This window comes from Mytilus trossulus, chromosome 8, assembly GCF_036588685.1.
Source record: "Mytilus trossulus isolate FHL-02 chromosome 8, PNRI_Mtr1.1.1.hap1, whole genome shotgun sequence".
In the NCBI taxonomy this organism is placed as follows: Eukaryota; Metazoa; Mollusca; class Bivalvia; order Mytilida; family Mytilidae; genus Mytilus; species Mytilus trossulus.
In genome coordinates, this window is record NC_086380.1 from 21,382,902 (window position 1) to 21,510,503 (window position 127,602).

The following is a 127,602-nucleotide window of genomic DNA, read 5'->3' on the forward strand; positions in this document are numbered from 1 at the left end:
TTTACACACACAGTGGTATTTACAATCAATCATTGTTCCTGATAACTAATTTGAGTAAGACTAACAGGCGGAACGACAAGCAAAGGTGGCTAAGAGCCCTGAGGACCTCGAATTGACCCACAAAATCCAGTTATTATCTGCACTCTCACTTCCGTTGTTTATATCAACCTTTTTGGAACTTCATTGTATTTTCACAAATACAAATTTAAATTTCAATTGTTTAATCTGTGAAAAGGTTAAGTCAGAATATATCACATTTAAACTATTTTGGATTTTATGGAAAAAAACAATTGATTTTACCAAAAAAGTAAAGGACAGATACATAAAAAAATCATTATCAATGTTGCATCATTTTAATTTGTTTGAAATTTGCTGTCATCTACATTTCTTCCTCGAATCTGAAAACAAAAACACAGGTGTAAAAATTAGCAATTTCTTTGCATTTCAACAAGTATCCAAGTTAGTTTATTATCTTATATGTATTTTGTCAATATGTTTATACAAACATAACTTCTGTTTTGACCTTGGTTTTTGTCAAATCTTAAAATGTGTAGTGTAAACATTTAACAAAGGAATTCTAAAGAAAATGCTGTTTTATATAATGTCATGTAACAGAAATATGTAATTTGTTAACCGACGTCCTAAAGTTACTAGAAATGATTCATGAAGGCTGTCGCTGGGAATGTTGCCATCTCGAAAAGTGTTAAATACCTGTCTACAATGCTTTTTATTTCAAATATGTCAAAGGACGCATATCATTGCTTCCTTTGGAACAGGATCTGCTAACCCTTCCAGAGAGACGGAGATTACTGCTTTTTGTGGGTTCTAGTTAATTCGTCCTTAGTTATCCATGACTCCTTTTGTTAATTGTTTATCCTTTGTTGTTTTAATATTTCGATCTCGTTGTATCTTCTCATTCAGATAGGTAAACTAATTTAATGTTTTACTGACATGATTATCTTATCTTGAATAAAAGAAAAAGCTATTTAAAAAATCAATAGAGATAAATCTAATGAAACTTACAATTCGTGCGTCTTAATAAAACAATAACTTAATTAGCTCAAAGTTTTCTCTTTAGTAAATAATGTCAGATATTAAACCTAAATACCTCCAAATATGGGAATAATAAACGCATTTAACCCTACAATGTATACCCTTATGTTAGACACAAGTAGCCTAGCAGTCAGCAATTCTTACTCGTATGTTATGCACAAGAAGCCTGGCAGTCAGCCATACTTACACGTATGTTAGGCACAAGAAGCCTGGCAGTCAGCAATAGTTTGAAAATTGTTCCCATTTCCTTCACATCCACCGTATATAAATTCTTCACATTGTGCAGTTTGACTTTTGTAATAATATCTTGTAAAAGATGCCTTACATGGTCCTGGGTCAGGCTTTAGATTACAAACTGCAAATAATTATGAAGAGGTGAGTAAAAAATAATTAAACAGAAAAGGTAAACCCAATTCAATTATTGATAAATATATTGAAACAAATTAAATGGTCATACGTACCAGTAAACAACTAACAACAAAACAGCAAACCGAAAATATTTACTTATAAATTATACGATCTAGGGACTTTTTATGTATACATTTGAAGGGGGTTCATGTACTTTTAAATTGTACCCTTAGTTTATACGAAAGTATATGTAAACATTGTCTGATTCCTATTTATACACTGACCTGAATACATATATATTCATATTGTTACGGAAGAAAAAGTTCTGTTTTTGTTGTTATTTTATCGTTTTAATGATCTTTAAAGCAACGTTTCTCCCACTCATTTGAAGAAACTTTGTGTCTAACATATTCTAAAGATATTTGTTGTTATTTAACTACACCTCTTGCACTACATCTAACCTCATCGTTTTGATTGACCTGTACATGAAGCATGTATTTAACTTCTTTTTTTTGTTTATAGATTCGTACTGCAAGGAACATTGGAAAAGAATGTACACTATATATATCAACTATGTTAAAAGCGTTTAACTATTTATAAGATAACAATGGAAACATCTGAGAAAATTCTACATCTAACAACACTTTTTATGAAGCACAACAATAATATATTGTTTTAGTAAGTTTTACTCGTAAAATGAATCGGTCATGTATAATGATTATCTTTTAAACTTTACAAAATTACTCAACTACAAGGAAAATTTAGAAAGGAAAGTCCTCAATCAAATGTCAAAATCAAAAGCTTAAACACACCAAACTAATGCATAACAACTGTACTCTTCCTGATTTGGTACAGCCATGTCTCTTGTGTAGAAAATGATGGACAACACCTGGTTTTAAAGCTATCTTAACCTCTCACTCGCATCAAAAACAAAGTTATTGTACTTGATACTTTAAAATCTCAAAAAACAAATAATTTGTTTTTTCTTAAATTCCATTATATGTTAAATGTCCACGTTTATATTTAACATTACTTATTTGAAAACACTTACCACAATGTTTGCACACTTACCACAATGTTTGCAAACTTACCTGTACAACAATGTTTGCACACTTACCACAATGATTAATGCACACTTCTTTTGTTCTGAAATTGTTTGCATTGCCTTCACAGCCACCAAACGTAAACTCTTCACATTGTTCTGTCTTTGAGTTGAAGAAAAATCTTATATCTGTTTCACCACAGGGTCCAGAGTCTTTGCGTTGGTTACAAACTTCAAACCAAATCATTTCATTAAAGTGTCACCACATACAGGTATATTTCTTAGGTTTGCAGAACATTTTATATAAATTGATACTGAAATGTCGAGTGGAGAAATATCGTAGTTCATAAGTATTGGCGGTGGAATTAGATTCTGTCATAAACTTTATTATATTTTCCTTTTGATGGTCAACAAGATGTGTCCTTTTAATATGACGTTAGCATCTATAATACAACTACCCTAAATCTAAAGTTTCACAACAACATTCATCCACATTTATTATATAATTAATGTATTGATGAGTGTAAAAGCGAATAACAAAAGCAGAAACACCTTTTAAAGAGAGTCGAAAGCTACCAAAGGGACATGCAAAGTCATAACCCGAAATAAACTGACAACGTCATGAATAAAAACCAACATTACACACAATGCAAAATAGGAAACTTAAGACTTAGCTCTAACCTCACCACAATTTCGGGTATTCTTAGATGCTAAGTACGAAACAATAAAAAGACCCTGTCTCACATATATCAGCTGTATTAACTAGATAAACATTAAAGAATGAACATGCAATGTCAGTTGTGTTTGAAAATTGTGCACTACTAGTAAAGACACTGTAGTTTGTGTCACTCTTCTCCTTTACAAAAATAAACCCGGAAATCATGGATTTTTTTCATCTGGTCAAAGCTTCCATTTAAGGATGTTTGCTTCTCCATTTTGTTTCTTTTTTGTCAGATTTTCAGAATCCTCTGGTTTTATCCATGTATTGTCATTAAAAAATTGGCCCACTAACCCCAACTTTACTTTTTATAATATAATTACATAAAGTTTAAAAAGCCATATTTCAGCATTTTATAAAATATTTGTTATTTTCATTGTGTTTGAAACAAATAAGGTGCCAAATATAAATATTTGGAAAGTCTAGAGAGAATATTTTCCCGCCACATTTTCAATGGCTATATCTCGAAAACGAGCACACGGTCTACATTTTGTTTTTTTTTACTTTTTAGGTTTTTTTTTATACTATCAACTAATAATAGTCGTTTAAAAAGCTTGTTATTTTTTAACAGAGAAGCGAACATCCTTAAATTATTAAAAAAAATATATTTATTCTAAAACGTCCGGCGAAAGACTTAAGACTGAAAGAACTTTTATTAGCCATTTGTTCTAAACCAATATCAAACTGCACTCACCATTTTTCTTTATTGTTGTTCCACCTGTACCTCCCTGAGCACAGTTTACCCCGGACTGAACAAGAACACTAATTACAAAGAAGATAAACATGAGTATTTTAAAATGGAGTTCCATGATTAAAATAAAATATTATTAGCAACTTTGCATGCTTATTTAATATTTAGCTAACACACCAGCTGCGATATAAAACGTGTTGTGCTCTGAAAGGGGAAGTAATGTACAATAACGATTGGTTGATATTCAACCAATTAAATCTTAGCAAGCATTTTAACAAGGAAGAATTTTTTTACTAACATTTTTTATAACAATATGTTGTTATTGTCAATGAATGCCATAAAAAAACATATATCAAAATTGTAGATATGACACAATGAAGAGAGATGAGAAAATTCTATTCTTCCCATTTAGAAACTAACTGAGCCATCATTTTCTATATTACCGCTTGTTATGCCCCACCTACGATAATAGAGGGGCATTGTGTTTTCTGGTCTGTGCGTCCGTTCGTCCGTCTGTCTGTTCGTCCCTCTGTCCCGCTTTAGGTTAAAGTGTTGGTCAAGGTAGTTTTTGATGAAGTTGAAGTCCAATCAACTTGAAACTTAGTACACATGTTCCTTTTGGTATGATCTTTCTAATGTTAAAGCCAAATCAAACTATTGACCCCATTTTCACGGTCCACTGTACATAGAAAATGAAAGTGCATGTTTCAGGTTAAAGTTTTTGGTCAAGGTAGTTTTCGATGAAGTTGAAGTCCAATCAACATAAAACTTAGTACACATGTTCCCTATGATATTATCTTTCTAATTTTAATGCCTAATTATATTTTTAATCCAATTTCATGGTCTAATCCAATTTCATGGTCTAATCCAATTTCATGGTCTAATCCAATTTCATGGTCCATTGAACATGGAAAATGATAGTGCGAGTTGGGCGTTCGTGTACTGTGGAAACATTCTTGTTTTGTTATTTGGTATCATACATTTTTTTTCTTCAGAAAATGTTAAAGAAGCTACGAAATTAAGGTGTCCCTTACTTTTAAACGACCAATTTGTCCACAGTTCTTGCAATTTTACAATGAGATTTTCAGGCAGTTATTGACAGTTTTGTTTAAAATTTGTTTGCTGATTTACTTAATAATTTGCAAAAATATCCTCGTATCAGTGCTCATCGATGCAGATATGTCACAATTGAGATCAAGTATTGAATACCGCTTCGTGCGTATCATTTGAACTTCAGTCTTTTTCAATTGACTTACAAATAGAGAGATATAGTATGATTTCCGGCATATTTGCTATTCGTTCTTTTTATTTAGTACATAAATTTGGTCGTTACTTTTCTCGTTCTTATTGTTTTACATTTGTCCTTTTGGGGCTTTTTAAAGCTAGATGGTTATGCGGTATGGGATTTGTTCAGTACAGTGCCATATAGTTGTTAATTTCAGATGCATTTGATGTCTAGTGGAGAGTTGTCTCATTGACATTCTTATCACATCTTTTTTTTCATATCTGCCCGAATCCAAACAAAATATTTCAAAAATTAAAGTCATCCTACGGACTAACAATGAAAAGCAAGGGTAGGCCAAAAAAGGAATATCTCAACAAAAATGGGAACACTCATTTGGGAAAAACCAAGGTCGTTAGTTAAGATACAAAACAAATTTAAAGCCCCAAGTGTCCCAATTCAAGTTATATATATATATATACCTAAACGTGTATGCAAATAGTCCTAGAACACAGACTTATAGATGTGTTAAAAACAGTTAAGTTGATTCTTAATATAATTGTTTTTTTATTTGATTTTGAAAATTCGCAACTTGATATGATATAAAGTTAATACGAGAAAGTAGAATAAGTTATTTCAAGAGAGTTTCACAAATAAGCTCGTTTGCGATGAATTTCACGCAAGCTAACTATTCTTGTGTAGTAAACAAAGATGATTTTTGATGGCTTTTGTGTAAAATTATTTAAGTAAAACTCTTTCATATCCCTTTTTAAAATACATAAATTGGTATAAAAGATTACTATTGGCCAGGATTTTTTTTCTTTTATCAACAGATTAAGAAGATATGGGATACTTCTATCTTAATCTCGTTCTGCCTTTTAAAGGTAAACAGTTGGAAATCATGTTAACTGGAGACATTTATTTTTGTTCAATCAGCACACTATACTACAAGATGATGCGATACCCTCAATGAATCATTTCTGCTAAGTGTTGGTTGGAAATTGATACTTTGTTTCAAAGACCAAAAATGCGTTAAAAATAATGTTTCAAAGAGAGGAGCTGCCAACAACCAAGTAGAACCATAAGGCCTTAATATTGGCCAAAAATCTGGACACCAACAAATAAAGTTATCTTATAAATAATTTGAAATCAATTTAAAATAAATGAAAATTATACTCATAATCACAATATGATTTTTATCTTCTTTGGTGCTTTTTATTTTTATAATTCCAAAAGGACAAATGTCGTTTAATTTATTAATAGTTAAATAAAACAACAAGATACTACTTACGTGTGAATGCACTTTGTAACATCTTCATTGATTGAAGACAAAATATTATAGTTTACATTTCCAATGATCTTAAGTAACAAGCATTGACCTATTTGATTAATCTAAATATTTGTGATACAAATGTCCAAAATTGATTTTATCTTAATTTTTCCAGATCTTCCGGGATAAAAACGTTCATAAAACAAGTGGTAACTTCATTTATATACCAAAGGGTATTTCCATGACCCTAACAAATTATATACATATATACATGGTTTTTTTGTATGAGTTTCCAACAGCCAAGTAGAGCTCTAAGGCTTAAATGTTTATAAAACATTCTGGAAATTGATAAATAACGTAGTTTCTAAATGAATTCAAATCAAATGAACATAAACGATGATTAAACTCATACTCACAACAGGGAAACAAAAATATAACATGTCTCTTCTTTGATACTATTCATTTTTATAATTCTAATATGGCAATTAGTATCCATAAACACAAAACCATCAATCCAATTATGTATTCAAAGTTGTCCATTGTACAAAAACAGAGATCCATCGGAAGGGTTATATAAATGTCGTTGAATTTATTAATAACATTTAGATATAGTGGAATTAAACAATAAGATATTGCTTACGTATTGATCAATACATAATGTAACATCTTCATTGATTAAATATAAAGTTTGTTTTTATCTTTCATGTCATTTCACAAGCTATTGACAAATGGTATTTATATACTTATTTTTTTTATTATTGACAGTACAACCATGCATAAATTTGAAACAATCTGTTTCCTTTATATTTTTATCACATTTTAGGTGAAATAATATACTGTGGTTTCTTTTCATATTGATAATTTAACTATCTCGATTGGATAAATCCGATAATCCACGAGTAACTATGTAAACTCTGTTTCTCTAATGATTAAAAAGACATTTCCTTTTTTTTTGTTAACCGAAAATCCCCTTCGAGTGCCTTTCACATTGCACGAAGTTGTTAATTTCATTAACACCTGTTATCAAACTTTGATTCATCCAGTTAGCTTAAAAGGTCATGACCCTTAAAATCATCCAATGATCTTTTGAGATCATCAGCAACCACACGTTGATTAAATTTTTTTATACAATGGGTTCGGAAAGGGATAAATTTCCATAGAGTTAGAGAAAAAAACATACACAACGGTTAGAGACGGTCAACTAGATTAGGTGCCTGAAGATCATGTATTTCCTAGTTGATATAATATTCTCTAAGCATGCTAAGGCTTGCATATTCTATCCTTTTTTACCTGATATCCCAAAATTTCTTAAAATATTGCAATTTCGCCAATGGATCTAAAGTTTGGAGATTAAACAAAACTTGATAATTAAGTAGTGCCTAAATAATAATTTCAAAGTTTAACTTTGCTTTGGAGAGTTGACACAATAGTTGCTTACAAATTAGTGAATTTTTTGATACACAATTTAAAAAAATCATGTCGATAAGGTAATATTTACGACTGAGCAGATGGCCCCCTCTAGGACAGAAAGTACATCAGCAACGGTATCGTCTAAGTGTTATATGAAAATGAAAACAACACACCATAAGTGTTTCAATACTTGTGTGCAATTAATGTGTTTCACAGTTTGGTTGTGATATTTTACTGAAACTAATCATTGAACTTGCACTTGCTTGTGCAAAACAACGGGTTCTAAATGTGATTGGAAAACTGTTAACACTCCTGGAGCACCAGAATTCTTTACTAATTTGTCGTTTGGTTTGTGTTAAGTAATCCTTCTTTTCTGTTTTGTAATTATTGTTTGGTTCGTGTCGTCTTTTGTATCTTGGACTTGATATTGTAAAGTTTTCAATCAAACATCATTGTCAAATTATTTATTTTTACCTCTATGGGATAAATGCGTTCAAAATGATCATCAGATATTTGAATATGTATAGTGAGAGGATATCATGTATATAGCGACACGTGAAGGTTAACGACAATGCTAGCTTCTTGTTGGTCTTTCAATGAATCTCTCGTGACAGTTCTTGTCCATTCGTTTTTGATGCATTTGGTTATTTGATTTTGCCATGTGATTATGGACTTTCCTCTAAGTTCAGTATTTTTGTGATTTTACTTTTGTCTCGTACTTCTTTATGAGGACAGCTTATATGAATTAAGGAATAAGGAGATAAGAAGAGGGATAAAGTGGATTATCAAGGGGATGTCAATTGTTTTGTTAAAAACACATCCCCAAAATGGCAAATAAAATAACAATAAAAGAACATCTTAAAAATGTCAGTTGTCAATAAATTTTAATTTGATGCATTTGTATGTTGTACCTTATGCTATTAATTGAGTGTGGGTATACATACAAAAGGAATATTATGAATATATCGAACATCTGGTATTTTGATACATCTTCTCTGTAGTATTCACTTTCTGGAATTAGAAAAAAATGAGATAAATGAAAATGCTCCATTCAATTTCAACATATACACGTATTTTTTCATCCTATCATAAGACTTGGTCCTTGATTATAAAATGTTTCTTTAATTTTCGGAAAAATAAAGTGGATCATAAATCAGTTTATGTACATATTGATATCAGCACTTTCTTTGCATTTGTAATTTGTTTGCTATTTCTTTTTTATTTCCAGTTGTTTTCTCTAGACTTGAACCGCACATGTTTCTTCATTGATATGTATTCAGCACAATTTGTCAACATTTGTGTGCATATACATGTGCATGTATGTAATAGATTCACAAGAACTTCCTTCTGTATTCATATATGTTAATATACATCGTACAAAATATAGCTATTTTTAGCAATAGTATGCCATGGAAAAAATGATTTGTAAAAGTCTTTATGATGTATAGATTATATGGTTTTCTACAAATAGATAAAGTAAAATCTCAGCTGTATTCAATTACTGGTCTTTTTCCCCATCCTTAAGACAGTTTAACGTTTAATGAAGGAAAACTTGATAACATCTCCTCACACTATGTGACGTCGGTGAAAACTTCTCCTCAAACATTGTGACGTCGCTGATAATGCCTGGTCTCGTCTCAAAGCAATGATACGATAATTATTGAATGACTAAGTGCCGTGATACGAGAATTATGGAATGAATAAGCATTGTTACCATTTACATTTATTCTGTTTGATTCCTTGGCAAATAACGGACAAATATCCATTTATTGCACATGTATGAAATAAAACTGATCTTTTAAATGGTTATAAATCGAAGATATCAGAAAAGTCAAACGGACCTAAACAGAGTAACTTTAACAGTCTAAAGAAAACTTTGACCTGGGAAGTTTACAAATATTGACAGAAGATGACATACTATTTAATTCTTCCCAACAATTGCTTACACTTTTAAAACTCATGTTTATGCAAACGATACGATAGAAAAGAATAATAAAGATTGCGATATTTAAAAATAGTGATCACAAAAATGTTTTAAATGCAAATTAATATTGATATTTAAACTGTAGAAAAATAAGATTGATTCTTAAAAATGAGACACATTGGTGTGATTGCCAAGGAGATTACTCTCTACCAGAGACATCACAACATAGAGGTTAACAACTTGATGTCATCATACGGTCGTTAACAATTATCAAAACCCATTCCACACAAAAGGCTATAAATGGCCGATAAAATTAAAAATTGCCAACCAATTAAAACAAGAACGCGGAGAGTCTGCTACGTACTGACTATGCTATGTTAAACCAATGTACCATAAAAAGCTCTAACTTAGTATTTATTTAGAACATGTATCTCTTACTTGAGAAATTTACAAAAAGACTTAAAAAGTATACATACCATTTCCGTTTAAACCATTCGGAACTAGGCAAACTATTATGAAGAAGACAAACATTGTTTTGAGAAGGCTCTCCATGATTCAGAAAAATGAATTTGGCTGTTACACTTGAATAGCACTTCGGTTTTGACATGAATATCAATTATATGGTCATTTTTATAAATTTTCTGTTTACAAAACTTTGAATTATTCAAAAAAATAAGGATTTTCTTACCCCAGGAGTAGATTACCTTAGCTGTATTTGGCACAACTTTTTGGGAATTTTGGGTCCTCAATGCTCTTCAACTTTGTATTTGTTTGGCTTTTTAACTATTTTGATCTGAGCGTCACTGATGAGTCTTATGTAGACGAAACGCGCGTCTGGCGTATAAAATTATAATCCTGGTACTTTTGATAACTAATTATATATATAACTTGCACAGCTAAATTGTGTTTGAATATGATAGAAAGCGGATGTGCACGTATGGTATAATAGATTTGTTTACATTAAAACAAGGAAAAACGTAACAATGGTTTTTTTTCTTAATTAATATACATGATAACTTCTTGTATACAAGCGACATATAATATCTTTATGGTAGAAGACCTAGTCTTCATTGGAAGGAAATGTTTAATTTATATGTCCATGTCCGGAGAGAAATTTTTGCATTGAATGATGAATCTACTTTAAAAGGAAGGAAATGGAAAAAAAGACAAATTACTTCAAAGTAGGGGACTCTTGCATATCTTTTTCTTTAAATCACGATATTAATTTTGTTATACTACTCTACCCGTTTAATCTTTCTGTTTTCACAACTTTTACTTCCGAGCGCACCTTATGACGATTAATAAAAACCAACGTGTTTCGCACGTACATGAAGCTGATAAGACCAAATAGACGTGTCCCGTGCGTACAGGATGAACGGTATTCCAAACACAAGGTGTCTTCAACATACTAAGTACAATGAAATTGATTCCAGATACGTGTTTTGGGCGTTTCTAACGAAGATAAATTTTAATTATTAATCTCTAGTATACCTGTTGAAGGTTCGTCCAAATAATTGCGTCTTGGCCGTAAATGATAATGGCTATGATGACAAAATGCGTACTTCGAGAATTCTTGATAACGGAAGGAATATTATATAACATAAGTGAGAAATGAAACAAGTGTTCATTAGTTCCTTTTGTATGTCCAATTTGTCATTAAGTCATGCATATTCAAGACAACCAAACCATCATTTTGAGAATATTGATTTATATATCTATGGGTGGCAAATATACAAAAACACGTTTCGTGATGAAACAAAGTTAATTCAGAATCTTGATATTTATACATTATATTAATTTCCAACGAGCCAGACATAAACAATACAATGAAACCTTTCAGTTGTGTGACACTAAACAAACTATTAAACTGATCTATTCAAACAAATAGTCCATAAATTCATCTTATGTATACCAGGTCTTAAATGTGTATATCAGACGCCCATTCCGTCTACGAATAAAAAGAGAAGTTGGAAACGCCCAAAAATACATAGAAGCAGACCATGAATAGGATCGCAATTCGCTAATTTACTAGATGGTAAATCATCTGCCAACCTTTTCAGTTGATATATATGAAAAAGTAACATTTGAATTTAAGGCCAAAAGTCGTTCTTGGAATATTTTGCTTTTTAAATGCTACTGTAATATATAAAAGACTGTCGTATATATTTTATTTTTACTCAAGCATAACTGATTTTAGATGAAACTGGCGTATGATGTATCTATGATGAGTTATTTTGTATGTTTATGACCACAAATAAAAAGATTTGAGGAGGTAAAGACAATTGCTGACAGGTGATTTTCTGTTTATATTTTATACTATGTTTTCTTTTTTGGTATACACTTTAAAGGGAACAAATTACTGCAAACTATGTTTATTTCGGCAATTAATGCCTTTTAACTGATGCTCGTATCAAAGTTTTTGAAAATCTATATCTAATACAAACTATGAAGTGTTGATCAAAACAGAATGAACCAAAAGCTAGGCTCAATAAGGACATAAAAGGTAAAATCAGGTAAACAGACAAACAAAAGTACACACGACAAAACAAAGAAAACTAAAGAATAAGCAACACAAATCCTACCAAAAACTGAGGGTGATCTCAGGTTCTCCAGAAGGGTAAACATATCCTGCTCCACATCTGACACCCGTCGTGATGCTCGTGTTATAACAAATCCGTTAAATAGTCTATTTGACTTTTAAAAAAACAGGATTTCTTTAAATGTTGTTTGTCTTCTTAAGATATAATTGTTTGTCTGTCTTTTGTTTTATATAAACAAAACTATATAGATTGTACTTTTGTCACTTAAATACGCATAAAACTTTTGTACAATAAAAATACAAATTTCTCCTTGTTCTGCCTGTAAATAAATCGAAAACAATATAAGTGACACCACTAACATGAGTAACGTACACTTTCTTTGTATATGTCAATGAATATCCATGTTTGAAGTACTTAACATACGTTTTTTTTTAGTTCTGGTCTATTTTAAAATGTAGCAGTCAGTGTTAAATTGTAAGCTTATAATCTTTGTTATACGGTAAATGATATTAATTAATAGTAATAACACAGGACACATAAATTGTAATACCAACACGATAAATGAAAGCAAAACTGGTACACAGTGACCAACATTCCTGGTCGGCTTTCCCTCAAGCAGCCCGCAATTCTACTGTTTTTGTTTGCATTGTTTCAGAGGTTCTCTCTTTATTTGAAATATTGAATCGTCACCAAAAATTAGAAGTTATCACATCTCCGGCTGGTTTGATTGTTTTTAAGTGTACTTATATATTTGAGTAAAATGACACTATCGAATATCGTAATTCATGTCTGATTTGATAAATTTTATACGCGGCTTTCTGTCATAATCAGACCGGTGTTTAGGCCTTGTCAGGAGCAAATATAGTCTCATCACTGGTCAAAAGATAACCTGTCTACATTTTGAGTATATTTTGCCTCATGTTTGCCTATTTGCTGTGTTGGTTGATCGTTATGGATTATCAGGTTCACAGAAGACACCAGATATGTTTTAATTATGGCATATACAATCACATTCCCTTTTTCTTGAATATGAAATTCCGAATTTGTCTCTTCACCAAATATGTACTTACATGATCAGTTCAACGAGTGCAACACTTTGAGCAGGATCTGTTGAACTTCATAAAGCTCATCAGAACACATCAATTGTTTTTTATGGTACGTGTTAGTTAGTCTAAGGTTTTCTGTGTTTTATTTTTGTACTGTTGGTGATTTTCTTTAAAGCCATAACGTTATCGGTTAATTTTCGATTCATGAGATTGAATGTGCCTTTGGTACCCTACGCTTCTCTTTTTGTCTATTGAGATTATACGTGACATTTTCTTTTTCTTGGTTAGCATAGTTTTTTATTGAGAGGGCTGTCGACCTAATGTTTGACATTTTAGTCTACAATATCTGTTGGTGTTGTTCACAAATTGATGTCAATAAACTGGAATATAATGCGACTGTGAGAGGTTTAATTTGTTATAAAACCAGAATACACATGTTTTACATAAGGAAGTTCCTATGTCATGTCCGAAATGTGACAGATATTGTCCATGTCTTTGATGTGATGCGCTTTAATTTTTACAACTTGATAAAGGAATTTTCGTTTCAAAATTATCATACATTCGATTTTCTTGTTAAATTTTTCATCAGTAATTCGCTAAGCCGAATATTGAAATGTCGAAATAAATAAAACCAAAACAATTCTAATACCAAAACAAGACGAGTCTTAAAAAATGTTAAACAGTTTGTTTGAGAGCGGTTTCATATTAATTATGTTACCACATAAAACAAGAATAGTAGGTCTCTAAAGCGCTTTTCATTCTTATTAACTGTATTACCATTTCTCAAAGCCGAATCATACATTCGGTTTTCTTGTTAAGTTTTTCATCAGTAATTCGCTAAGCCGAATATTGAAATGTCGAAATAAATAAAACCAAAACAATTCTAATACCAAAACAAGACGAGTCTTAAAAAATGTTAAACAGTTTGTTTGAGAGCGGTTTCATATTAATTATGTTACCACATAAAACAAGAATAGTAGGTCTCTAAAGCGCTTTTCATTCTTATTAACTGTATTATCATTTCTCAAAGCCGAATATTTGACAGTCTAATAAGAGGGATAAGAACAGAAGGAGTTGAAGATCTATATAATCAAAGAAGACCAATAAGAATAGCCAATCAATATTAGGTCACTCTTGGTTTCTAATAGTTTCTAGTAGTATATTCATAAACGTTGGATACAAGATACGTGTGTGATTAATCTCGAAAGCACTGAGGTTCAGACTACTAAACCGATGATAAACAGATGATTGAATATTTGGCGTCTAAAGTTAATCTATAAACTTGCCCAGTATTAAAAAACACCAGTTTGACTTAACGAGATGAATGATTGATTCTCCATAACGGTTTGTTTCACTGTAAAACTGAACCCATGTTTTGAAACATGCTTCTTTTTCTTAAATGCAGGTAATTTACAATGGACTTTTGTCGTAGCATTTTTTATCCTGACAAAATGAAATGAAACAATACTCATTAAAAATGTATTATTGCAAGGCAGACATACAATGTAGCCGGCATTTAGTGGTATCAGGTCGACACAAATAAGTGAGAGAACGTTATGCACTGAAACACAGAAACAATGGTTTTGCGACACATAGAGTTGATTACTAAATATTATTAACCAACTTACTACAATATGTATAGAAATGCCCATGCATTATAAAAGGAAAGTTTCGACATCTTGTCATTATGAACGGAGAAATTGCTACAGCCAGTCATTACGAAATCTCAGTCATGCATTACGAAATCACACCCGTGCATTACGAAATCACAGTCATGCATTATGAACAGATGAAACTGGACATCGATTAAATCAAAATGTCGTTTATTTCTTTAAATAAGTGTGACATTTTTTTTTTTTTTTAAACTTTATATCTTAAAAACAAATTTAAATGATGTTCATTGTTTTGTAACGACTTGAAACGAAAATATTTCACAGCCCTTTTCGGGTACGACTTTCGATTATTATCACTGTTTCCTTTCCGTTGTTCAATCTTCAGAATGCAGACCTCAAGAATAGTAAACTGTCTGATTTATTCTTCCCTGCTACTTCATATTTGCTAGATGAAATGAATTTTAATAGCATAAAATTAAGTACTTGAATGAGAAATCAGAAATTACATCTGACAGTCACAAAATTGACCAAAATTCCATGCGAAATTGAATGCGAAAAGACAAGATGAAGTTCAGCTATGAAATGCCTGTATCTTCTTCACGGTAAGTTTCTTACTCTTTGTTTAATCGAAGAATTAAAACCATTAAATAAAAATGTTATAAAACTGGCTTTTTCTGTATTGGTCCAGCTGTATAATTTTGGATCAGATACTCGAGGACTGTTCTTGAATGAAGTTGCCTTAGTTGATTAATAAAAGTATCAATATATTGTTTTTTTCATATTGGCCCTGTAACATGCCCTTGATATTAATAATGGCCTCGGACAGTTGTAATGGCCTTCCGCGTTGCCTCAGGGCCATTACAACCATCCTTGGCCATTATTAGTACCTCGGGCATGTTACAGGGCCAATATGAAAAAGTCCATAAATTAATATTATACTAAATCATGGGAAAAGTAAGATCACCAAAAATATTGAGATCCGTGGAAAATTCAAAATGGACCGTTCATAATCAAATTAAAAAAATATTATGATAAAACATATCAAACAAATGTTCATGAGTTTTTTTTAACATAGGATCGGCTTTTATATTGCCTAGATATCAGTGTACATGGATCACCATAACTGCATTCTTCTGGACAAATAATTACTTTGTATTCAAAATTATAGGAATCAATTAGGTAAATGAATAGCAGTGTAAAGCTTTATTATTTTTACATTTGCATGTAATTTTAAATAGTTTTGGAATCTGAAAAAAAAAATATAGATTTATATAATGCTTTTGCATTTCAAAATATACCCGTATTTATTTCTGCCTGATATGTGTGTATAACTTATACATGTTTTTTTCTATGATTTTGAATGCCTCTCTGACATCTGTCGCCTCTCGTTTGTATGAATGATATATGTTATTTTATTTTTGACAAAACTGTAATTTAAGTAAGTTTCTTAAGGTATTCTTTTTAAACCACATCTCTTATAATATGGATTTTGTAACATGTGTAAAACTTCAATTCAAAATACATTATAATAGTAAAAGTTAGTCATAAAACTTGCAGTGTGCATGTCTTAATCAAGAATAGTTATCATCAAATGATCCGCGTACTGCCAATGGTATCTTTTAAGATCAGCATGACGATATATACAAATTTATCCTGCAATTGGATGTTCTACTATACAGATACAACCCTACAGATATCGCAATGCTGTATCTGTATACTATACAGATATTGCTTTAAAGCTCCGCCCACTGCGGGACTGAGTATTGTATGAACCTGCGTGACCTCAGAAAATGTATTGCATTCGCATTCCATTGACGTATTGATTGCGAATAGATGAATACTTTTATGTGTTATGTTTGTTTTCAAAAGTTTCTTTAGAGCAATAAGAATCACACCAATTTTCGGATATCATACACAAATCAACAGCAGTCTTTTCTATGATGCATGTTTAGTGAATGTCGACCCTGAATCGTAGGACAACTCGTACACGGCTGTTTCAAATTGGACTATGTTTTGTTTTTTGCTTTTACTGTTGAAATTAGTTGTACTTGCTTTATGTACCTGTAAGTCAGGAACATGAAGTTCAAATGTTGTCGTTGTAAACATATGTGTCATATTTGTTTTTTTTTATGTGCGATAGACCGTTAGTTTTTTCGTTTGATTTTTTTTTTCACATAGTGCATGGTGGCCTTTTGTAGCTGACGTTACGGAGTGTTGAAGGCTGTATGGTTGTCTATATATGATTTCTTACAACCACTGTATATAAACTCTGGTGGAAAGTTGTCTCGTTGGCAATCGAACCACATCTAACTTTATTTCAACTCATATGTTGCGTTTTGTATACTGCAACATTGTTTATTTAGAACGCATATCCCGAAGCCCTTTTTTCGGATGCCCGAGCAAAAACCCTTGTTCCGATATAGAAAATTTAATAACGAACTCAAAAAGACAGATACAAATTTCGAATTTTATCTCGAAATCTTAATTAATCTAAATGAGAGTTAAATTCAAAGTTATAACTAGAACTCTGCCTTTAAATGTGACTCAAACTCAAAACTCAATGTTAACTAGAACTTTAATTCTAAGCATGACTTGAATTCGAAAAAAATATCAAGGTTTAACTCAAACAGTAACCCGAACTTTCATTTGAACACTAATTAGATGGATGGCCACACGCATTTAATGCCTCGCATTCAAGGCACATTAAACATGGAAATCTATCTAAAAAATAGAACAGGTTTTTCCGAATTGGTCACGTGGTTTTACATCATCAAGTAATGGGATAACCACATCAAAGAATGAAAGGACCACATCAAAAAATGACAAGACCACATCAAATAATGAAACAAACACATCAAGTAGACGTGTAAAATCGTCAAATTTTGAAATATTATTATGTCATGTTAAAATCATATAAAGAATAGACAAATCATCATTACGAAATAACAAAACCACATCATGTAATGAAACTACATTACGAAAAGTCACATATACATCAAGTAATGTTAAAACCACATTGACAAATGACACAACCATATTAAATAATGTTGAAACCACATCGAGTAATGACAAAACATTATTGAGTAATGACAAACCTTTATCAAGTCAATACGAAACCATATCGTGTAATATCGAAATATCATTAAGTAATGACTATTCCATATTGAGTTATATTAAAACATCATTACGTTATGTTAAAACCATATTAAGTAAAGACAAAAACAACATAAGATAGTATCAGAGTTACATATAAGACAGCTATGGCGTTCCATATTCTAGAGTGAAATGCCAATTTCCTGACAGGCCACATTTCTATACAATTTTCTTTTCCTTATTTCTGAATTTGTCATAATAGTAACTACAGTAAAAAAAATACTAAGAGATAATGTACATCTATAAATGATCCGGGAAAGTTTTTTGAAGCTTCACATTATTTAGAGTTTTGGATAGTTGCTGTAAATATGACAATTGCAAATAAACATTTCAAAAGAAACAATCACGTTTTTCGAATGTTCCTACGTACATGTGAACATGTTTTTGTATTCAATCTTTAATGAAGTATTTTCAATCCTGTCTGTATTGAACAATTCCATGTGTTCGGATACTAACAAAATGTATTAGAACTTGTGTGTTTAGGTGTTTTAGGTGTTTAACAATAAAACAAACAAGCTTTACTTTGACACGCACTTGAAAAATATGTTAGGAATTATACTTACCAGAATATCCATCTACACCTGTCGGAACTAAGACGATTATTGTACAGAAGAACATCCGCAATTTGAAGTAGCTTTCTATGATGAAAAAAATAAAATGAAAATAGAACTATTACAAATGTGAACCATTTAAAACTGACACAACTTTGATATATGTAACATGTCAGAACGAGGATGTTTACATTCACTATAACAGATTGGTCAATATTAGAAAATACAAAGTAACCTTTACAAGAACATTTATATTTTGTTTGTTTGCTTTGACTTGCCTACTTAACAACCAAACTTCGGGGAAAGTACCGATATGTATTTAAAACTAAAATCAAAATAACACTGAACTCCGAGCAAAATTCAAAACGGAAGTCCCTTATCGAATGACAAATTTAAAAGCCCAAACAGATCAACCTCTCATTTGTATGACAGTCATCAAATTATATTATACTGACAACGATGTGTAAACAAAAAAACACAATAGGTAAGAATGTCACAATTATGGGTACATTCCCAACTAAAACTGGGGTTATGCTCTTGTGTTCCGAAAGGGTAAGCAGATCTTATTCATCATGTGACACCCGTCGTGTTTCTAATTTTATAAGAAAGCCGGTAAAACGTCTTTTCGGTAGGTCACTTTCGTGAAAAGGGAACGGCATTGTAGTTACGACATCAGGAACATACCGATATCATCTGTGAAACGGATATTCCATTACAGTCAAGCACCTCGTGATGGCGAAGTGATGATTTCAACTTCATCGTTTAGAATTAAAAATGGAAATCGTCTTTTTTGTCGTAAATTTTTGTTTTCAACTGACCATGATCATTGTCAATCCCTAGATGTAAGCAAATATATGAGTCAGACTTAACTGTAACAGTCCCGTATCAGATGGCAAAATCAAAAGCTCAAACGCACCAAACGAATGGATAACTTTTGACTTATAACTGTTTAGTACAGTAGTCTATAATGGATGAACACTTATGATCGGTTCGTTCATGTCCGACAATATTGTGTTGAAACAAACATAAAAAAAACATCGAATTTATTCAAAATAAAGCAGGCAATGTAAAAATTATTAAGTAACTCAAAGTAGTTTCTCTTATGTACTTGACTGTGTGAATTGATGTTTTATATTTTTCTGATAATGCACTATTGGTTTATTGAATGACGCAATATCATTATACATGTAACAATCTTAGTATTAAGTTATTTCAGTTTCAGTTAAAATAGCCACTTTATGAATTGTTTTTATAATTGTGTGAATATTTATTTTTAAAAAGTCTCTAATTACTTTTATTAGATAAAACTTATCCCAACTCGATGTTTGTTTCTTACTTTTATATCTGTTTGTCGCAAGGTTGAAGAAAGAAAGCAGAGTATATTTCTCTCCGTCTTGTTATAAGATGTTTTTGGTCGCAAATCTCAATTTCTTTTGTTGTGTTTACAAACCATTACATAATCAAGTGATGTGACAAGTAATACAAAAGTACAAATTTTGGAATAGCTGATATAAAATCCGTATATTTTACCTGATTGTGTATATTTTTGATAGATCCATGAAATATATATATAAAATCAAATAAAAACATTCAAACTTGTATTCGGTCACAAAATTATTGTTCAGTATTTATTCATCAACATTTCGTTAAGAAAGTATCTGTATAATTCAATTATCTAAACCATTGACCAACCAGCTTTTTCAACTAACTAACTAAGACAGAGATATAAAATGGTTTGTTTCGCATGTATGAGAAAGTGAGGAGTTCAGCATACATGTGATTTTTCTTCATTTTGTGAGTAAAAAAAGATATATTATATCAATGGTTAAGATCGTTTTTCTTTTTTGTTTAACTTGATGTGATATATATTTATCTGTAAATAAATCAAGATTAAACACCCTGGACACCCTGTGATACCTTTGAATAACATCAAATATAGAAGCCTCTTATGTTAATACCAGATACGTTGTTATGCTTTTTAACCGTTTAAGTTTTTCGATTATTTAAAATTCCATTCTTGCGTGTACCTCCTGAAATGAATTCTACAATTATTTACGAACTGCACACAAACGCATCATGAGTTGATATCACTTGACACGATGAGACATATATTTAACTGTATCCCTAGTGATAATATATTTTGTACTGTCCTTACTTATTTTTGTTGTTCTTTGTTATTTTGTGGTTTACGTGTCGAAATGTATTATTATATTGTTTCATCTGCCTTTGGTGTTATTACATGTATTTGTACTGTATTCCCGTCATGTAATGACATCATTTTATCGGTATAGTTAACATTGCCATTTGGCGCGGGACTTTGGTTAGGCACAAACCAGGTCCAATCCACCATTTTTTCTAAATGTCCTGTTTCAAGTCAGGAATATGGCAGTTATAATATTGTTGTTCGTTTCTATGCATGGTTGTTTGTGTTTTGTTGCACTTCTGTATTCAATTAATTTATTGATTTCGTCTTAAAGTTGATGAGTTTCCCTCGGTTTTAGTTTGTAAACTAAATTTGTTTTCTCTCAATCGATTTATGATTTTGAACAGCGGTATACTATTGTTGTCCTTATTTGGATAATAATTACTTGTTTTCCCATTTAAAAAAGTTGGTTGGTACAAAAGTATTTTGAAAGATTTGACACGGTATCTTGTAAGGAAAAAATTCTGCAAATCATAATTTTTAACAATTATTTTATTTTATTTTATTTGACGTTTGTTGGTCGCTTTTATCCTTTCTGGAATCTGAAACAAGAGAGAAGTTAATGTAAACGCAGGTGTAGCTTTTAAATATAAATAACACATTTATGTTGTTGTTATATATTTCAATTGCTTAATATGTTAATTAAAACTGGTGGTGACGTTTCATTCGAAGTTTGTGTGTTCTAACTTTTATATTTGAGATGGCATCTGTTGGTACATACTGTGGTCGTTTTGAGTATAATGAATGTATTTATCTATGTTTAAACAGGTGCATAATGATTCATGACAAAGGTAAACTAAAGTTTGTCCATAGAGGTGTCCGGCGCTTTTTTGCACAATAGGTGATAATTAACTACTATGACTTTACATTTAATATATATTCAATAATCGACTTTTTATTTTGTCAGGAATCTGTTTGCAGATGTTGGATTCATGCTTGAACTTTATTTATGCTGATTATAATTTCGTATACACAGCTACTTTTGCAAAGGTACTATTTCTGTACCAAAAATCTGTAGTACTCAAAATCTACTTTTAATATTCAGTATTATTTTGCTACTTCAAAATTATTGTAATATTTAATTACCTGTATTTTACAGTTCTTGATTTGTACTACATATTTTGGTTACACTTTTACATTTTCAGCATTTTGAAAGTATGTCTATTTCAAATTTCTTAAAGTTATGATTTCAAAAATAAAATATTGTGATCGCTTTTGGTATTATTTCTGTACCAACATTTTAAGTACAAAGCTAGCACTGTAAAATACGTAAAAAGTACAATAATTTTAGAGTAAAAAAATACTTAATATTAAAAGAAAATTTCTAGTACTATAGACAATAAGTATAGACAGAGAACCTTTGCAAAAGTTGCAGTGTAGTTCTTGCACATTTACGTCATACTTTCTGGTGAAAAGTTGTAGCATTGGCTTTCATACCACATCTTCGTTTTTTATGTTCTACATTTGTAAACAGTAAAACTGTCTATTAGGGACCATTAAATGTTGCTCTCAATTTGTCATGTTGTTTTGGTGGATGTGTCATTACAAGATTCAGTTTTGGTTTTTTTTATAAAATGAAGAGGTTAGTTTGCCTTATAATTATAGCTAAACAAAAGATTCATGCATACCAATATCATATATTACATACGCGTTACTTACGGACAATTTCTCCTGCATTCAGCAATACTATGGAAATTGTTACCGTTTCCCTGACAACCACCGTATATAAATTTTACACATTTTGCCCTTTTCCAATTGTAATAGTATCTCCGAAAATATGCTAAACAAGGTCCTTGTTTAGGCTTTAGAAAACAAACTGGAAAATAAATAAAATGTTCAAGGAAAACAATAATCGGAAACAATATGTTTATAACTTCACACAAACGACAAAATAAATTCGGTCCATTGATACAGCCAAAATACAAAAATTTATGGAAAACGTTATTACACGGACAATAACTATGATTTATACATTTTTTGGGGAGGTGGGAATAGGAGTCTTTTCCATGTAATGTCTCTACAATTATAACTAGAAATCATTAAAAATAATTACAGATTCTTAGTCAGTTACTTGATAAAATGTGATAATTACTGATGGATCTAGACTTTGTAGGTTACAAAATCAAACATATAATGTCGATTGAGAAAGAAATATCGTAAAATGGACTCCGAATTCTTCTTTCAAATTAACAAAAAATGTACTGATATATATTTAAAATAGTCGATGTGTCATATAAATAACTCTATACTAGAACTATAATTACCTGCGTAATACAAGTATTTATCAATCTTAAACAATCAAACATACTTTTCTATCCATCTACATCATTCAAAACAATCAAAGATACCTTCATTTCCGTCTACATCATTCGGAACAATGAAACATACCTTTTTTACCTCTACATGATTCGGAACAATGAAACATACCTTTATTTACCTCTACATGATTCGGAACAATGAAACATACCTTTATGTACCTCTACATCATTCGGAACAATAAATACCTTTGTTTCCTTGAACATCATTTGGAACCAAGATCAAAATTATGAAGAAGAAAAACAGAAGTATGATGTGTCTCTCCATGATTGAAATAAGACAGTTACACCTGAAGTCTGCTTTATATATAACTTGCAAAAGTAATTATAACACGTGTATAAAGTATACTATGTTCAAAATAGGATGTTGACGTAAAATATGAATGATTTGTTTACTTGTAAACAAGCCATTTTAAAACTATTTGTCCTAATTTAATAAGAATATGTTAATAATTTTGTAAATAACATAATATAAATTCTCGGAAATGTTGTCTTGTAATAACTCTATGGTTTAAAAGCTAGCCTTCAGTGGATGACATTATTTATTTTTACAATGTCCGCTACATGTATTTACAATGGTACCTGCGTTATCTTGTTGATGTATAAACGTTAAAAGGACACGGAAAATAAAACTTTCCTCAAAATTAAGACTCGCACATGCATATATGCATATATGTGATTGTATTTCACAATTTGGGACTGAATTTATCTTTTTTGATGAGAAGTTTTGTTTTATCTAGATGTAAGTCAAGATATGAGGCAGACTTTTATCTAAACTTCAATGGGATAGATGCGTACAACATAGTCACCAGACTTTGAATTATATAGCGGAACTTGAAGTAAAGGGTAAAATAAAATCGTTTTATTTTCCTGATAGGTGTTATACCACCATTGATTTTCCCCTATTAGTCTTTGTTAAATTGGCATTTGTTTAAAAATTGTACAGTATTTACCTTTATTTCAACTAAAAAATACTTTGCATGAATAAAGTTTAATCCTTTCCAGTGTTACAGTAAAAATTTCACACTACATTTCATTGCATATAACAAAGTAACCAGCACTGGAAGTAAACAACCCAAATTTTTACACTGTTATTTACTGGTTACCTGCTTTGGTAACTATGTAACCTTAACTTTCCAAAATATTTTATAAGACCATCAAATTAAAAATGAATGATGGTTTCAGACACCCAACATACATGTTTATGACTCAGAAAAATTAAAATGCATTGAAATGCAGGGTTAATTTTCTACAACTGTCAAATTCACCTACTTTCGTATACAGCCGGATGTGGCGTATCATGATTTGGTGGTATTACACCTAAAGAACACCTAAATGTCAAATAAACTTAATGTATTTTTTTCCCTCCAATTGCAAGTTATTTCAAGCATAACTGCCAAGTTTTGTCTCAGTCAGAGCTATAGTTTCAGAGAAAATCACTATATTGTAAGGCCATATCCTATGGCGATTTCAGTCTAATTTCTACGAAAAATCCTAATTTCAGTGTATCATTATAAAATGCAGTGTTGACTAATATCTGATCATATACTCATCATCTATGCATTGAAACAATTAAATAGGATACAAAAGACAACTTTAAGATGATAAACAATTTTATTGCACCTTTCAGAGTTCATTTGAAGGTCTGTTTTGGTCTGTTTTGGTCCATTTTTCCTTATTTGTGCTATTTATAGGTCTAAAAATAACTACGTGTTTATCTGGGTCACGATACATAGAACAGGTTTATACATTTTGCTAGATTTAAATAAATCGTTTAAGAGATCAACAATTAAACTTCTTTAATATTATAATGAAAACAAAAAACTTCCACATTTGCTCACTTAATTGTCAAGGTTTAGCGAGAAAGGAAAAGCGCTTTAGATTATTCTCTTGGTTTCAACAGCAGAAATGCGACATTTTAATGGCACAAGAAACTCACTTGTCAAAAGATTTGAAAAAAGCAAATTAACAATGAATTCCATGGCAAACATCTTCACAGCCTAGGCACAACAAATTCAAGGGGAGTTTCTTACTTTATTAATAAATCACTAGACTTTAAATTAATTAATGAATTTTGTGATAAAGAAGGGAGAATTATTATAATTAATATAGAAATTCAAGATAAGATTTTTACCTTAGTAAACTTGTATGCACCTAATGAAGTTCATGCAAGAAACCAATTTTATAAAAAAGTAAGTAAATTAATTGAAGAACACACTCTTGGTGCTCTAATAGTAGGGGGAGATATGAATGATTTACTCTCAGCTTTAGATACAAAGAACAATAAATTACATAAAAAGTTAAAAAAGCCAGTCAATGGTTTAAAACAATTAATTAAAACACATAAATTGATAGACATTTGGAGACAATTAAATAAAGATAAAAAACAATTCACATGGAAAAGAAAAAATTCTACAAATGAAGCTAGTAGAATAGACTTCTTTATAATATGCACACAAGCACGCCTAAGTACTGTATCTGCTGATATCAGGCCTGCACAAATTTCATTCACAGACCACCTGGCTATTTCGCTTAAATTAGACATTTATGCAAATAATCGGGGTAAAGGATATTTTAAAATGAATAACAGTATATTGACTGATACTCAGTACAATACACTAATAAATAAGTTAATTGAAAAGTATGAGCAAAATTTTAATCTTACAAATGTCCTAAATCAGTGGGACCTGCTAAAAACTGACATACGAGAGTCTACTATCCAATACTGTAAATCAAAAGCCAGAGAAAGGAAAAATAATATTTTAATAATGGAAAACAAACTAAATCTTTTAAATGAAAGATAAGACAAATTACCTGATAGGAAAAATAATGAACTTTTTAATCAAATAAAAAAATTAGAAAAAGATTTAGAAGAGATATACTCTTTTAAAGCCAAAGGAGCCCAAGTTAGATCAAGAATAAAATGGGTAGAGGAAGGGGAAAAAAATACTAAGTACTTTTTATCTCTAGAAAAAAATAGACAGGCTAAAAAAACTATTAATAAATTAATGACCAAAACTGGTGAGGTTACTGTTGATCAAAGTGAAATTTTAGATGTAAGTAAAGAGTATTATAAATCTCTGTACAAAAGTACATGTCCCGAAACTGAAATTTTAAAGACATACATAGAAAATACCCCCATTGATCATTCTTTAACTCCTTGTGAAAGCAAACAAGTGGATGGTAAATTAACTTTAGAAGAGCTAACATCTTCTATTTATAATATGAAACTAAATAAGACTCCAGGCAAAGATGGCTTAACAGTTGAGTTTTATCGACAATTTTGGCCAAATTTAAAACATATTGTATTGAATGTTTCTAATACATGTTATGATAATGAAACTTTATCTGAGACCTAAAAGATTGGGATAATATCATTGATTTTCAAAAAAAATGACCCTTTGTCCTTAGATAATTACCGTCCAATTACTTTATTGAATACTGATGTAAAACTTATTACATATACTTTAGCACAAAGACTAAAAAAAATCTTACCCCTAATTATACATAGAGATCAAAATGGTTATGTTAAAAATCGATATATAGGATTTAACGTACGCCAAATTCAAGATATTATAGATTATGCTGAAAACTTTAATATTGATGGAGCTATACTATTTATTGACTTTTCTAAAGCGTTCGATTCACTCGAATGGGACTTTATGCTGGAATCATTAAACAGATTTGGATTTAATTAGTCTTTTCAAAAGTGGGTCAAAACACTTTACCATGATATAAAAGGATGTATTTTAAATAACGGGTGGATTTCTGAAACTTTCGGGATTCAACGGGGAATTCGACAAGGATGCCCTTTAAGCGCGTTATTGTTTGTTTTATCAGTTGAAATACTGGCTTGTAGGATAAGGGATAATAATGATCTGAAAGGGATACAAATAAAAATTGATAAAAATACTCACAGCCTAAAAATCTCACAGCTAGCAGATGATACAACTCTCTTTCTAAGATCTAAAAATGAAATAAAAAATGCACATAATTTAATAGAAACTTTTGGATCTTTTTCAGGGCTTAAACTTAATAGAAATAAAACAGAAGGTATATGGTTAGGTAAACTAAAACACTGCAAAGACAAATTTGAAAGTATCAATTTGAAAGATAAGGTGAAAAGTCTTGGCATTTATTTTGGCCTGAACCAAAAAGAATGTGAAACACTAAATATAGAAAGACAGTTTGAAAAATCAGAAAGGATACTAAATGATTGGAAGAAAAGAAAATTGAGTATGATAGGAAAAATAACTTTAATTAAAACAGTTATTCCCAATATAACATACGTTGCTTCATTGATAAATCTAAGCAGTGAAATTATTAGTCAATTTAAAAAAATCTTATTTAATTTTTTATGGGAGGGTGGTAGCGAGAAAGTTAAGCGGTCAGTGTTAAGAAAAGATTATATTGAAGGGGGACTAAAAATGACAGATATTGACGCATACATTGAGGCTATTAAAATAAATTGGGTTAAAAGATTAACTGATGAAACTTGTTCTAACTGGAAAATCATACCTACTTTTTATTTTAGAGAGTTTGGGGAAAATAATTTGATATTTAAAATGAATCTTAATACTCATAAGTCACTAGAAAACCTTAAAAACTTACCTACATTTTACTTTGAAATTTTGAAATGTTGGATTAAAAATGGAGGCGGAAAGACAAAAGTACCTGAAAATTATAGAGATATAAGAAAGCAAGTTATTTGGGGAAACCAATATATAAAAACAGGTGGAAAAAGTTTATATTATAGTCATTGGTTAAAGGAAAACATAATTTTTTGTAAATGATGTAATTGATGATAAAGGAGAAATTTCTCATAAAATATTAGATAAACTTAAAAAGAAACAAAATTGGATAGCCGAAATATGTTCCCTTCGGAAAGCTTTACCCAAAAGTTGGATCCAAAAATTAAAGAGCAATATATCAAAACATACTAAAATCAACATAACACAAGACATTAAAATGTTAAGTAATGGATTGTATTACGATCTAGACAAAATTAAGTTTAAAGAAATTTATAATATTATTATCAGGTCAAATAAAGAGCTTCCAGTAGGTTTTTGCTCATGGAAAAACCAACTATCAGGTGAAAATGTTATATATTTCATTAAGAAAAATTTATCTTTCACCTTTCTTTTTTTAAAAGATAATAGATTAAAAATGTTTAGATGGAAATTACTGCATAATATTTTAGCTATTAACCATAATCTTTATCGCTGGAAGGTAGTTTATAGTGAAAACTGTGAACTATGTTCTAAATCTGATAGCTATAATCATTTTTTCTTTGAATGCACATGGGTAAAAAATTATTGGACATTACTACACAAAATATTTATGTATCTTAATATTGGGCAACATGTTTTTTGTCTACAAAATCTTGTAGTAGGGTACAAAATTGAAGATGTGGATTATCATGTACTTAATCATATTATAACAATTGTTTGCTTTGTGATTTATAAATGTTTTTATTTATCAGAAAAGAGAACCAAATATGTGAATATGATGTCAGTCCTAAAAAACGAAATTGATATGCAAATTTTATATCATCCGGAAAATTCCTTTTTGAGAAAATTTCAAAGAAAAATTTAAGAAAATTGATTCTCTGGCTGTCATATTTATAGTTGATTGACCTACATTTTTGAGAATCACAAAAATGTCATTGAAATAAAAAGAAGACAAATTTCTAACGAAATTGCTTTTTTAATTTTTTGTTTGATTATCATATATAGTATATCATTCAATGTTTAGCGTACTTGAAAGATAAGACACTATCTAAAAACTACCATAATTCAATTATACTGACCTCTTAATCCGATCGAAACCATGCTCTTTCACTTTCGATTAATCCAAAACTAAAAGCTAAACAAAAGACGGTCAAAGTTCCGTTTTTCTTTTCATTATAAAGTAAAGTACATGTTGTAGACAGCTATTACTCTGTTAATTGTAACTAACACGCAATACTACATGTATGTAAAATTATAAAAAGTTTTACCAATAAAATCCCCTGGTTTTATTGGTAATTAACCATACAGGGCAGAACCTTAATGCCATTGTTGTAACATTAAGGAGATTTGTTAACAACTATTATAGTAGTTATTTTCCCACATAAATGTAAGAATGTAATGTTTAATCAATAATGAAAGTGTTTCAGCTGAAAGAACTGTCTATATAAATGTTAACAGTCTCCACGGAAGTTTCTATAAGTCCTTATGTATAACTTGAGTTTTTGGTCTGTTCCTGAGTGCGACAAATAACGGTTCCCTTTTAGTTAATCATTTACTATTTGTGATATCAAAGTCATTTTATTTAATTATAACAGTATATTTCTTATAGATTTACACAAAAAGTCCACTTTATTGTATTTTACAATAGAAAATGGGAAGAAAGAGTAATAAAAAATTACCTCAAAATGGTTTTAAAAAGGGTAATAACCCTTGGAATGTTGGTAAAAAAAAAAATTTGGTAAGAATTGTGAAATTTTTAATTTTGTGAGACTGGATTCTGATGTGTATAAATCAAGGGTAAATATATGTTTAGATGGTGTTTTGTCAGTGCAAAATGCAGACGGCACGATGGCAAATTGTAAACTTTTGCGGCCAGAACCCTAAAAAAATGACATTATTTGATACATACCTTAAAGCTAATGTGTCATCTGCAGACCATTTCACATATGAGATTTTTCAACAGAATGCTCTTCAGTACATGATTAATACTGAAATGAAAAATCACATGTTGTATAAACAAGACTGTACGGGTGATTTAAAATTTAATACAGAGGCTCAAGTAAAATGGGGATTAGCATGGCAAGAAAGGTTTCAATGTGATATATGTGGATTTAAAAGTGCATTTCATAAATTATATGAAGAAGTTGAATCTCTAAAAAGAGGCAGAAAGGCTGTCACGGTTAACATTGGTGCACAAGTAGGTCTAATACATACACCAGTATCAAACAAATGTTTTAGTGAAATCCTAAATGCAGCCAATATTATCTCCCCTTCTTCATCAGGCTTGCAGAAATTTGCAAATAAAGTTTCAAAAGTTGTGGAAGAAGTAACTAAAGATGACATGGAAAATATAAGGAAAAATTTGGCAAATGACAACAAAACACTTGGTCTATCCAATGAAAAACTGGTTCGAGTTGAATCTGATGCTAGGTATAATAACCTAATTTTTAGTAAATGGCAGCACACCGTTTCAGGGCGGTACACAAGTCACCAAAGTTATGTGTGAAAATATGACAAAATATAATCTCTCTTTATACTCAGTCTGGTAATAAATTGTGTTTAATTGCCTCAAAATTGAGAGGTAAAGGGAAAATTGTAACATGCCCAAACCATGCCGGTTTGTGTACAGCTAATATTACGGAAGATTTCCCAATAGGTAATGAGGGAGAGTATAGTCGCCGATGCGCAGCTGAAGTCAGTGATCACCTTCAAATATCTCATTTCACGTCGGATGGTGATAGTAAATCATTTACCGGGATAAAAAGTGTACATGGAAATAATGTTCAAAGTCTAAGAGATGTAAGGCATTTATCTCAAAGTTTAAAAAGGGCCATTATGAAATGCACGCTTAGTGAAATTATGTTCTCAGGATCTCGTAAGCAAAATGAAAAGAGTCGCTATGCTCTTGATATAAAAGCTAGATGTGTAGATAAGTTAAATACTGGTTTTTCAGTTCATAAGGGGAACCTACAACTCATGAAGGCTCAAATGCCAAATGTCATTGATGCCATAACTATGTGTTATAAGGGTAACTATGGAAGTTCTTGTAAAGTAAACTCCTATGTGTGTGGGGGTGAAACTTCAAAATGTTGGATCAGAAGTTATATAGCAAATGGCAGCAATTAAAGATGACATTTTATGATCAAGAAGAGCTTAGACGGTGTATAAAATCTTACTTGGTCCAAATAGCCTGGATTTAGTTCGGTTTCTGACCTCAACTCAAAAAAGTGAGGGATTCAACCGTTCGCTGAATAGGTGCAATCCTAAAAATGTAACTTTTCACAGAAACTTCCCCGGGCGGGCTCATGCTGCTGTTCTAATGGTAAACAACAAATATTCCAATTCTGTCATAAACCTCTCTGTTCAGCTGGGTGCTGCTATAACACCAGGTTCATTGGTTGCAAAACAACTGAAACAAAGACATAAAATAGATATTCGCAATGCTCAACGCAAACGTCTCATATCTTCAAAACTAAGAAGGGCAAATAGTAGGAGGATAAAGTATAAATTACATGCAAGCATTCACTATCCTCTTTCGGTATATTATAAAAAGGGCCATGCTGATTCAGGAAATGAAGATTCTGACAATATTTGTGATTAAATGACTATTAATATTCCTATCACGAATAGTAATAGATTTTTAATAAGGAGTACTAATTATTAATCTCACTTATAAATTGGATTTAAAGCTAGATATGACCTTTGCAATTTCAAAATTATAATGCATACAAATGTCAACAAATATATATATTAAAGTTTAGAAAATACAGTTCATTGTTTTAAATATAATGCATTAACTTTCTACTACCTATATATTTGATATAATAAATTCTTTTGCTGATATTAAACTTTTATTTCTGCTTGAAAATATAAAAAGTATTACTCTAAAAGTATGTCGGATAAATTCAAGATTACATTTTTACCTGTACTGTTTTATAGTAAATTAATATCAGGTAATTTTTACCTGTACAGGTATGATACAGGTGAACTCAGTGTTACAGTTTGAACAGTGCAATGCAGTACTGGTTGTGTTTAGTGCTCATCTAAGCTATATTTTTACATTTTATGCTGTTTGTGTACATAGCTTTTCATTTTTATGTGGTTCTATGTGTTCATTGTCTCTCTACATTTATTTGTTATGCTGAGAAGAGATGACTTTTCTTTCTAGTTATTATTGTTTTACCATTTTAAATCAAACAGTCTTGGTAGGGTTTGTGTTTCCGACAAACTTGGCGGTCTTTGTTGATATGAGGCGGCTCGTAAGATAAGTGCTCAGGGTTGATGCATCTCTTCTGATGACACAGATGAGACACATCAACTTCCTCTGATAGGTCAGTGTGCAACATGTATGAAAATCTATGACCATACAATGTTCTTTTTTAGCTGTCCCAAGGAAACCTAAAACTATAAACGGAATATAGCTTCGTCTGTCCACCCATTTGGCTTATCAAACACCCAAAAAACCCCACTTCAAGGCAATTTTCTCTCAAACGTGCTTTCTGTGTCTCAGTAGTCCATGTTTACAATGCAATGTATGAGCTAGTTCAGTAATAATTTTGAAAAATGAAAGTACAATAAGGTCACCAGTGCACGTGTAGTTTCCCTAAATAGGTGTAATACGGTACCACCAATGATTTTCCACTATTAGTCTTTGTTAAATTGGCATTTTTTTTTTAAATTTACAGTATTTACCTTTATTTCAACTAAAGAAATACTTTGAATAAATAAAGTTTAATCCTTTCCAGTGCTACAGTAAAAATTTCACACTACATTTCATTGCATATAACAAAGTAACCAGCACCGGAAGTAAACAACCCAAATTTTTACACTGTTTACTGGTTACCTGCTTTGGTAACTATGTAACCTTTACTTTCCAAAATATTTTATAAGACCATCAAATTTAAAAAGAATGATGCTTTCAGACACAGAATATACATGTTTATGACTCAGAAAAATTAAGGTGCATTGAAATGCAGGGTTAATTTTCTACAACTGTCAAATTCAAGGGAATATTTTTTTTAGACCTACTACAACCGGATGTGGCGTATCATGATTTGGTGGTATTACACCTAAAAAGCTCATTGATGATGTGAGTCTTATATGAATAAGGATCAAATCGTCAAGGAGAGAGACTAAGCTACGAAATAATGCATCAAAATAATGACTTTGAGATATGTTCCTAGAAATTTAAGCAACTCTTGGAAATATCGTTTGTGTTTATTTTTAGTCGCTGTGATGCTGTCTCATTAAGGGAAACGTGCATACCCTATTCCACGTTTTAGCGTGCACATGTCTTTTTGGTTATTTTGATTGCTAGATTGCTGTCCCTTTGACGTTTACCCCACATTCTGAATTGTTTTATCTACACACTATATAATTTCAAACATGCAATACATGTGTTATTTCATGTATTATAAAGTAAAAAATGCTTTCGTGAAGAGTAAACGACTAATTAGAATAAGAAGAAAGGATCTATTTTTTGGCCGCTTGTAAATCGGTTGTCTACACATATAGTTCCTGTCATTTTTATGAGTGTAAACTATAAGTACTGTGTATTTTGGGGGAACATTTTTGGCTTCAAATTGTAAGTTATGTGATTTATTTTTTAGTGATCTGTCTGATCGGGTTTTTTTCAGATTTTATCTTATACAGATTGCAATGTGGGACATAATTGTATGGATGGCAACTCTGTCATTTTAATCAGCTTAACAATCGTAGCTTTAAAAGCGTAACTTTTAACATGTGCCTAAAGACTTCATTTCTTGTCACTAAGCAGATCATAATAAGTAAGCACACAAGATCATGTCAAGATGTGCTACAGTTCAATGTTTTCACTGTAAATCTTAAACATGATGTGTGTTTGCATAAAATAAATGTCTTCACTGGGGACTCTAGAGCCGAAACCTGTAGTCTTCAGTTTAGTAGGGACTTAACTCTTTATGTCATTTTTTGTCAGTTTTGCAGATAGGTTCTGAAGGACACAGCCTGTGCAGAAAAGCTATGCTTCCAAAACGAAATGTTTACTTCGCTACGATATAATGCTTCAAAATAACTTTGCGATATATTCCTATAAATTTTAGCAACTGTTGGACATAAAACATAAGCTTTCTTATGATGACAACAAAATGTTTATATAAAGGTTTTTACCTAAAGTATGGAAACGGATTTATTATCCATTTTGAAATTTTCACTAGGTTAAAAGCTACATATAAAAGGTCACCAGCCTTAAATTGTTTTGGACTGAAAGACCTGAAACGTATGACCTACATATCATGCTTTTACCCTTCCAATCCTGTATGTAAGTCTAGTAATACTTTTTTGCCATGCATTTGCATATAAAAAAAAGGTAGCTAACATTTGAAATATTAATATTCTCAATAAATGTTTCTATTTCACAAGACATTCATGAAGAATTGCCATTTGATATAGCTGCCTCATGTGCAGCGACAAATTTATTAATCATAATATAATCCTCTTCTAGAATAAGATATTACAGTTTTACACGAAAACCCTTAACACCAGTTAACGACCAAATGGATGATATATTTTTCCCTATTGCAGTTTTCCTTTTTTACGGGGACGCCATCTTACGGTTTTTATATATCACGACTCGTTCGCTATTGCCGTGTATGAAGTGACGAGTTTGATTCAAAAAAGCATATTCTATGTCTTACTGTTAAATTATGAAGTCAGAGACGTCGTTACTTAAATTCATTACTTACTCTTCCATGGGACGGATATTTAGATATACTGCGGTGAAAAACTATCAATCATTTGACTATACTTATTGTAATATGTTACCAATCATCATCGGACTGAGATCTTTCAATAATGATTTTTATGGTATACATATTGATGTTGTCAGTAGTTTATTAATCTGTCGATACTTATATTTTGACATTGCACACGTCCATGCTTTCTCTGACTATCAATGACGTCTTTACATTAAATATATGTAGGTTTGGATGTGCACTCATTGATATTCCTGTCTTAAATATATGATAGTTTCGTGAGTTGTTATTTGCTTTGAACTAGCTATCAGTTACTGCAAGGACATTTCGGATCTTAACTTAGTATCTTTTTTTGTAAGATATACGCCTCCATGGTCATTTTGTCAATATGATGTACCTTTACTATATTCGGTAGTTGACCTGTGCCAGCAATCTAGTTTACCCAAGCCACATTCTATATGTGGCTGTTCCAAGTCAGGGGCCGTTGCTCAATGGTTGTCATTGGTTCATGTCTGTAAGATTTGTTTTGAGTAAATTGTTTTTGTTATAAAATAGACTGTTAGTTATCTCATTGTTACATATTTGTAATGTTAGGGCCTTATATAGCGGAATATATGTTGTGTGGGTTTTTATCATGGTAAAAGGCCCGTACAATTATCTTTAATTGCTAACACTCTATTTATTTCAACTTTGATGGATAGTTGTGTCATTTTTGATTAAACGATATCTCCTTATTTTTATTTTTAAATTAATTGTCTCCTTGAAAGCAGAAATCCTTTTAAAAGACAACATGATAGGCAATGCAAGATCTTGGTAATTGTTTCAACTGGGATATACATACACCATATTCAGGCGGTGTTGGCAGTGAGCTACAAAGACATACAATGTGTACATTGGGGATCCGAAATCATTTCTGCTGTTGTTAATATCGCAATCAATCCTTCTTGCCATATCCTTTATTTCTTACTCAATTTGATGTTTGCGTTCAACATGGTCACAAGATTTGGATATATATCTGGCGAGAGGAAATGATATGTATATACTTAACGAAACGTGAAGTTTGAAGATACTGTTAGGTTCTTTTCGGGGTTTTTTTTTCAATGACACTTTTGTATGAGGGTAGCTCAAAGCAAAAGGGAACAAATCGGCCTGGTTTATTCCAATGGAGATGCCGATTGTTTCTTAAAAAAACGTTGTAAAAAAGGGAAATAGTATGTCAATTAGGAACTCAAACAGCTTAATAATGACAGTGCCAGCAAATTTTACGTTTCTTTCATTGGTATATTTAAACCTAATGCTATCTTTACCTCTGACATACAAGACGCTTTTTGAATTTGGATAAATACATATAAACAGAACAGTATATTATGAATATATTGAACATCCTGTATTTCAATACTCATTTTCTATATTTCAAATTATTTTTTTGGATCTGAAAATAAAACAAGAGAGGTAAATGAAAGTGCACCTGTCACTTTCAAAAAATACTCGTACTTGTTCTTATAATGTGCCTATATCTCTGTTTATGAAATGTAACTTTAATTTTCGAAAATATGAATATTTAAATATTAATTCTATCTACATATTGGTATGTGTATATAAAAAAAGTGTTGTGAATCAATTGGGTGAAACGAAAATCATTGTACAGCTATAATTTATTTTTATATTTGCATGTAATTCAAATTTCGTTCTGGAATCTGAAAAAAAAAGAAATAGATGTAAGTGAAAATATACCCGTATTCCGTTCTGCCTGAAATTTTTGTATAACTTATACATGGTATTGTTGAACATCCCTCTGACATCTTTCGCCCCTCGTTTATATGTATGTCATATGTTATTTTATTTTAAATAAAAAAAACAGTTCCAAAATACATCCTTTTTAAATGTCATGTTTATTGTGTAAGATGTATTGTTAATAATCTAGGTTTTGTAACTATAGATAGAATTTATAGGCCACTTGGTTATAAGGTGGTTTTTAAAAGCCTCAACAAGTGATGTGACGTACAAACCCGGCTAATTTATACTATTTGAATGTCATATAAATATTCAATGACATTTTTACTGAAATCGATGGCTTTTAAATATGTACGTTTTAAGCCTCCTTATATTGTTACATGTTTAATATTTCAATTCAAAATACATTATATTAAATAAAGTTAGGCATAAAACTTGCAGAGTACATGTCTTAATCAAGCATAGTAAGCATCAAATAATCCACGTTACTGTCAATGGTATCTTTACCAGATGAGCTTGCGGATATATTCATATATGTGAAATATTTTCTGAAAAGCTTAACTTGTAAACATTTCCATTTATTACCGCATAATACAGTAAACATACACTTATGTTATGGACACTTAGCCTGGCAGTCAGCAATAGTTATGAAATTGTTCATATTGCCATCACAGCCGCCGTATATAAATCCTTCACATTGTGATGTCTGCCAATTGTAATAGAACCTTGGTTCGTGTCCATCACATGATCCAACGTCGGGTTCATACCTACAAACTACAAAACAGAATGTCTTGTCGAGTAAAAACGAACGGCGATGTCGTCTCAAACGTTATAGCATTAAGAAAGAGTGCAAATCAAATTCATCACAGCATATATTGAAACATACAAATTATTTATACATAAAACGAATTTCCTACAAGATGGTGAAATTCAACAAAGGTTACTTCAACTGGTATTGCAATTGCAAGCACTAGCTTATATCACCTTGAACTTTCTATAACCATGACAACAGTTCTATAACCATGACAACAGTTCTATAACCATGAAAAGCAATTTATTAGAGAATCAGAGGTAACATTTCTATATAATTTCACGCCTATTTAAAGAATTTCCCATTTCTATTGTTTTATGGTAGTTAATATCGGCAACAGTAGTAAACCGCTATTCGGAAGTCACAAAACAATTGAAACAGAAACAAAATAGGGTTTCAAACTAAAACCGAGGGAAACACATCAACTATTATAGGAAAACAACGAAGCAAAAGAAACACTGAAGTGAAGAACAATCGACGATGCAGCACACACAGAAACGAACGATAAGATAACAACTACCATCTTGAAGAAAAAAAAACATGGTGGGTTGAACCTCGTTTCCTAGCAAGCCAAACTTAGTAGTTAAAATCCCCAAATAAGTCGGAAGGTACATCTAAAAATGGCCAGGGACATGTCTGTAACGATTCATTTAGTTTGGAATATTATTGATATTTTCAGATTTTCAGTTTTCACGACATTCACAATTCGGTAATTATTATATATACAAATTGTACTGAAAATGTACTTTCTTGCAAAGGTTGAGTCATTAGTGGTCCAGTTATCATTTAAATTGCATCTCGAATAAAGACGTTGGAAGTGTAAAAATATAACAAAAAGTAGAAGTAAAGACAAAAGGAAGAGTATAATTACAAATATTTTGATATGAGCGTCATTGATGAGTCTTATGTAGACTAAACGCGCGTCTGACGTACTAAAGTACATATACTGGTACCTTTGATCAATATAATTACAATTATTTTTCAAAAGTTTCCGTTAAGTATTGTATAGCCTTTGTCACTTCATAAAACAAAAACGAATATAATTTAAATGGAGGTCTGAACCCAACTCTCGCATACAAATTTCAAAAGAAACCACAATGTTTTTCAACTCGTTCATACGTACATGTGTACATGATTTTGTCTCAACATTTTAATGAAACTATTTGCATTTCTCTCTGTAGTGTTCGGATACACACTAATACAATGTATTGGAACGTGTGTGTTTACATTTCAAAACAGACAAAATGGTAGTATTAATACTCACTTGAAAAAAAAATGTAAAGAATTATACATACCAGAATATCCGTCTACACCTGTCTGAACTAAGACAATTATTGTACAGAAGATAATCAGTGATTTAATGTAGCTTTCCATGATGAAAAAAATAAAATGCCGGAACTATTACAACTGTGAACTATATAAAAATGGCACAACTTTGATATATGTAGCATGTCAAAACGAGGATGTTTACGTCCACCATAACAAATTGGTCCATATCAAAAAACACAAAGTAACCTTTGTCTTTACAAGGACATTTATAGTTTTGGTTATTTGTTTTTACTAACCTACTTTATTAGAAAACTTCAGGGAAAGTACCTACATGTATTAACTGTTAAGTACTGTAGTCTTCAATGGATGAACACTTTTAATCAGTTCGTCTTTGTCCAAAACGTGTGTGTTGAAGCTAAATAGTTATCAAAGGTATCCGGATTACAATTTAAAACGCAAGACGCGCGTTTCGTCTACATACGACTCATCAGTGACACTCATATCAAAAACGTTATCAAGCCAAACAAGTACAAAGTTGAAGAGTAGTGAGGACCAACATTTTCGAAAAGTTGTGCCTGAATAAAATAGTTTATAAATTTTAGTTTAGGTGTTCAACTTATTTTTTACTCATTACTGATGCATATGAACCACAAACAGCTGATTGTCATACACGTACATTATAGCAATGAAGGGATATCTCATGCATGGTCTTAACTATTCACTTTGAGACTTAAAGTCATAAAAAACCTCAAGTTAAAAAAAAAATGGATGTTTTTTTTTTTATAATTCAATGGATTGTTTTCATTTTAAAACTTTTTTTGAAGCAATTCCAAGAAGCAATTACCCGACATATTTTCCGTATGAAAGGTGACCTTTGTGTGACTCATCTCGTAAAAATCCGGCGATCGCAATACGCATGGATGTCCTTAAAATAATCTATAATTATCTGATCTACATGTTAAACACGTGCTTAATATCCATGATTGTGTGTTGATTGTCGACAAACAGGTGACAATCGTTCAACTTCGGCTTCAAACACGAACTTTTATTACCTGCCATATTCTCACAACAACACTGACCGATAAGGATATGATGTTTGTATGCATTGGTACAATAATTGGAATACCATTATTTATCACTGGTCACTCGTGGCATATGACTTTAATGTTTTATATAACAAAGTCTCTCATCGTACGATGTCCTATAGTTGTAACTTCTCAGCGTCATTTTGGACTTTAGAAGAGAGTTGTCTCATCGGCAATCATACCAGATCATCAAGTTTTAGACATACTACACAAACAAAGCAATCGTTCAAAGACTTTTCCTTTGAAAAGCAAACTTTTTCTGTCAGTGATATCGTTCATAGTTCATAAAGTTCATGATCAGATACTTAATAAAAATCTCAAGAAGTGCTTTTCTTTTCATAAAAGAAGGACGAGAAAGAAACCTGAGGGTAAACTCATTTATCGACATTAACATGATTAATAAACTGTCAACGTAATGGCTAAAAAATAAAAAGACAAATAGACAAATAATAGTACAAACTACACAGCACAGAAAAGTAAAGATTATGCAACACGAACCCTCCCGAAAATTGGGGTACTTCAGGTGTTCCAGAAAGTTAGACAGATCTTGTTCTCAATCTTTGATTATAAAATAGCTTCAGTTTTTGATATTTTTAATTATAGATTATTCCGAAGATATATTTAAGATATATTTAACCGATTTCGCTTGTATTTTATAATTCACTATAAACTTTCGATAATGTTTTCGTTAGAGACGACATCAAGTTCAATGTAGGAAAAATAATAACTTAATTCATATAGTTTTTTCACTGCCTCCCCCCCCCCTCGTAACTTAATGTGAGAAAAATGCATTTTTTACCTCCACCCCTAAACTATTTCAATTAAGTTTGTTTATCCTTCATCGATTGTTTGATGTCGTCCCTAGCATTTATATATTTCAAAAAGATTATCTATCTTTCTTTATTAACCTTTAAAAGCTTTGCTCAAATAAACAGAATGCCTAAACATTTGAGAATCTTTGTGACAATTTTTTTGTATTGTTAACGGGGACCTTGTTTAAGTAATTCTTTCTTTTGTCATCAAGAAAGGATGTAATGTAAGTCATGTCAAGGATGTACAATTATAGTATTACAATATTTTAAATTGGGCTGTGTGACATAAAGATTCTTATAATCAATTTCAAGTAAGGTCAACTTTCCTTGGGGAAATAACTAAAGGTTAAATGTATCGTGTACTTATGCAGTTTCTGTTTCTTTTATACATCATTTTTGTTTCAAACTTATAATTGCTTTTTCTTGGCATTTCACAAAAATGACCGTTCCCACCTGGTTTTGAATTACTATCACGGTTAGGCGCACTTAGCCGACCTTTTGTTCAAGGCACTCATGCTTCCCAATACAAATAAAAACTGCCGCCTCGAAGGTGGCATTAAAAATACATAAAACAAATTTAAAATCAAATCAAGACAAAAATCTCTTACAATGAAATAAAACGACATACACTATTATGATTTTTATGTAAATATTCTGTGAATCATAATTGATATATATTAGTTTTTTTATTTCATCTGACGTTTATTGTTCTTCTAAATTCTTTCTTGAATCTGAAAAAATAAAAAAAAGGGAATTGTTAACGCAAGAGCAATTGTTACTAGTAATACAATTTACGAGTCTACACAGTGTTCCGCCTCACGTGTTTGAGAGGTTTTTGCATCCAAGTAACTCTTATTTTGTCAGTTTACATACAAACAACAGTTTTCATTTGGTGTTTAGTTTGTAAATAATTGTATGTTTTCTTTTATTTCACCTCATTTCCATCAATTTGTTACAATATACCATGCTCGATATGCATTTTGTGGGGAGAAGATGCCTGTTTAATATTTTAACTTCGGACTTCTCTTGAACTGAATTTTAATGTGCGTATTGTTATGCGTTTACTTTTCTATATTGGTTAGAGGTATAGGGGGAGGATTGAGATCTCACAAACATGTTTAACCCCGCCGCATTTTTGCGCCTGTCCCAAGTCAGGAGCCTCTGGCCTTTGTTAGTCTTGTATTATTTTAATTTTAGTTTCTTGTGTACAATTTGGAAATTAGTATGGCGTTCATTATCACTGAACTAGTATATATTTGTTTAATGGCCAGCTGAAGGACGCCTCCGGGTGCGGGAATTTCTCGCTACATTGAAGACCTGTTGGTGACCTTCTGCTGTTGTGTTTTTTTTTTTTTTTTTATTTGGTCGGGTTGTTATGTAGAAAATGGTAGATTCAACCTGTTCTAATTTTTCAAATTTTACTAGAGGTTCATCAGTATATATATTTTCGCCGTTTTGTGTATCTTGAATATATTTAGCTATGTTCAAATAGGTGACACATGACAAAAGTAAATACTTGATTTATCTATATAGGTGTTTGACGCAATTTGCCACATTAGGTGAAATTTTACTACTTTGACTTTATATTTAATGTACTTCAAAAAAGTTCTAAAAGGAATCCGTTCAAAGATTTTTGAGACATGCTAAAACAGCATCAAGCTGTTTATAATATAACTTAAACCTTTTATAACTAACACATTAAACGAATGGACAACAACTGGTATATTCATGACTTGGTACAGGCATTTATGTAGAAAATTGTGGATTGAACCAGATTGAACGTTAAACTTTTTACTTGTTTGACCGTTGCATCGAATTCCGTTATATTGACAACGATTCGTAAACAAAATAGACACAATAGGTAAAATTGTCAAAATAGGGATACAGCAGTCATCTCCGTGTCACAATCTCAATAAGAACAAAATCAAACAAATATCCAACAAAGAAGCATCAAAAAGTATATAACTTATATACTGCAACCACGTTCATTGCTTACTAATCTTGTATTTTATTTATGTGTGTTGCATCAACCCATAAAGGATTAAAATATTTTTGGTACTGTGATAAAATGGCTAGATTCACAACACTGCTGGTGTTGCGTGTTTGACGTCAGAATGTAAACGTAACACATGTAGATATATAAGAAAATTGTGTCGTTCAAAGTATGTAAACTTATAATAGTATTAAGATGATAATGTTCGGGAAACAGTATATCTGTTTTTTTACGAATCATTGTATGCTGGGCTCAATTTGTCGTTTTTTTTAGGAGATTCAATGGTGACTTGAAATATTTTGAAGAAAGGAAATGGCTTGTAAGCTTTACCATAAATAGGTGAACAGTTCAAACTTGTTTGTGGTGTTAATGCTGCAGCCATTAATTCTTTTAAATTCGTTGGGAATTTGAGGTATTTTATATGCAATTATGCTTCGCTTTCTAAGGTATTCAATAATATTTTCGAATGAAAATACACCATTTAGACATGTGGAAGGTTGCATTTATATATACGTGATATACCAAGATACATGTACTCATTTAAAATTCCAATGTATTTATCGAGTAAACTTAAAATGTATTAACCCATTAATCATCCAATACTCGTGTCATTATCAAAATTTTTTTTCAACAAATCCTTTATACCACAAAAGTTTCATTCACAAAAAAATTATATAATACATATTACATGTTAGTTAAGGACAAGGCTCAAGGTTTTCTCTATAGTTATGTATTTCATATACATTAATGATAACTACATGTGTGTCATACACTACTTACACGTATGTTAGGTACAAGTAGCCTGGCAGTCAGCAATAGTTTTGAAATTGTTCCCATTTCCGCCACAGCCTCCGTAAGTGAATGTCAAGCATTTTGCCTTTTTCGAATTATAGTAGAATCTCCTAAAAGCTGCCAAACATATTCCTTGTTCGGGCTTGAGCTTACAAACTGGAAAATATTTTGTATTAATCTTTAAAGAATATGATAGTCTGAAACAATATCTTCAAAACTTTTAACAAACGACAAAATAAATTATTAACTTGAATACAAATACAAAACTGTATTAGACGATTGCTGTCAGATGATTTAGGGATTTTTTTTTTTTGAAGGTTGGAACAGGAGTCATATCCATGTAATGTCTCTATCAAGAATGTCACATAAAATAGGGCAGTACGCATGGTGTAGTGCAATGTTGGGTTTACCACGATGTCACTGAAACAAGGGTTGAAATCCAACTTCTTAAAGAGAAAAATAATTCGCGAACACATGTGTACAAATCTAACATTGATTGACTAAACTTAATGTATGTATAGACTAGTTAACCTTGTTTCTTCAATTTGTTCGTATGTTAATCTTTAATAGTTATCCATTTTTAAGTGCAAGTCTTTGTAAGAATCAGGCAATTTAGGTAAAAATAAAAACATGATAAGAAAAAAACCACCGAGCTAATCATCCTATTTAATACTAACCATCATCCTGAGTTAAAAAGTATTAGTCTTTTGTTTGTGTGTGTCTGTTATATCAAATAACTTGGTTAGAAAATTGGTTAGAATGATAGCAAATTACAGAGTTATCTCCCCCTTTTCGTTTATTTCTAGTGCATTTCAACCAAATTGTATCTTCTATTACTAGAACAGAAAAGAGAAATGAAAGTTATTTTTGTGCATAACTACATATTATGAACTGAAATCAATGTCAAATTGGGTCGGTTTTTTTGTCATGTTTTCACCATTGCCTGATTCTTAGGCAGACTGGCACTAAATATTCAACAGTAGGACTTGAAATCGAAATTATTTATTTTTTAAACTTTGTAATTGAGCGAAGGAAAACCTAGAGTGTTAGATTTTATTGAATCGTCTAATATAACATTTTATCATACTTACTTTACATTTCGTATAATAAAGTTGTCCTTTCAAATTAAATAATGTATGAACAATCAATCTGACATAAACAAAAATATCTTAATTAGTACATTCCTGACAAATACTAGGGTTTATTAATATTAAACAAACAAGCAGACCTTTCTTTCCGTCTCCATTATTCGGAACAATGAAACATACCTTTTATTTTGTCTCCATCGTTCGGAACAATGAAACATACCTTTATTTCCATCTACATCATTCGGAACAATGAAACATACCTTTGTTTCCTTGGACATCATTCGGAACAAGGATACATATAATGAAGAATAAACACAGTAGTTTAATACAAGTAATAGCTTTTCTAAAAAGCTTGCCGTATTTTAGCTGATTATATTGAAATCAGTGGTTTGTGAGTAGTTTATTTTTATTGGAATATTGCACTTCAAGCAATATGAAAACATAGCGCTTTTTTTAACTAATATGTCATTTTTGTTGTATTATTGGTGGACCTGTGTTATAATGGAAGGAGACTTTATAAAAGTGAGAATGGAAATGGGGAATGATATTATAATAAAATGTATTCTGTGTCTATAATCAACTTGATAAAAATAGCATATAACGTAAATGTACTTTTGAGGATTACTACTTGACAAAATGGACAACAACAGAAGGCAGTGGCAGATCCAGAGGAGGGGCGGGGGCGTAGAGGGCGTAGGCCCCATCCCCCCTTTTGCTTGTTTTTTTTTTAATGATGAATCATACTAGACTATGCGAACTTCACCATTTCCTGTGTACTCTATTGTTTGATTTTTATGAGACAATTCTTTACTTAAAAAGATTTTTTCCGCCATAACTTACTGATTGTCAAAGTCATGTGATTCGCTATGGATGAGTGCTTAGAAAAACGTCGCTCAGTGATTTTGAAATTCAAATTACAGTAACACATTGCTTAAGCTGAGGATGACAATCATGACACCTTCAAAGCAACATAGGATTGAGCAAGAACATATTGACTTCTATTTCACTATTCCACCAAACAGGAAGTAATACTCTATAGACTATTACACTCTCATGAAAAAATGGCAATATTATTAACCTACGAAAACATGTTTAACCCCAAACGCCATTGCCATGATTGATATGGACTATATAAAATTGTTGTTTGGTGTGAACCAAGCTTTGCAATGAAGACCAAACTACAACCTTTAATAGTTTACTTTTATAAATTGTGACTTGAATAGACAGTTTTCTTTGGTACTTACATGTATATGAGATCCAGTAATGTCTATCTTCAAGATTGAGAACACATTTTTTTGTAATACATTTAAAACATATTTTATTCTGTAATATCTGATAATATGTAACAGGTATTTGTGATTTTTCATTTGATGTGTACCGGTACTCTCTGGTAATGTCAGTATCAGCATGATTAGTTGATTGGTTGTGATAAAAAAATAAATGGGCAGTTGTCATGTGCAGGTACACCACATGTGGATCTTCTTTCCCCTCTCATTTATAAAATTGTGCATGATATTTATCACAGAAATGCACCAGTATTTTGGTGAATGAAACACTTGTCATATTAAATTAAAGTCAGAGGTTGAGTTAGAGGGTTTTTCTGGGGGCCTGGGCCACCCCTTTTGTAGGAAAAAATGTGTTGTTTTTATAGGGAATCACTGAGGCATGACTGGAGTTGGCCCCTTCTTAGGCAGTCAGTGGGTTCTGATTATAAAAATTTCTGGATCCACCACTGAAAGTTTGAGTAAAGTTAGATAACAATTAAATTTATGACAAATAATGTTAAAATTTACACAGATAATGAATGAAAAATCTAGTAAATTAAAAAATAGGCACTACATGTATTATTAAAAGCTTTCCTTGCTTATTCACAAGGACATATAATATCCTTCATGCTATTCTGATCTGAGTTTTTATTCATACATACATGTACATGTAATCTGGTGCTGTTCCAAGTAGTCTTCTTTTTTCTGTTTCTTGAGAAGTATTTGTTTTACCTGTTCAGTCACTGTAAAGTGTTACAATTCATATGTAAACGCAACACATAAATAGTGACCAAAAAGGTACGGCTATCACATGAGAATCTAGAAAAAAGTAAAATGTATTTATTTTAACATTTTTGTGGGACCATAGATAGACCATAGAACAAATAAGCAAACAAAATCAAAGGAGATGTACATGTAAGATGAATTATGAAAAATAAGAGCCATGGCCAGGGCCCTAAGCTTGACAGCACTTGGTGTTGAACAGGTAAAATGTTTGCATTGACAATAAATATATCCTTTGTTAGAGGTGACCCAGGTGGCCTTTCTCTAAATCAGCTATATTACACATTTCTGGGCCGGGTTGAAAAATAAATGAAAATGACTGAAAAAATCTAATAGAAATACACCAAATTTGGGAGACATCTATTAAAATGTTTGAAATAATAAGGAAGTTGACAAGTCTATTAAAATGTTTGAAATAATAAGGAAGTTGACAAAAACTAAGCTTTTTCAGATAATATATAAACTATTGCAGTCAGCCTATAAAAGACTCTGCCTTCTGAAATGTTTGCTTATACACTGTGCTTTCTTATAATGATTTAAAATCAGTGTGATAGTTTTCATGAAGAACACTGAGCGCACAGGTATTATGACAAGATAAATGTTGTGTTACATGTATCTACCCAAATAAGTAAAATATAAAAATTCTTGACTTCTTAAACCAGTGATTGATCTCCTGATTTACATCTCATCACTCTATGCAGATGCTGTGTGAAAAAAAAATTGACTTACCAGTATGCTTATATCCATTGAGTTGATTTAATATTAATTATTTTGCTTAGAATACACCTTATTGCTACAATATGTGTATGTGTATGTCCGCCATTACAAACTGAACATGTACATCACAAATATTCCATGTAAAAATTTGATGTTTTAATACAAAATATATGATGCCACAATGGAAAAGTAATTGTTTTATGACGTTAATGGTTATAGAGGGACAGATTCTCAGGTCAGCTGGGACAATAAGTGGGGGTGGGGGAGGTGGGCGACTTCTCCAGTCATGCTTCAGTGATTCCCTACATAATCAACCAAATAGTAATGTTCATGATGAAAAAATATACTAAGTGTAAAGATCTGATGATGTGAATAGATTGAAATCAGACATGTCAAATGAAATTTTCAATGCTATTGATATATCAATGAGCAATCTGATGAGTTAAGCCTTTTTTGACTGATTTTTTTAGTTCGTTCGTATGATGTACTGTTAAACATGTACCACTGTACCAGATTAGGGGGAGGATAGGAATCCCGCTAACATGTTTTACCCCGCCACATTATTTATGTATGTGTCTGTCCAAAGTCAGGAGCCTATAATTCAGTGATTGTCGTTGATTAATGTGTTACATATTTGTTTTTCGTTCAATTTTTTATATAAATAAAGCTGTTGGTTTTCTGGTTTGAATTATTTTACATGTCATATCAGGGCCTTTTATAGCTGCCTATGTTGTATAGGCTTTGATGATTGTTGAAGGCCGTACGGTGACCTACAAATGTTAATGTCTGTGTCATTTTGGTCTCTTGTAGACAGTTGTCTCATTGGCAATCATACCACATCTTCTTTTTTATAATGACTGCTGATCAACACTGTGTCCATACTGGGACTATTATGGTCCAACAACCAGTGGCGGATCCAGAAATTTTCATAAGTGCAGGCTCCTGACAACTCCAAAGAATAAATCATCATGTTTGAGTACATCTAAGATCATCAAACTGTCTAACCCAACATGCAAACATCTTTTGGGGAGTTCGCTGTGTTACAAGTTTTTTGGGTTCAAAGGATCGTATAAATGATTGCCTTGGGGGTCATTGTCAAATATAGGATCATATAGAGCTGTGCATTGTAAAACGCCAAATTATATAATTTGCAACAGCTGACACTATAGTATCCTATAATGCACTCAAAACCTTGCCAATAACAATACCGTGACTGATGCTTGGTGTAGACTTCTTTGCACATATTGCTCACCTTGTAATTTTTGTATTCTTCTAATCAGTATCGTCGGGTTTGTTTATTTACACCAGAAATCAATGAAGCGATGAAAGTGCTGGAAACGAAATTACATCTTCGGTAAATTCCGTGATATAAATATTTTCTAATCAATAATTCCAAGCAATGAAAAATAAATGGTTATTTGTTTTATACATAGAGCATACGTTTTGTGTATTTACTATTTAAAGTTTAAGCTTCATACGAGGATATCTAACACAAAAGTATCTCAATCATTTAACCGTTTTAATACGCAGTGTAAAGTGTAAATTATACACATTACTGTTCTATTTTTAGAGAATAGCAATAATACATAAATGTACAGTTTCTTACCATAATAGCAACATAATTTCACGATTAAATCATCACATTGTCACATGATTATATAATCTGCACCAAATTGACAGTTTGTCGTGAGTTATCATCATAACTAATCACTATAGCAAATGAACACTTTATCATAATATGTTCCTATAACTTAGTATCATGATTTCAATCCGACCCCACTTACGGACGCGTGGAACATATAATGCATGCCACTCATTTATAGCCAATCAGACGTTAGAATGACCTTCATTTCACCCAGAATCATCCCGGAAACAGCAACGAAGCAGCCATTAGATAGTATTTATAACCAATGAAATAACAGAAATACCGTAAACAGATTTACCCGAACCTGACGTTTAGCCTCTGACTAATCAGACCGTATCACCATGGTGATACGGTAATGACTATCCATAATTAAGATAAGACTATGTCAAATACACTTGAAGTCTGCTTTATATATTACTTGCACAAAAAAACTATAACTTTTGTAAGACGTGTAACAGTTGTAATATATTTGAAATATGATGTTAACGTATAATATAAATACTTTGTTTACATTAAAACAAGGAATTGCATAACATTTTGTTTTTATTTAATTAGCACATATAAATTACATAAGACAATTTCGTGCAAAATAGCGGCTTGTAATAACTTTGTGATTGAAGAGGTTGATTTTTTTTTATTTATGTGTGCATTTCCGCTACAAACGGTTTTGCCTTCATTATTTAGTTGACGTTTAAAAGTTTGAAGGAAACTGAAAATAAAAGGTTCTTCAAATTTAATATTGAACTTTCTTTGTGTTAAAGATTCATTTTCAGTCTTCGGCTTTCTTGATAGAATGCCATTAGGGGATATCAAATTCATATGAGTAATTCGAATTCGTGATTGTTTCCTACCGCATAATTATAAATAGATTACCTTAGATGCATTTGAAAAAACTTTTAAAAATCTTGAGTCTTCAATGCTCTATTACTTTGTACAATATTTTGGTTTTTTTTTATCTTTTTTTCAGATTCGAGCGTCACTGGTGAGTCTGTTATAGACGAATACATAAATCCAATCCTGGTCTCTTTGATGAGTTTATTTATCGGAAAGAGCACAATCAATATATTTGCATAAGAACATGTATGAAAGCTCTTTTGAACAATTTCTGTTTTATTATCATTTCTGTCATTTCCTCTTCATCTTTTGTGAAATAATCTTTTGTTTAATTTCTAATATGTAAATATTTGGCCATTTTATGGCGTTACAAACTATACTTTTGTACAATTTAACAACCCAATTTCATTTTAATTCCATCGAGAATAGCCGTATATTAAGTTTACTTTTTGGTTATAATTCTGTGTTTACGTTTTTGTGAAAACATTGAAAAATAACCGATACTAATGTTCTGTATCAGGTTACACTTATGACAAGGTGTTATGCATTGCTAATTTGTTTTACGTATTGTTGAGGTGAATGAGACAATATTGTAACAGAGAGTCGATAGATATTTACTCATAAAACTAAAACAATCGGCCTTTATCATATCAAAACACTAAAACGACCAAAAGACACCCGTAGTTCGCAAAACATAACCTACAATATATACTAAATAATACGATTCAACCTGAAAGCAAGGAACAACTCATGTACCCTGAGAGGTAAAAAGATCCAGCTCCAACTATGGCACAAGACTTGTTGCTAATGTAGGTACATGTACATTCGCGGTGACAAGTCTTATACGGTAAGACACAATCGTGTAAAAAATGGACGGGATTGTGGTAACGAGAATTTGGAAAATGTCCGTCTTCATCTGTGAAATATACATGACATAGCAGTCATCAATCTCATTATAGCGTTCTAAGTACTTTTAAGGGGATAATTTCTACTTCCCTACTTTAAATCCTAATGCAACAGTTATTTCCTTGTTAGCAATAAAATCAAATATATATTTATAGGAAATACAACCTCAGGAATAACGAATTATCTACAAGATATACACTACGTAGGCAGTCGCTGCTTGTATTTTACCACATGTAATAAAGTAATTAATTAACAATTGGAAGCTGAAATCATCTCTTTTGAGGTTAAGTTTGGTTCTATCTAGATTAAAGATAATATGTAAGAAGACTTAACTGTACCAGAAGAGGATGAAAGATTAAAAAAAAGGGGGACACCGTGACGGTTAAACTCAAAAGTCGAAATTACACCGACTATGTGATATCTAAAAAAACGTCAAGCAGAAAAAAACAATAGTACACCAAGAAACAACAAAGAAAATAAAGACTTTGAATCATTTCGGGGCCTTTTATAGCTGACTATGTGGTATGGGCTTTGTTTGTTGTTGAAGGCCGTACGGTGACCTATAGTTGTTAATTTCTATGTCATTTTGGTCTCTTCTTGAGAGATGTCTCATTGGCAGTCATGCCATATCTTCAATCCTTAATCAAAGACATACTAGTCCTTATATCAATATGTATTTTCTAAAAAGTGATTTCATTGATAGTTTAAAATAAACAAAAGATGTGGTTTAATTTCCAATGAGACAACTCTCAACAAGAGACCAGAATGATCCAGAAAAATATCTATAGGTCAACGTACGGCCTTCAACAATGAGCAAAGCCCATACTGCATGACAAAAGCCCTAAAATTGCACACACCTTTGCTTAAAATTAAATTATGAAAGAACCCAAACCCCCCTCCTTAAAAAAAAAAACATAATAAAATGTACACTCCCAATATGTTCTATCTTGAAAAAAAATCTTTTCTTTCGGACATGATAAAATGTATCAAATATCTAGCACTCCTACCAATGCATTTAGCTTGTCAGTTTTTTTGGAGAAATAATTATAATATATTCATTATTATTAGCTCACCTGGCCCGAAGGGCCAAGTGAGCTTTTCTCATCACTTGGCGTCCGTCGTCCGTCGTCCGTCGTCGTCCGTCGTCGTCCGTCGTCCGTCGTCGTCGTCGTCCGTCGTCGTTAACTTTTACAAAAATCTTCTCCTCTGAAACTACTGGACCAAATCAAACCAAACTTGGCCACAATCATCATTGGGGTATCTAGTTTAAAAAATGTGTGGCGTGACCCGGTCAACCAACCAAGATGGCCGCCACGGCTAAAAATAGAACATAGGGGTAAATGCAGTTTTTGGCTTAAAACTCAAAAACCAAAGCATTTAGAGCAAATCTGACATGGGGTAAAAATGTTTATCAGGTCAAGATCTATCTGCCCTGAAATTTTCAGATGAATCGGTCAATCTGTTGTTGGGTTGCTGCCCCTGAATTGGTAATTTTGAAGAAATTTTGCTGTTTTTGGTTATTATCTTGAATATTATTATAGTTAGAGATAAACTGTAAACAGCAATAATGTTCAGCAAAGTAAGATCTACAAATAAGTCAACATGACCAAAATGGTCAGTTGACCCGTTTAGGAGTTATTGCCCTTTATAGTCAATTTTTAACCATTTTTCGTTAATTAAAGTAATCTTTTACAAAAATCTTCTCCTCTGAAACTACTTGGCCAAATTAATCCAAACTTGGCCACAATCATCTTTGGGGTATCTAGTTTTAAAAATGTGTGGCGTGACCTGGTCAACCAACCAAGATGGCCGCCACGGCTAAAAATTGAACAAAGGGGTAAAATGCAGTTTTTGGCTTATAACTCAAAAACCAAAGCATTTTGAGGAAATCTGACATGGGATAAAAATGTTTATCAGGTCAAGATCTATCTGCCCTCAAATTTTCAGATGAATCGGTCAATCGGTTGTTGGGTTGCTGCCCCTGAATTGGTAATTTTGAGGAAATTTTGCTGTTTTTGGTTATTATCTTGAATATTATTATAGATAGAGATAAACTGTAAACAGCAATAATGTTCAGCAATGTAAGATCTACAAATAAGTCAACATGACCAAAATGGTCAGTTGACCCGTTTAGGAGTTATTGCCCTTTATAGTCAATTTTTAACCATTTTTCGTAAATTAAAGTAATCTTTTACAAAAATCTTCTCCTCTGAAACTACTTGGCCAAATTAATCCAAACTTGGCCACAATCATCTTTGGGGTATCTAGTTTAAAAAATGTGTGGCGTGACCTGGTCAACCAACCAAGATGGCCGCCACGGCTAAAAATAGAACATAGGGGTAAAATGCAGTTTTTTGCTTATAACTATGAAACCAAAGCATCTAGAGCAAATCTGACAAGAAGTTAAATTGTTAATCAAGTCAATATCTATCTGCCCTGAATTTTTCAGATGAATTGGACAACTGGTTGTTGGGTTGCTGCCCTCCAATTGGTAATTTTTAAAGAAATTTTGCCGTTTTTGGTTATCTTGAATACTATTATAGATAGCGATAAACTGTAAACAGCAATAATGTTCAGCAAAGTAAGATCTACAAATAAGTCAACATGACCTAAATGGTCAATTGACCCCTTAAGGAGTTATTGCCCTTTATAGTCAATTTTTAACAATTTTCATTAATTTGGTAAATTTATGTAAATTTTTACCAAATATAGTTCTCTGTTACTAATGGGCAAAGTTCATGATAGATATAATTGTAAGAAGCAAAATCGTTCAGTAAAGTAAGAACTTCAAACACATCACCATCACCAAAATACAATTTTGTCATGAATCCATTTGTGTCCTTTGTTTAATATGCACATAGACCAAGGTGAGCGACACAGGCTCTTTAGAGCCTCTAGTTAGATTATTTATTATAAGTTTATTAGTATAATTCCTCATACATTATTCAAATTAAAGGAAATGTTTATTAATTTCCTTATTAAAATGAATACAAATATATCATGTTGTACGTGAACATCCTGCTTCTTATATATTACATCATTTTTACACGTGTAAGTTAGTTGTCCAAGGTAAATTTAAAGCTGATTTCGAGCACCACAGGCAGTATTCCTCTGTAATTATGAAAAGTCCTATCGGAATACTGTTTCTTCTTCATAATAGTATGCCTTGTTCCAAATGATGCACACGGAAATGGTATGTATTATGTTTAGTATTGTCGATTATGTGGTAAAGTGAGATTTTAACTTAATATTATCTTTATAAACACTAGATGATACGTCTACATCTACATTGCACGTTAAACTGTCAAACTTGGACAATACCGATGGTACAATAAAAAGATAATTTTAAAAGATAACCACAAATATTCCAGCACGTAAAAAGTATGACAGAAAAAAATATTAATAATAATAAAGCAAAGCAATAAAAAGGGGGTCACATTAACCTTTCGTTCATATGGCCTGAACCAATCCGGCTTCCGTTGCAGTCACGGTTCTTTGGAGAGAGAAAAAAATGTATTTAAAGACGTTAGTCTTGGTTGAATATTGCCTGAACGTCTGGGTATGTGATGATCTTGTTCTTTAAGGCATTAGTGTTAAGTAAGTGTCGCATGGTAAATCAATAAGATCGTTAACAAGTTTGAAGAGAATGTTAGTTGTAATATAACCCTTCTGTTCCAATTTGAAATTCTCCCTACATGCTGCCCACACTTCTGGTGTTCCTATAGCGGTTGGTGGCATAACGGGCTGCCCGACGCTGGATCCTTTCACCCTTTTTCACGTGCTCATTTTGATATGGGTTCCATACTGTTGCACATTAAGTTGCGTTTTAAGAATCCTAGCATGATGTTCAATCTTTTAGTTACTATATTGATAAGCAGTTTGCAGGACAGGTATGATTTCATGTCAACTCTAATGGTACCTTTTGACCTTCTAACAAGTGTCCATTAAACGTGTATGAATGAATAAAATGAGTTTGTGAACGTGAACAGTTGGTCGATTGTACACTGCACTTCTGTGGTCATGCTCCAGTTTTCTTTATCCAATTCTGCAAGTTTGTAGAGATCTTCTTGTAGTATACTAGTATCAGCAGGAGATGTTATCGTTCTGTATACTACAAAATCTTCTGCCAATAGTCGTGTGTTGCATGTTATGTTGGCAGGTAAGTCGTTGATGAATAGGAGGAATAGTTATGGGCCAAGTACATTCCCTTGGGGACTTCGCTAACTACGGGAACTTTGTCTGCAAATTCTCCCTCAACGATGACTGTTTGTGTACTTTGAGCTAGAGACGATTGAATCCACTTGTGAGTTTGTCATGTATCTCCATAATGCTGTAGTTTGTTTAGCGGTCGTTTATGTGGGACATGATCAAGGATCTTAAGCAGTCAAAGATGACCATATCAATCTGCTCTCTTAGGTCTAGAGCTGATGAAAGCTCATGACAAAGCGTGAAATCAAGGTACAATTGGGCAAATGTTGGTATAAATAGATTGTAAATTTCGTAGGCAATACGTCCACTTGTGTGACTCTACTCGTATTTTTTTTTTAATGCACACTACTTACTTACGGCATTATTTTCTATATGTTAACTGCTCAACATCTGAACTGTCTGTTTTCCATGTGGTAAAAGACTTGTATATTGCAAATCCCGTTCAATCAAGATCAAAGGTCAACCAACATACTTCTTAAAATGTGTTGAAATATTACATGGGAGTATAATGTATCATACGTCTATACACAAAAAAGTAAAATCACAAAAATATTGAACTCCGAGAGAAAATGAATAAGGAAAGTCTCTAATCAAATGGCAAAATCAAAAGCTTCAATACATCAAACGAATGGATAACAACTGTCATATTCCTGTACAGGAATTTTCTCACGTAACAAATGGTGGATTGAACCTGGTTATATAGCTAGCTAAACATCTCACCTGTATCACTGTTACATCAAATTCCATTACACTGACAATAATGCGTGAAGAAAACAAACAGACACAATTGGTAAAAAAGTCAGAAATAGGGGTACAGCAGTCAACATTGTGTTTTCTCAATCCAATAAAAACAAACAAATGTAACAAAGCACAAAAAGCATACATTGTTTACATTAAATTTAATAACTTCATTTTTTTTTACTATACGATTTTTTTATACATGTAATTCTACCCATAAAGGATTGAAAGATTTTAACATGTTTAAGCGCAAATCAATAGTCAATTAATCATACAATAATGCGACATTTTAAATGTTAAGAATAAACAGTAATTCTACCGGCAGCCATATTGGGTAAGTACGATACGAAAATATCCTTAATGGCATATAATCGAAGATAAACTACATAATAAGAAAGAAAAGTCATCTTTTGTCTAAAACTTTAAGCGTTTTATTTATCAAATCCCAAAGCGCACCACTTATACATTATCTAGTAAAATCATCATTAGATGTTTGTTTGATACCATTATATGGTCGTCCCTTGATTTTCGTTGTTCACGAATATAGTCCCTAGTTTTAACAGTGGGTTACTTGCCATTAATTTTTATACCCCTTCCAAATTTATTTCTCCATGTTTAATGCCTCAAATTGTAGGAAGGGGGGTGAATTTATACTGTAAAGAATTTTAAAGGAAAGTGGTGATTTAGTCCAGGTGAAAAAGATTGAAAAATAGCACTTCAAAAGCTGTCAAAAGATTTCAAGACGCTATAAAGATAAAATTGTCCATATTTTGAGTTAGAGACGATGAAGTTTTCTATAATTTTGATATAATTTGTCCCAAAAGTAGTACAACACACTGTAAACATTTCATTGAGAAAGCGCATTTCATTTATGTTCTAAAAGAAATGTACTACGATTTAATTGTGTTCTCGGACCATATATAAATACATGACTTTTTTTGTGTAGTTAAAAAAAGATAGTCATATGTTTTACATAATAAACCTCAGTTGTTTGGGTTTTTTGAAGTTTGTAAGCAAAAACCAGACCCTGGACGTTGTAGGGGAAGCATTCCAAGGTACTATTACCATTGGAAAAAGGGAAAATGTTTGACATTTACTTACGGCGGTTGCGAAGGAAATGGGAATAACTTTAAAACTATTGCCGAATGTCGGGCTAGATGTCCATAACCTACATGTATGTATTGGTTAATTAAAGAGAAATGATCATTGAGAGTTAAAATTGTGACTTGATTAATAAAACTATTTATGGTTTAGCTTTTAAAAGAAGATTTTTATTCCATAAATACGAAGATAGAAAAGGAATTTCAAATGAATCCACTTAACAAAGCACACCAATGTTGTCCAATTTTGAAGACAACATACATATGAATATTGATGAATGTGAGGTACACACAGGGGTCGAAATTAGCGCTAGTCCGGTAGTCCGGGACTAGTAAAATTTGCGTCGGACCAGTATATTTTGTCAGCTTGTGGTCCGGCGGACCAATAGAAATTTGTCGATAAAAATCACGGATTGTATCGCAATCTCCGTTTGTTTACAAAACCTGTGAAATCAATTACACGGTACTGGGGGTATTACAATTGATCAAGTTAATTAATAACTGGGGTGAGCGTCCTTCACAACAATATAAAATATGGAAATTGTTGGAAGGAGTTAAACCGCCGGACAAAAAATTAAGATAAAAAAAAATCAAAAGAAAGATAGAAATAAAGTGTACCGTACACATAATAGGGAAAAACAACCGGAACAACAAAAGTATCAAAAATACAATTATAAAAAGTACATATATGAATAATATGTAGAAAAACCCTTTTGTTTTAGCTTCATCTTTTCGAAAATTAAAGTTTCATTTCATAAACAAAGATATAGGCACACAATAAGAAGTAATGTTTGTATGTATTGACACTGAAAGTTGAAGTGCATTCAAAAACGTTTCGTTGTATATGTCTATTCAAGTTTCTAATTTGTACTCGTTTTGTCAAAACGCGTCGGACAACTTACAATTCTTCATAGAGACATATCAATTTGTATTTTTCTTTTTTATTTGTCATTTTTGAAATAGCTACATATATATAAAATAAAAAGGACACAAAATTACGTAAAAATACACGTTATTTTGAAATCTTTTCGTTTCAAATACCCCTAAACGGAAATTCGAGGTTTTTAAATTGTATAGGAAATATCAACTGTAATACTTTTACTTCTTTTTTTTCAGATAATATGAAGAATCAAAAGTACAATAAACATCTAAATCAGAAATAAATAAAAATATTCATATGAATATTTGTTACATAGTTTTTTTTCCAAATCCATAATAGCTGATGTCATTTACTGCTGTCAAAAAGATGTTGCCTTCAAATATTTCGGTGCATTACGTTTGCGCGCATTACCATTACATTTGCGCTCAAAAATCATTACGTTTGCGCGCAGCTTTCCATTACATTTGCGCGCATTTTTTTGGTAGGTAAACTCAGGTAAATCACAAGTTATAACGCTTATTTATCTATTAATTTGTTCAATTATTTATAAGTATCAGTACCCCTTGCGTTAGTCTTAGTATGTTTGTTGTTTCTATGAAACATTCCCCATTTCCTTTCTTAATGTTATCATAAGGCACATATTTTGAAATATTCAATCAGTATTTTTTTAGGGAAAATACAGGTAATAATGCTTATTTATCTATTGATTTGTTCAATTATTTACAGGTATCACTACCCCTTCCTTTAGTATAAGTTTCATAATGCAGAGAAAAAAGAGATAAAACCACAGATTTTTTTCGATTTTCAGACACATTTCAATAAGTGTATGCAAAATTTTAAGAAAATCCGTGACATAGCCCATTCATATATTGTAACTTGACCTTAAGCTATAACGGAGTTTTTACTTGCTTTTATAATTCAAAATGACCAGTATATAATTTGACTGTTAAACAAACTATTTTTAAAATTAATAATTGATTAATATGAAAATACAAAAAATATAGTTATGTATAACTTAATATAATTTTTATTTATACTTTTACCTGAGATTACCTGTAAAATAAATGCGCGCAAATGTAATCAAAAGCTGCGCGCAAACGTAAAATATTTTAATCCCCAAATGCGCGCAAACGTAGTGCGCCCAAATATTTAGGTACCTGCATTTTACAATACTTAATTTGTAATAAACAATTTGATATAGAAATAATAAAAACAGTGATCACAATATTCCATATTTGAAAATCATAATGTTAAGAGATTTGAAATAGATAAATCTTTTAAATGCTGAAAATGTAACGGTCTATATAAAATTATATGTAGCTAACCATCTTTAGTACAAAAATTTCAAGTACAAATCAAGTACTGTAAAATACAGGTACTTAAATATTACAATAATTTTAAAGTACCAAAATATTACAATAATTTTTAAGTTCCAAAATATTACTGAACATTAAAAGTAGATTCCCAGTACTACAGATTTTTGTACAGGTTGTGGTACAAAAATAGTTCCTATACAAAAGTAGCTGTGTATGTCTTATTGTCGTACTTTGACTTTAAATGGTTTACTTTGACAAATTATGACTTGGATGGAGAGTTGTCTCATTGACACTCATACCACATATGCATATATCTACTGATTGCATAAACTGATATATTGATAACGATGTGTGAACAAAAACAAACAGGCATAATAGGTAAAATGTCAAAAACTGGGGTACAACAGTCTCAATAGAAATAATCTTAATCACTATAGAAAAGAATGTAACAAAGAAACCGAGTAAAATCCCAAAAATACTGAACTCCGAGGAAAATTCAAAACGGAAAGTCCCTTAATTAATGGCAAAATCAAACGTTAAGACACATCAAACGAATACTCAACAATTGTAATGTTCTCGACTTATTATTATTTATTTTGAAAAAGATGGTCGAATGAATCTGATTTTAATGGCGATAAACCTCTCTCTATAGAGTCCTTATAATCAATGTTGTCAGTGAGAGTTACTAACGCATACACTGACCATGCAGCAGTTCAATTTGGTACAATAACTGTATATAGTTTTGTGTCAAAATTTCTTTTTTACTTGTTAAGATAGAGCATACAACAAGAAAATACTTCAACTTTTCAGTTTTCTTCACACAGTGGACAAATTGAAGTTTCATGGTCATTTCGAAATTTTGAAAGGTGGTACTGCAGAATGTATGTCTTGAAAAATATTAAAAAGAATCCAAAAATGTTTTGTCAATGTTACATAGGATAGATGAAATGCATGCCAATTCTGACTCCCTGCTAGACATACCTTATGGCAATTTTGCTTAAAACTTTAAATAGTTAAACAAAAGTGACATCTAGATAGTGGCCAATTCCCATATCAATTTAAGTCCTTTTACCCAAATCTGGGTGCAAAATGAATCCTATAGCTAGCAATTATAAGGCTTTCTGTCACTTTTGACTAGTGAAAACATTATGGTAGTTTCCATAAAACCATAATAGAACATTTCCAGCAATTATAAGATAATTTAGATAATAGGATTTAAAATCTAAAATTTAAATCAGTTATCGGTAGTGCTCATACCACTGTCCGTCGTTATACTACATCGTCAAGTAATAGTATTTGGTTTCTAGTTGGATTATCGATCTTTGCAAGTGATTATTTACCCATAATCCTCCTTTTTGACGTCGACATTTAGGAAAAGCAGACGCATTTTTTAGCGATAGATTTATCTTCTAAAAAGAATTTAGTTCAAATTTAGAGCAAACTTCTAAATCTAAATTTAGCATTATTTTGGTTGATTAGAGACGCACGTTAAAAGTTGAGATGGCTGGATTATTGAATACAAAATAAAATTGTGTTTGCTTTACGATGGATGGGCCATTGGCATTGACAAATCTTATATTCATTTTTTTGTTCTCGTGCTTTGAGACACGATCGGCCACAGCAGAATCAGCAAATGCGTTGTTTTTTTTTTTGTTTCTTTTGCATTGTTTTAATTCTTATATGTTCATATACATATTTACATAATTTATCATAGCATGTCTTTTTCAGTTTAAAATGCTCAAGGTATCTGGTAGGAAGAGGCGACAATGTGTTCTACATAGGCTAAGAAAACTTTTTGCGTTCAAACATTGATGAAGATTCGAGTGTTAACATACATATAGAGGGTCCAGTAGCAACAACTTTACACAGTTCAGAGGTTATGTCTATGACTTACTATGGCTCCGGTATTCACGACCGCTACTTCTAGTTCTGCTGATGATAATCAGGTAATTTTCCAGTTTTTCAAAATTCATCTCCGTGTAGTATTAAGGACAATGATGAGCTTGCAAGACATGTCGATAAGTTAAATCATTTCAGGCGAATATGTTGTTCTGGCCTTGCCATTAGCTTATTCAGAGGCCTCTTCTGTGGATAATTAGAAAGTCGTTATTTCACAGGACTTGTGATACCCCCCCAAAAAAGGGGGGTCTTCCTTTATTTTTATATGTAAGAATGTGACACAGAAACAGGCCCCTTATTTTCATGTCTTGCTGATTAGAACAGGGTTGCTTTTTCTTGCACTGCTGTCGGGAACAGGTTTAATTTTTAAACAATTGAATTAAAAAGAACAGATTGGATACTGGATATTGAAACACGTATGTTTTTTGCTTACATTGATAAACTGTTTGGTGACAGGATTTATATTTCTGAACTAGTCTAGAAAATAAAGGTTTCTGGCCAGACTAAGGTATACATTTTACAAGCGTGTCTAGAACAGGATATACATTTTCGCATTCTAAGCATGTCTAGAAGGTGATTTTTTTCTACAATATTTCTGTTTAGAACGGTATGTTTTGCAACGTTTTCTGGTTAGAACGGGTATGATTTAGAAAGTGCTGTCGGCACAGTTATACCTGAAAAGATAGTCAGTAACCCCCCTCCCCCGGAATACAACCAAGACAGCAACAAAACAGAAATTTACACACTAGGTACATTGGGTAACTGGACAGATGCGTTTTTTAGTTTATATTAGTATATTTTGTACTACTGATCACTCGACTGTTTTTCAAGATTTACTCAAGTACATACATAGTATATGGCTAGGCGCTAAGTGGTGCGCACTAGGATGGAAGTCGTACGATGAAAAATTTCGTCTCAGAATGTCACAGGATCCAGCTGCTTCTTGGGCTGTTGTTGACCTTGACTTATGGCTACTCAATATGTATTCTCCGTCTAGTATTGGTAATGGCAATAAGAATGGGGTCCTTAAAATGTTTCGCATTCAATTACCAAGGTTTATGCGGGGTTCATTCATGTGCTTTATATACTCATTCTTGTTTAAGTTGCTTTGAGGAACACCCACTTATGATTCAGTGTCCCATACAAGACTGTTTTCCTGAAGGCAGGCAAAAATGTAAGATTTAAGCAAACTAGGCCTCTGTTTAGACCGAGATTTAAGGCACGTGTAAGCAACTCGTTGCAGTATCTCGTCAATACGAACTCGTATACTGGACAAAATATGAAGTGAATTTTTAGCAAATGCTATTACAATTGATCTTAAAGAGATATCAAATTGAGAATTTTTGTTATGTTAATCTTATGTTTAATTTTGTATAGAAGTTGGATTGCATTGATTTCGAATCCAAACTGATGTATCATCTATTGGATAAAGGGTAGACTCCAATAAACACAACTGAATTAAACGTAAATTCGTATTACTATCATGTAAAATCAATCAAGAGCTATACTGGGATCAGATACTTTTTATCTTATTAAAATTTTTGTTAAAAGATAATTCTAACCTCTCAATTTAGCAACATTTTTTTTTATCATTATTTATTAAGATTATATTAAAACAAAGCACTATATTTGATGATTAACAAGCAAATATCAAAGTTAGTAAGGATGTTGATTCGTCCTCTAGTATTGTTATTAATGGTAATTAATTTCAGATTTGAGCGTTGTATATTCCAGGCTCAAGTAATGCAGCTGCAGATTGTCTGTCTCGTTTTCGGGTGATCCGATCCCGTACATTGGGACCGGAAGCATTTATCATACCACACATAACTTTCATATGGTCATTTCGAAACTGGAATAGACTTTCAAATACACAATTCGGTAGTAGATAGTACGAAAAGTTTACACGTGCTTTACATTTGTTAAACAGTTTCGGGAAAGATTTTGGTCTTGCCAATGTATGGCTTATGTCCTTGCAGGACGTTGTGCTTTTACTGCATATATTTTAAATTACGATTTGCTAATTGAACAATACGTACACATCGATCAGCTTGATCTGGCTTAAGCATTTACAATAAGCTAAATGTTTATGAAGACTTTACTAAAAATTTACAGTAAGCGTTGGTTTGGAGCGTTCAGGGTTGCTTCAGATGGACAGTAGGTTGACTTTTTAAGAGAGATATTGCATCGTAATTTGTCAATATTATCAGGTATATGAAGTTCTGCATACGAAAGCTATGATATTCCAGGCTGTTTTTCCTGGGCTTGTCGTGGTCTTTTTATGTATGGTTGGGGAGTTGACAGTTCAAAATATGAGCAATACATGGTCTACAAATAATGCTTTAAACAAGACTGATGTCAAAATTTACAAGAAATATGTAGAAACTCATTTGGTTTCATCTAAGACCGATTAGTTTGGTAGAGGGTTAACTATAAAATAGAGTATCTTAATATTAAAGTGCAACCTGAATTATAACAAACAATTACATTCATATATACAAGTAATACAGCCAGCCAAATAAGCTTATGATGCACTGTACATTGTGTATCATTATTGAAAGTTGAATAAATAAATATAGTTCAAATTTACACGCAAATTATAGCAAGGCACGTTATCAGTTGATCACAGATTGTCTGAAGGTAAAACAGTTCAAAATAATATACAACTATACACATTCTTCCTGAGCAATTAGACAAATGTGTTTGTCCAGTGGCTTTTATTGCTTTGCTATTTGCCAGATAGACTTGTAGTAGGTGGACCGCTATTTTGTCTTTTGATGGTTAGCTAGTTTGTCTAAATACCAATTTTCTACAATACTCAAAATATGATCTCTACATGTTTTAGGTATTAAACATTCTCGTTGTTCGTCGAACTCATTCAACATAGGTATGGACCTATAATGGTTACTTCTATAAATTGTGACTTGGATGGATTTTTGTCTCATTGGCACGCATACCACATCTTCATATATCTATATATGGAGAGAACTTGTGTTGTGATGGATTATCCAATAAGATATTTAGGTCGTTTGAAAGTGGGTGCATATTTGCGTTACATATACGAATTCCCAGTTAATTGTGTGTATGTTGCCGATTCTCCTATAAGGGTTTGGATTGTTAGGTCGTCAATATTAAGAATGTGATTTTGGAAGCAAGACAACGACCGGGAGGAGGTAATTTGGCTTTGAAAGGTCGGAAGTGAAAATTTGATGGTAGGTTTGTTTTTACCGATGGCTAACTATCTCTAAGGTGAAGAATATTCTAATGCGAAGATTGGAAGATCCTCACAGCTATATAACAGTGCACATTGGGAAATGATATATTTAAAAAATCAAACTAGGTTACTTTCATCATTAGGTAGTTCAATTTATATCAAGGTTATATATTGATTTGCCTGTTACAACTTGATTTGGTCTCGAGTTTTATTGCCAAGACTGCAATGACGGTCTTCAAACATTACATTATATATATATATATATATATAGAGATTAGACCGTTGGTTTTCCCGTTTGAATGGTTTTGCACTAGTAATTTTGGGGCAATTTATAGCTTGTTGTTCGGTGTGGGCCAGGGCTCCGTGTTGGGGGCCTACATTTACCTATAATGGTTTACGTTTTTTTTAAATTGTTGTTAGGATGGATAGTTGTCACAATGGCTCTCACACCACATCTTCCTATATCTATTTGACAGTTTTTAGTTGCCTATATATGTTCTTAGTGAACAGTTAAACGAAATATTGACATTATTGGGCTGTTTTATAAATAATACAAATAGTTGCTTGTTAATTTACAATTTATATCATATAATGGCATATTCATTTATCAGAAAATTATTTTAATCAAATTTTGCTTGAAATGGCACAGCTATGCGCAGCTCCCACCAATTTTATTGGCGGTTGACGGTTCTGTGAAAATTTTAACTATAGAATAAAATTGTCGCAGCACCGCCAATTTGGCAGATTTCGCTGCGCTTAGATAACATATTTGCAGTTTACAGACTTATTGTAATCGTATGATAGCATTAGCCTCTGATTTCCAGGGTTAATAGCTTATCTTGAACTTCCCCTTTTCATATATGGTCTGCCACCTCAAACATATTCGGCGATCATCATATAACATTTTCAAAGACACATATGCATTTTTATCAGTTAATTTTAGTTCATATATCTACATGTATCACAAATTGCATTTCATATAATAGTACATATATCATATCACAAATTGCATTTCATATAACAGTACATATATCATATCTGTTAATAAATGCTGTGGCCATTTCCTGCCAATACCAATCTTGTTATTTTTTATGAGCATCTAAGATAATAGGATTTAAAATCTAAAATTTAAATCAGTTATCGGTAGTGCTCATAGCACTGTCCGTCGTTATACTACATCGTCAAGTAATAGTATTTGGTTTCTAGTTGGATTATCGATCTTTGCAAGTGATTGATTTACCCATAATCCTCCTTTTTGACGTCGACATTTAGGAAAAGCAGACGCATTTTTTAGCCATAGATTTATCTTCTAAAACCCGCCCACCCTCCCTTAAATTTATTAGTAGAATGCAATTCCTACGGAAGATACTGCTGTTTGGTTTTGTTTGTTTATTTCAGAATTGTATTGTCTAGACTACATCAATTAAATCATCACCCTATGTGGCAGATGTACAAAAGTTCTAATGACGAGACGGTCTTTCAAGAAAAAAGATTAATCCTGGACGAGGAGTGGACGTGCATGCATATAGAAATTGAAAGGATAACTTGGAAAGAAATTTATTAGTTTGTTGGTTTTTTTTCTGATTTTTATTAAACTTTGCGTTGGTAGCGATAACTTCTGATATCCAGGGTTAGTCGCTTGATTTATGGCAGATTTCGCTGCGCTTAGATAACATATTTGCAGTTTACAGACTTATTGTAATCGTATGATAGCATTAGCCTCTGATTTCCAGGGTTAATAGCTTATCTTGAACTTCCCCTTTTCATATATGGTCTGCCACCTCATACATATTCGGCGATCATCATATAACATTTTCAAAGACACATATGCATTTTTATCAGTTAATTTTAGTTCATATATCTACATGTATCACAAATTGCATTTCATATAATAGTACCTATATCATATCACAAATTGCATTTCATATAACAGTACATATATCATATCTGTTAATAAATGCTGTGGCCATTTCCTGCCAATACCAATCTTGTTATTTTTTATGAGCATCTAAGATAATGACCCATCTAATAATAGTTTAGACATAGATATCACTAAAGAAGGATTAATTAAGGCTATCAATGCGCTCAGAAGATTAAAAGTACTGCAGCAATGGATTTGGTATCAAATGAAATGCTTAAATATGGAAGACATGGTATGTAAAAACCTCTCAAAAAGCTATTTAATTTTAATCTAAATATTGGCCAATTCCCATATCAATTGAATGCTAGTTTTTAAGTCCTTTTACCCAAATCTGGCTGCAAAATGGACCCTGTACAGCTAGCAATTATAGGGGCATTTCTGTCACTTTTAATTTGGGAAAACTATTAGACGAGTCATTTATTCAAGATTAATGAAATTTGTTAGTAACATATATCTTATCAGTCAATATCAAATAGGATTTAATCAAAACTGTAGAACTGCTGATCATAATAATATTTTCTTTAAAACCCATTATTGATCACTATAAAATTAAAAAGAAAAACGTATTTGCTGCTTTCATAGACCTACGTAAAGTCTGTGATACCATATGGAGAGTAGGCCTATACACTTTTTAAATCAGGTTTACCTAACAAAAAAAATATTTGTTGTGCTGTGTATGTAAATATTACTACTAGAAAACAAATCAAATGGTCTTAGCACTGCATTTACTTCAGAGCGAGGTGTTAAACTAGGGGATGTTTAAAGCCCCACACATTTTAAGATTTTTATTATTGATGTCGTAAAAGATTTAATCAATGATAATTGTAAGCCAGTTAGAATTGGTGATTTGCCTGTAAATTGTTTATCATCTGCTGATGATATTGTATTACTATCAAAAAGCAAAACTGGTTTACAAACCATTCTCATTATTCTTGATGCATATTGCTCGAATTGGAAACTGCATGTTTACGTTCAAAAATCAAAGGTATTTGTATTTATTTATAATGGTAAAACATATCTAATGAGTTTATCTATAACGATAATGTCATACAAACCGTCTTCAAATATTGTTTTTGGGAGTAATGTCAAAGTGTAATGGACATTTTAACTTAGCTGTATCCTAACAAATGAAAAAGCCTAGGAAAGCATGTTTTAATATTTAATAAAACGATTGGATTGGTTAATCCTTATAGATTTTTAGAAAAATCATTTGATTCCTTAGTAAGTCCTTTATTGTTGTATTGAAGTAAGATTGGGGGGGGTGTTTGATTTTTCGGGAGACAAATCCATTTTTGAAAAATTCCATATGAAATTGATAAAAGAAATTCTAGGTGTTCGTTGCTTGAAGAGCTGAACTCTGAAAGCTACCGTCAATGTAAAACAATTTGAACGAGAAACCTAACGGTCTTATTTATGCACAAACAAAAAAACGAAAAACAAATATGTAACACATAAACGACAACCACTGAATTACAGGCTCCAAACTTGGGACAGGCATATACATACTGAATTTGTCGGGGTTAAACACATTAACGGGATCCAAACTCTCCCCCTAAGAAAGTTGTTTCACGTATAAAATTTAACATGATATATGCTTCACGACTATCAAATATTCGAATGAACTAGTCTTGATAAGAAAGTACGAGTTTCCTAGTGCTTTATCAGAATAGATGACCATATACATTATACAATGTCATACTTATGTAAGTTTCCCAATGATCAGGACATCTGCTCGTGTCAAACTGTGTCACTTGGTGATAATATGGTACTAAAGTTATTGAAATAACGCGTAAGGTCAAAAGATCTTACAATATTCTACTTTTAAGGACTTTATCATTTAAACCGTGTGTGAATCTCGAAATAAATTTGTGTTGCTTCTGTGTGTATATATATATATACTAGGCTTCAAATTATAAGTTTGTCAAATTCAAAATGTTGCGAAAAATATCCTTGTTTATGTTATTTACTATTGTATGGAGTTATCAAAAGTTTCAAATGCTAATACCAAATGGAGATGCTGTTCCGAATCCTTGCGCTGGTCAGTCTGGAATATGGGGAGGTGTTGGACATAATGTAGCGGCAGGAGGAGGACTTAACAATCAATTTGGACTGGTTAGATTCAAATTTATAACCTTACTATTAGTGGTAATTCAGAAACTAATGCGTGCATTTATTTTTGCGATTTTGTCATTCAAGACTAAAATATGATTTAAGTTTTGCGATATTGAGAAGAATTCTGTTGAACTTATATAAAAAAATGTTTTACTGCCGCATTTTTCACTATATTAATTTTTAATTTACAGAAGTCGATCACGATTTGTCTTCCTTGCGTTTGATTTGTAATGTTTACAGAAAACAGTGAAAATGATTTTTTTAAAGAAATTATTTCTCTTTGTGCTGTTCCATAGCAAGCAAAAATTTGATTTTAAGTTTAATAAGCTTATCAATTAGGAAATATATCATAGATTTGGGTTGGGATTTTTAATTCCTCAAATATATGTTTATATTTTCCAGGATTTTAATTCTTCTGGTAAAGTATGGACTCCCGAATTATGCCAGAAAGATTCTGACCAGGATGGTAAATCCAATGGATTCGAGCTTGGTGATGCAGATTGTAAATGGACACCGGGAGGAACTCCTGAAGGGACAGCCACTGGACACCCGGGTCAGTTTATAGCTCCAGATAGGAGCAAATAATGTATAAGAAAAAGAAACTGTCAGTTCTACTTTCAAGCAAAGAAAATACGCATTTTAATATCAGTTTTACTAAAACATATGAACTAATTAAAACTTAAGGCATTGATGATATAAAAATAACGATTATTGGTATAACATTCTAAAAATCGCGTTGAATACTACACATTTATTTCCCGTGCCTGAAGGAGATATGAAGATTTGTTCACCCAAATATATTCATATTTCACGAGGGCTCTGCTCGAGGGCAATATGATTTTCAAGGGTGAACGAATCTTCGTATCTCCCGAGGCCAAGGGAAATTAATGTTTTTATTCCACTGCCTAATAGCTTTGTATACTATCTAAACTTCAAAAATTAGTTGTATGATTTAATTTTTTGCACACTCTGGTGCATGCTTAATCATTTTATTTGTTACGATCAGATGGACAAATAAAAAGCATATTGGAGAAAGAACTATAACACTATTACATGTCTAGCATAGTCAATAGAGACATACGAACGTGTTAAACGATTCAACATTCTCTTTTTTAGCGTTATTCGTTGCTAAATCCCTTAACATATGGGTATACAAAATCATATCGTCTTACATTTTAAAATCAGAGGCTGCATTTCCGAGTAGAATTTTCACAAACACGTCGTTCAGAGAGCTATGATCTAGTGCAATGAATAATATTAGACATTTCTACCTCAGGAATGGATTAACTTAGCTGTATTTAGAAACAAACATTTAGGAATTTGAGGTCCTCAATGCTCTTCAACTTCGTAGTTTGTTTGGCATTTAGAGGTTTTTTTTTATTCGAGTGTCACTCATTTGTCTTTGGTAGACGAAACGTGCAGTTAACGCAAAAACAAAATTTCAATCCTGGTATCTATGATATTTTTTTTTGCATTGTTGTCGCATCACATATCAATGTAAATATAGTTTGTTTTTCTAAGAAACATATTCGTTTTAGTAGGAAAAAAAATGATAGAAATTTAAATATTTTATTTTACAGGTATATGCGAGCCAATGAATAGTTCAACGTGCCAGCAAGTAAATAAAAATATAACTTGCACACCGACAAATCACACATAAACACTCAGAACCATACGATCGAGTCATGTTATTGTTTTGTTTAAATCAAATATTTTCTTTTGTCGAATGTATAAAATTATGATATTAAAATAGTATTGCTGAACAATATTAGTGTTTCTATCTTCATTCAGGAAAAGACACAATTTGACATACTACTTTGAATCTGTGTGATAAAACATACTGGTCAATCACTAAATACATGAAAAATTGAGAAAAGAAATGGGGAATGTGTCAATGCGACAACAACCCGACCATAGAGCAGACAACAGCCGAAGGCCACCAATGGGTCTTCAATGTAGCGATAATTCCCGCAGCCGTAGGTGTCCTTCAACTGGCCCCTAAAAATATGTATACTAGTACAGTGATAAAGGACCTCAATTAAACTGATTGAAAGATTATGTCTTCATCATATGAATATCAAGCACAATCCCTCCCGTTAGGGGTTTAGTATTATACTATCATAAAATATACGAGAAGAACATAACCCGTGTCATGCCAACAACTGTTTTTTTTTAAATGTGCTTAGTTCCGATGCAAAGACCCTATAAGTGAATCAATATTTAAGCCAAAACATGCAATCTTTAATGACCGGACAACAGTATCGTAACTAAATCCCTTCTTAATAAGTCTGTTTTGTAAGCTTTTGAGGTGAATACTGACATTTTTGTGCTTTGTAAAGAATATTACAATAAAAAATTGGATGTGAAATACCTGAACGTATAAGATGTCTGCATGTAAATGAATGTCAGTCAGTTAAATCAGAGATATATATATGTTAGCGGCAATAAGTGAAATTAGGCAATAAGCTTAAATCCTAGGCAATAAGCTAACGCCTAGGCAGTAAGTATATTGCCTAAATGATGTTAGGCATTAGTCTTAAATCCTAGGATTTAGGCTTAAATCCTGAAAAATGTGTGCAGGCATTAAGCTTAATGCCTAAAATGTAACTGCGAGTAAATAAAAGACATTTATTCATTTAAATTAAAATACATTTGTTACATAATGACATTATGATAACTGTGGCCTGTTTATCGACACTGTCCTAAGATAAGTGCTATAAGATATTCTTAGGACAGAAAATATGATATAGTTAGGATCGACTTACGGCATTTCTCAGCATGCTGCACATTGAAGCTATCTGAGGATTATATTAGCTGGGATGTCATAAGTATTGGCGTAAAAGAAAATAGCAAATGAAAAAAACGAAATTTTGTATCAAATTCAAACAAAAACTTTAATTCATAAACCGATTAATTATTAGAAAATAATTATTATTTTTAAAAGAAAGGTTATAAATATTTTTCAAATATTATAACTGCAGATCTAAACTCTTTGAAACAAAATATAAGTAAAAAAAATTAACTACGTTTTCTATAAGAATTGAACAAAATAATTGTAAATAGTTCAAATTAAATATATAATCGGTAAAATCATTTTATGCTTTGAGGGACCTGAATCGAAGCGTCATAGGAAAATCTCGTACGTGCATCTTTCATATAAATACTGAATACTTCAAGTGTTTTATTTTATTACTGCAAATAACATACGTTTGAAACTGACAGAAGAAAAAAATCAAATTTCACATATTTTAACGATGCAGAAGTACAGGGCCCAGTGTCATCCTAAATATAGATTGAACGGAAACGTGTTTATCAAGTAAAAAACATTCCAAAAGATATATTTACAAACGAAAGGTGCAAACATGCAATAGCCAACGTAATTGAAGCAATAGAATGTTTCCAAAGTGGACTCCGTGAAATTGACAATCTTTATAAACTATTCGTTGACACACTTCATAGTGAAATGGACCAACAGCTTGTCTACAAGGATAAACATAGTGAACATAACGGCAAAAGAAGGCGAAAAATAGGAAAACCATATTGGAACAGTAATCTTAATGAACTTCTCAATAAAACTCACAGGTCGGAAAAAGATTTTCTACGATGTAACGGCAACAGACGCACACGAGATAGGCTGAAGCAGATTTTTATTGTGAATCGGAAAAGCTTTGATAAATGTCTGAGACAAGCGGAACGACAGTATCAGGCGGAACAACGCAACAAGTTAAAAACACTGAATACGCAAAATCCTAAAGAATTTTGGAAGGAAGTAAACAAATTGGGACCGCAAACCACAAAACAAAACATTGATTCAGTTTTTCGGGAAGATGGAACAATTTCATATGACACAAACGAAATTCTGGAACGTTGGCGAAGCGAGTACTCGAAGCTTTTTTCAGCAGACATTACGGAAGTTGATGACTTATTTATGTCCAATATTGAACAGTTAAATGCGCAAATGGAGGCCGAAATCGATAATCTAGATCTATAAATGAAAGTAAAACCAAAGTTACGGATGCTACACTAAACGATGATATTAACATTGAAGAGACTAAATGTGCCATTAAAAGACTGAAATCAGGCAAATCAGTAGGAGTTGATAATCTAACCAAATGAAATTCTTAAAAACGAAAACTTAGTACATATCTTAACAAAATTGTTCAATCTGTGCTTCACTAGTGGAATAGTACCAAGTTCGTGGTGTAAATCAATTATATGTCCGATTCTGAAATCTGGAAAGGACTATCGTGACCCATACGGATACAGAGGAATCAGTCTTATGTCAACGGTCGCTAACTATTTAGTTCAATTCTTAACAGTCGAATGGTGAGTTTCTTTGAAAGTGAAAATATTCTATGCGAGGAACAAAATGGATTCCGTAAACTCAGATCATGCCTCGACCACATATACAGCTTATGTACCATTCTAAGAAACAGAAAAACACTCAAACTGGAAACATTTATGTGCTTTGTTGACTTTTCAAAGGCTTTTGACTCTATTGACCACACTTTACTGTGGCACAAACTTATGACTGTCGGAATTTGGGCATATGCTTAAAACAGTCCAAAGTATGTATTCCGTTTTGAAAAGCTGCGTCCGTATAAACGAACAATATACAGATTGGTTTTCTATTGGTAAAGGATTTCGTCAGGGTGAGAATTTAGCGCCGACGCTATTCGCCTTATTCATAAATGATCTGGTACCTGAAATAAACGCTCTGGACTGTGGAGTTCTACTAGAAAATGACTTTTCACTCAGTACGTTGCTATATGCCGATGACATAGTTTTCATTTCTAGCTCTGCCGCTGGCCTACAAACACAACTAGACACGTTAGACAACTGGTCGAGACGATGGCGCTTAAATGTGAATATTGACAAAACTAAAGTACTGCATGAAAGGAAAGCTACAGTTGCACGAAGCGAATATGTGTTTAAAATTGGCGAGAAAATTGTTGACTATACTTCACAGTACCGCTACCTAGGTCTTACAGTGTCAGAAACAGTAGACTACAACATCAGTGTAAACGAGTTGATTACTGGTAGCAGTCGTGCTTTGGGTTCCCTTGTTTCGAAATATTACAGTACAGATGGATTTGATTATGATACGTATACTAAACTTTTTGAAAGTACAGTCGCCCCAATTATGACCTACTGTGCTGGAGTATGGGGGTTTAAATCATATGAAGGACTAGACAAACTGCAAAATAGGGCTATACGGTCTTTCTTAGGAGTCGGAAAGTTTACACCGATACCGGGAATGACAGGTGAAATGGCATGGATTCCAGTCTCTATCCGAAATCATTGTCAGATGATAAAGCTTTGGTGTCGTATTGTAAATATGCACTCGGAAAGATTACCATCACGAATATATGCTTGGGACTGTAGTTTTTCACGAAATCACAAGGATACGTGGTACAACAATATAAAATCAATTATGAGCGAAAGTGGACTTGATACTTTATTTAACTCGAAATGTACGGATGGACTTAGTACCAAGTTTATTAGTAGTTTTGCAGAAGACATGCTAATGCAAAAGTACCAGATCACATGGGAAAAAGCCGTAGAAGCTATGCCAAAACTCCGCACGTATAGAGACTTGAACACCACATACAGTGTTCAGCCGTATCTAAAATCAGACATTTCACGCCATGAAAGATCAGCAATTGCAAGACTGAGATGTGGTGTTTTCCCCCTTGAAATCGAGAAAGGGCGTTATCGGGGAGTTCCAGCTGATAGACGACTTTGTAAAGTTTGCAGAACTGGAAGCGTAGAAGACGAAAAACACTTTTTACTACATTGTCCTACCTATTCGTTACAGAGAAATCGCATTTTTATGGACTGTCAACAGAGATATAACTGTAATTTTGATAACATGTCTGACATGGATAAATTAAAATTTTTACTTAGTGCCGGTGTTAAAATAGTGTCAAAATTTATCACTAACATTTCTGATATTAGAACACAAACATTAATGAGAAAAAATTAACTACTTATTTATTGTACATTTAAATTGATATTTGATAATTGTAACAGATAACTATGGGAATTTTATAGGTACAGTGCATCATAAGCCTATGAAGGCTGGCTGACATAAAATATTGTTTCATAATTGTATTATAATGTTATATCAGGCTGCACTTTAATAAAACAATATATATATATATATAGAAAAAAGATGTAGCATGATTGCCAATATGACAAATCTCCACAAAAGACCAGAAATAAATTAACTAATAAAATATGTTAATTTATTAAAATGCATCAAATAATAATTTAGAAATATAAAAATTGATAGAAATGTGTGTTAAAAATCATTCTGTTATCACAAATTGTGGAACTATTGACAAAGACAATTTACTTTTCCAATAAAAAAAAAAATAGAAAATGGTGTGATAAAAAAGAATGATATCTTAATTTGATCTACTTTTGACCAGTTCAAACCAGCTCGACTAATAAAGTGTACAAATTTTCAAATAAGTACAATTGTAATCATTCTATAGAATCTCCCCCCTTTTTCAATTGGAAACAATTACTTTTTTTTAGTCTTTTGGATACTTGTCAATACCACACAAACATGAAAAAAGTATGAGTTAATTCTGTTTTTCAACTGGTAAAATTACTAAAGAAACTTACTAAATTTGAAGATCTGTCAAATAAATGTATATTTATAAATGTAGAATTAGATTGATAGATAGTGTATTCTCATAAAACCATGCAAGTACAAAGGTTACAGAAATATAATTGAAAAACGTCTCTATTTCAAGAATAAATCACCCAATATCCATAAATTCCAGAGTTTACTTATTGCCTAAAATTATGATCGGCAATAGGACGAATAATCATCTTCAGATTTCAGGCAATAAGCTTAATGCCTGAAAATTTCAGGCAATAACTTAATGCCTAGGCGTTAGCTTATTGCCTAGGATTTAAGCTTAATGCCTAATTTTACTTATTGCCGCTAACATATACATATGCACTTTATTGCACTTTTTAAATGTAAGTGTATGGATTTCAGGTCATACAATAAAAGTTTATAAATTAACAGCAAGAACAATTATTGTAACTTTGTTGTCAAAAACGACTTTAAATTTACTAGGTAGTTAACATTCATGTCTTTTGTGGAGGACTATATTAGCCTTGCAATGTCTTTTGATTAATCTCTGTCGTTGTGCCTCTTACTCAATAATGACATAGACAAATACACAACATCTCCGTTTGTTAAAATCACATAGTTTGAAATGAAAAACGAGAAATCATGGCAACATTCAACTGAAAATGCATCGCCCGTCTTAACCTATAAGATTCGCGAAAATGTATTGAAATTTTTGAACAACAATTTCCTACAGAGATACTGCCATATTGTGTATTATTATCTTTGTCAAATTATTATTAAACTGTTTCTGTAGCTTGGTCATTTGTTATATGACCGAATGCATTGCTTGGTGCAATCGTTACCTCTTGTCTGTCTAGGTTCCTGACAATTGACATTAGTTGAATTGATTGGTTCTTGATATTGTCAGCATGCTGTCCGATGAATGGAGTAAAAGCACAGGTCGAACCCTGTCTACCAGTAACGTAAACAGTGGGAATAAAGCAATACAAAAATAGCAAAAAAATAATTATATTTATTTAATCAAATATATAGGGGGGAAACACAAGAAGTATAAGTTTACTGATGTTGATGTTGCTTAGTTCAACTTGTAATTTAAATCTAAATTACTCAAAGGCAAATTTTCAACTTTCAAATAAAACGATTCAATATTTTTTGTCTAATTTCTCAATGCTCAAGTTGTTAAAATTACATTACCAGTGTGACTGACCACCCAACTTCACATATGCAATGACAGATCGCAAACTGATAAACGATTTAATTGAATTTCGTAAAAATAACTATGAATATTTAAACCTTTAAAAGGATTTTTATTTCAATAAAATGCTTAGTACACAACCGAAAACCGATCACAAAACCAACTACAAAAATTTACATGGCCCATTTCATTTGTGCCAAAAAAATCTTAGTACATGTATGGTTGTTCAGCGTTGACATTTTACGACATATGCGCGTACATTACAAAGAAGTGAAAATGATACGATGAAAAAATAATGCAAGTTATGGTGCGTTTACACGTTTCAAATGTTTTTAATGAAAAGTAAGATGCAAAACGTTTCAACATTTTAACCTCGAGGACACAAAACACGCATACAAAAATATATTGATTTATTTTTTGTGTTTCACGTCATTTATTACACTATAATAGGCTATATCGCAGCTTTTATCAGTGAAACTGGAGTGGCAAGATGAGGACCACTACCCGTCGACAGTAAAACTTATCACAAAGACTGTTCTTGAAAGTTTCAGCGAACAATAACTATCTCTCCGATTTTGAAGATGCTTATTCCATTTGCTCTATACGATTGACAGTACTAGTATGATTTCAACAGAAAATTTGCATATTGGAAAATATAAAAAGAAATAGAACAGAGAAACAAGGCAGAAACTTTATAATCAATGGTTATGTTGGATTTGAGAAATACATCACTCATACACATGAGTTATCTCTAGGTTGTGACTTGCAAGTGAGCTTAATGCTATTTGATGAAAAAACATATATATTCATGTAATAATATACACATATTATGATCATAATGGAATTTTGTAAAATTACAGTATAGAAAACTTTCAATCGAGATGACAGTTGACCGATAATTAGGAAAAATCAGGTTTTTGTTTTTATAAATACTGGAAATACGGGGTATATGTCAAAGCGACAAACATTCTTGAAAGGTTTATCAAATTTTCAACACTAGCAAAATCTTTATACAATTGTCAGGCTCTAAATATCCCTATCTTAAGAAACCACCATCAAAGGGTCCACAATGAACATCTTAAAATACCAAAGTATTAAATAAACTGATTTAAAATATCAGCAACATATTTTATTGTTATGCAACTCGTTGATGCGAAACATCAGTCAACTGTTTTCTCGATTTGAATTAGCTCAGTAATTGTAAATATAACACATATATCAATGAATATATTAAAATGTGAAAAATGATAATAAACAATGAACATTTATATGACAATGTTGATTGAACAATTTTCAATAGTTTCACACAGTCAGGATTTTCATATTTTATTCAAACACAAGACCTCGTACATCTTCTGGTATGCAGCCATTGTATATCATCACCTGAAAAAAGTATGCAGAAATTATGTGAAGACCATATCTCAAATACTTATAAAATTATATGTTGAACCAAACATGCTTACTGTAAGGGTTTTAAATAGAGTACTACTATTTTGAACATGACAACAAAGCAAAAAGTAAAATTACAAAAATACTAAACTCCGAAGAAAATTCAAAAGGGAAAGTCCCAAATCAAATGGCAAAATCAAAAGCTCAAACGCATCAAACGAATAGATAACAACTGTCATATTCTTGGCTTGGTGCAGGCATTTTGAAATGTAGAAAATGGTGGATTGAACCTGGTTTTATAGCGCCAAATCTCCCACTCGTACGACATTCGCATCAAGTTTATTATATTGATAATGATTGGTGAACAAAACACACAGACACAATAGGTATCAATGTCACACATAAAGGTAAAAAGTCAAACTAAGTAGGTCACATTCGTGAAAAGGGAACGGGATTGCAGTTTCGACAGAAGACGAATATAAAAGGTATTCAATAACAGTCAACCAACTCGTTATGGCGTCCGTAAAACTTACGAAGGGATAATTTCAACTTCCAAATGCTTCACAAATCCAACAGTTTGCGTGCCAGTCAAATAGTGGTTAAGTACGAAACGCATACAGTATGTTGATGTTGGGCGGACACAAAAGTTTGGTAATTGTAGATCCACAAACGTATATGAGATAAATAATTGGTAAACAGTTTGACTTACATCATCCATGTATCCAATAAATCCATCGTCTTGATCACAGCCACCAATAGATATAGCAGCATGTTTTGTCGGTATCACACCTGTAAAGGGACAGAGACGACTAGTTAATGGTTAATACTAAAATTGAAAAAAAGAAATGGGGAATGTGTCAAAGCGATAAAAACCCTACCATAGAGTAGACAGCCGAAGGCCACAAATGGGTCTTCAATGTAGCGAGAAACTCCCGCAAATAAACATGTTTAACGGTTATCAGGATAAAACATACACAAGCAAATCTTTTATAATTAAGAAATATTTTCTAAAGTTTTTCTAAATACTTGACAGATGCAGTTAAAGTACACATATCTTTTTGGATAAAATAATAATGATGTATAGAAATGCTCTGACTAGAATGAAAGAAAATGTCGAATTACCTTCCACATAAATCGTTTTTGAGACTTTGCCAAGAGCAGCTGAGAAACTGGCACCATCATATCGGAGAATAACTTCGTTCCACTGGTGTGGCTGCAATTAAAACAAAATTATTAACAAATGATGTTATATTTTGTTTAGACAATACACGTTTGTTTTAATAGAGTGTTTTTTGAAGAAGAAAACAGTGTCTAACTCTATCACTGCTTAAATGCTACTCTCTTCTATTCAATCTTTTCCTCTCTTTTTTAGTTGCCTACTCCATTCGTATTATTCTGACACAAAGAAGGGGCGAATGATACCCAAGGACTATTCAAACCCACAAATCAACAATATTATAAAAAAACACGATGGCAAAAAACAAAAGAACAGACAAGACAAATAGACAAAGTATAAAACTTTTTTTTTAACTAACGACTAAGCAACACAAACAAAAAAAACGGGGGTGATCTCAGGTGGTCATAAATGAACAGAATATACACAGGAAATTCATTAAGTTGCAACGGACAAGGTATGATAAGAGGCATTTTTGGCCCCCTCTCCAAATGACTTCATATTTAATCCATCATTAGTCTATGCATAGTTACTTAAAAAAATGTTGATATTTTTGTGTTTATGTGATCATTTGGTTGCCTAGCAACGGTTTTTATAAAACGAACTAAAATATCCATCTTTATTGCAATTTCCCAAGGAAAAGACTTTTGAATCTATTTAAATGAATGGTAAAGTGTTAACAAATACTTAAATATTTACTATTGTTGGGTATATCGTTTTAAAAAGTTCTTAAAAGTAATTTAGCAACTACAATGTTGCCTAGCCACCACATCAAAGTACTTTTTTATCCAATGTTAACCATAAAAAAAAATGCAAAAGTCAAATGTTTTCATACAACTCATATTAAGTCGACTCCTATATTGATATATTTAGTAACAATGTTTGCATGAAAAAACAACTTGATTTTGTATCTATATAATCTGTCTAATCAAGCCGAGTTTTCCTTAGCAACGCAAAGTTAGTTTTAAGTTAACAGTTCAAGAACATTTAAAAAGATGTTTAGAATTACTGAGTGTAATTTTTCAGCTTGAAACGTGAAACTAAAGGTTATTTATGAGTACCTTTAGTGCAGATGTGCAATTCTAATATAATTCTAAATTCAGCGTTTCCATGGTTACACATGGAACGTTTCCATGATATAATATCTTGCTTAGCAACCATCTCAAAATTGATCTACATGTTGATATTTTTCAACTGGGATCGTCAGGACAGGGGGCGATGACTTTGGGTTCTTTTATAGTTTTATTTTTAATCTAATACAGAAGATGAATATATCATGAAAAAATAGAATAATAACATATCTATCTTTCGGCAATTCGAAAAACTGATAGGAGTTTAAGTGGTTTTAGTAATTTTGTTCAATGCATGTATTTTAAGTAAGAAGGTGTGGTATGGTTGACAATAGGACAACTCTCCACTCAAAAGACCAAAATGACACAGAAATTAACAACCGTACGGCCTTCAACATGAGCAAAGCCCATACCCCATTGTCAGTTATAAAAGGCTCGGAATTAACAATGTTGGATGATTCAAGCGAGAAAACCAACGGCCTAATATATGAAAGAAAAAAAATAACCAAAAAACAAATATGTAACACATAAGCAAATAATAACCACTTAATAACAGTAACAAACTATAAAAATCAGTTAAAAAAAGGCTAAGATCAATAAAAATACAAATTTTGCAAATAAGTGGACGTGGCTGGGTACTTGTACATTCCAAAAACAAATAATCACTGAATCGTTTTGTTCCTCATTATCTAATAGGTACAAGATGTGCTTCACTTGAGTAAAGAAATGTCTTATCTCCATCCCTTGAGAAGATACACAAAATACAAGTTTGATATATATTGTCTAAAATTGGAATGGACTGGATAGGGAATGTGTCAAAAAGTCGTGAATTTATTTCTATTACAAAAATTAGTTATGTTCTCCTTTTATCGATTAACAATTAGCTTCTCCTTTTTTTTTATATAAGAGAAAAGATTCTAAAAAAGAAAAAGTGAAAAGAAATAAAATAAAATGAAATAGTCACAGAAAAGATAGTAATATTATAATATTTTAACTGAAACTTTTATCATGTTATAATGTCAGCTTTTAGCAAGTAACAGCTGATCAGCTTATATACAGAGAAGACGCACGTTTTAAAAAATTAAGCATGCATCTGTAATGTATCTTCGGATTTTTACAATCGAATTTTGTTGAGACTATTATATAGTGTCATATTTGACTTTGTATTTTTTTAAAGGTTTATAATATTTGCATACACTTAATTAAAGTTTCAAAATTATATCTAATCCTTGCAGTATTTCATTTTAATACATGTTATATATTTAACATTCCTATAGTGAATTTAATGAATGAAGAGTTTTGTTTCTTTAAAAATTATTTTAAAAAAAATTTCAAATAATTTTCTGTATAATCCATTGACAGGGGAGGTAATCTCGGTTCTAATTTTGTTTTCACGTGAAATCGATTTAAATTTCCAGTTGCCATTTACGTACTATGTACACGGATAAAAAGGGTTATAGTTTGTTAGGGGCTTTATTCATTTAGTGTTGTTGAATGTACAGTTTGCTGGTTGTTCTTTGACAACACTGCCACTGTCACTTAACAAATGATGCAAAATCACACGTTCCTTTACTTTGCCCGATTAATAAACCCCGTAATTATGAGGGTTTGGATGGGGTTAAATGATTAAAGAATAATGCCCTTAAAAAATGAAGATTAGAGAATAATGAGCCAAAAAATAGAAGATTAGAGAATAAAAGGGTTAATTTTTGGAAGATTAGAGAAAAAAGCGGTTAAATTTTTAAAGATTAGAGAAAAATGGGGTGAAAATTAAATGTTTACAGAATAACAGACCCCCCCCCCATCCATACCCTCAATTATGATTAAGAACGAAAAAGCATTTTATCTTCCCGGCTTGAAGTTTTGTAACCCAATCAAGATCACCTGAGCTAGGATAAGACGTTCGAGCAGATTCGGAAATGCAAGTTCGTTCCGGTCGTTGGTTCACAAATTATTGACGTTTCCGTGAAAACAAGGAATTTTCAGTGTAGAATTATTGAATTTTGAACATGAGCGGACGCGAGTACCACGAATATATTTAAAACAGTGAATTATTTCCTTACAACAAACCACACATTGAAATATCTTCGTGGTACTCGCATCCGCTCATAGTTAAAAATTGCTTAAACGGACGGGAAAACTTCGAATTTTCATAAAATTTACGTTTTTCATGAGAAAGAGAGAGGTATTCATTATTTTTTTCACACGGAATAAGAAAAGTTATATTGATTTTTTGTTAGATGAGACACTATTCTCTTTAGAAAAAGTCAAGTTTCTTGGATATTATGCATTATAATTTCACAACTAAAATAGGGGGCCAGTTGCAATAGCTTATCGTACCTTGTCCAAATTTGCGAAGAATTTCATTACGAATGTATGTGTAAGTTCTAAAATTATGGGATATGAAAAAATATATATATATTTATGGTACCTTGTAAAAAATTCTAATAAATGATTCAGGACTTTCAGATGTCTTCACAGTAAACACTATCTCTAAAACATCAGTTTCGAGTCTGATGTCAAATGCAGCCTTCCTCTTCCCAATACAATTTGATAACAATGTTTCAGAACGATGCGATCTTCCATGTGCGTAAAACTTCAAACGCAAGGCAAATTCAGGACCAAGTTCTACATTCGAAAAACGCCACAGTTTGAGGCTTCCACGTCCATTAAACATTGCTTGCTTTTTAATTGTCTGGAGGACATTAGATACACCAATAGATTGGCTGTGTCCGGATTTGTCCTCGAAAGCATCATTTGAGGATCCGCTAAAATCTAGACTAATGGCCGGCTGACATTGAAAAGGTTTATCTACAATAAAGAATGATTTTACTTTTTTTACTTTTATGATGAAGGCACGTGATAAAGATAACACTAAAAGACGTATTAATGTGCTTCTAATTAAAATAAAAATGTAATTGATTCAAATTATAAGCATGTAAATGATAATCAAGTTTTTCGCATTCGGAATGCACAGAATATCAGATAGAACGAATGTACTCATAATCTTAAATAAGGTTTGGAATTGTAAGTACTATTTAATTATATGCAATTATATTATATATATGTTTAAATGTAAAAGAAATGGTAATGTAAATGAAGATTACTTCATTGGTAATTAGTGTCTTTCGTATAAGGGTTAAATTTCACTATCGTTAAAAAACAAATTCAACATATTATGAATTTCATGCATCCGAATCACATTTCTGGATTCACTTTCTTCATGAATGTCCAAAGCCGAATATGTGAAACCAGGAATTTATAAGAACCGAAACCGTGGAAAAGCTAGATAACCATAAAGTATTTAAGTCTTAGTATGATTGTCCCAGACATCCCAGATGTCATTTCCTCCAGGAAGCGTGTCATGCGCTCTGAAATTATAATGTCATATGTTTAAAAGATCCATAATATTTGACATAAGACTCGAAGTCTTCAGATGAAAACGCTATATATTCAAAAAAAACAGAACCATCAGAATAGGATTTTTTTTAAATATATAATTACCTAAATGCGTTTGCTTCTTTTCGACTGGTTTATTACCAATATTGCTCCGAATACATGCACACATAGATTCTTCAAATCGTGTACCAGGGGCACAGGAACGAACCATCCCACCATCTGTATACTCAAACGGAGAGTCATAAACTTTTTTCAGCGGGCACACTAAAATTGTACAATAGTTTAGTTTTATTGGTTAACACACGTCGTTAAAAACCCGTTATTCATAAAACTAGGCAGATTCGGACTAAGACAGAAGATAAATTTGTTAGTTAACTAATCAGCGTGACAAAAATTAAACAAAATTTGGAGCAAACTATTGAAATGCAACTTTTCCATTTACAACAGAATGTGAGCTGTGTGTCTGCTCTTGTATGTTTTAAAAGATCCTTTTGTAACATAACTTGTTTGGTTCTGCAATTTTGATAATCAACTGGAATTAAAGCAAAATTGACTGTAACGAAATCTGGTATTCTCTTTACGTCAATCATGTTACGTCATGCGTTTTCTATACATTTTTTATATCCATGTGTCTTGTTCAAGTTTCTGATAACAGGGATCCTTCACATTCTTGATTATGCCTTTATTTGATATACTTAATCACTTTTTTAGGATAACGTATATAACTTTGTCGCTACTGTTGGATTTTTTAACTTATAGTTGTGATTATGCTTTAAAAATTCAAAACGTGTGTTGCTAGCTGTGAAATTTGTCACCTTCTGACACATATTATTTATAGATACGAAAAAAACATATAATGTTTACTGTAATTACATTTTCGTCAATGTGAATATCCGATAAATATAACCTTTCCCAAATTCAAAAATTAATTATGAAACATACCATTAAGAACTTCGGGGATTTTTGTAATGCAATCTGTTTTACAGTCTTTATTCGGAACACACGTGTTTCTCCCACCGCCATATGCATATCCATTCGGACAACATCGTGCATCTGAACGACGTCTCCGACATGTCCAGTAAGCACGACATTTACCGATATAAGGATGAGATCTGACACCTTGCGTCCTACAGGGATCTATAAATCAAAAGAGTATTTAAATACAGTGTATCTGAATAAGTACATGAGACAATTTGAAAAAGTCGGCAAAATACGAAAGAAATAAAAAAAAAACTGTTGATACATGAACATACTAAATACAATTAACATAAATAAATGGCTGTCTTGGGGGAAAAAAATGGGTATTATTCAGACTTCAACACTAGAATCTTGTTTGTTTATCAAGATTTGAAAAGGATGGTGCATCAATTAAAAAAACACCAAATATCTGCCACCAAGATCATATTTTCCAGAATAAACCTGATACGGTTCTAAATATGGGACATACACATGAGTATATTTCCGGGTTGGATCATTTTTTTTTCAGATCTCAACCCTCTCTTGTTTCCGATCGCAACCGAAAGAATAAAACAACGTATAAACAAGAACAGACCAGAAAAGCACTGGACTCTCTTAAAATAACGGTTTTTCTTTCATTATCCAACTTATTTTAAAATTTTCAATCGAGCATCACTGATGGGTCTTTTGTTGACCAAATGTGCGTTCATCGTACACACTTATAAACCTGATTTATATGTTGAGTTTTTTTAGTGCTAAAGTCTGAGAAGTTGTATTTTCTTATAAAATTTTACTATGAATTTAGTCCCTTTGTATGATTTTATGGTTACTTTTGCAAGCTGCAGCTGTAATTCAATGTAAATATAACGGAATTTGAAGGACTGTCATTAAAGTGAGAGGGTTATCGCTATAGAACCAGGTTTAATACCCCATTGTCTACATTTGAAAATGCCTGTACCAAGTCAGGAATATGACAGTTCTTGTCCATTCGTTTTTTATGCGTTTTGTTATTTGATTTTGCCATGTGATTATTGACTTTCCGAATTGATTTTCCTCTAAGTTCAGTATTTTTGTGATTTTACTTTTCACTAATTCAAATCAGTCTCCATAGAATTTTTTAATAATTGAAAATCTTATAAGTAAAAAAAAATAATGTACCTATTTCACACTCTGCTCTGGATGGTTGTGTGCATGCTAGCTTACTCTGACTCCAGAACAGACCAAATGAACACTCTTTTTCTGTGGCTCTTAGTTTGTGTCCTTGTTTATAACACACAATAAATCGGTTGCAGTTGGATGGTTCTCTCAAATAACAGAAATCACTTACGTACGTACAGTTGTCACAAGTTTCTGAAGAGGAAAATAAATACAATGTACAATGGAACAAACCGTCTCATATATAGATATAGGAAGATGTGGTGTGAGTGCCAATGATACAACTCTCCATCCAAGAAACAATTTGAAAAGTAAACCATTATAGGTTAAATACGGCCTTCAAAACGGAGCCTTGGCTCACACCGAACAACAAGCTATAAAGGGCCCCAAAATTACTAGTGTAAAACCATTCAAACGGGAAAACCAACGGTCTAATCTATATAAACAAAATCATAGTTCACAAATATGACAATTGCATTTATTTGGTAATTTTAGATAAATATATTAACATTTTTTTAAATTTTTTTTGTATATTCAATCAGGCACAGAGGACGAAACTCACATTGCAAAATCATATTACTGACATTGAGTTTCAGTCTCTTAATCTAAACTATTATAAAACATATCAATCGTAGTTTGCAACATCGCCATGATGGATGTTTTGATATATAAAAAAATTAAACAAAATTAATGTGTTAATACGTAATATTTTTTTTGTTTTTGATAGCGTTGCTTTTCGCAAAAGTCAAAATTAATACATGTAGCTTTACTTAATTTCGGAACAGTGAAAATCATACTGTTACGTTAGTTACGTGTTTATTATAAACATAACTTACCAGAAGCATTTGAGAGTTCTCTTGTGTAAGATGGGTTTATTTCTGGTGAAGAATTTCCAATAACAGAGACTTTGGATTTTGTATCAGACTCCGTAGATGCTGAGGCTTTTGTCAAATTGTTGGTGGTTGTTTCCTTCGATTTTAATTGTTTTGGAGAAATAAACTTCTTTTCTGGAAGTGCTTTACTCAACGTTTCCGGTGGAGCCACTGTTGTTAGTTTTCGTGGCGGTGGTGGCGGTGGTGTATACGTGACCTTAAACACAGTTGAATCTGCCGTTCGTAAAATGATCGGCGGTGGATCATCATTTTTATTCCATATTTTCTTATTCTTCTGAATATTTGCTTGCACCTTAATATCTGAGTTGTGAACTTTCCCATGTAATATAAAATCTTTTATGTGATGTTTAGTTAGAGGTACAGTTTGTTGTGAACTATAACTATTTTTCTGAAAATGAATGTCAATGTTCTGCTTTAAATGACTTGGATAGTTCACATCTGAATATTTATTAAGAGCATTCAGTCTATTGAGTTTGCTCATGCGCAGATCGTTAAGCGAATATCTTTTATTCATTGGAATATAAGAATACACTTTTTCTTCTACATACATCTTTCTTCCTGCCATTCTTTCGTGTATTTTTTCAGATTGTTCTTGTTTTGGAACTGCAGTTTTAAACGCAATGTCCATGGGGAGATTTCGCTTATTCGTCCGTTTACGACGTAAAAAGTGGTTCTGAATAAAAGGAACTCCTGGTATATAACCTGCATGTGGTATGCCGACTCCAGCACTTTGTGTTTTCATATTATTATTCCGATTAGTATTCTGATGGGTTTGAGTTTTCTGTACACCTGGTGTAAAAAAAGTTAAAGAATCAACCGACTTAGGCCGTGTTCTAACCTGTTCAATCGTATTTATCATTTTTCTGACCGCACTATTACTCAATTGTCTCTGGTCAATTGAATTTAGTGTTGTCTGCGGTTTTATTTTTGTTGACGGCTGATTTGAGTTAATTTTCCACATTGACTGGTAATATGGCGAGTTTCGATTAAATAATGCTGAATATTTGGCTTGACTTGCAATATCCGTTTCATCCTGTTTTGATTTCAACAAGCCCGTTTCCTTAGGCATAGTCAAAGGTTTGTCCTTCGAAATGTGTTTTGTTTTCTGTTTGAAACCTGGTGGTGGTGGCGGTAGTTCAGGGGATAATTCGGGGCTCTGTAAAGGTTCTTCTGAAAATTGTCGGAAACCTTTCCTTCTGTTCTCTTCTAATACATTTAATGATGGTGGTAAATTGTCTCTTTCTCTCTCTACTAATTCTGTTCTACGTCTCGGTGGTGGTGGCGGTATATCAGTCTCCATATTCATGTCTTCTTCATTTTTCTGATCCTGACGTTGTTGAGTGTTGTTTGGGAAAGTCTGGGGTTTTTGCCTTTCATTTTCATCTAAACGAGAAATGATTTGATTTTCATTCAAATTAGAAATGTCTGCAGGTCTTTGTTGTTGTCTATCAGTTACAAACGATTCTTGTTGTTCAGATAGTATTTGCACTGGCCGAGATTGCTGCTGTGTACTCGTTGTAACCTCTAATGAGGGAGTTGTATTGAGGGGCGTGGTTCCTGTCAATGTATGTTCGATACCTATTGCCTTTTTACCTATATTGAGAGCTGGATCCGGTGTTAGTGTTATAATCTCAACTTCAGTTGTACTGGTACCCACAGATAGTACTGGATCCGGTGTTAATGTTGTAATCTCAACTTCAGTTGTACTGGTACCCACAGATAGTACTGGATCCGGTGTTAATGTTGTAATCTCAACTTCAGTTCTACTGGTACCCACAGATAGTACTGGATCCGGTGTTAATGTTGTAATCTGAACTTCAGTTGTACTGGTACCCACAGATAGTACTGGATCCGGTGTTAATGTTGTAATCTCAACTTCAGTTGTACTGGTACCCACAAATAGTACTGGATCTGGTGTTAATGTTGTTATCTCAACTTCAGTTGTACTGGTACCCAGTGATTGTTCAACATCAGATGGTAATTGGTCAAAAACTGATTGAGTTCGATTTGCATCGTTTTGTGTAGTTTTTGGTGAAGGTTGGCTTTCTGATTGTGAACCTGCACCAAAATCCTCAATCGTTTTCAAAATCTCCAACAGCTCGTTATCTTCTACTGATAATAAAGAAGGTTTCAGTTGCTGATCAGTTGCATTACCCAAAATAAGTGATTCATTTAGCTGGCCCGCAGAATGTAACTGATCCAACATGGAAGTCATTCTGTTCGTATCAGTGATAGTTTGAATTTCAGTTGGCATTTCATTCTCATTCTCAGTTGTAGTTTTTACTTTTTCATTGTCTTTTAAAAACTGTGTCAGGTTTAAATCTGACAATTGATGAAGTCCAGTAACAGATTCTTCTATATGTTTCTCAATTTTCAGTTCAACAGCGTCAGAAGCATTTTGGATCTGTAACGATGTTTGATCTAGTGTTTCTGATTCTATAGGTAGTGAACCGTTTTCGATTATATCCTGATCCAAACTTGAAGTACCAATAATTTTCCTCCTGTCGGGCGCACTTTTAATATCTGCTGATATCTGATTTTCTGGAATCATATGTTCTAAGACTTGTGGCATTAGTTTCTGATCAACCGAAACATTAAGTTGACCTTCAATGGACACTTTTTCCGATAACGAAGATATATTCAATGGTTTAATTTCAGCTGTCGTTTCACTCTCGGTAATATTTTGTTCTAGCGTTTCCATCAAGGTTAGATTTTCTGATATATGCAGAAAAGGCTGCAATGTATCTAAAGATAGTTGTTTTCTGTAATCCATACTGCTGTTTAGTTGCTGTTCAGTTTTGAATTGATTGGTTTGTGGTAATTCTATTTCTTCGTTCATTGTATTTTTAATTGTTTCTGATATTTTATCTATTTCTGAAATTGGTTCTGTTTTATCAACAATGCTACCTGATGTAAACTCTGTCGTTTCATTTGGTTTAAACTCTGCAGGGCTACTTGCAATAAAATCCGAAGTGTTTCTTGATTTAAACTCTGTATTATCATTTGCTTCAAAATCTGTATTGCTTCTTGCTTCAAACTCTGCAGTAATATTTGTTGAAAACTCTGATTCGGTATCTTTATTAAGGGACGGCATATGATCTAGTAATGAAGTTGTTGGCATATTTTCATTTGGAGGGTTAATCTGGTCAGTCATATTTTGTTTTTCATCTAATAATAACTCCGAAACTGTCGTCGCATTCGTTTGCATATATTCATCGTCACTTATATTTGTTAACTGTTGATTCTCAGATTTAAAATGATCTGTTGTATAAGACGTTTGGTTATCCTCGACAGTTTTCTCAGATTCTAATGCTGTGTTCTGTTTTATTTGTAATGTTTCAGGATTGAGTGATGGTGCCGTTTGTTTTTCGATGGTATCTGAAAACATTTGGTCAGACTTTGCTTCGATTATTTGTTTATCAATTTCCGATATTTGTTGGTCCGTAGCAAATGGCTGCTCTGAAGCTGCAGCATTTAATTGTCGACCTCTTGGTTGTAACACTTCCGGTGGTGATGTGGTTATCACATCCGGTAGACTCTGAACCGGTTGGGATCGGCTTTTATCTTGTTTAAATATCATCGTTGGTGGTCTACTAAAATGGGGTGGTGGAGGAGGCGGTTCTTCGTCTAACTGATTTAAAGGTTGTTTGATATCAAGAGACGTCAGTTTTCGGTCCATTGAAACTGTTTCTAAAAGAGGTTGAGATGGTTGAGATTCAAGGTCGGATGTAGTTTCAGCAATTTTGAATGGCTTAGAATTTCCAGGTAACTCTACTTCTGGCTGTACCGGTAATTGCAAATCAGCCGACTGCTGACTTTTAACTTGTGTAAAATCTTCTGTTGTAATTGGAGCTGTCAAATCTGAACCTAAAGATTTACTCTCAGGAATAGACACAATTTCCTTCTTTCCAAAAGCAAAACTCCTCGGAGGTGGAGGAGGCAATTCTGGGTCAAAAATTGGCTGTATTATTTGTTTCATTGTAGTGAAACTCTGTTTAGGTCTTGGTGTAGCTTCAACGATATCAGGTTTACTATCTATCCATGATTGTGGAATTCTTCCTGCCCGTGGTTGAAAATCTTTATTCAGAGTGAATTCAGGTGTCTCTTTGATAATTTTCATATCCTGATTCTGATTTGATAACATTTCGTCGGACGGATAAGGTGGAGGTTGTTGCACTGGTTCAGGTGGTTCATTCGGACAGTCTTTACATAAAGTCGATGTTTCGTGTGTTAGTTCACTTCGTGACGGTATATCTTCAGTTGTTAGCGTACCTCGTGACGTCATATCTTCAGTTTTTAGCGTACTTCGTGATGTCATATATTCAGCTGTTAGCTGTTTCGTCTCTACGATAACATCATCTGTGTTAGTTTCATTGTCATTTATACTTGAATTTGAAATTTCACTTCCAATCACAGTCAAGTTTCTACTCAATGTTAAATTGGATTCTAGTTCGTTGATAGAATTTGATTCATTTAAAAATGTTTTATTATTGACTAATAATGATGAAATATTTACATCAGAAAATGTGTCTAACGATGATTCTTCTAATGAAAATGGATTTGCTTTTTCTGAGGTAGTTGAATTTACTGTGTCTGAAATTATATAAAGTTTATAAATAAAATGAGATACAATAATTCACAAAAAAACTGAACTCCAAGGAAAATTCAAAAATGGAAAGTCCATTATCATATGGCAAAATCGAAAGCTCAAACACATCAAATGAATGTATAACAATTGACATATTCCTGACTTTCTTATGTATACAATTGTGGATTAAACCTGAAACATAACACTAGCTAATGACTTTTTAGCATTCAATTGCAAATAAGCCGATTTATTTATCTAGGGCAATATATTTTGGTATAAACAATCTGTAATATGTCTTTTTCTTCGCTATTGCGTACTAACGGACCTCATCTTAATTCGAATTGGGCGCAATATATGGAATATCACATATATAGTAAGAACATCTTAATTACAGTACCAATTGCTTATTCGGCTTATTTTATAGAAAGGTCATATCATTAATTAGTATTCCTCGGCATTGTTTTGCTGCTAATATCTGACAGACCACCGCCTTTATATGAGAAATTACACAATGGAAGAACGTGTAAGAATGCAACATCATTCTACTAGGAAATTGTTAACCTTTAAAACAAACCTGGAATATATTTTCATCCTATTTAATCTGTTGCATCTCAAAAGTGGTGTTTTCTGTTTATGTATCTATATTTTAAGATCCCGTTCTTAATCCTTTCCCTATTTTGCATTTTTTGTATATCTGTTGATAATTGTAGCAATTTGATAAATATATTGTAAGTTTGAAGTTTAATCGAAGATCATTTAACAAACGTCAATTCTTATAAAAGACATCTTTAATAACCTTGATATATTTTTATTTGTATGCACATTTTTTTGTAGAGATATAAGTTGCATGTATATGTAGTCACAAAAAATCGTGAATAGGTGTGAACTATTTTATAGTATGATGGATGATAGTCGAAACATCGTTCGACATGATTGAAAACTATCAAATAAAGATCGAATGAGTTGGATCAAAGCATCTACTTGTCACACAACGGCCTTTTACAATTACCAAATTTAATATCGCATAGCAAGCTATAAAATACCCCATATTGACAGATGTTAAATAACTAAATAACTCGCCTTATTTGTGTACAAAAAATAGGCGAAAATCAAATATGATATACAGCATCACCATACAAAACTGAACTATCTCGCCTGACTTGGGACATAAAAAAACAGAATTGGGCTGGATTAAGCATGTTGGCGGTAGCCCAACCCTCTCCTTACTTGGGGCAATGGTGTAACAGCACAACAGGAAAAATAAACTTCAAAAGTCTACCACTGCTACTAATACAATTCAATCTGTAGTTTTAGAGGAACCACTACAAAACAGAGGTTGAAAACAGATCCAACATTCGTGGATTTCCATTCATACATTAAAAATCTACACATTTGGAGACAGTACAACCAGGAGTAGCCACACATTAAGACAAACGACACTTAAGAACGACAAGAGAATAGACACAACACTAGAATATGTAGTGGAGGCCGAAGCTTTAAATAAAGTTTAAAAAAAGAATATTATCAAGCCCTGGACCCAGCCACATCTGAACTAGACAGCAAGACTGATGTCCAATCTAGACAGCAGAACTAATGTCCGTAGTTTAAAATACTTTTTGGTATCATTCCTGTTTGAAATGCGCTGAAGTCAAGAACTCTCAATACAGAGTCCGATTCGTAACCGGAGGAAAAAAATAAGAAACAACTCATTGAAAAAGTTTCCTGTGATGATAGTTGGATTTTTTTAAAAGATAAATGCAAGTTCAACATTCCTGTGGTAATTAGTGTCAAATAATCCAGAAGACATGTCAGAGAAGACACATCTAGTGCTCAGGTGTGTTACATTAACTAATTAGTAATCAGCAAAGTAAATAAATATGTGCTAATTACTCGGTGTATGTGGTACATGTCTTCTAACGCAATGTTTTGAAATTCTGTGTCACGACCCGAAAAATAATTATAAGAGAGACTGTTATTTTTTTACATTCTGTAGTGATTTTACCCGATATTTGTGTTTATAAATGGTGGTATACTACCTTTTCAACAAATCCAAATCATTTACCAAAACATAGAAAAGAAATATAAGAAGATACCAAAGGAAATCAATATCAAAAGAGGAAAGACAACACAACGAACAATAAAGATGTTCCGGCAACAAATCCATTAAACATTGCACACAAACAAATAAATTGTATCGTAACGAAAATTATCAAAACGCATGGATCATCTACGGTACTATAAAGTTTCTATTATACAGACGTGCTACTCATGAAAATTTGAACTAAGATGAATCACGACTGAGGAAAGTTGGGCGTTTGTCAAGCTACTACACATAAATAATTGGTATGTGACGTAGTTGTACCTTAACCTTCAACTGAGTCGCTTATTAAATCTTTAAATCTTTGATAAGATATTGTACCAGATGAACCTTCTTGACAGATGCAACCCTCTTTTAAATTATAACTAATACTGTAATGTTTTTCTGACTTTTCGAAATAACCGCAAATAGATGGTGCACACTTTAAAATATTAGTCTTTCCTTTAAAAATCAACGACGCGAGTACCTATTCCATGTATTCGTTAATATTCATTTTATCCTTCGCTTGTGTATTTTTTCAACATTTTACCCTTGAATCATACAATCTCTGTATTTCAATTTTGACAAAGTGATTCAAATACATGTTACAGGCGGATTAAAGAGGTCATGAGGCCCCCTCCCCTTTTTCCGGTAAAAAGTGTGTTAATGATTTAGAGGATCACTGTAGCAAGACTAAATAAAGGCAGCAGTAGTATACCGATGTTCGAAATTCATAAATTAATTGAGAAAAAAACCAATCCGGGTCACAAACTAAAACCAAGGGAACACATCAAATAAAAGAGGAGAACCATGACACAACAGACACACAATATTAAAGTGTAACACACACAGAAACAACCAATAATATAAGAATGTCCATTTTTCTGTCTTGTGGGTCCACTCTTTTGGCATTCAGTCCCCCTCCTATGAACATTTCTTGATCAGCCACTGCATATCATAGCTTTTTCGATTAGCCTAACTGTTTTCGAAACTGATTTAACAACATATATTAAAATAACTGAGAGACCTGCCATGATTCCGCCTCTTTTACAATATAAATTACGTTTTAACTTACAAGCATTGGTCCGCAGCATTATATTGTGTTATTTTTTAATTTTGTAATAATGTCTAGGAAATTATTGGACTGGGTTTTGTAGGTATGGAATGTTTTCGTAAAATGTTTCACTTTTTAATTTGCAATGATTTTTGACGAAACATTTCATCATTTTGAATTTAATATAAAACTTATTCAAATAACAAATTACTTTTTAGATTAACTCCATTTGTGAAGCTTATCGTAGTTGGTGGAAATGTTTTGGAACGATATTATTTGATTGTGTTGTGACACAAATATACTTGGCACGCTATTTCTCTAATTGTTGTGCTATTTTCACATTTCCTGACCGGTGTGAGAAAAATATTTCTCCTCACTAGTGAAAAATCTGTTCTCGACAAATAATTGAACTCTTAACATTTAATCTTTAATTATTAAATAAAACTCGGCAAGCCTCGTGCTTTCAATATTAAAATTTAACTGTCTCGAGTTGATAAATATCGTAATGCACTGTTTGCATTTGTGGAATCTGTATATCTTACATTGAAGTGATTATGTTAAGCAAAATAAGTAAAAAATGAGTTTTTCGTGATGTTTTATGAATCCATTAGTCAGGTTTATGATGAATTGTGTATTCATATTCGTGTTTTAATTCTGAAATATGTGATTCGGAAATTTGAATTTACAAATTAATGAAGACATTTTAATTGTTAATAAAATAAGTTAAACAATTTAAAAAATGAACCAAACAAATATAAAAAAAAAAAAGAAGATGTGGTATGATTGCCAATGAGACAACTATCCACAAAAGACCAAAATGACACAGACATTAACACCTATAAGTCACCGTACGGCCTTCAACAATGAGCAAATACATGCCGCATATAGTCAGTTATAAAAGGCCCCGATAAGACAATGTAAAACAATTCAAACGAGAAAACTAACGGCCTTATTTATTTAAAAAAATAAAAGAAAAAAACAAATATGTAACACATAAACAAACGACAACCACTGAATTACAGGCTCCTGACTTTGGACAGGCACATACATAAATAATGTGGCGCATATTTCCATATTTCTCATCTCACAGTGTGTACAAATATGACTATTTCTTACTGTTTTTTCGACGTTATTTCACATCACGTTTTTGTTCTGACAAAATCAGGCTTTTTTTTTTGCACGTTGCACATTGGTTTGAAGGGGTTTTTGTTGCTCTATCTTACGTTTTATATGCAGTGTTTTGGACCCTTTGTTTGTGTCTTGGACCCTTTGTTTGTGTTTTGGACCCTTTGTGTTTTGGACCCTTTGTTTGTCTTTTTGTATTTTCCATATGGCCATGGTTGTATCTCCAGCTATTTGCTGTTGAATGGCACTTGGTACCTTCTCCTACTTGTTTGTCATTTTTCTTATCCCGGAAAAATCAGTCAAGATAAAGAAATGTTTCAATTATTGTGCATTAAATTTGGTCTGCTACAGTTCTCGTCACTGTTTATATTACATATTTTGTCTTTTGTCCATAGATATACGAGTTTTTAATATCGGTATACTACTTTTGACTTTATTTATACACAACAGACATCTGCAGCGAGATAAATCGTTAGAGTGGAAAGATATCTATAATGTGACATATGGTTCTTCTATAATTAAAATGAGTTGTTGTTAATCTGTCATTATGAATATGATACATGCCCAAGGGAATAAGCTGGTGAACACAAATATAGCAGTTTAACGCACTTATAGTAGAGAAAAAAATGACAAAGGCCTTTGAGCGTTAGTTGCATTATCTCAATAAAGGAGAACTGAAAAGTGAATGAAAATAGGGAATGTGTCAAAGAGGCAACAACCCGACCAAAGAACAGAAAACAGCCGAAGGCCACCAATGGATCCTCATTACAGTCAGAAAAATCCTAACCCAGAGGCGTGCTTCAGCCCCTACACAAAGTGTGTACTAGTTCAGTGATTACTGACGTCATACTAAAACTCGAAATGTATAAACGAACTAAAATAAAAAATCATACATTGCTAATAAAAACCAGAGGTTCCTGACATGGGACAGGCGCAATAATGCGACGGGGGTAAACATGTTTTTTGAGACATCAACCTTCCTCTAGACCACTAGCCAATGTAGAAAAACCAACACACAGCAGTACGCACAGTAAAACTCAGTTCAAAAGAAGTCAGAGTCCGATGTCAGAATAGATAAAAAAAAAAAAAAAGAAACTTAAACAAAATGGCAATAATACACAAATTAACAGAGAACTACTAGCAGCTACTGCTACGTCATCTTCAGACCTCTACTAAACTGACTGAAACATTAAAATGCTGCTTAATGGCGAGTTAAGCTTACCTTCTTTATCAAATTTTAATTTACGGATGAAGGAGAAGTCGTTAAAACTAGCAACCTTCGACAGGACAACTATCAATCCCTGCAAATAAAAATCGAACAATTCGCAACCTCAGTGGTGACGATGAAAGACTTAGACCACTTGGCCATCTAGTGCTTTCCCAACCCAAGCTCACGAACAGAAAGTTTGTATATCGCTGTTTTAATGACGTTACAGTAGGCTAGCATAGTAAACAATAAATGTAAAATTCAGAAAACCCTATCACTGAACTAGTATATATTTGTTTAGGGGCCAGCTGAAGGACGCCTCCGGGTGCGAGAATTTCTCGTTGTAATGAAGACCTGTTGGTGACCTTCTGCTGTTGTCTGCTCTATGGTCGGATTGTTTTCTCTTTGGCACGTTTCCCATTTCCATTCTCAATTTTATATCTTATTTCAAAATTCAGAAAAGCCTAGTATACGTGTGATAATATGTGACTGTCATACTGTTTGTTGTGTGTTGTATGTTAATATCTTACATATAACTCACCTGGTGTTACGGCTTCGGTTATAGAAATAAGTAATATGTTGAAAATAAATAAAGTCACACAATTATTATATGTACACATGTTCCACTTCATTTTCACTATAGTTAACATTACAACATGAAATAAAATATAAAATGTTTAAAACAGTTCTCCATGTCCAATCGTTCAATTTACATCATTCACAAATAAGCACTTCTTCAAAAATTGTTAAAATTTCAATGGTTTTGTTTAAGTGTAACTATCTTGTCATGTACAAGTTAAAAAAATATAAATTATGGGACATATAGTTCACCCGCGCCCATTTAAGAGATTTATCATTTGTTTAATTTTTTGAATAATTAATTACTAACTGTTGTGTAAAATACATGAAATTTTAATGTCCCTTGGTTCGTGTGTCCAGATTTTTGTTATAAATGAGATTATTATTAAAAGTAGATATTAATGACGAACTTTTTCTATTACTAATAACACTTTTTAATTTTAACATATTCGAAATAATTTTATGCAGATTCTTTTGTTAATTTGTTAAGAATGATATTTTTTTTTACTGTTTAGTTTTTGTTTTATTTCTTTTATTCAAGGCTGCTATCTATCAGCTGCATTAGTCGACTTCCGTTCATGTCATATTACCATATTAAAGTCAGATGTAAATTTAAGTAGTTGTATGACTACCTGTTTTATTATTAATTTTAACTTCTAGATACCTTATATGAAATATAAGATATTTTCTAACATTTAAATATACCTTAATATGAAGAACAGTATATGAGATATTTTAAAAACTATTATATAAGATATCTTAATATGAAGAACAGAATATAAGATTTTTTATAAACTATTAGATAAGATATCAAAATATAAAGAACAAAATATTAGATAGTTTATAAACTATTATATAAGATATCATAATATAAAGAACAGTATATGAGCTATTTTATAAACTATTATTTAAAGTATCTTATAACATTTATTAAATATTTTGAAGTTGGAATGAATATTAAAACATCTCGCCATAAAATTGTGTACAATAAGCAATAATATAGTTGAACATTCAATTTGTCTCTATTTATTATAAAACTTAATAAAGCACCAAGATACAAATTAATTGTCACTTGACAAAGAACACACAACCAAATCAAAACACGAAAAAGAGTTTTCAAAAATATTGAAACCGAAAGCTAATTTGACCTTTAAGGGATCCTGAGTCATTCAAACTTCTAAAAGGGATAAATAAAGGCAACAGTAGTATACTGATGTTCGAAATTCATGAATCGATTGAGAAAAAAAACAAATCCGTGTTAAAAACTAAAACTGAGGAGAAAACGCATCAAATATAAAAGGAAAACTGCGACACAACAGAAACACAACATTAAAATGTAACACACAAAGAAAAAAATGATGGGCTGAACCTGGTTTTGTGGCATGCAAGACCTCCTGCTTTAATGGCAATGTTAAATATAACATTTAAATGACAACATTACATGACAAGATTACAATACAAATAAATGGAAGACAATATAGGACAGAGAAACACATGAATAACAGCTAACAAAAGGTAACAGATAAGCAGTTCCATGAAATATGTTCATAATATATGAATAAAAGAGAAGTGGTCCCCTTGGTATGCAACTTCAAGACATCCAACTCAAAACAAAACAAAACCAGAAAATGTTAATATTGACATTAGGAACAAAATGATTTCTGAACGTTTAATTGGAATAGGACATGGGAAGTGGAATAAGATGAATACAACGATTTTCACAAAACAATGTATGTAATATGTGATCAGTAATGTAGCCATTTGATTATAAGAGGAACAAAAATTAAGAACTTATTTTTTTTTAGAGATTCTCAAATATTTTAATACTGAAATCTTATTCTGTAATAAGGTTAAAAAATCTTTTGTATTTATGTTTATTTTATAAATCCATGTTCAGAGAGTACGCTGTTTTCTGTATGTAGTTGATAATGTATCAAAACATACAATTTTTTGTTAGTTTACACATATATATTAGCATAATTATGTAACATGTTGATTTATCCACAACTATTCAACTTTCGACAAAAAACACAGAGAAGTAACAAATGACAAAACTGTGTGATTGATGTTACGTTATGTACACATTAAGATCACAGACAACACACAGTAAAACATTGATAACAATATAAAACTATTTGACAAAAAAAACTACCATTCAAATTTAAATAAAAGGTTCAATACATTAAATATCATTAATGGACGATGTGTGTATTGTTCAGTGTCTGGATCAAGATAGGACGGATGGAGCGAAGTTATAACGAACTTATATCCATCTTTAGATAAGTCATGATGGAAACAGCTGCGCACATTTAAGGCGTGATCGTATGTTTTTGCTCGCACTGTTACAAAGTGCTTATGAATTAATTGGTTCCGCTGTTCCGTTCTCTTGTACTGGCGTTCATAGTCTTGAAACGTCACGTCTTCTTCGATAACTATTTCCATAAGAACTAATCCAGGCGGAATTTTCCCCTTTTCCAGATGTACTTGACATGCTATGGCTATCATATGTTCCTTTATTTTATAATAATCTTCTATATTTCTTCTCACTGATTCCCACATAACAAAGTCGGGAAACAAACTTTTGTAAAGTTTCATTCGTTTTTCTAGCTGACCGATCCCGAAAAACATGGCTTCTTTCATCACTTCCGGTGCAACGTCAGTGGGTGGTAAACAGCGTTCATCCCGAAGGAAATTTAGAAGATGACGAAAATGTGTTCCATCGCGGTCTATGAAGTAATTGCCATCTTTATCCTTCTGAATAGGATATCGTCCACTGAACATGGCTCCGAGCATAGTGTCTGGGTATTTCCGTATAGTAGCCAGTCTCGTTGTGAATATAAATCCTCCAACATTTAAGTTTATAATATGCGGAAACTGTAATAAGAAAGACAGATTAACAACTTTATTTAATGTAAAAAAGTTGTCTAGTGCAATTATACAGCATGTGAATTACATGTCAACTGTAGTATATTAACTGGGACACATTATATAGAATAATAATACATGGCAAAAATAGTTTACCGATATCGAAACTCATTATTCCATTTTGAATATACAAACAAAGTGAGAAACTGATGGATTCGCATAAAATATATAAAAAAATGTCCACCGGGTAAGAGTCTAATTGAATGCATCAATTGTCATGCGAATCAAAAACATAAATGTCACAATAGGGGTTATGATGCAGTCGTTTACATTTCAGCTGTTAACTTAAGATTATTTTTAAAGAGAACGCGAAAACATTACTTCCTTACGTGAGACAAACAAAAATTAGAGTTCGAACTATTTTAAATTCTACTTATACATTCCCATCTAATGTTTTAAAGGGACTCAAGAGACGAGAATCGTCGTTGAAGATCGCCAAAAGACTGTTTGAATAATAAACAAAAAACAAAAAACCATTGTCCTACGAACGGACAATTCAATATCTTACCAAAGTAAAGTTGTATACTTTACCCAATAATAATATTATACTAGTCCTAGTGTTGACAAAGTATTGATTTCAAACTAGACAATTACATAATATTGTTTCCCTCCTATAACAATTACCCCCCCCCCCCCCCAAAAAAAAAATCAAAAAAAATCACACATATACATACACACATACATCTCCTGTTTCCAATGTAAAACCCTACCTGAAGTAAAGGGTTGTGATATTGTGATACATTTTCCTGTGTCATGTTTGTCATAAACGGAATGAATATTTCTTGAGAATTCTTCAATACATCAAAAGTCATCGATGCAAAGAAATTGATAGCTTTTCAAATGTTCACAATGGACCACGTCATGGCTTAAGCTGCAACGGAGTTTTCAAGTACAAGTAATGCTAAATTGCTAATATGAAAACGACAATGTGCGCATTAATTATTTATTACTCCTTGTATTATCAACCATTTATGTTTTAGGTTTTCATTAAAAAAGTGAAAGGTTGAATGTGTTTCATTTCTTGGTTTTTAAATCGATATATATATATATACATAATTTTTTTCTATACTTTGCTATATTGTACCGCAACAAACAAAGTATCGTCTTGATGTGATATCAAATATATATACGCAGCATACATATTTCAAACGGGAATTAGTTTTTATATATTAAACATTAAATGAGCACGTTATCGATCTATCGTTTATGTATAAATAATAAAGTTTCCCCCTATTATAGCATTACAATACTTACACCGACCTGGTCTTCCATAATATAATTACCTCCCTTTGTACTTGATGGTGTTCATACAAAAATATAAAAGATTTTATTTTATTATCTAGATTCTGTTTGGTGACGTTTATAATCGGGCGATCTGCTATATAGTACACCAAACGTATACTTTAAATGCACACTGGATAAACTATGGTTAGTTGGAGCCTATTAATATTTGATTGTACTTACAACACAGTGATAAGCAATGAATCAAATCGCAAAATTTTATCTAAATATCGTATTTGTGCTAATACATTTAAACATGCCTCACAAATTATCTTCCTCTTTACAAAATGCATGAGATTATTCCACTAGTCGAGATTAAAAAGGGGTGATTGGGTTCCTATAACGCTAAATGGATGGAATGCTAATTTGTCTGTCCCAAGTCAGGAAACTCGCCAGTCTGTCGTCTTCCGTAAACTTTTACAAACATCTTGTCCTTTGAAACTACTGGGTCTATTAAACCAAACTTGGCAACAACTTGTTTGCAAATGTGTCTGATGGGCCGGCTGCTGACTAACATAACCAACATGGCTAAATATAGAACAATCATTTTGGGCAATAGGTTTAAAAACCGCAATAGATAGAAAAAAAATCTGACCGCTGCTGAAATGTTCAGAATGATGAGATTTCCTACTGTTAATTGACATAGAAACTTTAATATTTACCGATAAACCTAAAAACTATGATAGATAGTTAAAATCTTTAAATAGCAAGCATTGTCAGCAAAATAAGTCAGAAGATGTCAGAAGTCGTCGGTTGTGTCATTTCCTTTTTTGCCTTTTTTGCATATTATCTTGAAAACTATAACAGATAACTAATTTGTTTAGAAAGTTTAGAAAGGAAAATTGATCAGTAAATTAAAATCTAAAAATAAGTTAATGAGAGTTATTCCATTTTTATTATGAATTTTAAAAGTGGTTATTGTTGAAGATACAGATGAGCGACACAGACGAGCGATTCAGGCGAGCGACACAGGCTATCTCATCAAATCCTTTAGTTTAGACTGGGTAGATTTAGAACTGAACATATAATTTACAACTTTATCAGATGCAGGACACTTCAGAACTGATGTTATTGCATAGATATCTGTCTATTTTTGATCCCCTTTTAAATGTCGGTAGTTCATATATTCATTGGGTTGTTGTCTCCTTGCAATGATACCTCAAAATATTTCGTTAATACGAGTGAGGTATGTTGTACTCCACACTGTCGTATTCTTAACTTTCGTTCTTTATGCTGATCTTTGAGTAAGTTGCAAAATATTTATACATGTAATAAAATTGAAAATGGAAATGGGAAATGTGTCAAAGAGACAACAACCCGACCATAAAACAGACAACAGCAGAAGGTCACCAATAGTTCTTCAATGTAGCGAGAAACTCCCGCATGTATACGTTTAACAAAAAAATATCCATTTAAAAAATGATATTAATGCGTATATGCATATCTATTTATATATATTTCAATAGTTTAACATTTCCAATTTAATTTTAAATACATCTGATAAACCTTTTTAAAATCTATTTACCCTTCACGGTGTAGGATAATTTAATCAAATGGGTCTTATCATTGCATCGTCAATATAAAATGATTGATTAAATAGTCCTATTTACTACAATAAAAATTCTAATAGAAATAATTCATTTAACCTATATAAGAAATAAACATTTTACTGTAACGTCTACACTAGGAGATGGGTGTGTGTCATTTTTTTAAATTTTTATGTAGGTATTGAAAAATCAAAAAATGTAGGCTATAGACTGAATTTTGATAACTTAAAGTTATCCAAAAGTGGTACATGTAATACATTCTGAAAAATATTGCTGTTTATTTTATAAACTATTATGATAAATGGATAATGTATAGCATTGTTTAAGCTCATATATTTACGAAACTCAAAAATGAGCTCACGGTGATAATTTTCAGATGTATACTGACCGACCTTAGAAACGCAACACTTGATTATTCTTTTTAATTCCCGTTTTCAAATATGCATTTTCTTGTAAACAAACTTATGAACAGAAAGTTCTTCAATTACCCTAATTGTTTAAAAAACAATGCGGCCAGTTTGAAAATTTAATTGGTTACGTCATTTTCAATGTTCAAATATTGTGGTATACATGCACTGAAACCCTGGGTTTCCCTTATCAATGAACGTGTCACTGTTAAAAGCAACGACTACTTGTAACAAACGCCAAATTTTCAGAAAGGTCAAGCAATTCTGTTTGGCACATTTTGGTTTCTGTTTTGCACCTTCTGATTTTGCCGTTGTTCCACCCATTACAATGGGTTTTGGCAATTATGCGGTTGAAACTTTAATGCTTTAAATGTTTTTCTGAAGTCGATTCTTTGGCAGTTCAGTTAATGGGAAACATGTATGGCACAAATCTGTGCAAAATGGCATTCAGCAATTTGATTAGTAGCTGACGTTGTGGCCGTAGACCTGTCTCGCGAATGACTTTGCGTAATCAAATTTTAACGGTGCATTCTCACTACTTGTTGGTCAAACTCCGTACAGTGATCGAATCCGTTCCGGAACTATTTTCCTTTACTCCATCAACGTCCAGTGGCTAATATTGCATATTTGTTAAGGACGAAAGTTGTTTTTGTTGTACGATTGCTGCCTAATTGTCGTTTTTCAAACTTTCGTCAAGTAAACAAAAGGTAAAAACGACCAACATGAATGTTTTTAAACAACAACGATTCTGTGCTAAATATAATATTAAACATTCAGTTGCGGAAGCCTCTATGGCGTTTTCGTACAATTTCTCTTAAGCCAACAATCAGAATGCCTAGCATGTTTTTTTGACAAAAAAAAAAGTCCATATTAGCGAGCTAAAGCAAATATCCTCGATTGTGTTAAGATATCTATCATCCCTCGTTACACTATTTCTGTTTTCACATGAGAGACACAAACACTAAATCACAATACATATCAGTTCAAGATAAGCAATTAACTGCATAATATCTGTAAAAAGTAAAATAAAAAAATACAGAGGAAAATTCAAAACGAAAAGTCCCTAATCAATTGAGAAAATCAAAAGCTTAAACACATCAAACGAATGGATAACAACTATCATATTCCTAACTTGGTACAGACTTTTTCTTCTGGTTTTATAGCTAGCTAGCCCTCTCTCTTGTATTATTTTTGTAAAGTAGTAATAAAAACAAAATCTCAATTTTAAGTATAACAATATAACAGTATTAAAGAATACGTGTAATTATTGAAAGCAAGCTCAAGTTACTTCTATGAAAGGTGTCAAGTTCTATACTGTGGATATCGAATGCATGGTGGCCGACTTTGGAGTAGATTTTGAATATCGACGTAAGTTCATCAACATTACAGGATGACATGATCTTCTTTTTTTTCTCATAGCAAACACCCTCATTTGAACTGTGGTAGAAAGTTGTCTTATTGACAATCGCACCACATCATTTTAACTGTGATGGCTACTTGTCTTATTGCCAATTATACCACATCTTCTTTTTTTCATCCGTGTTGACCTTCAATTTGTATCATTATTTTTTCGTGCTCCGTGTCATTTCATTCAATGCACATGAACGTTTAACAAAAGCTATTTCTATCCTTAAGATTTAAAGCTATAAATTAACCAACAGTGTAACAACATATTGATAGGTAAACCATTGTAATTTAACAATAAATATAACATTTATTCTGCCGAGGCAGAAATTAATCTAAAACAAACATCCAACACTTGATACGAATATTAATGCCAACTTTGAATTGAATGGGTTCAATATACTATTTACGTACTCCCCGCGATACAAATCAACTCTATATTATTTATGATAATGATTTTTAAAATCCATAGATATTTTTCTTATAATTGAACACCCGTATCAGATATATTATTTGTAAAGGTTTTTTGTTATGTTTGTTTTAAACATATTATATTCTTAATTGATATACACTGCTGGGTTGTAGATGACTTGGTCAAACCTCACACAGAACGACTGACTTCTACAAAAGGATGACACTGTCAAAGGAAAGAAAGAAAATGATGGTAAATATACATAATTTAAAAATACATATAATGAGAACTGCCAATTGCATAACCTTTTAGATCTCACATAAACTTTTGTTTTTTTGTAAAAATAATAAAAAAATCAGTCGGCTTAGTTGATCGGTCGATCATTTGTAATGTCATATTGTTAACGTTTTGAATTGTTTGAGGCTATATTAATACACTGCAAGCTTATATCACTCCATTTAATATAAGTGTTGTTCTCCATTTGACCTTTAAAATAGAATATGAAAAAAAGTTTTGGATAATTATGTTTAATATGGGAGAAACACGGGTAAGCTGAAGTATACACTTTTATATGTGGACGAAATAAAAAATTTGAAAACGTTCGATTTGCAGCAAAAGTTATTCATTTCCGTGACTCCTCGGTGACTCAGTGGTTGTTGATGCTCTGGAAATCGTGCATGATGAGAATAGTATTGGATATTCCATATCCAGCTATTAAATAAAATTGAGAATGGAAATGGGGAATGTGTCAAAGAGACAACAACCCGACCATAGAAAAATACAACAGCAGAAGGTCTTCAACAGGTCTTCAATGTAGCGAGAATTTCCCACACCCGGAGGCGTCCTTCAGCTGGCCCCTAAACAAATATATACTATTTCAGTGATAATGAATACCATACTTATTTCCAAATTGTACACAAGAAACTAAAATTAAAATAATACAAGACTAACAAAGGTCAGAAGGTCCTGACTTGGGACATGCGCAAAAATGCGGCGGGGTTAAACATGTTTGTGAGATCTCAACCCTCCCCTATACCTCTAACCAATGTAGAAACCTATAACATTATTGTTGTTTAAATATGCAAGTTTTGAATGCCTTGTTGCAAAACTTGATATCAACAATACACAAGGCTTACACTTTTGAACCAATCAACACAATTGCAAACTTTAAAGATAAATAAATCCTTTTAGGTATACAATTTTTCGTGAAGTGGATAGATTTGTATTTTAAAGCATCAAGGGCTTCAACTTTGTCGGTGTTTATTGCTTTCTAGTCACTAGTATTCATGTGGTAAGAAAATCCGGACAGAAAACACGCGACTAGCTATCTCTTTTTCATTGAAATGAATAAATCTTATGCATCTACTTAAAGAACCATGTCGAATTTTATATTTATATTTGCAAAGATGAATCGTACTAATTAAACGTGCAGTAGTTGTCGTTTGTTTATGTGATTTATAAGTGTCCCTCGTTTCTTGTTTTTTTTAAATAGATTAGACAGTTGGTTTTCCCGTTTGAATGGTTTTACACTCGTAATTTTGGGGCACCTTATAGCTTGCTATTCGGTGTGAGCCAATGCTCCGTGTTGAAGACCGTACATTGAACTATTGTTATTTGGATCGAGAGTTGTCTCATTGGCACTCATACCACATCTTCCTATATCTCTTTACCATTTTATCACTCAAATAAGTTGCCAATTTTTTTTTAATCCGAATGGGATCTTTATAAAGTTGTCTAAGATGTATACGTTAAGGGCTGTCATCTCCTTTTGTTCATTTAAAGAGGAATGCAATGTCATATAACCTGTCATATAAACAGTTTAATTCAGAGTTTAGTGTGCATGACAATTAATGTTTGGATTACAATTAGTTGTTTCATTGAGACTAAAAATTACTGAATTTAAATAATGAAAATTTTAAGAGGACCCAAAACTAAAACAGACAAGAACAAACACCATACATTTAATTTTTAATTGTCTAATGTTGACTTTTCCCCAGAGATTCTCAACATTAGTTTTAGTTATAATGCAATTGCATAATTTGTGTTTGCAATAGTAATTAATTTATTAATCTAAAGCTGTTAAAATTACTTTACTGTTACAGCATTCACAAACAAGGTACCCTTATACATGTTTATAAATATCTTTGCGAACAGGTGACTTAAAGTTTGAACTTGCTTAATTTTATAATGTGTTACCAATAATTGATACTTAGTAAAAAGGCTTATCTTCCGAGACCACAATTGTCGTCCTATGATTTTCGTTGTCGTCCCTAGTGTTGACAGTGGGTTAAATCAAAAGATTTCAAGACGCCCTAAACATAAAATTGTCCATATTATATTTGTACTGATGAGCATCATTTGCTCAAAGTAATAAAAGAATTGAATTGAATTGATTTAGAGCAGATGAAGTTTTCTATAATTTTGATATAATTTGTCCCAATATTAGTACAACACACTGTAAAAATTTCATTGAGAAAGCACAGGTTTTCATTTTCATTTATGTTCTAAAATAAATGCACTACGAAATAATTGTGTTCTCCGACCATATAAGGAAAAAATAGATGAGTCAAATCGCAGTTCAAGTAAAGGTCAGTGTATGTTTCATTATATCAAGTTGAACAAACAATGTGTTGCTCGGTCGGGGTACAATCTAGATATAGTTCTCTCAAATAACATCTAACCTAAAGGTTTGACTCGGTATGATAGAGATAAGGTCTTTTCTGTACGTCCATGATCTTGGACTAAACCACATACTTAAGAGCATCCCTATATTAAGAGCTTTATCTACTTTAAACCTAAAGGGTTGACTCAGTTTTATAGAGATAAGGTCTTTTCTAGCTTCCATGATCTGGGACTTAACCACATACTTAAGAGCATCCCTAACCTAATAAGTTGACTCAGTATAGAGATAATGTCTTTTCTGGACTTCCATGATCTGGGACGAAACCACATGCTTAAGAGCATCCCTAACCTAATAAGTTGACTCAGTATAGAGATAATGTCTTTTCTGGAATTCTATGATCTGGGACGAAACCACATGCTTAAGAGCATCCCTAACCTAATAAGTTGACTCAGTATAGAGATAATGTCTTTTCTGGAATTCTATGATCTGGGACGAAACCACATGCTTAAGAGCATCCCTAACCTAATAAGTTGACTCAGTATAGAGATAATGTCTTTTCTTGAATTCTATGATCTGTCATTAAACCACGTACTTAAGAGCCATCCATGTCGACCGACTTTTCAGAATCTACATGGCCTATTGAATATATTGTTATTGAAGACAGAAAACGTTTAAACTAATGTTATTAACAAAATGTCCATTAACATTATACTTGCTTTAAGAACGAATTACCTAAATTGGTTTTGAGCTATATATACTTTAAATTGAATTGTAATAGAATAACCAACTTATATAAATTAAAATCAAAATAGTTAAACTTGGCAAAATTGCAAATTGTAATAAATATATGGGTGTATTCTACAACAGCTACTACAACTTCTTAATATGACGAAAAACATGTAAAAGTGTTGAGCATACTATCTAATAATAGGACACGGACAAACTATAATAAAATGTGTTAAACAGACCGTTATATACTCAAACTGGTCAGTGGATAGATATGTATTCCATTATTCGGTTACTAGGCAATAAGACCCTGGTAATCAGATTAGAGAGAGTTATCCACTTCTTTGTATGACATTTGCAATGACGTCTAGAAAATGTTAATGATAATATATAAAATAAGATGTGGTATAGTTAAACATGTCTGGAGTAGTAACTCTCAAATACTTTTTTATTTAACAAATACTACCTGTATGACTATTTCAATAGTTTATTTTACAATGTGATGTAAAATACTGTATGTCGTATCAATTATATATGTTATGTGTATATGTCCCCCTGGGGACCTAATTTGGAAAATAAAATTTATCTTATCTTATCTTATTGTATTTGCATTAAACAAATTCGGATTAGACACCAGTCGAACAGACTTGTAAAAAGTAAAATCACAAAAATACCGAACTCAGAGGAAAATCAATTATGAAAGTCCATAATCACATGGCAAAATCAAATAACTAAACGCATCAAAAACGTAAATGAGATGTGGTACGATTTGCACTAAGGAAACTATCCATCAGATCTAGAGAAAAAAGGGGGTTCCAACTTCCGGAACCCCCCCCTTTCTGGATCCGCCAGTGATGCAGATGTTAGCAGCTATATGTCAATGTATACTTTCAACAATAATATCGAATTATATATAAGCTATAAGACCCTGGACATGAAAGAATTCAAAACTACTCAAACGATAAAACGGACTGCATGTTTTATGTAGAAAAAAGTAAAGCAAAAAATACTTGCATATGTAAAGCAAAGGATTTATACATGATATAATAATACATCATATGCCTAGACACTGTACACACTAGTAATTATATTCATTGTCAAAATAACGGAGTATCAATTAAATTTTATTTGTAAGTTTTTAAACCAAACTTATACTTCAAAGAGGGTTGAAAAAGTTTAAGACAAGATTATTACAGATTTTATTTTAAATGAACAAATACCAAGTTCGAAACACATAAACTTAATTATCTTATAAGTAGTTTGCTCAACGGGTTCAAATTTCATTTAAAGTGGTCTTGATGTGTGGGTTTGATTTCGAGTACTGTAGAACGTCGCATTGTTGACAGTTTTGTAACATATTTATTTGTGTTTTGTAAACAAATAACAATAGGGAATAAATACAATGGGAGGGACAATAAGCAGATAATTAACTTATTATATTGGTAGGATTATTTATGGAATGTTGCTTTACGTTTGTTGTTAACCAGTGTCCTCTTTGGGACACTAAAGTGTCATTTATTGCGAATCTAGCAAAAGGAATTTTTTTCTGACGATAATTCCAAAAATGGTAAGATTTAGTATTAAAAAATAGCACATTGGTAAGATTATACATCAAAATAACGAGATATTCACTTATTATTATGTGTTGTATATAATAAATTCCAAGCCAGGTCCCATCTTAGCTTTGAATTATTTGCTCTGTGCACGCTAAAAAAAGGTACTTGTCTAAGCAAAAACACTCTTAGGAGAACACTCTTAGGAGATGTTTGTTTATATCCATACTAACCGTAAATTCTTTAATACAGATTCTTAACAATAATTAATGAAATAATTGCCTATTCGTTAAAAAGCAAATCCATTAATTGACATATTTTAATATGAAAAATTAACCGACGGAGAATTTTTACTTTTTATTTCATTATCCCGAAATATAGTACATAATAATGAGAAGGTAATCGTGTGCAGTACATTTTCCAATAATTGTGACATCATGACATTCCGGACAATTCCGTAACAATATTTCTGCGGCTGAGACTTTTAATGTGCTTGTCGGCCGTCTATTACACTTTCATGTTTCACAATATTACTCCGTATCTAAAATTACAAGCGTGTAAGCATCACGGATTTCCAATTATGCATTGACTTTTAAAAAACTTTTTGAAAGACTCGTTTTTTCAATGATTCTATTTCCATACATTTATTTAAGTTATCATACAAAATAAAATTGTGAATGGGAACGGGAACGGGGAATGTCTCAAAGGGACAACAACCAAAGAACAAAAAGTAGCCCAAGGCCCGGGGCACCAAAGGGCCTTCAAAACAGCGATAAAATCCCGCACCCAGATGCGAGCTTAAGCTTGCCCCTTAACAAAAATGTGCACAGCGAAAATTGACATCACACCAAATTCCGAACCATGTAAATGGACCAAAATACTATAACAAAGGCCAGAGGTTCCTATCTTGGGACATGCGCATCATGCAGTGGGATTAAACATCTAAAACTGAGTTTTACTGTGCGTATTGTTGTTTATTAATTCAACATTGGCTAGAGGTATAGGGGGAGGGTTGAGATATCAAAAAACATGTTTAATCCCCCGCATTTTTGCGCCTGTCCCAAGTCAGGAGCCTCTAGCCTTAGCTAGCCGTGTATGACTTTTTTTAAACTTTAGTTTCTTGTGTATAATTCTGAGTTTCGGATGACGTCCAATATAACTGAACTAGTATACATATTTGTTATGGGGCCAACTGAAGGACTCCTCCGGGTGCGGGAGTTTCCTGTTGCATTTAAGACCCCTTGGTGGCCTTCGCGATCGGCTGTTGTCTGCTTTATGGTCGGGTTATTGTCTCTTTGACAAATTCCCTATATCAATTCTCAATTTTACTTGTGAGATCTCAACCCTCTCCTATACCTCTTGCTAATGTAGAATTTATAAACAAACACATACGCTAAATAAAACAAAGGATACAAAGAAGTCCGAGTGTGATATATGAATAGGTAACAGAAGAAAATTAGCAGAATGACGATGATACATATATTAGCAAAGGACTACTGGCAGTTACTGACATTCCAGCCCCAGACCTCAGTTTAACTTATTGAAAGATTGTGTGTGTGGGGGGAGGGGGTGAATGTGCCAAACAATGAAAACTTTTAATTTAGTATAATACTAGTAGATTAGAGGTTAGTCAGTGTCTTCTGATATTTTCACATCTCATTTAAAATTTGTATTGAAAGGGAAGGTTGCAAAAACATAGGCCCTATCTTTAGTAAAGGGCGGCAATTTTTTAAGTCTCCTTAGCCCTGATTTTCCTTATAAAAATCATTAGACTAAGTACCTTGGAATTCCTTACAGTCTAATTATGTAAGCCCAAAAACGTTAAACGATGACGCGCGAAGTTCCTATGTTTGATAAAGATTCTTTAGATAAGTTTAATATATGGCTTGTAATCACTTTTAAAGCATTAATTTAATTTGTGCACTTCAATTATTTTCCACTGAACACTCTGTATCCGTTTTAAATTTGATGTTTCGAAAAAAAACTATCGGACTTGTTTTAGCTTCTGACATTGACGGGAAACATGCGCGTATAGGACAGCAAGGTAAATGTATCTTATAATTTTGTATTGCATGGTTATACTGTGTTGAGCATAAGTATACACAAATTGTCTACGTAAGGACATTACAGAAATTCATTATATCGCTTATATTTCGGATTAGCAAAACAACAGAAAATAGTGTGTACCTTAAATTTTATTACACAATAAAGCAAATTTATTTGAGAACAACGATAATGTTGTAGAAACCAAAATGACGAATTTTCCCTTTAACCATTGACCCTAGATAACCAATAAGATGATGTTTTTTTTTCAAACTAATTGATATTTTAAGACATACTACACGACGAGAATGGAAAACATTACGTAAAGTGAGATATCATTTGGTTTAAAGGAATAGGATGTTTATGAAAAACTCGCCATGATGAGAAAACGCACGTAACAATATTTTGCAGATGTGCAGATAATGAAGTCCCTTCTATAAGGGGAAGTCAAAATACATGAATACTCTATGTTTCGAGAGTATCAAATTATCCTTTTTTCATCAATATCATTTTGCTTTAAATTGAAATCTGCCCTAAATTTTATGACATTTCAATGTTTCGATTATATCTTCCTCTTACAATAAATGACTGTTCAAGTCTGCATTATACTCCTACAGAAGATTTGGTTTCGTTGAGTTTTGAATAGCATTATATCTATATCTACCAGTGGATCATTGTTTATAAGATAAACTATTTCCGTGTTAACCTTGTAATTGTTTCCTTGCGGTCCGGTAGATATCCCTGTGAGAGTTACGTGAGTACTAACTTTGTATGTTAATCTAGTTTCATTTTATAGTGTAATCTTCTAACGTCCAGCTGCAAACAGTAGATACATTACACAGGACATAAAATGTTAAGGAGATACATGTATGAGATACCTTGTTTTATACGATACCGGCATTTTGCTTGGGACTATTTTAAAACTTAATACTTTTAAAAGTAATAGTAAAAGTGCAATGGGGAAATGTCTACCTATCCGGATATTATGGTGGCTTCAAGCCGACCGGTCATTGCTGTTTTGGTATCAATGTCGCGCATGTGCTAAGTGGAGAAGGGTTCGTATTGCAATAGTATCAGTTAAAGCGTGTCTTAGCTCTTTGGTATCTTCTTGTACATTGCTGGTCTGACATCTGTGCTTTTTTTTTTTTACATTGAATCAGTATTGCTAGCTTACTTTAGATGTTTCGTTTTGTGATATTCACTTATAATTTACCATATGTGGATTAATCCATTCAATCTCATGCAACTAGAATAAATCGAAAGCCGAAAAGACATGCATATTAGATAATATATGCAATGAGTATTTGCCACTAGAACACACTATAATCAACCATGCAACCATTATAATATTTGGGCTACTAGTCAACGATTAGCCATTGTCGATAATGTTCTTAATATATACAAAAGTATCCTTAAACGTATAAAGATTCATTGGTGATAAGATTCTGAATGTATACAAACAAAAATATTTTTTTCGTATTGTTTATTGTAGATTTAGATGATTAAAACTATTATACTTTAAAACATGTGATCTGGTGCGAGTCTAGATTTATCACAAGATAAAAAAAAAAAGACTAGATTTGTTACTAATTGGTGGCCTTTATTTTTTTTCATACGGAAATAAAGAATATGAGTGAAACTTTACTTTTTGAATAAAATAAAATAATAGACAATAGAGATACTTCTATACGCATATGTCTAGTAGCATGGGTTCGAATTCCGGCTAGGGAAGAACAAAAAAATTGCGAAAAAGCACAGATCTAACATTGTTATGTTGATGTTTAGACGAGTTGTATATACATAACGAACACAGCCATGTATCAGCATCATTGCTTGTGATCCGATGGATATATCTGTTGTAGAGTTGTCACTGACTCAGGCGTACTTATAAATATAATTATTTTCTGTGACTGTATTTTGCATTAATTTGTAGGATCCTTTACTATAGATAATTGAGGTGACCTGTAACAGTAACATCTCCATGCCTTATATATCATGTACTGTAGTACGCCGCTAGATTAAAACTGACGAAGAAAGGTAACATACGGGCCACCAAAAGCTTTATTAATATTGTGAAGCCCAGGTGGTCGTGTGGTCTAGCGTGACGGCTACAGTGCAGGCGATTTGGTGTCACGATATCTCAGTAGGATGGGTTCGAATCCCGGCGAGGGAAAAACAAAAAAAAATACTTTCGATATAACATTGTTGGGTTGATGTTTAGACGAGTTGTATATACATAATGTACACATCCATGTATCACCTTCATTGCTCGTGATCAAATGGATAAATCTGTTGTAGAGTTGTCACTGACTCAGACTTACTTATAAATATAATTATTTTCTATGACGACTGTATCTTGCATTAATTTGTAGGAACCTTTACTATATAGGTAATTGAGCTGATCTGTTACAATAACATCTACATGCCTTATATATCTTGTTCTGTAGTACGCCGCTAGATTAAAACTGACGAGGAAAGATAACACACGACCACCGAAAGCTTGATTTTTGCGAAGCCCGGGTGGTCGTGTGGCTACATTGTAGACCTGTTGGTGACCTTCTGCTGTTATGTTGTTTTTATATGGTCGGGTTGTTGTCTCTTTGACACATTCCCCATTTCCATTCTCAATTTTATGTAAATTCCTTGTGCATGTTGTATGCTCATAAACCGATCTTAATTAATAAACTAAAGGTACCAAATATTTAAATATTTTATATTTGAGTTTGTATGTTAGTTTGATTACCGAGATCGTTGTAGAAGCGTAACGAGGACGTTGTACCATCGTGAAAGTAACGGAAATTTACATTTTCATGCTGCTCATACCGCGACTGTCACCTCACCACGATCTGAATTTATTTTAGATCGCGGTAGCGTGGTGCGATAGTGGGCTTAAGCTTTGACTATTGAAAAGTGTTAAACGTTAGATTTACGGAACATATAAGTAATTGCAGATTGCATGGGTTAAGGCATCAGTTTTGTGTTGTGTTTTGTTTTTTCGATTCACTTGGCTATTACCTGTATACAAGATATTCCCTTTATTATACATGAAAATTATGTAATTTTGTGTAATTCGTGTTTATTTCTGATAAATTATGCATTGTAAACTGCATCGTCTGCCTATAGTTGCCCTTGTTACTCAGTGATATGTGCACATGTAAAGTTGTTCCACAGTTGTGTGATTTTACCGTAATAAAAAAACTTAAGCAATTTTGCATGTTTCGCACGATTAATCCACAAATGCGTTCGCGAATCCTTATAGTGACATTCGCATTAATTTTCCGTTCATATATATATAAACTAATGCACATGCAATGACAATGCTCTCTTGTCCGATTTTTAATGGTTGATTAACCGTTTTTATGTAGGTATCATGATTTTTTTTCCGCTACTTATCATAGTGACGCAAGCAGATTACTTTGTGTTTTTAGTATCGATTACTGTTAATGCGATTTAATTATTATTTAAAAAAATATTCTAAAATGACTTATAAATTACAATTATCAAGGCCGATAATTAGTAATGAATTGTATATATACTTAAGTTGAACCTTTTAAGGAGACCTTAAACTCGCACACTACAAATGACGTCTCTTGTGTTGTACAAGTATAATAGTTGTTTATTTTGTTTCTCTCCTTCATGTCCGGTCATATGTTTCAACAATGGACGTTCATCAAACCTAAAGATTTCAATCGTGGACGTTCGTTCTTTAAAATTAAACTGTCAATTAAAATTCCTTACCTATCATGACATTGCGCTCCTATGTGTTACCCATAGTGTAACATGTAATTTGTTATATTATCAAGAATGGAAGGGGTTTGCATCTTCGGTTTTTGCTTTACTTTATTCTTACTGAAAAAATGAGAATGGAAATAGGGATTCCCGGAATGTATTAAAGAGACAACAACCCGACCATAGAACAAACAACAGCAGATGGTCACTAATAGGTACAGCGAGAAACTCCCGCACTCGGAGCCGTCCTTCAGCTGGTCCCCAAACAATTGTCTATACTAGTTCAGTGATAATGGACGTTATACTAAACTCCGAATTATACACAAGAAACTAATGTTTCTCTAAAATTGGTCGAACTGGTGATTGAACTTGAGAATTATTAAATTTTAAAGTGCAACGTATATAAAAACTGAACGTTCAATTGATGTTTTATTAATATCTAAATATTATAGTTGTGTTTCTATACAAGGATTTCAGAATATTAAAGTAATTTAATTTCTAGATTTAACTTTTGAAAGCCTACCCACCCCCTCTCTCTTTTGATAAGATTTTGTTTAATATAATATATTTATACGTATTTAAACATTTGTATGTTGTTATACTTCAGCAATTTCATCAATGTTGAAATATTAAACTTTAACCTTATATATTTTCACAGCCATATTTAAAAGTCTACATAATCCATTACCCATATACTTGGCAAACATTTCCACACTTAAAGTGATTGTAAAAAGATTAAATCACTTTGAAAAGAATGATAAAATGTCCTGCATGCATGTTTTAACACCCTGTATGTACATCTGGACATCTTACAATTTTTTTTTTGTCTCGAATCACCTCACAAATCAATAGTCAAGTAGATTTACACATCAATAGGATTATTGGTCTTATTAAAATATGTCATAATATTATTTGAAAACAGCAATTATTTGAAATAAATTCCTTTAACATACTTATTTATATATTATTCTTCTTCAGATACCTTGTAAGACCTTTCGAATACATGTCGTCTGCTAAGCGATCACGTGATCCTCCTAATCCGGGCAATGAGCCAACGGAAGAATTAGGGTATCCTGCATTGGTTCAATACACGTTTGTCCCGAACGGCACAGAGAGTTCGGAAATTCTCGTCTCGGAAGGTGATATTGTTCAATTAGTGTATAAAGTTGGAGGTTGGGTTTTTATAAGAACGTATGAAGGAAAAGTTGGTTATATCCCATTTTCTTTCTGTAAGGAATTAGAAAGCTCTAAAGAAAAAGGATCAACATATAGTGAAACTGGATTAAAAGGAAACTCGTTGGACATTCCAGATTTTGGTGATTCAAACCATTCTAAATTAGTGCATTCTTTTACTGAAAACAAATTTATTCGCCGGTCTAAAAGTGCCGTGGGAAATTCAGAACGTGCACAGTTCAGACAACAGGCTAAATCAGAAAGAAGAGTGCATTTTGCCGATCAGCCTAAGAGCCGAAATTCATGTGACATCTGCTATAATTTCTTAACAAGCTTTAGTAGTATTGAACATAATACTCCTAATGTTGGTCTAAAGAAAGTGAATTTAAAGCCTCATAAGCTACTTAAACTGTTACAGACGATTTCTAAACAAGGGTTCGTAAACAGTGGTAATACGAGGCCACCAAACAATGCACAATCATATTTCGGTCAAATCACAGATAATCGCATTAACAGAAGAAAGAGTGACTATGAATTCCCAATAAAATTTGGAAATTATTGTAATCAGTGTGATGTTTTAAAAGATATTTTCAAAAACGCAAATAGGTATTCCATGTCGGATCTTTATTCAACAATCCGCAATTTGCATTCACATGCTTTGGCGGATTCGGATTCGGAGGAGGAGGACAACAGTGAAAGATATGACATAAAAGAAAAATGTTCAACAAACGCACAAAATGGCGGCGTGCACAATATGGCACCCGTTGAAAACAATTCGAATAGGTCGATTTCATATCAGGATCCAGAATCTAAACAGAAAGTTGAAATCGTGAGAAATAATTCGTTTAGTGGAATAACAGACAATGAGAGAAGTGACTTTACGAATGGTACTTTGTCTTCTTATGACACTTCTGCGTCTGATACTAGACAAATACCAACTATAACTGCCGTTACTTGTACTAGAGCGGCAAAATTTACGCACAATAAATGTATTGATAGTGTACAAAGAAGTCCGGGATTACAGAATCATAAAATTAACAACTTTTTTCCTGAAAACCAATCTTCTAACTTATGTCCGCCTCTCTTGAATGGATATGATGAAGATGTAACTGAATTCAGATCAGCGGAATATCATCCGCCATTAGTGAAAAAATGGCGACAAGCAAATACTTCTCTGTCTTCTGAATCGGTTATTAAAAGACCACCTGGAATAGTACGAGAGCAAACGTTTGAATTCGAAAGCACGAGGCATAAAGAAGTAAATTTTAACGATCCAAAGAAAGAAAATTTGAATTTAACTTCTTCCGGGGGAAATAAAAGTCTTATTGGAAAAATTAATTCTCCAATTCGTAGTTTTACAATGGATAGTCGAAGAAAGCCAATTGTTTCAAATGGTGATTTTAGTTTGGATGATGATAATATTTCTCTGGAACCATCATCGTCCAACGGAAGTCCGAAAGGGGCGATAACAAAGTGCTTTACAACGTATGGGCATCTGACAGGATTTCAGAGTGATGTCAATACGGGTAAATCTTTATCAATTGATAGACATTCTAGTCAATTTTCAGATCGTGAAAATGTTGATAAAGTTGAAAAGAAACATAATATTGAAAGTGCTAATCAGGATTACGATAACAATTGTTCAAAACAAACTGAAACCGATAGCGCCATTGATCGGCGGAAAATCGTTGCCAGAAAAGTTAATCCAGTTATACGTTCTCCGAGGAATCTAATGTCAAACAGTGGTAAGTATACTAATCACAAGATAGCATGCTTTTGGGAATGCTAAGTCCTCAGTGCTCTTCAACTTTAGTGCTTTGTCTCACTATTTTATTGGAGTGTCACTATTGAGTCTTTTTTGTTACAAAGAAACGTGAAGTGGCATAAATGTCAATGTTATGCTCTTTGGTCTTTGACACATTCCCTCATCAGAGAGTTCAACTTGAAAAAAAAAACATCTAAATTTTCTCAAAAGATTGGTCTTTATATAGTTGACGAGACTTTTGAACGATACTTATGAAATAAATGCCTCTAAATAGAAGTTGTTCTTTTGAATTTCGATTTCAACCTGTTTAAGATGGAAAATTTATAACCTAAGCTTGCTCGTCAATAATTATGAGTTATGATGAAGAAAAATCCGCCATACACTTTTCTGTCTTATGTAACTACACCGCACGTAAGCATTACCTTAGAAACCTCGATGAAATATTCGTTAAGGCATCACGTTTAGATAGTCATATTTCAGTGTTGGCAATGATTGAATTTGTCACACTAAAGAGCTAATTGAGTTTTTGTCATTCAGTTTCTGTAGCTTCAGTTTTAGAACTCTTATAACATTTTAATAGTACTGTTTCCAACAAATCAACCTGTACTCATTTTTCTTTTGCTACTGGTGCACTCGACTCTAAACTTAATTTACTAGAACTGTCAATTTTTCTATCGAAGTTCGGTGGTCTTCTCCGGGCACTCCGAGTTTCTCCACCAATAAAAACTGGCCGCCACGAAATATATCCTAAATGTGGAGCTTAACAACACTTGGCGTTAAAACACCAACAATCAATTAATCTTTTGCTACTTATCAAACTGGCAAATGACTTCCAGCTTGCTTTTTCAGTTTATAAACACAATGCAGTAAAACGAGAGTTTTTTATTTTTATTAATTTGCATTTTAGCCGCATTTGTTGTCTTTGGCAGTAAGAAATTTTAACAGTCTGATATTTATTTTTATGCCCCATTTATGGGCATTATGTTTTCTGGTCTGTTCGTCCATTCGTTCATCCGTCTGTTCTTTCGTCCGTCTGTTCCTCCGTTCGTTCGTCTGTCCCGCTGCAGGTTAAAGTTGTTGGTCAAGGTAGTTTTTGATGAAGTTGAAGTCCAATTAACTTGAAACTTAGTACACATGTTCTTTATGATATGAACTTTCTTATTTTAATGCCAAATTCGAGATTTTATCCCATTTTCACAGTCCATTGAACATAGAAAATGATAGTGCGGATAGGGCATCCGTGTACCGGGGACAAATTCTTGTTGTAAATAAGTTGAACTATTATAATATAGGTGTCCTTATAATTTATTCACCGGATTATTAATAGTGGTTGGCAGTATGAAATTTAACAGTTTGCTATATTATTTTTGTAAATAAGTTGAACTACAATATAGGTGTACTTCTAATTTATTAACAAGTTTTAATGTTGATTGATAATCTTAGCATAGTTATGATGTCAACAATATTTAAATACATTAGCGTAGATTTGTAGGACATGTACATACAACTTGTAGTCAAGTTTTGAGAGGATAAATATTATTATAGTTAAATTATACAAGGGAGGGGAAATAAAATATTTGACTTGTAAACTTAAGCTTATTGTGTAGAATAATAAAGTTTGGTCGTGCTTGAAATATATATATGAATAACTGCAGGGTATATTTAGTAAAATTTGTATATCAACAAACATGTGAAGAAGTTAGGACTGTATAATTTACAAATTACATGTTGGTATTTGTCATTTATGGTTTTCATTATAGATGACATCCGGATCCAATGAAATCAAAATCTTAAACCACATCAATCCATGTGGAAAAGAGAATATTTTACATCACATCATTTTGGAGTTAAATACCCATCTAATCATACAATTTGATAAGCTACACATTGGCAGGGTGTAAGAGTCCATGTCCACTGTAAAAAACAAAGATATGAATCCGCATGATGATATAATTGTTATTCGTGCTTAATTTTTTACAGATTTTATTTTTTTCATTGATTTACATTTCACAGCGGTTTTATACTTTTACCTAATTTATTCGTTTATTGTGTGCTAATTTGTATTACTACGTTTTTTGATTGAGTTAAGCCATTCCAATTGATATTTTATAGTGTGTCTTTCTATGTTTTGATGTTAAACTATTGTTTGAGAAAGGGAGAACGTTTGGTACCATTTAAACATTTAATCCCGTTGCAATTGTTTGCACAGGTCCTTAGTCAGGAATCTGATGTTCAGCGGTTGTCGTCTGTTTATTTAGTTCATACGTGTTTTTTTATATAGAATATACCTGTGGTTTTCCCGATTGAATGGTTTTACACTAGTAGTTTTTGTTACCCTTTATAGCTTGCTGTTCGGTGTGAGCCTAGGCTCTGTGTTGAAGACCGTAACTTGACCAATAATGGTTTACTTTAATAAATTGTGACTTGGATGAAAGTTGTCTCATTCGCACTCATACCACACCTTCCTATATCTATTCACAAGGAATACAGGCTACCTGTCGGGGCCCTTTATCCCCTTAAAGGTTCATGGGATTTTGATTTCTGAAGATACTTTCAGGAGCAACACGACGGGTGCCACATGTAGAGCAGGATCTGCTTAACCATCTGGAGCGCCTGAGATCACTTCCGATTTTAAGTCTAGTGGGAATAAAAAATGTCTGACACTTCAATTTCTCCGAAAGTGATAGCCAAAAATGCATACCAACACCTACCCACTTTGCCTTTTGGTAATATTTTGGCAAACCAAGCATTTGTAAAGGTGGTTTGTAAATGTAAATAAAAATGTCATTATTGTAGACGTGTTTTCATAATGAATGTTGGCATAAACGTACATGTGCATTGATTTTAGTAAAAAGCAAAAGAACAGAACGGATATTGCGACTTGAACAGGTTAGGCTTAATCGCAAAACGTTCCCTTGATCAATGTTATATATGTTCTATAGAAATAAGTTTTCTTATAACCGATTGATATATGTCATAATGTTTAAAAAAGAATAAACAATGAACTTTTATTTACATTTTAGGACCCTTACTTGGAAGAAAAAATGATAAAGACATTCGCAAATCACTCTTAGAACATTCAGTAATGAAAAGGACTCAAGGCAATTCTACTGAGATGCGTGCACAGCCAATGCGAACTCAGCCCATGCGTGCACAGCATGACTTTGCAAGCCAAAACGAGTCTGCGTCTGGGAGAACTCCTCCAGTGTTAGTAAAAAAGTTCAATAAACAAATGTGGCGACCGTCATTAGCGGGGTCAGAAGGATCGGACCAAAGACCATTTTCACCATTCGGAGGAACTCTTCCTCCATCCAAAATCGTGAAAAAGAAGGTTGTAGAGGTATTTGTTTAAAATGGAGTAACATTGATTCGTGGTTGTTCTGCTGCATTTACAATTTGTCTTATTTGTTAATACGTTTATTGTTATCAACATGTGTACTGAAATTATAAAAGTGAGCTGTGATAATATTAAACAAGTGTTGGTGTATAATTATAAATCACAGTTAATGTGCCTTATTGCTTTCTGATGTTAAATTTCTCATAGCTAGACATATGAATCTTCCGAGAAAAGTATGTCCAAACGTTAATTGGTATTGTTTTCTTTAATCTTTTTCATTCACTGACGTATAATGCAATATTGACTGAAGTATTTGTCATGGACAATAAAGGAAATGTCCCACTTCGACCTCTTTTTTAAAAGAATATTTTTTGTCTTCAAATCTTAATTTAACGCCAAATCTAAGAACCAATACCCTTTTCTCTCTGTCTTTTTTTTTATGTCGATACCACAAAGCATGTTTAGGATGTCGTCAAACCGAAATGATTTTACAAGCAAGTCCCTTTTGTAAACATTCCTTTCCTTTAAAATATAGGCGAAATATACCAAGGGGAAATTAAAACTCATAATTCGAAAATGAACTTCTTCAGGATCAACAGAGTTCGGCCTCTATTTGGATTTTAGTTGAACTTGATAATTTCATGTTCTTAAAGCAAAAGGGTCAAATACAAGTAAAGCATTTGTTGTTGTATTTGTTTTGTTGTCTGTGTAGTGTTGTGCGGACTGCTGTTTATTCGTCATTTTTCTTTATGTAGATTTTTTTTTTGCATTGGTATGTGTTTTTTGTGTTTTTGTATCTGGGCGTCACAAGTAGGTCTTGTGTGGACAAAATGCACTTCTGGCGTATTAAAATTTTGAACTTGTTGCCTTTTGTTGGCTGTTCGTGTGATTTTTTGACAATTGTGTTCTCCAATTTATTTATATTGTAGTCCTGTGGTGTTGTGTTGTCATTTTGATGTTATATTTCACATGGCCATAAAAGTGCGAGGTTTGGCATGCCACAAAACCAGGTTCAACCCACCATTTTTTTCTTTTTTAAAAATGCCCTGTACCAAGTCAGGAATATGGCCATTGTTATATTATAGTTCGGTTCTGTTTATTACATTTTAACGTTGTGTCGTTGTTTTATCTTATTTTTGAGTGTAAATTCACATTGCGATAAGACGTGGCACGGTACTTGTCTATCCCAAATTCATGTATTTGGTTTTTATGTTTTATTTGTTATTCTCGTGGAATTTTGTCTGATGTTCGGTCCGTTTCTATGTGTGTTACATTTTAGTGTTATGTCGTTGTTCTCCTCTTATATTTAATGTGTTTCCCTCTGTTTTAGTTTGTTACCCCGATTTTGTTTTTTGTCCATGGATTTATGAGTTTTGAACAGCGGTATACTACAGTTGCCTTTATTTATTTCCCTCTTTTAAAATTTATTTAGTGATATTAGATCAGTGATTCTTTTGACACGTTTAGAAATATAACCAGTTCATTAAACAATTGCACAAAATCTTATTCATCAAAAGAAAATCTACACATTAAATCATATATACAGGTACACGTGAAGTTTTTCACTTGGACCCTTACCAGATGATATATAAATTCTATAGAGTATACATTGTGAACACACTGTGAGAGATAACATTCGCAATATCCTATATAATCTTTTGTAAAAATGCATGCTAAATACCTACTCTGGATAGGCAGTAAGTTCGGAAAAAAATCGTGTCAGTTTATTTCAATATACACAAACTTTGCAGCTGATTGACAAAATGATAATGTGTAGCCTTTCATGCGGTGTGTTACACAATTGTAATATCACATAATCTTACGAGGACTAAGTTCTACAATATTTACATTTTCATTATTCTTTCCTATATTTTTACTTATTTTACAACTGCGTAATGGCAATGACTTACACATTGGTTTTTTTCTTGCACGACTTTTTTCGTTTCCGTAGGAACTGTTTTTAAAAGTATAAAGCATAGAGATCGATGAATTTATGCAAACAGTCATTTCAAAATCCACAAAACACGTATTTTCTTGAAATATTAAAACATTCATTGCTGACGTATTGGATGCTCGATTTTGAGACCTTTCTCAATGTTTTTCATTGACCGAGTTATTAATATATTATTATTATAAGGCGATTGTTTGTCTCTTGGTTTCTAATTTGGTGAGGTGGTCCTTTTGCTGTTTTCTTTTCAAAGTTTAACTTTTTAATGTATTCATATACCTAACATGAGAAAATATTTCAAAGAAAACAGATAGTTTGCAGATTAACGCGATGTCATACCTTTATATATAGGACAGATGTGTTTCCGTTTGGTGTATATGAAAGAGAAATCAGTTTATAACACGACAGGTTAATAGGAAGGAAGGATGAGGAACTGACATCACTACCATTAAACGCCATCTCAAAGTCTCTTAAGTAAGCAAAGGTATGATAAATAAGACTGAGAATAGAAATGGGGTATGTCAAAGAGACAACAACCCGACCAAGGAGCAGAAAACAGTCAAATGACACAAATGGGACTTCAAAACAGCAAGTGTTCTTCAGTTTGTCCCGACAAAAATATGTACTGCATTAAGTCAGGTAAATTGAAGATGTCGATTGCGTCAAAAAGTTCCATACCTCTGGATTCCTTGAGTTTAAAAATATTATAATGTTTTATCTTTATTGATATACAACATGTAATATAAACAATAGAAAATCTAAGGGTTAGTTTTATGTCTCACGATAAATGATCAACAATGATCTTGCAATATTATTTGAAGAATGTCGAGTATTTGTATGTTCTTACAACTACTGATGTCAAATAATAATGCACAATTTATTCAGTCTGTTCGGATTTTTTTTGCCATCAAGCATTTGGGTATTGAATTATATTCAGGCCGAAAGCATGTTGACATAAACTGTCCGTCCATTCTCTGTGTGAATTTAGAAATGCCAGCTTACAGGGTACATGCATATGTAATTGCTCACAGAAAGTTTTGTCACCTCATTTAGGTCTTTTATTCTAAATAGAAGCCGATAATGTTCTGTTATTTAATTCTCGTACGTTACAGTGAAATACCCAGACAAACAGAAAATATCTGCAGTTTGAGTTCTGGGGTTATTCGATCAGGAATTTTACCCACAATCTCAATCGTTTGTTATTCTTTTACAATCACAGGTGATTCTTTTTTTGTCATTTGTATATATATTAAATAACATTGGAAAACAAAGTTAATTATTGAAATTAGTATGAAACAAGATATCTGCTATATAATACTAATGCTACTTGAATATCAGCACTTGAAAATGCAACACGTCAATTTATGACACGATATATTAAGATTCAAAAATACTTATTTTCATACCAATGTTCTTTTTAATGCAATGCCACCTTTAAATTATGTCAACTGCGTTATAGTAATCCGATAACAGGACAATTTTCAATATTGTTAGTAAAATTTAGCTTTAATTAAGAAATAGTACAAAATTTACTTAAAGTATTTCACTATAAGCATTCTGTTTTCATGACTTTAAAACTTTAATTGTATTTTGTCAATTTGACCAACGGAAAATTATATTATTGTGTTCGAATCTTTACTTTAATTTAATATGGTAATTTTATCAGCATTTTTCACATGGGTTATTTGAATTCTTGCCAGTATTTTAAGTTTTTGTAAGGTTAAATGTCAAAATCTCTATCAATAATATTGAATTAAATAAAACAAATATTCAAAATCAATACAAAGGGCTTTTAATAATGCCAATAAAGGGATAAAAAGATTACAACCAGTCACGTGGCCAATGAATGTTGTATAGTGTGCCTTTAACATGTAGGTGACTAAATTTTAATTAGCGGAAAGTATTTTATAATTGTGTTATTCTATTTTCTACACGCAGGTGATGTTTGCGGTTGAATAATAAATATATTGAACTATATCTTAGTACACATGTATGTGTCAAAGAATTTAAAAAAAAAATATATATATTTCTAAAAAAATTTATGGTAGAGTTCACAGAATACCGGTGTCATCCTGATTGTCCCACGTGGTATAATAGCAAGTAGCAGTATACCATTATAAGTGTACGAGATAACAATCATTCTGTGTAGTACAGCAGGTCTAAGACTATAGTAATCGTGATGTACAGTTCTAAAGATGCATATCAAATGTACATTTGTAAAGCTATATATAAACTGTACAGCTGTAAAGCTGTATATAAACTGTACAGCTGTAAAGCTGTATATAAACTGTACACTGTAAAGCTGTATCTAAACTGTAAATCTGTAAAGCTGTATATAAACTGTACAGCTGTAAAGCTGTATATAAACTGTACAGCTGTAAAGCTGTTACTGTATATAAACTGTACAGCTGTAAAGCTGTATATAAACTGTACATCTGTAAAGCTGTATATAAACTGTACATCTGTAAAACTGTATATAAACTGTACTGCAGTAAAGCTGTATGTAAACTGTACAGCTGTAAAGCGGTATACACTGCACATCTGTAAAGATGTATATAAACTTATTTTCCTTTTCACGGGTTCAACCGAACATAAAGCATTTCTTTTCTATACAAGGCTTAATAACACAAAACACAAATATACTATGGGATGTAGGTTTGCAGCATCCAGTCTTTTAATAATACATTCGGAATATAATAACATGTGGAAAAAAATTAGAATGGCAGGTGTTACGCCAAAAAAACGGTCCTTATCACATTCTCTTCACTAGAAGCATGATCAACAGCCTGAACAATCTACAAAATGTAATTACAAAAATTAGAAACAATTCGCAACTACATTTAAATGAATGAAAAGAGAAATTGATTAAATACTGTAACTTTGGACAGTATACATGTGCATCTATTGAATTGTACAATTCTATAAGAATAATCTTAATATACGTGTGAAAGACAGTACCTATAGAACAACAAGTGTTTTTAAAAAAAAAAAAAAAAAAAGTCAAACAGACCTTAACAGCAATTGAATTAAACGTGTACATGTATATTAGATGCCAAGGTATAAGAAACAGGCTGTCTTTCACCTATCCGTCTTTAGAATTTTCGGCTCGCCAACGGCCATCAACTTTGAAAAGCATATCTGAAACACCGTTGTTTGCGGCTTGAGAAGCGCCTCCTCTTCGTAAACTATACAAACTAAATTGTTTTTGTCTAACCCTATTGCACTTAAAGCTTCTCTGGCTCTAGTATAAGATGAAGGCTTATATATTTTACTCAATACTAAGGTATCTTTTGGGGGCTGCAAAGAACAAAAATGTACTCCGAAGAATTAATCTTAAGATTGCTAATTAAGTCACAATAATATTTAAAAAAAAATTAACAGGATAAGTTGGTATATCCGTATTTGCTATCATAACTATACTACCTTGTCTATAAATATCGGTCTTGCCATTGTGAACTATAATTTCAACGTGTGTTTTATGAAAATTGATAGCACTCATTATTATAAGCGAGAGTTCTTTGTATCTAAAAAAAAATCAAGTATAAACCAATTATAACATACAAAGTAACCTACAATAGGACAGGTTAGAATCATCATGATACAGGTTAAATAGGAAGTTAAATTCTTTCTTTTGTATGGTTTTCGCCTATCCTTCAAGTACAGAAAATCACGACCATGCAGGTCCGTGATACAAGCGGCCAGGTCCGCATATTAAACACATTTACAATATACAATCTCCTGTTACAATACCAAAAAACAAAAATCGGCAAGGTCCACATAAAGAAATTTTTAGGCAGCAACCATTTGATTTTCTGGGGGGGGGGGGGGGGGGGGGGGTATGTTTTTTTTTTCTGTGCAAACTTTTTTTTTCGCCTTCGGCGAAGAACAATCTATTTTTTTAGCGACAAACCGAAGACAATTTTTTTCTTTCAATTTTAGCTTTACATATAGTGACAGCTGAGGGTGAAACAAACAATTTTTTTTACTCAGGGTCCAAAACAAATTATTTTTTTCACCAAAACCTGGAAACAAACTTTTTTTTCCAAATAAAACCATAGCCCCCCCCAGAAAATCAAATGGTTGCTGCCTTACTCAAAATTAATTAATTCATTTTAGCATCAAGTTTCAATACAAGACATGGAAAGATATGCAATATCCTATCCTTCAAGGACAGAAAATCACAGCCAGGTCCGAAATACAAGCGGCCAGGTCCGCATATTAAACATATGTACACTGTACAATCTAAAGTTACAATATGAAAAAAACAAAAAAGCAGCAAGGTCCGCATAAAGAAATTTTTACTCAAAATTCATTCATTCATTTTAGCATCAAGTTTCAATACAAGACATGGAAAGATATGCAATATCCTATCCTTCAAGGACAGAAAATCACGACAAGGTCCGTGATAAAAGCGGCAAGGTCCACATATAAAACATATGTACACTGTACAATCTACAGTTACAATATAAAAAAAACAAAAAAGCAGCAAGGTCCGCACAAAGATATTTTTATTAAAAATTCATTCATTTATTTTAGCATCAAGTTTCAATACAAGACATGGAAAGATATGCAAA

General features: G+C 32.3%; 6 protein-coding genes across 7 annotated transcripts; 2 read left to right on the forward strand and 4 right to left on the reverse strand.

The window, feature by feature from the left end:
- Positions 1-1,246: 1,246 nt before the first annotated feature.
- LOC134681731 (BPTI/Kunitz domain-containing protein-like) lies at positions 1,247-4,031 on the reverse strand. The gene is made up of 3 exons (XM_063541366.1): positions 3,856-4,031; positions 2,519-2,674; positions 1,247-1,408 (listed from the first exon to the last, which is right to left on the reverse strand). The coding sequence occupies exons 1-3, from the start codon at positions 3,968-3,970 to the stop codon at positions 1,248-1,250; spliced, it is 432 nt and encodes a 143-aa protein (XP_063397436.1). The 5' UTR covers positions 3,971-4,031; the 3' UTR covers position 1,247.
- Positions 4,032-21,258: 17,227 nt separating this feature from the next.
- LOC134681732 (mambaquaretin-4-like) lies at positions 21,259-23,423 on the reverse strand. The gene is made up of 3 exons (XM_063541367.1): positions 23,289-23,423; positions 22,444-22,600; positions 21,259-21,326 (listed from the first exon to the last, which is right to left on the reverse strand). Exons 1-3 carry the CDS (start codon positions 23,365-23,367, stop codon positions 21,311-21,313), a joined length of 252 nt encoding a protein of 83 aa, XP_063397437.1. The 5' UTR covers positions 23,368-23,423; the 3' UTR covers positions 21,259-21,310.
- Positions 23,424-67,448: 44,025 nt separating this feature from the next.
- LOC134727449 (temptin-like) lies at positions 67,449-68,265 on the forward strand. The gene is made up of 2 exons (XM_063591832.1): positions 67,449-67,680; positions 68,083-68,265. The coding sequence occupies exons 1-2, from the start codon at positions 67,501-67,503 to the stop codon at positions 68,263-68,265; spliced, it is 363 nt and encodes a 120-aa protein (XP_063447902.1). The 5' UTR covers positions 67,449-67,500.
- An 8,518-nt stretch (positions 68,266-76,783) lies between these two features.
- On the reverse strand, positions 76,784-96,766 carry LOC134727451 (uncharacterized). Its single transcript, XM_063591833.1, has 9 exons — positions 96,118-96,766; positions 85,469-90,118; positions 84,636-84,827; positions 83,463-83,657; positions 82,626-82,784; positions 81,553-81,932; positions 78,000-78,090; positions 77,587-77,666; positions 76,784-76,871 (listed from the first exon to the last, which is right to left on the reverse strand). The coding sequence occupies exons 1-9, from the start codon at positions 96,224-96,226 to the stop codon at positions 76,815-76,817; spliced, it is 5,913 nt and encodes a 1,970-aa protein (XP_063447903.1). The 5' UTR covers positions 96,227-96,766; the 3' UTR covers positions 76,784-76,814.
- A 1,307-nt stretch (positions 96,767-98,073) lies between these two features.
- Positions 98,074-99,069, reverse strand: LOC134681733 (BTB/POZ domain-containing protein KCTD7-like). Its single transcript, XM_063541368.1, has one exon. The coding sequence runs from the start codon at positions 98,946-98,948 to the stop codon at positions 98,304-98,306; it is 645 nt and encodes a 214-aa protein (XP_063397438.1). The 5' UTR covers positions 98,949-99,069; the 3' UTR covers positions 98,074-98,303.
- A 5,199-nt stretch (positions 99,070-104,268) lies between these two features.
- Positions 104,269-121,550, forward strand: LOC134680694 (uncharacterized). 2 transcript variants are annotated; one of them, XM_063539856.1, is made up of 3 exons: positions 104,269-104,383; positions 115,784-117,723; positions 120,767-121,550. In XM_063539856.1, exons 2-3 carry the CDS (start codon positions 115,809-115,811, stop codon positions 121,093-121,095), a joined length of 2,244 nt encoding a protein of 747 aa, XP_063395926.1. In that variant the 5' UTR covers positions 104,269-104,383; positions 115,784-115,808; the 3' UTR covers positions 121,096-121,550. The 2 variants fall into 2 exon arrangements, with proteins under 2 accessions (XP_063395926.1, XP_063395924.1); XM_063539854.1 differs by lacking the exon at positions 104,269-104,383 and adding an exon at positions 108,795-109,047 and having other exon boundaries at positions 120,767-121,549.
- Positions 121,551-127,602: the final 6,052 nt, after the last annotated feature.

What these genes read in the sequence shown, in the direction of transcription:
- LOC134681732 (XM_063541367.1), bottom strand. Translation starts at nt 23,367, where the DNA reads ATGGAGAGACACATCATACTTCTGTTTTTCTTCTTCATAATTTTGATC. An exon ending in TGATGTTCAAGGAAACAAAG is followed by an intron (nt 22,601 to 23,288) that starts GTATTTATTGTT and finishes TTTATTTTCCAG; the next exon opens with TTTGTTTTCTAAAGCCTAAA.
- LOC134727449 (XM_063591832.1), top strand. Translation starts at nt 67,501, where the DNA reads ATGTTGCGAAAAATATCCTTGTTTATGTTATTTACTATTGTATGGAGT. An exon ending in TTAACAATCAATTTGGACTG is followed by an intron (nt 67,681 to 68,082) that starts GTTAGATTCAAA and finishes TATATTTTCCAG; the next exon opens with GATTTTAATTCTTCTGGTAA.
- LOC134681733 (XM_063541368.1), bottom strand. Translation starts at nt 98,948, where the DNA reads ATGCTCGGAGCCATGTTCAGTGGACGATATCCTATTCAGAAGGATAAA.
- LOC134727451 (XM_063591833.1), bottom strand. Translation starts at nt 96,226, where the DNA reads ATGTTAACTATAGTGAAAATGAAGTGGAACATGTGTACATATAATAAT. An exon ending in CAGAGCAGAGTGTGAAATAG is followed by an intron (nt 83,658 to 84,635) that starts GTACATTATTTT and finishes TTTGATTTATAG; the next exon opens with ATCCCTGTAGGACGCAAGGT. An exon ending in AATCCCCGAAGTTCTTAATG is followed by an intron (nt 82,785 to 83,462) that starts GTATGTTTCATA and finishes GTACAATTTTAG; the next exon opens with TGTGCCCGCTGAAAAAAGTT.
- LOC134680694 (XM_063539856.1), top strand. Translation starts at nt 115,809, where the DNA reads ATGTCGTCTGCTAAGCGATCACGTGATCCTCCTAATCCGGGCAATGAG. An exon ending in GAATCTAATGTCAAACAGTG is followed by an intron (nt 117,724 to 120,766) that starts GTAAGTATACTA and finishes TTTACATTTTAG; the next exon opens with GACCCTTACTTGGAAGAAAA.
- LOC134681731 (XM_063541366.1), bottom strand. Translation starts at nt 3,970, where the DNA reads ATGGAACTCCATTTTAAAATACTCATGTTTATCTTCTTTGTAATTAGT. An exon ending in AACAACAATAAAGAAAAATG is followed by an intron (nt 2,675 to 3,855) that starts GTGAGTGCAGTT and finishes TTTGGTTTGAAG; the next exon opens with TTTGTAACCAACGCAAAGAC. An exon ending in AGTGTGCATTAATCATTGTG is followed by an intron (nt 1,409 to 2,518) that starts GTAAGTGTGCAA and finishes AATTATTTGCAG; the next exon opens with TTTGTAATCTAAAGCCTGAC.